This window comes from Toxorhynchites rutilus, chromosome 1 (genome assembly GCF_029784135.1).
Source record: "Toxorhynchites rutilus septentrionalis strain SRP chromosome 1, ASM2978413v1, whole genome shotgun sequence".
In the NCBI taxonomy this organism is placed as follows: domain Eukaryota; kingdom Metazoa; phylum Arthropoda; class Insecta; order Diptera; family Culicidae; genus Toxorhynchites; species Toxorhynchites rutilus.
In genome coordinates this window covers 150,595,579-150,708,902 of record NC_073744.1, presented here as the reverse complement: position 1 = coordinate 150,708,902, position 113,324 = coordinate 150,595,579, and the positions used below count along the sequence as shown (strand labels likewise).

The 113,324-nt window shown below is 38.7% G+C and overlaps 1 protein-coding gene across 15 annotated transcripts; it reads right to left on the bottom strand.

The window, feature by feature from the left end:
- Positions 1–9,498: 9,498 nt before the first annotated feature.
- Positions 9,499–92,236, bottom strand: LOC129774153 (metabotropic glutamate receptor 1-like). 15 transcript variants are annotated; one of them, XM_055777896.1, is made up of 15 exons: positions 92,150–92,164; positions 87,518–87,606; positions 57,188–57,606; positions 40,220–40,435; positions 40,050–40,163; positions 39,773–39,962; positions 36,818–36,897; positions 36,415–36,750; positions 35,731–35,821; positions 26,634–26,803; positions 26,492–26,571; positions 25,915–26,080; positions 11,374–11,506; positions 10,718–11,312; positions 9,499–10,658 (listed from the first exon to the last, which is right to left on the bottom strand). In XM_055777896.1, the coding sequence occupies exons 3-15, from the start codon at positions 57,440–57,442 to the stop codon at positions 9,647–9,649; spliced, it is 3,438 nt and encodes a 1,145-aa protein (XP_055633871.1). In that variant the 5' UTR covers positions 57,443–57,606; positions 87,518–87,606; positions 92,150–92,164; the 3' UTR covers positions 9,499–9,646. The 15 variants fall into 15 exon arrangements, with proteins under 15 accessions (XP_055633871.1, XP_055633836.1, XP_055633830.1 ...); XM_055777861.1 differs by lacking the exon at positions 87,518–87,606 and having other exon boundaries at positions 92,150–92,236; XM_055777855.1 differs by lacking the exon at positions 87,518–87,606 and having other exon boundaries at positions 57,188–58,288; positions 92,150–92,233.
- Between the last annotated feature and the right edge of the window lie 21,088 nt (positions 92,237–113,324).

Genomic DNA, 113,324 nt, shown 5'->3' with positions numbered 1-113,324 from the left:
AGGCTAATTTATTTAACACGAATCGCATAAATAAGTGCAAGGAGCAGATTAACATTGTGAGAAGCTTTGCTTTTGTATTTGGAAAAAGGAAACAGTTGACGCGGCGCATTTTGGGGCGGGAGCAGTCCAACTATCTACGGTAATTCTAATTCTCCTGACAGACGGTCTGAGACACATGTTACATACATACATACATATATACATTAAAAAAAACAGAACAACAAAAAATGATATTAGTGCGTTAAGGAAACAATTACATGCTAGGCTTATAAATAATTAGGAAGAAATGAATGAATGGCATTAATCTAAAATGGGTGCTTTTTATACACAATTGAAAAGGGGAACGAAAAGAGGGTAAATCAGCCTCTTGTAAAGATTGAATTCGTGAAAGGGATAAAAAAGATAAGATATTTTGTTATATTTTGCTGCTTTTTCAAAAATCAATATTTTTGAGAAACTATATTTGATACGATTAGGTGCTTTTAATGAAAACATTTTCAAGGAAAACAAGAACAAACAAAAAAAGAATTGCTATTTCGTGCATGATATGTAAAATGTTTTTTTTTCTTTTTTCTTGTTAGTGTAAAATTTGTTTAGATTTGATGCCCGATATTAAATTTGTACAGTCACTCACTTTTTTTTATCTGGTCGCTTATAACTTGTGAGAATATTGTGTAAAACTGAAAGGAACTAAAAGTTTTACCCAAGGTCATTTACATAACTCAATGTAATGTTACATGTTTTTATGATAAAGACACGTTCTTAATTACTCTGTACTTAGATAACTGTATATTAAATTAATCCAATCATCAAAGTAGTTGAGTGCACTTTGACTCGCGTATTGATCCGCGGCTTGTACAGCAGTTCTTTTTGGTCGTCAATAAAAGTGCCCATAACTGAGGCGTCTTTTCTTGAGATTTTAAATTGAAGGAAAGAACCGTTTGATTGCATAAAAAACTGCCATCACTTTCGTTTGTGTAAAACATTCTGACAAAAAAACTAGCAGTTCAGTTAGTCATCATCATAGTCACACGAAAAAAATAACATCATCATTACTAAGATGCAACAAAATATGTGTAACTCAAAAAGAGAAAGGAAAATAACAAAATTTTGAAAGTTGGCAGAGGAAAAGTTAAACATTTATTTACAATCGGCTGACGGACAAGCCTTTGAAAACAGGAATGAATGTGTCGATAAAGCATCTGCAATCATCATTTCTTCCTCCAATGTAACTGAATACATTCTAGAAGTCGCAGGAACAAAGAAAAAAAACAAACACTGAACGTATTTTTCGAAGAAAACATTTAATAGAACCTAAAACTTATCACTCAATGCTATTCAGCTCTAAAGATACTATACCTAGAAGAAACAACTAGAAAGCTTAGACCAAAAGGAAACAACCCAATTATGAAATGAACGAGAAAATCTCACGCGAAACGAAACGTCTTTTAATTCTTTGATTCATCAGTTTTCTTCCCTCTCCACCTGAAATACACGTGGATCGCGAATCCATTTAATTGAAACGCACCTTTCAACTGTTGTAGAGAGCAAAAGGAAGTTCCAAACTCGTAACACTCTATATATTTGACTATTTCAAGAGAAAGATGACTTGTTGCTGTAACGAACGGAAGCCACAATAAAGATTTTTTGTGTTGCATTTGTTCCACATTCCTCATTTTCAACATTTTTCGTGCTCTTGCGGCGTGGAACACCGAGAGCCTTTAATGAATCAACTTATGATTATATCACAAATCCATGACTGTGAGTGGTGACAGCATTGTCAAAGATGGGCGAGTTCAAGATCCTTTAGGTTACTGCCAGAAGAGTCTACAAAAACATCAGCAGCACAGGGAAGAGTTCACTGAAAGATATTGGGTAGTGGTAAGACGTTAGAGTCGTCAACTCGCAATACTAGCTTTCGGTCAAACGAACCTTAACAAAAAAAAACCCTAGTCCCTGATCTAGCCAAGGGGACTGTCTAAGATGGATAACTTATGGCTCACCGCCTTCGGAAGATTTTATACTTAAGTTAGTCTTGAGAAAGTCTGCCTCTTTCCTTGGCTAGCTCGAGCTTGGAATTCGAAGATCTCAAGGTCAACTCACTAGGACACTTTTGAGAACGCGAAATGTAAATAACAATTTTTAGTCAACATAAAATAAGAGTAGATTTGTGTCAACACCAAAAGTTATACTCGATTGAAAATGTTACAAATACTCGCTATCAGCAGATATTGAACCCTCTCAGAATACGAAAATCAATGATCCAATGGAAGACAGAAGAATCTACAATATACAGGATGTACAGAAGCACAGTAGAAGCTTTTCTTGTACGTCGTCGTCACTTTATGCGGTTTGTACCCCGGAGAGTCTGAGAAAGCCTCTATAATTAGAAACATCATTACACCAAACTTCCGAACACGCTTTAAAATTCACAGAAGCTCTCTTCCCTCAAAAAATGTAAAAATCAATTCGCTTTTGATCACTTAAGACTTCCAAAATGCAGCGGAATTTTAAAAATAAGTTGAAAGTTTTGATGTCCCTGAAAATTATCGATGAGTTTGCGTGCTTTTGTAGAAACAGTTGAAGATGGGTGGTTCATGATTCATTCTCGTTCTCGTGAGAGCAATACACGAGATTTGTGCCCCTATGTGAAATTTGTTTTTGGTCAATAGATTAAAAACACACTCATACGTCTTTTATTTTTCGACTGAAGTGATTGTTGTACTACTTTGTTCAGCCGACAAAACGATATTATCGCTAAGTATCTTACACACCAAACATAACACTCTTGTTTTCGAAATTTTGAACATACATCCCAGTACATGTGCGAAAATGATGTGATACGAAAATACAGAAGCATTCTCCACCAGACAGCATGAAAATCGACGCGGTGACTCCACCGAAAAAAAATGCACCACTGCGTGCGAATTTTTAAAACTAAACTAAACTCTCGACCTTGAGAAAGGTCATTTGGAAAGCATCGCTGCCGTCTGATCGCTTTCTATTCCCTAAAAAATATTTCCTCATTTGGCAATTTCATGAAGGTATAATTTATAGTTACATTATAGTTCATTATAGTTACATGTACTTAATAGTAAGCCTGGATGGTCTGCGACTTGGCAGCAGGGCTCGATATGCCCGGACAGAGAAAGAGGCACTGGCGCTGATGTGGGCAGTAGAGAGGTTACAAAGCTACCCCATCGGTGTTCGGTTTTAACTAGAGACTGACCACAAGCTCTCAGAAGCTATATTCTCACCTGATTCATCACCATGTCTCCGAATCGAACGTTGGGTCATGAGACGTCAGTCATCCAACTACGAAGTTGTGTACCGCAAAGGCAAACCGAATATTGCCGAATATCTACGTCAGTAGTGGCTGCTATCGACCTGAATGAACTTGAAACAGCATCTTCCAACGACCCAAAGCTATCTCAATTGCGAGAATGTCTGGATCGTTGGGTGTGGAATCTGAGGCGAGCTTGGAAAAGCAGGAAACCTCATGGTCAGAGGATTTTAGTGAGAACACGAGATCTAAGGCAACCCATGTTGCAATTAGGACATGAGGGTCACCTAGGTCGTACTAAGATGTAGCAGCGTCCAAGGCATACCTGTTGGTGGCCAGGAATGGACGAGGCTATAATTCACACAGTGGATTCGTGCCAAGTTGCCAGTTGGTAAGCCTACCAAATCTCCCTGAGCCTATAGAACGGAGGAAGTTGCCGGTTACGCCGTGGACGGATATTGCTATTGATTTCATGGGTCCGTTACCCTCGGGAGACTATTTATTAGTTATCGTTGATTATTTTGGGCGTTATAAAGAAATCGAAATTCTTCGGGAGATAACGGGAAGTGAAACGGCTGAGAGCCTGGAACGCATTTTTGTTCGGCTTGGGTATCCTCAAACCACCACCCTGAACAACGGTCGCCAGTTCGTTAGCGATGAGCTTGATACATATTGTAAGCTCGTTACTCAAGAGAACGATTTGGTTGAGCGCCAAAACCGGTCACTTGTCAAAACGCTCAAAATCAGCCAGGCTCTGAAACGCGATTGAAACCATGATATGCTTACTTACCTGTTGATGTACTACTCAACACCTCATAGTATCGCCGGAAAGACCCCAAGCGAGCTAATGTATGGGCCAAACATTCGGACAAAAATACCTTCCTTGCAAGACGTGAGACGTGAGCGCATACTGACTATAGAGATCGTTGAACATTAAAGTCGAAGATAAGGTGTTTATAAAGAATGTTCTTCACGGTGATAAACTGACTCCAACGTTCAACTCTACCGTTATGACAGTGGAGGCTAAGCATGGACCCAGAGTAACAATCCGAAACCAGGAAACAGGAAAAGTTTACGATAAAAATTCTAGCCACCTGAAAAAAGTAATTCTTCCAGGAGTCATCGTTAGCTGTATTTCAAATATATTTCAATGTTGTTATTTATAGAATCCGGCCAGGCTACAACAGAGCCTTCGATTTCGGATAAAGTCGATCAGTCTGATGATTTACCGGTTGAGGGACCGCAGAAGCCAGAGGAGACAGCTGATGCTGAAGCAGCTGTTGTCATCCAGCAGTCAGGATCCGAAAACGGTTCTGCAAAGCGAGGTAGATCTCAACGCACTATCAGGCAATGTTGCCACATTGTAATCTGTATTTCCGAGCTAAAAAATATTTTTATCTGTAGAGAAAATAGAAAATCTGCATTGCGGATTTTGCACCTGATAAGACTTTTGCGTTAGATTCAAGGACGAAGTAATAATGGTATACTTGTAGTAAAGTATACAAGTCAAGGTCACAGCTGACAGTATCAACCAAGAACTAACCGAGCTGCAACAACAACAACAAGCGGTGGCTACATCTTTACACACGCTAGAACGGGCGCTGACGGTGTCATCGAAATCTGAAGTCTCGGTGAGCGGCATAAATGACCGGTATCATCGCAACGGACGGCGGCAGAAGTGAACCCACGGAGACAGCAAATAGCTGAGATCTGGCAGCTAGTAAGGTAACGATAAGGAAAGCATTAATTGAAATAATAAATCACTTTTGGTCTGAAGCTCGAACTGGTGAGTCGCAACCTTTGTAAACCTTTTCTTTTATTTTTGAAAACTCCCTCCCGTTCGAGAAGAACGTATTTTATATATTCTGCTCATCCATATTTTTAAGCTCGTGATCACTGGTATAGTTTGCCAGTAGTTTTCTGAATGAAAATATTTTTGAATTTTCTTTCTCGCACAGAGGTCTAATTTGATCAAAAGTGTGTAATATCTTAGATTGAGAGTTTTAAATACATAGATAATTATGCCAAATAAAAATAATAAACATTTTAAAATGTATTTTTAGGGAAAACCGACGGAAAGAGTCTACTTCATTTAGCTTCGCGTTGTAAACATCCATTTCCACTTTTCTGGTGGTATTTTACATGGTCTCGTAGAATTTAGCCTTGATGTTGTTTGACAACTGTAATGATGCACTTCTCCCTTCAATTTTAACAAATAATTTCGATTTGATAATTGCGTTCACAGTTTCTGTAGTGAGTTAAACCGTCTTTTGTTTTGTTCGCATTATATTGCGAAAAAATACGATTTGACATTGAATATCAGAACTCACAATAATGCATTGAGTAATGTAGCATACCTGGAGGCTATTTCTATATACTTTGGGGCGAACGGTACAAATGTCATCAAAACAAATGCAAGCGGTTGTGCGTCGCATCCGCCAGGTGATTTTTTTCAAAAGTCTTGACATGGTACGAGAAAATGTCTTCACCATAATATCGAAGGAAAGTTCTTCACACATAAACGGAACTGTGATAACTCTATTTGTTTATTTCAGCTTTGAAATTTTGGTTGTAACTCAAACCATATCCATGAAACTAATCGTAGATAAGGTATGTAACCGGAAAACCTTCGATTTGTGAAAGATCTAGGTTAATCTATTGTATAGTAGGGCCAAAATAATAGAAATTCAATGTCATAATCAGGGCTCGGCATAGTCATAGTCAACTGAGGATAGTCGGCTGACTAACGGACTGACTATATCCATAGTCAGTCGGTAAATGATTTTTGGCTCTTCACGCAGTTTCTCCGCCAAAACGACTGAACAGTCAGTCGGGCGTTTAGTCGTTATCTCCCTAATTCCATTCTTCCCAGTCAAATTATCCTCATTGCATTTTGAAGTGCCTTCCCCCAAAACGAGTTCATTCCTCTTTTTCTCTCTCTCATGTACATGTGCATGCATCGATGTTTGAGTTCAACGTGGTTTGACATACGCAACAGATGAGCTAGATTCTTTTGTATCGTACACGAAAACTACTCACACGTATAAAATAGCGTGCAGTGTGTGTGCGCTATTTTGCATGCATAATACTAACTAATACAAAGCGAGAGCCTTTATAGCATACTTGATAAATGTCTAAGTTCGTTGGTTTGAGTTCACGATGGGTAGAAAAATAACCGTCCGTTGATGGGGTAACTAGTTTTTTGCATCAGGAATCATGTTTTCGTTGATCTTTATATGGACGTGCGTACGCGGGTACAAAATTAGAATCAGGGGGAAATGGAAATGTGGATTGAAGTCAGTTGAATGAAGGGGCAGATTTGTATTCATTAGTCGAGTCAGTTAAAATAACCACTGACTGGACTAGTTCACCAGTCATCCTCGCTAGTCAGCGCTAGTCAATTCATTTTCTAGTCAAGTCATTTTTTGTTGGCGGCGACTGCCGAAGCAGTTCTAGTCGTAGCGAAGCTACTGGGAGTAGAGTCGGTCTGCATTTTTCACCTTCGAAGATTTCGGTCCCTGGTCACAATCATTCGAATTTTCGAGCGCAAATAAACTAATGTCCTCTGAAGACAATATGTATTCAGACCGCTTCGTTCGCTGAGATTAAAGCCCTACTTTTTTAACGATATTTTCGGGCAATATTTTAAAAATCCACGTACGCTATCATACTGAAATGTTTTCACATATTTCATAATGTCTTCAAAATGTCTTCACAAAATCAAATGTCTTCAAAATGAAGACATGTCTTCAAACCTGGCATCTCTGGTTCGCCACAAAGTGGAAGAGAGACGAAACCGCTAGAAAAGATTGCCTGACTAATTTTCAACAACGATGATAGTTTGAAATTTTCTCCAAGCTCTCGTTATTTTGCTGATCAAACGTAACTTTATTCAGATCTTTTAGTGTTTGCATGGACTCATTTGTTAAAAAAAGTAATGAAATATATGATTAATATGTTTCACAAATCCAAAGTAGATTCATATCTGGCAGGTACTCTTTGCACCACTGCTTCCAGTGAAAGCCATCTAGATGCGCATGGATGCAGCAATTGGATTCAAGAATTTCCGTGATATTAGCGTATACGAATAGCATAAGGCAGAACTATAGCAAATACACTTCATAATGTAAGGCGATGGGCAATTTCTTTCAAGCAAAGCACCAAGTGAGTTACCTGGTGAAGTTATGGTCTTTGCTATCAGTCTAATAGCCAATCAAATAAATTTGGTATGCAATCATTCACGAACAGTATACCATCCTTCCAATGGCTAGTTCTGGCTACTAAATGTTCTCATACACTGTTTGACCGAAGCCAACTATTTGATTCTTTTTGACAGATAAAATTTGATCAACGTGTACAGACCAAACAAGTTCGGAACAAAACACGACAAGCAAATATTCAGTTATTGGATGCCTAACATATGTTTTTGGTCTGTTATTCGAACCTGTCGGTACATGGTAAGGTTACCCTAAATATTTCAGTCGATTTTTTCCATGTTCGATGTTTGACATTGTTTGCCACTGGTAGTTGAAGAGTGGCAAACAAAAAAGTGTTTGTACAAATTTTAAACCAAACTTTATCTGTCCAAAAGTGTCAATTATTTGACCTCCAAACAAACAGTGTACGGCTACCTTAAGGCCAACTATTTCTGACTATTTCTTCGACAGATCCTTCGATTCGTCGGCAATCAAACTGAACGGATTGTTCCGCAGCTGACTAATGGGTTGCTCGTGTTGACCATTCTCGAGAACATTCGTAATCACAGCAGTCGCTCTTGTGCTTTATAGTCGTAACATGCTTCAAGAAATCCTTCAATCCTCCAGAACACATTATGTCTTTACTACATACTTTGTAAAACCCAGCATGCTCATCGGTGAAAGAAAAGACAGCTCAATCTGGCCTCCCAATCTCTTTGGTCAAATCATTGATGCCATTTTGAACAACTGTTTCCATAAAACTAGCACAAACTAGCTTTCCAAACCAACTCTATGAAGTCAAATGTGATTGCAGATTATTTTTTTTAATCTGGAAATATCTGGGCAAAATGCGGAAAGCCTGGACTAGACAGAGTACGTTCTGGATATTTGGAAGCTTTACCAAAATCTGGAAGATTCCAGACAGATATGGAAGTCTGGCAACATCATTGTCTCATCAAAATTCAACAAAATAGATAGATTTATAATTATATAAATATTCATTTAATTGTAAATCTTTATATATAAAAGAGAGTTTTCCCACGTACGTATAACTCATCATCACGGGAGAACAGCTGATCAGATCTACGTCGTCCATATATTTTGTGAATTTGTCTTAACCCAAATTGAAATGATAGAGTACTTTGGAAAATATTTGAGATGATTTGAAAAATTCGAAAAAATTGACTATGCACATCTTTATATATAAAAGAGAGTTTTTCCCACGTATATTCAAGTTCCAAGAAATTCAGAAAGCAAATGCCAAATGCACTTGCCATTTTTTTCATTTAATACGAACTTATACGCGCTCATCTTTTTGTTGAGTTTTTCAAAAGTACAACAATAACACTAGAAATCAAGTTGGATCAAGTAACACAACTTATACTGTATCTTGAAAGTTTCAAACAAGAATATGTGTTAATTAATGGGGGTCAATTCTTAGACCTCAGACCTCACCCCAAGGTGGTCTAGAGTCTAAACTCCGGAGCGAAGAAGTTGAACATAGTGAGGCACTTCATGTCCTCCGGATTAGAGATGTCTAAAGTTTTCATTTATTCGATTATTATTTAATCGTGAGGACATTTTCAAACATTCGATTCATTCGAAAATTGTCTTTCAGTATTCGATTAATCGAGCGAATATTTATTTCTTGTAATTAAATTAAGAACAGTCATTTATAATAAAAAAGAGAGTTCCCTTTAATTTTTTTTTCATCGCCATCCGAAATTAATCCATTTTTTAATACATAAGTTATTTGAAAGTCTAACATTAAACATTTTTGAAGCGGCTTCAATATGATTTCAACGAAAGTTTATTTATATTCGTATTAAAACCACGATTCAATACAGTATAACCGCGAGACACCCGTAACGAGAATATTCGCCTTATTTTGCAGTTTCACTTCGACAAACACGAAACCGCAAACCCTACGTAATAAGCCATGGGGAAAATCTGGATTTCTTTCAAAACATATCATCTACTCATGTTATTCAGAATTATATTTATTAATAATGATGGTGAGCAAAACGTGTCATCTTTTTATTTTCCGCTAAACGTCAACTACTTCACTAACGAACTATAAAATACGCACAAAGTTTACGCACAAGATGATTACCCAAAAAGCCTACGTTTGAAACATTCAATTGAGATGTGTATGCCTCATCAGAAGTCAGAAGTATATCACCTGTTGAGCGTTGCCTGGTCTCGGTAACTTAATTGTAATACTCTTGAACTTGCAGTCGCACGACTCCGACATGGTACTGATCGAACACTCCGACAAGCTTTCCTCGCTGATCGTAGTTCTAGCATACCTTCCAAGTCCCCGTCCGGAAGCTATGTTGTTGATCTGATTCGAATTGGGAATCAAATAAACACCATTTGGTTGCTGTTGACGCAGGTTGTACGACGGATCCAGCCCATCGCCGCCAGCATCCATCAGATCGTACTTGTAGCGAATCGAGTCCAGTTGGGCGCAGTGATAGCATGTTTCCCGAATGGTTGCCTTCTCCGGAATGTCATTGAGATCGCTGATGGAAGCCTTGCGGGTAAAATCGAATGCCACATTTTTAGTGCTGGCGTTATTGTTGTGGTTCACCACCTCCGGCACCAGTAGGTGTCGGTCGGGTTTGAAGGTCTTTTTGACGGATGTCTTTATGGGTGAGAGACTGTAGCGGACCTGCTTCAGTGTCGTCGATAGTATCCGTTGACGGGATGTTGGTGTGGAATGCTCGGATTGCTTCTCGGCACCGTACAACTGCATCTCCAGCAGTTTGTTGAGAAGTTCCAGTGACGTTTGACACGAGGATGATCTGATTATGGGTTTCGGTGCATCGAAGCTGTAGTCTTCGATGTCATCCGGCGGTCCAGGCCCGCTCGAATAGGAAGACGAGGTTTTGTGGGAGATTGCCGAGGCCACCCGTGAACCAATGTGGCAGCGTATGGTTTTGGATGTGGTGAACAGCGCCCGGATGTTTTTCTCCGGTCGAATGAGAATGATGTAGAGCTTTGGGAGAAACAGGAACACCAGCGTTACCATGGCTGACAACGAGATGCAGATACACATGGTGATGATTTTGGACTCGGAACCAAAGTAGATGGGTACGAACGCCACCCAGATGACACAGGTTGTGTACATGGCGAAACCGATGAATTTGGCCTCGTTGAAGTTCTCCGGAACGTTCCTGGATAAGACACACAAAGAATCAATAAATTTTAAGATTCTTAAAAGATGTTCCCCTACCTTGTCTTCCAGGCATACAAGGTGCACAGTATGATGAGTAGAAAAATGAAAGCTAATGGGACTAGAATCCCCATCCGGGTGGTGTTACAAGCAAGCACCGTTCGTTGTCTGGTGGGGTATTGGTGCTCCGTACTGGGAGGTTCTATGATGAGCATAAAAACCGCAATCGCAACTTCGATTGATATCAACAAACCCGTGATGATCAGTTGGGCCGCCGCAGACATGAATTTGGGTTTTTTGGTAGGGAAGCGTTTTTTGGAACCCGCCAATATTCGTGCAATTCGATTGGTTTTTACCAACAGTGAGGCGTAGATCATCGCGAACGATATACCCGGTAGAGATCGACTGATCAGGCAGGAGAAGGTTGAAGGTTTCGCCAGGATGGCGAAGATTGTGCTATGAGATATTATCATTCCGACCAGTATGAGATAGCACAGCTCTCGGGTTGAGGATTTCACAACGGGAGTATCATTGTGCCGCATAAACACACCAAACACCAGTCCTGTCATGATGAATCCTAGCACCGAGAAGGATATAGCCACGATCGCTTCCGTATCGCCCCATTGAACATGCTCGATTGGTATTTGAAGACATTCTAAAACAAAAAGAGAGCAATCACTCAGAGGACAATATTTTTCGAAGTGGGTTCAACTCACCCGTTTGGGATTCGTCAGGCCAATAGCCCAAATCGCAAGGTCGGCAGTGTGTTTCGTTGTACAGAATCTGGTGGCGCTCACAGGGAACACAAACCCAGCAGCATTGCTTCTCCTGTCCGCCGGTTTGGAGGTTCTGTGAAGAAGTGAGAATGCATCAAATATTTAACTAAATTATATCCCACACGAAAATATACGTTCTCGAAGTGGCAACTGCGACGATTTCTGGTAATTATGTGGACTCCCCATAATCTCCGAGCATTTTCGCAATCGCAATTTATGTCTCATTAATTATAGGTGCACGCGGTGCGACAATCTCATTACGTAACGCTGCCCCGGCTTAAGCGGAGGCAGCAGTCTCTACTCCGATGTGTTCATTTATAAAACGATTCTCTAGAGGATGAAACCACGCGAATCTCCCATTTAATGAATTGCGAGTGGCTTCTTAGCAAGAGGACAAAAGCCACTTATGTTTATCACTAGTTGAAAGTGCTGTCAGCTACTCGAGTCGGCAGCACGTGTCCCTACAAGAGTAAGCACCTGGAGGGTCAAGATCTTCTATCAGTGGGATATGCAAAGAATGAAATCGTTGCGAACGGGTTTAACTTTTAACTCATAATATGCACATTCACTTCAGTTGGAGCTTAATTAATGTTGTTAAAAATAGTAGATCGCTTAAATAATGGAAATGATTTCTTTAAAATAAAAATGACATAAAATGTCTTTTTCGATTCCACAAATATCCACTACGAATTGCTATATTCGAATATATATATATATTCATGATTAGTCAGCACATAAAAACACCTTTCGCCACACTTCTCATCTTTTCCTTATTTCCCTTTCCATTCGATTTTCTCATATATTAGGCTGTCAAAAAAGTCCAGCGGTATTTCCGCGAGGTGTCGTTGTAAACGCGTAGTTCTAGTTGTATTCATTGCATACTATAGCTTGGTGGAAAGGTATTTTTGGGCGCTATAATATAGTCCTTGACAGTGTTTTGTTTGGTTAAGTCGTTCGTGAGTTATAGTGTCGCAAATATGAAGCAAAATAAAGAGAAAATCCGACATATTTTACAGTACTACTATGACAAAGGCAAAAATGCATCTCAAGCTGCCAATAAAATTTGTGCAGTTTATGGACCCGATACAGTTTCCATTTCCACCGCACAACGATGGTTTCAACGTTTTCGTTCTGGTGTAGAGGTCGTCGAAGATGCGCCACGCTCTGGAAGGCCTGTCGTCGAAAATTGCGTCAAAATCGCTGAATTAGCCGAGAAAGACCGGCATAGTAGCAGCTGTAGCATCGGCCAAGAGCTGGAGATAAGTCATCAAACCGTTATTAACCATTTGAAGAAGCTTGGATTCACAAAGAAGCTCGATGTATGGGTGTCACACACGTTGACGCAAAAAAAAACATCTTTGACCGTATCGACGCATATGAATCGCTGCTGAATCGCAACAAAATCGACCCGTTTCTGAAGCGGATGGTGACTGGCGATGAAAAGTGGGTCACTTACGACAACGTGAAGCGCAAACGGTCGTGGTCGAAGCCCGCTGAAGCGGCTCAGACGGTGGCCAAGCCCTCATTAACGGCCAGGAAGGTTCTGCTGTGTGTTTGGTGGGATTGTCAAGGAATAATCTATTATGAGCTGCTTCCCTATGGCCAAACGCTCAATTCGGACTTGTACTGCCAACAACTGGACCGCTTGAAGGTAGCACTCATGAAGAAGAGGCCATCTTTGATGAACAGAGGCCGCATTGTCTTCCATCAGGACAACGCCAGGCCACACACTTCTTTGGTGACGCGCCAGAAGCTCCGGGAGCTCGGATGGGAGGTTCTTTTGCATCCGCCGTATAGTCCGGACCTTGCACCAAGTGACTACCACCTGTTTTTGTCCATGGCGAACGAGCTAGGTAGTCAGAAGTTAGCCACAAAAGAGGCCTGTGAAAATTGGCTATCCGAGTTTTTTGCCAATAAGGAAGCGAGCTTCTATAACAGGGGTATTATGAAATTGGCATCTCGTTGGGAACAAGTCATCGAACAAAACGGCGCATATTTGACTTAAAACAGATGATTGTAACTAATATATGAACAAATGAAAATTCTAAAAAAATACCGCAGGACTTTTTTGACAGCCTAATATTAGGGTAAATGATATTGGTTTGTCCAATTTAGAGTGTTTTCACGCAACTAGTAAATGCAAATTGATTTTTCTGCATAAAAATCACATATAAGGGGCTGTCCACATACCACGTGGACAGAAAAAGCACGATTTTACACTCTGCCCCCTCCCCCTCCGTGGACAAGCGTGGACATTTTCATACCCCTCCCCCTGTTGTCCACGTGGACATTTTTGCTTATTTAATTAGAATAATTGAGGAAAAACTGGATTGCGCTTACATTAGATTTTAATTCCATTTAAGTTTTTTTCAAATTTTACTAGCTGTACATCTGCCACGCTTTGCCAACACGGAAACGCGCAATATACAGTTGAACAATCCGCACCCGAATCTATATCACAGAATTCCAAAGAATGATCTTGAGCAACGCCAATCGAATAAAATTAAATGGATTTAAAATCATTATCGGATACAATTTTAGTTCACAATTTTTTAAACACTTGCAAAAAAAATGTATTGCTACCACATAGAATGCGTATTCTTCAATACCAGAAAGTTGATTTAGGCTCACAGCTTTACTTCTGAAGTGTGCTTATTCCATCTGTAAATCTTATAGCTTCCTGAGGGGTTGGCAGTAGCAACAACAAACCTTGAAGTGGATTTTATATTGTGTCATAATCTGAGCTCCATTAGTGGCGAACTTTTCGAGTTTATGAAGCGCACAAAAACAAACAGAACAATTTTATATGCATAGATTTTTTTTAACAATTAAAAAGAATTTCAATGAAAGAAAAGATGGAATAGAGACCATGCACTGATATCTTAAGATCTTCATTTGATAAAGGATTGAGGAGTAAAGGGTCGAAATTTCTAAGCGAAACGCCTGTACTTTCGATATAGATCATGACATGAAGACAAAAAATTCAGCATTTTCAAACTACAAATTTCTGGTACATATTTTAGTTTAATGTGTATATGCGTTGTAGACAAAAGACATTACAAGAAAAGATAAAACGTTTGCTTTCAAAGTTTCTATAAATTTTAAAAATATATTCACAATAACAATCCAATCGACCTGATTATTTCGCTTTTATTTGATTCATAGAAAGTTTCAGTAGTACTATTTTCTATATTCTATTCTCTATCGAATGATCCGTTTATCCTTTAATTTTGAATCATGAATATTTCATGAAATAATGATCGCACCGCAAATCGATGGTCAAATCTGCCCTTGAAACTGCAAACTTGAAAGAATTCTATACAAGGTCCAGTTGTTGCTATGACGAATGCATTATTTTTATAACATAGTTATACCGGTTCAAAAATCATTCAAAATTTTCGATGTCGCATTTTGCACCTTTATTTTTGTGACGTAGGGTTACGTCTTTCGGGAAAATATTGAAAATCGAAAATCGAGCACTTCGTGAAAATTGAAAATTGCTCAGTCATTTCATGATGCATTGATGACATTTTTGCGTCAATAGATTTCGGTATTCCATAAGAATTTTCTATATTGAACAAAATAATATATGTCACTAAACTAACTATCGAACAATGAAAAATCTCAACCCCTTTCGTAACGGAATTACCCACTTCTGATTGGTCAAAATTGACGACACATGCGGCGGGTCCCTAACAGAGACATCTAAACCAAGCTGCCTGGGGAAATCGGCATTGCAAATACATAAAAGTAGGGGTGCTTTTGTTCCTACCGAAATATATTCCCTAACAGAGATATCAAAACCAAGGTGCCCGGGGGAAATCGGGATTACAAACATATGCAAGTCGGGGGCATTTTTATATTGCAAGTAAGGTGATTGATACGATTAATTCCAGCAAATAAAACTTAAATTTGCAACTTTAATGTTGGTTGCTTTGTGAAATTGCGTAAAATTGTGTAAGTGTAAAATTGTATATGGTAGCAGTTGTGTTAAAAATGACTTGATATATGAAACGATTTATTTCAATTTCCATAAATAAAAACCAAGGTATGTTCCCGCTCGCGAACAGGTCGTTTGGTTCAATCTGTCTGTTTTGTTGTGTTCATTTTCACCCAAGGAAAGTTTATATGACGAGCAAAATTGGAAAAGTGAATAAATATTAGAAAAAATGATTTCCCATATGCTCTACATATAGTATTAGTTGTTGTTAGTCCAATTGAAATTCGCATTGGATTTACTCAGAAAGTAAAAATTATAAAACAAAATTACCTTTTCCATTTCAAATGTGTTTTCTCTATGTTAAAGTAACATGAGAAAAAGTAACTGATGAGAAAAATTGATAATTGTGTTCGGTATTGGTAATTATATTATATTACATTGATGAGTTTTTTTTTCCTTTATTTCATCCATACATCACACAGGAGGCATCTCGTCTAGAATCACAGAGGGCGATTTTCATCATATTTCGTTTCACTTCGGTATCTTTCATCTGATACGCATCGTCCAACGACTGTTTACCATCCTTCTGTCATCACCACTCGGTAAACACTGGTGGAGTGAACAAACAATACCCAACAACCAAATAAAACGGCCCTTTTCAGGGCCAGCAAATCATTATCAAAAAGTTTTACGATGTAATTCTTCAAACATATCCAAAATCAACAGATAGCCTAACGGAATCCTACGTCAACCATGCGGTCGTGTCTCGGACACAACTCTCCTATGACTTTTTTTGTCGAGTGTAGTTTTTTGCCCACTCCGGAGTACGATTGATCACAGGAAATGTCGATTAATTTACACATTCGCTTCACTTTAAGTCATCAGCGCAATTCGAAACCTTTTCCGCAATAGTTCCGGGAATTTTCGGAGGGTACTAATAGCGAATTAGAAATATTTTCAATGTATATTTTTTAATTTTTCAACTGCTTATTGATCATTCTTCATTGAGAGTCTAGATGGCATTTAAAATGCTCGCGGGGAAAAACTACCACCCCTATTCTGTATTTCGATCGACTTGATGAAATTCCATTCAGTATTCCGTTAAAGTTGTTCTTGCATTTCGTTCAATCTGCTTTTCTTCGAACATTAAATGGGCAAAAAAATAGGGAATGCAAAATTATATCTCGAACGAAATAATGGTTTCAAACGGAATGCAAATCCGGCGGAATGCAGAATCGGTGTATACATCAGAAAACTCAGGACTCATTGATTTTTTTACTAACCTTGCCCGAAAAATGATTTGTATTGCTCTTTGGTTTTCCTCCGCTAAAGTCGCTATCAAAACATCACTTATCAAATTTGAACAGTTTACTAAAGAACAATTCAACACCAATTAATCAGTCGCTGGCCCGATCCTCCTCTTTTTTTTAAATTCGTACATTTTTGGTTTGAAATCTCCTGCCCGATTGAAATAAGTTTTTGAGAAATCAATTAATTTGATAGAAAGTTAATTGATTCTTCAAAAACATGAAGAAATGTTTAATCCATTTCAAGCCAAGCGTTCGAAAAATCGAACAGCAACTTTGATAATTTTTCATGACTTTGGAAAGCTACCATATGGTAAGGTTTTGGCATCAAATGATTATTAGCTATCACTTACCATCAATTTCATTCGATTTTGTATAACTTTATTGGAAAATGAATTCGGATTAAAGCAACTATGTACGAGAAGTACATAACATCACATAACCTAATAAAAAACAAAACCTTCTAAAATGCAAAAATATGCCAACTTTCTTACAGTATTACCTTGATAAAAGAACACACATTGTGATGTTGAAAAAAAAACATTTGATTGAACCTCCTACAGGATCATAAATGTAGGTTTTAGCCCATGTTTTTGTTTGGCGATTTTTCGGTTTTTTTGTCATTTTCCGGAAAACGGAAGGACGGAAAAAAAATTCTTGAAGATTTGGGTTTCTGTATTGACGTTCTTCTTCTTCTTCAATGGCACTAACGTTCCTAGAGGAACTTCGCCGTCTCAACGTAGTATTACTTGCGTCATTTTTATTAGTACTTAGTTGAGATTTCTATGCCAAATAACACGCCTTGAATGCATTCTGAGTGGCAAGCTCTAGAATACGCGTGATCACAGTGCAAGTCGGAGGAAATTTCTTTGACGAAAAATTCCCCCGACCAGAACGGGAATCGAACCCGAACACCCGGCATGTTAGTTATGACGCTAACCACTCGGCCACGGGAGCATCAGTATTGACGTTACAGAATTCAAAATTACACCAATGGAGTATTATATACAAGTTGTTAGGTAACTGATCCGAAATATTTCAGGAGATACAGGATCGTATTCGATGAAAAAAAAATTTCCACGCTTATGGTCAAATCTCATCTACGAAAGAATTATTGAACTTTTCCTTGAGACCGTTTTTTTGCCGTAAACTGATTTTAATTCAAAAATTACGCTTATCATGCATATATAAAAACATATAAAAGCACAAACATTTAAGTTTCATCTTTACCTCTAAAAGTTACTTGGTTCCATTAATTTAAATGTTTTACAACTGCATTCTACGCAAAATGTTCTTATCTTTTAAATAAGTAACATCATTATTCTAAGAAGCGTACTTTCCAAATTAGAGTCAATTCAAGACATAAAATTCGACTCAAGAAAAGTTCAACAACTCTAGTTGAGAATAAACCAAATGCGTAGAATTTTTTCATCAAATATGATCCTCCTTCACCTCCAGGAATATTCCGCTACCTACTTCCACGTATATTTTTATCAGAACACTGGTGGTTATATATAAAAAAAATTCTTCCGGTCCACGTGGACTCGAACAATACCCCCTCTCCCATCTCCGTGGACAAGCGTGGACAATATTTGTAAGTGTTATAATCCAGAAAAGTTCTGAATACGTGCCAAATAACAATTTTAATCTGGTGACTGATTAAAAGTTAGCTCAAGTGAGGGGCGCAATGACACCAATAGAATGTGGATTTTAGAATTCTGTAAAACATGTGAATCCGTAAAAATATACTATTAAACTACTGCAAAACGTGAAGAAAACAATATTATTCATATGTTTTTAAATATTCGAATACCTAATTTGACACACGTGCGCTGAACTAAAGCATTTAAAACGTGAACAAACCATGATCATATTTTCGACTGGACAAACCAAAATCATTTACCTTACTCTCTGAAAAATTTCGGGACGGTACACATAATTCTATAGCATATAGGTTCTACTGTATATTATTTGAAACTGCAGTAGAACCCCGATTATCCGCGGTGAAGTTTGTCCGCTGAGGCGAGCTCTACTGTAATTCTGTAACGAACGCTCCTGTACCAAATGAACAGAAGCTGCAACGCCATTGTCGTTGAGGAAAGCTGCTACGTTTTGAATGATCCGGCTAGAGACCTTCAGGGTGGGTCGTTCACACTCAAACACTTTATCTTCCATGTTTCTTTTTTTTTTACACATTGGAGTATCCCTACCGGATAACGGAACGACAGAAAATAGGATGGGACGGGACTTTGAGGTTTATCTCAATATTTTCGGTCGATAATAAACCTACTCATGGCACTTTGGTGAAGACTGCCATCCACCGTTTTAGTTCCAAGACGTCTGAGAATATCATAGTTTATCCTCCCAACGGAAGTCACTTGGCGGTAGTTGAGGGGCCCTTCGAGGTCTTGCTTCTACAGCTGAATCAGTTTGTTGTGTCGCAGCTTCTTCACGATCTGAGCCTCGGCAAGGAAATCCTTCGGATCCATGGTGCCAGATTTGAGCGTCTTGATGGCGACCGGCGTCGTGTTGTTCCAAAAACCTTCTCAGACGTCACCGAACTGGCCGGAGCCGAGCTGGCGGACAAACTTGAGCGACGTTCGATCAATCTCCTACTGATCTCGTGTGCGATGGGACAGCCCATCAGTGACCGGTTTCTCGATCTGTACGCATGGTTTGCAGAGATTCACGCAAAGCCCATCGGAGTCTTTGCTGTAGTGTTCCACGAGTTCCTGAAGCGTTCGGAAGGTCGTCCGCCGGGCGATGAAGAATCCTCCCTCATCCAGCTGTCGGATTCAGTAGTGCTTGACCGTGTCGCCATCACGAACCGACAGCGAGTAATCGTTGTGGCGACTCTCCGACTCGCGGATCAAGAACGCGCCGTGCTCGTTTTCTGGTCGCAACAATTTCTTCTCCGCCTCTATTCTCTTTATCTCTCGGAAGTACCAAGACAGTTTGGTGAGGACTGCCATCCACCGTTTTAGTTTCAGGACGTCTGAGGATATCATAGTTTATCTTCCCATCGGAAGTCACTTGGCGGGACCGATCACCACGGATTTCCGTCCACGGACACATAACCATCAAACCCGAAACTCAAACCGCACTTATCATAAACTGACCAGACGTCCCGCGTTACGCGGGACAGTCCCGCATTTCAACAAAATGTCCCGCGTAAGATTCCGTCCCGCGAAACGTCCCGCATTTGGCTAAAGAAACGAAAATGTCCTGCGATATTAATAAATTTCAATATCACTATTTGATCATGTTGATTTTCTTAAATGGATGAACCTCAAAAAAATCTTTTATTTCGTACACTGTTCAAGAGCGCTTCTAATGCATCCAAAGATTAATACGTTGAGCTGGTTTCATCGCACCGACATTGGGCTTTTTGTTTAGAGAGTGTCAACTGGAAGCGACAACAACAAAATTTGAAAATAATTTTTATAAAAGTTTCCTATTGATCCGCAGGGACCAACGTGAATCAAACGAAAAGTTCATCTTTGGTTCCCTAGCTCGGTCAGGGCTTAACGTTTCAAATAAGCCGGAAGAACTAGTGTATACTCGACATGAAGAGGCAGAGTTGTTTGATGAAGTATCGTAAATGAAGCGCTGGGCGGTCTTACGGAAGTTGGCCGGAACCTGAAACATGGTCGATGAAAAGATGTATATCGGGCGCAGCTGGGGAATGTTCTCCAGCCGATCCATCCTCCAGTGATCTTTTGGCATGATGGGCTGATCCCAGGTTCGGCATAAAGACCACATCACCTTCCCAACTCCGGCAAGCACTTCGTACTATATATTTCCCCGTTCACCATATGACTCGAAAGAAGAGCGGCTTGGACATTCTCTTCACGTCTGTCAGAGAAGGATCTTCTTCGAGAACTTGATTCGACGTCATCGCTTATCTGGGGAACGTAAAGTACCCGGTCCCCTGCCATTCGTTGAATTCTAGCATCAAGTACGTCTCGTCTTTATTATGAGTACGAAAAGAAGTTTTTCACTTCTTTCGCCGGAAAGAAGCTTTTCACTAGCACCTCAAGCTACTCCTTCTGGGTGATTGCCTGCTGCTCAGATACGGCCGGTCTCGTCCGACGCTTCCACATAAAAATGTCCATTTTTGCCAGATTCTTCTCCACTGTTTGGCCGGTTGCTTCGATCTCCCGGATTAAGGAGCGGCATAGAGGTGATATTGTTAATACCAGATCGGCTATATCTGGCATATCTGGCATCTGACATCCTGAGAAACAAAGTGCCTCAGGATGTCCAACTCCTTCGCTGTGGGGTGGAGCTTGCAGTATGAAGAAATCATCAAGTTGCTTGACAGTGCTGCTGCTGCGAATCAACAGCCTTGAATCATTTTTGTTGCAGGCTTAATAAACGTAAGATTTAAAGAAAATTTGTTCCTATAAATTATCTTTCATCGCTATCCGAAATTAGTCCATTTTTTGAATGCATACATTAACACTAAAATCGATGAAAAATTAATTGGAATTATCAAGCATTTCATTGAAGAAATTTGTAGAATTTGAATCGTGCTTGCCAGGCGTAAATGCTCAGATTGAGCGAGTGGTTTTCGGGCGTAAACAAAATCTAAATCACCGAAAAATCACAACTGAATGCCGATACTCAGAAAGAAATAATACTGATCAGCAGGGATGCCAACCTTCCTGATTTTTCAGGATTTCCCAGACTTTTTGGTACGCTCCCTGATATTCTGACAAACACTCAATTTTCCCTGATTTTTATAAAATCATCCAGATTTTTCCTGATTTTTTACTTTTTGCTTAATCAGAAAAAAATCCATATAAATATACTGAGAGTTTTGCTGGTTGTGTATGAGAACTGTCATAACAGTCTTCATTAAAAAGTTTTCCGATCCGCGTTTATATAATGCTTACTCTTTTTTTCAATTATACTCTATCTGTTCGCATTTTCGAAGGTACAGTGTCGACATTTTTTTGAATTTTGAAGTTAACATGAAAGAAGTGTAATCCATAAGAATCATATGCCCGAAGGTTCTCGCAATTCAATCTCAATAAAACGAAGATTAGAAACAGAATAGGAACGGAAACGATGAAAGGAAGATTAGCGACCAAAAATTATGTACAAGTTAGCACCAAACCACCAGCCACAACATCCAATTCCGGACAAATTCATCAACGCACCCAGTACCAACGAATCGATGCCAGCCAAAACATTTGCCATCAGTTCCAGAGATACCTGCCGGTACCGAGGAAGACAAAAACAAAACATCACCAGCGAGCGACAACACGCGCCACTTGCGTTTCTTCGAAACCATCTGGCGCATTCCAATTCACCATATAAAAGGGGAGCAGCAGCAGTCCATAAAGTTACATCATTCTTTTTGTGGACACCGACTGGACAACATCGTTGCTGGTCGAGCTGGACGGCGAGGGATCGAGTGCCTTTCTCAAGGCAAGAGGGCGGAGGTGGTAGCGCTGGAGTAGAGTAGAGTAGAGTTTCCAAAGGGCCTTTCTCAAGGCTAGAGACGAATGAACTAAAAAGTTTAAAGTCTCTATAATACAAAACCACCACCACCACCATAAAGTTAGTTACAATTAGAACTTGTGTAGGATTAGTGAAGTGTAGAAAGTATAAATAAATATGTTTTTTTAATGTTTATATAGTAATAAAATCGCAATCGTAATCGTAATCGTAAAATCGCATCATTAAAATCGTAATTTACAGTTAAATAAAAACGATACAGGTTGCATTACATTTTCGCAGCAAATAATATCCTAGTATAACAATCGATGTACAAGAATTTTAGAAGTAGGAAGATGTAAGCATCTTTTTTTATTAAACTGTAATTATTATTAAAAAGTGTTTTATTTCTTGAAAAATATTTATTAAATTGTTTGTAAAGCAAGAAGTTGCAAGAATGATCCGTGAGACACGACAAATGAATCAGCAGGTTCACTACATATGTTTAAAATCTCCGTTCATGTGCATCAGTTGAAACATGGTTACGTAAATCGTTACGACTTGTGCGTTTCATCTATGCATCTTTTTTTGTAATGCAAATCGTGGCGGGTGATGAAAATGGGTCATTTCAAAAATCCGACTGACCCGGTCTTCACCTGAAAAAAAAAAAGATCTGGTTCAGTTGTTTTTGGAGAGTTCTACCAAGCAACCAGTCGATACAATCCCACAAATACTGCTCGCAACTGGACAAATTAGCTTCCATAATTAGTTAATGTTTAGAAATGTTAGGCTACCTGAATGATTTCAGAACTTCCTGAATTTATTGCGAAACAACAATGTGCATATAAAATTTAAAAAATTATACTTTTGTTTTCTCAAAAATGGGTACGAACTTTCCGGACAACCCAATATGAGCTATCCTGAATTTCCTTTTTTTTTCATTCTCCCTGTTTTTTCAAAAAAATAGCTGGCAATCCTGCTGATATACATAAAACGTGATGTTATGTTTTGTTTTTGTTTTTTGTGTCCCACGTTAGACCTCTGACCATCTGGTCACTTCAACTTATCATCTCGCTCCTTTTTTTCTTTTTGTGTTTTATTTTTCCACGACTCACGGCTTCGGCACTCCCCACTAAAGTGTCCCAGCTTTTCGGACCACGCGCGCTCTACCTCCTAAATCGCCTATCCTTCTCCCACTCCTAGACTGTCCTTTTTTTCCGTGGGTGACGTATCTCAAAAGTCACAGGGAAGTTTCAGTGAAGACCATTACATCGAAACACGAAACGATGCAAATTCCCTGTCGACATACAGATAGCGCTAGTCGAAAGCTGTCAGTTTCGATGGGGTCAAACACGACGTTACAATTCTATAGAGCTTTCCGAAATTTGTCGATGACTGGTAGGCTCTTTATTGACTAGTTGACTGATTTCTGTATTGATATAACATAGTTTCCATACTGAAATATCTTTTTTCACGTTTTTCAGTCCTTTATTGCGTTATACGCTATTTTCGTTATCCGAGGTGTCGTTGCCAGATTATTTCGCGGATAATTGAGGTTCCTCTGTATTAAGGGGGTATTCTAGTGTAGAGACACGAATTTCGGACGTTTTTTCGAACTCCGTAAAAATAAAACAAAGAATATTTTTACTATCCATTATATCATTATTCGTTTATCTATCTTTCAACAATAAAACAAAAATAGGACGGAAAAAAAATATTCAAAATTAGAATAGTTACATGCTGGTGAAGTGAGGGTGTTCAAAAAAAAGTTGTGCCATGGCGTACACGATTCCAGTCCTTCTGGTTATCTGAAACAAAAAAATCGAACAGATTCTGAATCAGTAAAGATGTCGCTATGGCATGAACCTCGGACAAGTCAAAAACATGGGTTTTAACAAAATGGCGGCCGTTTGAAAACAAAAATGCTGTTTAAAACGTTTTTTTTTTTGCGTTTACCGATTTTTTAAAAATAGTAAAATTAAAAAGTTATAATTTTTTATTGGTTCATGCGATAGAGAGATGTATGCAGATTATTTTCATATAAATTTGACATAAATCGGTTCAGTTGAACTTGAGATATCGTGTACGCCAGTTAGAAAAAAACTAGTTCCGAGAGAAACGCGTTTGAAGTTCATTGTGATGGCCGTAACAGGTTAGATACCACATCACTAAGATGGCTCTAACTAGGTAAATAATAGGATTTTCGATAAGTCCTTTCTAGAGTATATTCTTGAATGCCTAAACTACAGAAATATGGTAAAAAAAAAATTTCGATTTTTTCAGATTTCTAGAATAGAATACCCCCTTAAGTTCTGTTCCTCTTCATAGCACCTATGCGTCCCCATTGGTTTGATGGAATTATGGAGACGCATGGATGGTTTGTTGAAACTGTGTCGATATATTGTTAGAAATTCCGCCTGCGAATGACGGATCTCAATAATAGCATGTCCGAATAAGAACCTGAAACTATTGGGAACCAGAGCAGTGGGTCCAAAGCCCCATAAAAGGAGGATGGTTGTAATAGCTGTTATCCATGGTTATTGTGGGAAGAAAGTAATGGATAAGCCCATAAACCAAGGTGTGACGCGACCCGTGCCGAGGGATGAATGGTATGGGGGGTTTAAACCTTGCCATTAACGGAGCCTGTGGAGCACCTGGGCCACGCCGAGTATTACAATTACTCAACAATTGCTGAGTCTTAATAAGAAAGACTTCAGCACATTCACTGGTCTTATAACAGGACACTGTCCGAGTAAATACCATCTCAAAAACACAGGTTTAGTGCAAGATGATGCTTGTCACTTTTGTAATACCGAAAGCGAAACGTCGGAACATTTGCTCTGCAATTGCGGAGCACTAACAGGGCGCATACTTCAACATCTTGATGAGGCTATTCTGCAGCCCAAAGAAGTGTGGTCTGTGTCGCCGATCAGGACTGTAAATTTCAGATTTACACAGATTATTCCTGATTGGCACCTATCTCGCTATAGCTTTCAGTCTACTTCTTCATTAATAAGCAGTAGTTAAGCTTGAAGCGTAGTATAAAAAATGGGGCTACCACAACAGTTCAAAACAATGGACGCAGTGGTTCGATCGGCGTTCTTGTCAGGTGTTATTATTGAGTACAATTCCACGCTGCCTACAAATTAGTTTCCGCCTAACCTAACTAATAGTTTCGCTGGAGAGTGAAACACAGGAAATAGAGTTTGTATTTTTCAATTACATTCATTAGCATATCCTTCCTCATTGCGTAGCCCTCGCCGAACCGCGACGAATCTGCCATATTTTCACGACCGATTGACTCCGCAATTCAATAATTACTTGTTCAACGCAGTATTTCCGCTTCAGAATGTGATTTTTCCAATCGTTCGACCCAGTGGGATATTCTTTTATTCCGCAGACGGCGGAAAAACATGATAATAAAACAGGACAGATGCAACGACATAATTAAATCCGTTGCATATTTAAAATATCCCTCCCCCGAGGTCTTTTCATCAGCTCATCATTTAGCACAACACAAAAGCGAGAATGCGCTTCTATTTGCACTTCTTTTGCTCCCACGTTCGAGTTTCCATTCACCTTTGCGTGCCTCGCGATTACATTATCCGCAGATAGCTCTGTATCGCCCCCTGACAGGTAGGAAACCTTCACGGATGAGGCGCGAAGGCGCCATGTAATTAAGCATCTGCAAGCATTTCTTTTTAACTCATTTACCCCTCATCAGAGCAATGTGCAGTCCTCGTATACAATTTTTGGGAATTGTGTGAAAACAGTATGAGCGGAGCTTACCTTGTAAAATCCAGGAAGACAAGGCTTCGAGCAGACCGACTCCACTGGGCCTGCGGGTGATTCCTGCAAATGGCGGAAAAAGTTCAGCGATCCGTTGTTCCACTCCCCGACCTGGACGTAATCGTAGGCGCCGTCCGCCAATAGCTGATAGTTCATGATGTCGTATCTGTGGAGAAAACGCGGCAATGGGCTTAGTGGGCTGACCATTGGAAATGGTGAAAACGGCAAACAAATTCTGTACATAACACGTGAGTGAAGTAGCCATTTTGGGTCAAGAGTCGCTCAGCATGGAATGCATTTGCATCAGGTGGGGGATGCTCAATAATTCGATCACGTTTGATTCATTCATATTGCCTGTTTGGTCTGCTTTCAAATCTAGACTGTGAAAAGCTGCACTCTCATTTTTCAACCCAAAAACACGTCCTTCAATGCGTTTCCGCATACGAGCAGACTTTCGTTTAAATGTTGACCGACAAAAATGCTAATTGCGTTGAACGGAAGCATTTTTTGGCGTTATTCAAAAAACAGACAATGTGCAATTGTGGAACACTGGAAAATCGAAAATAAAATGCCTCACCTGCCGGGTGGATCGCCTCTGGTGTCGAACTCCACGACATCGCCCGGTTCGTAGGTGAAGGACACATTCATCAGATAGTTCTGCAACAAAGCTGTTACTTTTAAGAGCACCACTTGTTTGATGTAGCTTTCCAAATACTCACCAAAAATTGTGTCCCACTGAAGGGAAACATCGAGGGACAGATACCGACCGAGTTCCGACCGCACGCGTCCTGCTGGAGAGCGTGAAGAGCGTAAGCCATCGTGTAGATTGCCTTGATGACAAAGCTCATTTTGGGTTCCTGCTTGTAGCGCTCCGATAGTTTCTCGTTCCCTGTAAAGTGGGAAAACAGCATGGTCGGATATGCAAACGAAGCCAACGATAGCAATTACTATAAATTTCATTACACACCCTGTCTCTCTCTTACCCGACAGTTGTAAACGGGTTCGCATTCGCACCACGAAGATCGTAAAAAATCATGACACTTTCAATTGGAGTACTTCCCTTTAACCGTTTGCTCCGGTTCGCACTTGACTCAACTGTACAATTCGCAGTTATGCTCCGACCCGCATGTGAGACAAAAAAGTAGATTTTACTTCGCAGTAACTTGGAGACACTACTTTTGAATTTACACAGAACTTTATAGAACTTTTGATGTTCAGAATTACTAAACAATGAAATTTCGCAAGTGAGAAAGAATTGCTTTGTTGCTATTTTTTGATTATGAGACTCTCACGAAAAAACCGCTAAACAGGATCAGTCATTTAGTGTAAAGGATTTTTTTTTATCCAAAATATATATTTTTATTAAGGCTCATATGGCGTCAGCCTAACGGGGCCGGGAGTTCAATATTTCGACAATGTTTGCTTACAACTATGTTAGTAATATGTAACCGATTACTCGCGGTTGGCTCGAGGTTAGTATTACAAGTGTTCTCATAATTGGTATGTTGCAGTCTTCGATGCTCTGTACGTGTGCCCGACACGAGATACTTCCTATTGGGATGCAGCTGACCATTAATCAGCAACGTCCCCCTAGTCTGTACCCCATATCTAGCGTGGTGCGTCTTTCTCGACTCGAGAAATCCAGGATAGAATGGTCACTAGCCGGCGCAATCATCAGCTCGTGTAGAGTTGTCATGAGCGGTACAACCTTTGGCTCTTGTTGAATGATCAGTGGACTGCACAACCTTTGGCCCGTGTATCTGTAAAGAGTGTGTGTATGTATTGCCGCGACTAAGTAAAAGTTTATCGTTTGGATAGGAGGGATATGAAACGGGGACACAACGAAGGAAACATCATTAAACGTTGACATCGGCGTTTCTGAGGAACAGGTATAGATGAAGCAGAAGATCAGGATCACGGCTACCTAAGATATCCCGGACGGGGATATCCGATTGTCTGCCTTGTGCTCTCAGTGCTCTAGAGAGCTGAGAGCGAGCAGTATGGAACCGGATACACGACCAGACAACATGCTCGATGTCGTGGTAGCCATCGCCACAATCACAAAGATTGTTTGCTGCGAGCCCAATGCGATAGAGATGCGCGTTTAGGTTGTAGTGATTGGACATAAGCCGAGATATCACGCGAATGAAATCACGACCTACATTCAATCCCTTGAACCATGCACTCGTCGAGACCTTAGGGATAATGTGTGTAACCAACGATCGAACTCATCTTCACTCCACATGCGAACCAACTTAAAGGATTAACACGAAACAACTCGGACACATTAAAAACACTGCCATCAAGACATTTTTTGACACTTTTTTCTCAAAATTTCACTAATTTATACTAAGAGTGTGAACACTTGTTGTCAGGACAAGTTCATTTCACCACGTCATGACTTCATCGAAAATCCCGATCTATCCGTACGTACCACCCAATCAGATCGACGCATATCTTTTGGTAACGAAAACCTGTATGAATCAGAACTTCTTTTAGTTCAGGGGAAAGTTCTACAAGCAAACGTTAGGTCTCAGTATGGGTAACAAGCTATCGCCACTCTTGGCGGAGGTTTTAATGAAAGATTTTGAAACAGAGTTGGCGAAAGAAAAATTCTTCCCTCGAATGTGGAGACGCTATGTAGATGACATCTTCACAGTTGTGAAAGAACGTTACTTGAAGCAGACGTTGGAGTTGTAGAATTCCCGACATAGGACGATTAAGTTTACCGTCGAAAAAGAAAAAGACGATACACTTCCTTTTCTGGACCTGTACATTACCCGGAAGGAAGATAATCGGCTAAAGTTTGGGATATACCGTAAACCAACGTCTACGGATAGATATATAACTTCCGACTCTAATCACTTCGGCGCACAAAGACAAGCAGCCTTCCACTCCATGGTGTATCGTCTCCTCAACATACCAATGGAGAGAGATGATTAAATAGCGGAGAAACATAGGATCTACCATGCTGCAGAGCTGAATGGGTACAAGAGATGTTTTGTGGAGAAAATCCTTCGGAAACACGAGAAGAAGAAATGGAGAAAAAACAACACCACATTAGAGCCTGAGATGGAACAACACAAAAGGATCAGCCTACCGTACTATCCCAAAATAACCAACGCAGTCCAGTCTACACTCCGGAAACACGAATTTCATGTGGGAGTGAGAGCACCCTGAAAGATCTTTTGTGCAACCTGAAAGATAGAATTCCACCGGATGAAAAATCAGGGATCTATCAGATTCCCTGCAAAGACTGTACTAGTGTATACATCGGTCAAACTCGTCGGAAATTCAAAATCCGCCTACGTGAACATAAGAATGCGGTGGATAATGAACGAGCCAACGAATCAAGTGTGGCAGCACATGCTTTAACTCAAGCCCACTGCGTAGACTGGGAGAAGGCAAAAATTATTAGAAATGTACGAAAAGCCTCACAGTTGAATGCATGGGAATCAATGTACATCTCAACCAGTGATTCCCCACTTATGAATGATAACTGAATGAATGAATGAAGCTGATAACTCAGCAAAATATATCTTCGACAAGTACTGATAACCGTATGAATATGTGTTAGTGCTCCATCGTAACCAGTCGGACACCGTCCAGTAGATGGGCCATATCGAGGCCGAAACCGGTCGACGAAAAAGGTAATTTTAACCCTTTTAATGTTTGTAAGGATTATAAGTGTTGTGTCCTAGTTCCGTGTCGCGTTTCGCGAGTGAATAGTGATAAATGTCCTTACGTTAGCACAACCAAAAATAAGTAGGTCCTAATACTGAAGCAAACTATTTTTGTGTTCGGTACGAATCTATGCCATGCCATACTTCCAATTCTGTGATTTCGATGGCATTTTTTCACACATCCCAGATAAGAAATATATATGTGAAAACTTGTATGATTCGAGTCTTGGATCGGAAATATTAAATGAGGGGCTTAGAATGAAAGGGGTGTAAGGGTTGTATTATAGGAACTCAAACGTGGCTTCTCGGTCTCGGATATAAATGCTCGAGTTTTGAAAATCCGGCTCGGAATCCAAGATTGGCCTGGTGTCTGGTAGTGGCCCTCGGAATTTGTAAACTAGATCCAAAAATTTCCCGAATCGAAAATCATTTTTCAGTCCACTTCACCCCTTGTAAGTAAGTATTCTATTAGGGTTCTTTTTATTTTTAGATGCATAATGCTGTTTTGTGTAACTTTTAAAAAATTGGTAAAAGTAAAGTCAGAAAAATAAATAACGTAAAAGTTGTTCTCTTTTTGCGAAAGATGTAATCAAGTCTGAGATGTGAATACTCTTCGTTTTATAGCATGGAGCCAATGATTCAAAACCACAAATCTCAAATCTTAACCGTTTGAGTGCGGAGCAAATTGTTTGAGCATATGCCAAAAATTCTTAAATAATAATAAGTTTGGTCATATTTAAAAAATACTAATTGATTGGTACAAGTTCTTAAATCCACCGTAAAATGGATGAGCAATATGCGAATCTAGATTTTTTCAATTTGTACCCCCGATATGTACCCGAAAGGCGTAATCCTACGTTGAATGGTGACAAGTCAAAAATTTTAACAGAAAAACAAGATTTTTGGAACCCGAAAAATTCCTTAATAGAATTCAGGAACTAAACCCAATGCCTACATCTTTACAAGCCTTGAATTTACAAGATAATTTCCATCTCGATAACGGAAAATCTCGTTTTGGCTATGTAATAAACTAATGAATTTCAACTGGAGCTGAAATACTCCCATTCGTAAACCGACACATCAGGTACTTTTGCTTCAACTTAGGGTAGAGAAATGTCCTTTGAAACCTTCATTGAAATCTGCCATAAGCCAGAAGAAACTCGTTATAGTTAACTATTGAACAGGTGATCGATGATGATCGAATGAAATCTTATTGCAATGAAACTTTTGCAAAATAACTCGAATTTGAGCTCTGATAACAAACTAGAAACAGAAACCAAATAGTGAATTGAAATATTGTAAATAAACATCAACGTTGGATCAAGTATGAAGTAAAAAGGTTAAAATATGGAGTAAATAGCGTCGCAAAATAGGCATAAAAGGTGTGTTTCCGAAATGCCAAACGAATGACACAAATATTTATATTACTCGAGAATTAATCAAGCAAATGAAACAAAATTTGACATATAGAGGTATTGAGGTGCAATAAATGTTCCTATGGTGATTAGATACTCTACTCCCCTCTCTAAGAGGGGGCTGCCATACAAATGAAACACAAATTTCTACATTGCTCGAAAATTTATTAAGCAAATGGAATAAAACATGTGTCCACATGTTTTGGTGTGCAATAAATGTTTCTATGGTGGTTAGACACTACTCCCCCCTCTCTAAGGGGGGGGGGGGGGTATTTGGTTGTTGCGTTCTGCCATACAAATGAAACACAAATTTCTGCATTACACATACCCCCTCTCTGAGGGCATGGGGGCTGCCATACAATTGCAACACAAACTTCTGCATAACTCGAGAACTAATCAAACAAACGAACCCAAATTTGGCATGTGGAGGTTCTAGGGTGGTGAGGTGCACCCGTGGCCGAGTGGTTAGCGTCTCACATTATCATGCCGGGTGTTCGGGTTCGATTCCCGTTCTGGTCGTGGGATTTTTTCGTCAAAAAAATTTCCTTCGACTTGCACTGTGGTCACGCGTTTTCTAGAGCTTACCCCTCGGAATACATTCTAGGCGTGTTATTTGGCTTAAGAAATCTCAACTAAGTATTAATAAATGACGCTATTTAATGCATACCTTGAGACGGCAAAAGTTCCACAGGGAACGTTAACGCCATTCAAGGTTCTAGGAAGCAAAAAATGCTTCTATGGTGGATAAACACTCCTCCCACCTCTCTTAGTGGGGAGGGCCGCCATACAAATGAAGCACAAATTTCTGCATAATTCAAAAACTAATCAAGCAAATGGAGCCAAATTTGGCATGTGCAGGTTTTAGAGGGCACGAAACGTTTGGAGTTTGGAGGAGTTTGGCTTTAAAATAGACTCCAACAAGTCAAAAAAAAACTGTTCATCGTAGGCTTGTTGAAGCTTCTGGCTCTTGCTGCTGATGTAGCCTCGGGTTTTCGGAACGTAAGTTTCGGATTTCGGTCTAGAAAACCTTTCATCCAGTCCTAACCAGCAGCCTTCCTATTCTTATTGAACCGATGTTGGATGTTGGTTTTTTCGGCCAATTAAAATGCCAAACGACGAGCATCTGTCATGCTAATTCCGTAGAAGCGACTCTCAAGGTCAAGCAGATGACGGACCAGCTCTTGCTACTGGTTCGGGTTAAACACGCAGATTTTCGATCCAAGCTTAGAGGAGCATTTGCCGGAGATGTGTCCAATGAGTGTTGACCGAGGAATACCATAATCCCTCGCAGCCTTCTTCTTAGACATTCCACCATCAATAACTCTTTTGGCATTCCTCAATTGTTCTTCGGTCCAGCTCTGCCGTTTCGTTTTACGAACATAAACACGAGGCATCTACAAAACATAAAGATTAAATGTAATTAAACATAAGACACATCTCGCACGGAAGCATACAGTCAGTGTCGGTTATACCCTGACTGAAAGTGTCGATTCCACCCCGAATGAAATCGAAATTTCAAAATAAGCCTTTTTTGCATCAATAAGGAACAAAACCACCTACCTTTTCGCAGAATACACTGAATAATTAACTGATATGAGTTTGCGTGAGTTTGCGTGCACCCGTGGCCGAGTGGTTAGCGTCATAACTAACATGCCGGGTGTTTGGGTTCGATTCCCGTTCTGGTCGGGGGAATTTTTCGTCAAAGAAATTTCCTCCGACTTGCACTGTGATCACGCGTATTCTAGAGCTTGCCACTCAGAATGCATTCAAGGCGTGTTATTTGGCATAGAAATCCCAACTAAGTAAGTACTAATAAAAATGACGCAAGTAATACTACGTTGAGACGGCGAAGTTCCTCTAGGAACGTTAGTGCCATTGAAGAAGAAGAAGAGTTCACAAAAAGTAGTGAGTTTCACTAAATTTCTCGACAAAAACGCTTAAATCACACTACCGATATTTTACACGGACTATTTCCTATTTGCTGATCGATTTTAATTGTTGTTTGTTTTGACAGCAACGCGATTTCAGCAGTTAGGGGGGCTCGAAACGTAAGAAATGGCAAGTGCGTATAGGGGGCGACGGAAAATATGCAAAAAAAAACTTTTGACTGGAAAAAATAGAGGGTGTCGGTTTTACCCTGATTTCCGCTAAGGATAATAGAAATTTTTCTATAGTGGTTTGACACTCGCATAACTCGAGAATCAATCAAGCAAACGGAACCAAATTTGGGATGTGAGGGTTTTTGGGTACGAGAAATGTTTCTATGATGGTATGACATCCCCCCCCCAGGAATGTAGAGTGGCCCCATTCGGAAAATTCTGAACGGGAATGGGAAAATTAAATTCCCATAGGTCCTATAATTACATAGTGACAAGCGTTGTTATTCCATTTGATGTTGCACCAACGAAATTGATTTTTGTTCGAAAGTTGGAATGGATTTTAAAGTGATAAGACGCACTCCTATATCTTTTTCTATCTATATAAATAAAAATGGATCGCCGAATATTAATTATAAGAGCAAAACTCGAAGAAGGAATTATCCGATTTGGGGCTATCTTCATTCTATCATATTTTCTGTATCAAACATTTATTCTATGTAACGTAGAAACATGTTATTTGCAAGTGATTGAAAAATCTTGAACGAGAATTGTGTCTGAAAATAATCTGGTATTGATAACAAAAAATAAATTTTGGGCGGGACGAAGTTTTCCGGGTCAGCTAGTGGTTCTATAAAATTCTTCGGATGCGGCCGACGAATTTTGCATGAATATCTTTATTATTGTTCGAGCAATTTCAAACATTTTTGATGCTTTGCACAGAGTAAATCCGTCCTTGATGGCCTGCTTTGCATTTCCAAGCTCCTCCTTTTTTCAACTACAGACAACGTTGTTTTTTCATCAGTTTTTTGTAATTTCGCGTCCTCTGGATTAGACCAAAGAAAAGTTTCAATCAGAATTCTCTTTAGGACAAAAACTCAGACACTTTGAAAGGAATAAAATTTTACCTATTTATGGTTTTTGACGAGAAACAAAACCTGAGTCCTGAGAGGATGAATTTTTTAAGCTGCGTGGAAAATAGCTAATACTTGTGGATCAAAAAGAAATAAAAACTACGTATATCTATAAAATTGATAATTTGGATTTTTCGTAAATTCCGAATTTCCCGGACAATACAATAATTTGTTCGTGTAGTGTACTCTGACAAATTTCTTTTCTCATTTTAATTTAATTCAGCTTTCTCATAAACTAAAATAATTCAAACTTGGAGACCAGGAAGTAAACATCGGACTAACATTCCTTCCCTTTCCTTAGCAGCTGCAAGGACGTGTCCAATTCTTAACTGTTGGAGAAAGCATGTCTTTATCTAAGAGATATAATTAATCATCAGCAACGGATGGACGCTAGCATTTAACTTAACAGTTCTGCATTAGTACCACCTACGATATTGTGCAATTAGCTCGATGCTAATGATAATGCTAATCAAGGCATTCCAATAAAATTATATCGGTTTTCTTATCAGATTATTTGTTATTTTTATTTAGTTATTCATAACTAGGAGTGGAAAGTGCCAGTTGTTTGCTTTCTTATATCTAAGACTACACAATAAAAAAAGCAGGCAACAGATTTCTTCTTCCAAATGTTAACGACATTGAAAGACATTAAAACGTCCTTGAAATGCAAAATAACATTTCAAATGGTAATCCAAGTGAAACCTTTCACTAGAATCTGACATAGTTCAACATTTCTTAATCATTTGGATGTCCAAAAGTAAACACAGGCTTATAATGTAAAACTATGTAGAACTATGATGGAGTGAGCCACCAAAATGCTGCAGGATACGCAGCAGGATCACTTTCTTCGTCCCATCAATCACACTTCTACAAAGCATTACAATGAAGCCACCTGCACTCATCACTTTGTAAGAAGTGCAACAGTCTTCGCCATGGAAGCCCTCTTCTGCAACATAAATATCAATTAAATGCCCGTTGGCGACGAGAGATGAAAATGATTCATAGTCCGTGTGCACTGTCATCCATTCTTGCTCCGGTTCCGTCTGTAGCAACGATTGTTCCGCACAACAAAAACCAACAGTAAAGAATCACTGAGATTGCTTGTAATGTTAACATCATGCTCTCATCACGATGACGAAGGAGCATTCTGTCGTCCACACATATGTTGTGAAGTTGCTGTTGGAAGCTGCTAGAGAAAAGTATCAAAAGTTGGGTCCACGAGCGGCTCGTGAGACAGATTGCTGACAGGTCTTCCCCATTTGAAAGAGAAATTTTGAAACCGCTCCTTCTCGTAGCCCGAGGGCCAGCTTGAATAGTTTTTGTTACGACCACCCACTAGCTTTGATAGTAACGAAATCTCTGCATCAAAAATGTTGCACAAGAGTGGTGCCATTCGTTGGATATGTGTTTGGAAGGAATATTGCGGGTGGCAAAGAATGTGGCAGAATTCCGGCGTACAAACTGGGCGAAACCGGCCCTCGAGTTGTTTACAGATTCCTTACACTAGTGCCACAGTGACCGGCAAAGTGTATGAGTTGAGGCAAGGACTTCTAGTACTGTCGATACATTTGATCCCAACATTCAGAGACTGATGAAATGTTACAAGAAAGTATAGCCCCGGAGTAAACGTCATAAAATGTCTAATCACACAGACGATTCCATACACTGTCGAATTAGATGCTGTGAAATAGAAGATAAAATCACTCACCTGAGCAAAACGGCTTGTCGTCGTGGCTCGATGAATTCGGCTTGCTGTCCAGCTGAGCTTCATTGGTTGGCATTTGGCAGTTGAATTTCGACTGTCAGTGATCAAACGTGGTTCGAATAGATTATCGGGTATTTCAAGCGACACCGAATGGTAATAATGTGAATAATCATAATCGTTTGAGATAATGTCGCGACATGAAACGGAAGCTGTTCTATCGGCGGAACAATAATTTTTCCGGGGGAGAAGGTTTCGTAGTGTAAATGCAAGATTGAACAAATTAACAAGCATACATGAGCTGAATTAACTTTTAGCTATAGAGCAAAAAATTAATATCAGCTTTAAATTCCACGAAACCCCTTTAATCGACAATAAGCTGTAACAACTCAATTACTCAAAACTTTCACTACAGCGATTAAGATAATCATGTCAATTCATTGATAAAAACTTCCGAGCAACTGTTTCAGCATCAAACGATAGCCTGGGGCCTTACGGCAGTGGTTATCAGAACAAAAGATTTTGCCCACCCAAGGCCCCGAATAAACATGACAACGTAAATAGAAACCGATAATTCAATTAACAGCACACAAAAAGTGAAAACCAATCAAAAGCAACATGAAAATGGCAATCGGCGGTCGTCGGTGAAGACCCTCTCCCCCCTTCCGGAACACTCTATTGTTTACTTACTTCCCAAAATTCTTGGAACCACGGATTGCGCTTGTTGGAGAAGGGGTTCAGCGAGAAGTAGTAATTATCGAACGACTTCACGTAGGGGCTGTGTATTCGGATTGAAATCGACCCGAGCGCTTGGCGCTCATAGTTCTGCACCACGTCGGCTCGGTCCGCCCAGCCGTCGCTGCCAATCAGCAGGAACCGGTCCGTCATATTTAGACGCTCCATGGCCTTGAGCAGGCCGCGAACGGTCATCCCCTCGCAGAAGCACACCACCACGTTGGCGTTGGGATCCTGCTCGATGTTTCGCAGCACGTCGGAGAAGGATTCGTCATCGGCGTAGCTCAGAATCTGGTAGGAGGGAATTGCAACAGAATGAAGGTGGAAAGTGTGGCCACTAGCAAGCTATACTACTCACCGAGTCTTCTCTGGCTATACAGACTCCATATTTCTCGGCCAATTCCCGGAAAGCTTGAATGCCCGATTGACCGTAGTTTTCTGGAACGATTCAAACGTTGTACAAAAAATGTTTAGAAAATAAAAGTATTATTTGTTCAAAGTATGCTGCATCTGCAGTTACAATTTTCGCCTGATTTCCAGATAGTTTACGGCTGCATTGCTGGTTGGTTGGTTTTTGTTTTTAAGAGGGCTTAAACTACGGCTGCATTGCCTGATGGAATTCATGACAGTTTCGCAAAAAGTAAACTTTTTTCGCTTAAGATTTGAATGCACCATGAGTAATAAACTGACTGAGCTAAAGCTTGATTCATCCAGAATCCGAAATTACAAAACTAGTTTTATCTCGGGATTGGTTAACACGTTGACTGCCACGTCAGTCACCGGTGACTGACACCGAGTTTTCGCTCAGACTGCGTCAGTCACCGGTGACTGACAGTATAAAATATGATAAAAAAGGTAACTAACATAAGCATATAAGCTCATAAGCATTCCCTTTCTAACCAAAATACCTTCCACTACGATAATAAACGATGGCCCTAATACGCCTGAATGTTTACATAGAGTTGTTATGAAACCGTAGCACTCAGTGTTAAAGGCACATATACAGCCATTTCATGCCAAACCGATATAGTGGTTCTCAGATTTTCGTGGAAAGTGGAAATATTGTTCTTTGTCGCAAACCATTATACCCGTATTTTTTTTATTTTTTCGTTAGGGTGACCATTTCCATTTTAGGGTGCTCCAAAAAATCATTTTTTTCTACTTTTTTCAAAAAACGACTTTTTTAAAAAAATCATGACTTTTGAACTGAAAACCGAACAGCTGATCTTTTTTGAAAAAATACGTTATTATTGATTATACTTGTTTTTTATGGTTTTCATGGTCTCGGGACCAAAGGCGCTATATTTTTTAAATATTTTTTTGATAGCTAAGAATTTTGTACATAACATGACTCGAAACCAGAGAGGCGGCTCTACATTTTTTTATTTACCTGAAATACCTTTACCTGATACATGTTTTTCATTGTCCTTACTATCCACCGCGATACGAATGCCATAGTAGTGGTAAAGTGTCTTTAATAAATTAAAGAAAAATAATATCTACCGATACCTATACTTATTCCTATTTTCTACTCATTAAGCTACTTGCGCAAAAACATGTTAACTTTGAAAAATCATAACTCAAAAACTAAAAAAAGCCGCTCTGAATTTTGGATATGTTATGTGAAAAAAAACTCAGCTTTCAAGAAAAAATATAAAAAAATATAGCGCCCTTGGTCCCGAAACCATGAAAGCTATAAATAATAAATACAATGAATAATTACGAAATAATTACGATTAACTTTGAAAAAACATAACTTAAAAACCACCCTAAAAGGAAAATGGTCACCCTAACAAAAAAAAAAAAATACGGGTCTAACGGTTTGCGACAAAGAACAAAATTTCCACTTTCCACGAAAATCTGAGAACCACTACACTAGATTCTTTTTTTACACGATAGGTGCGTGCGCGCAAGAAAAAATCACGTAAAAAAATCGCGTAATTTTGAGCAAATCGCGTAAAAAAAATCACGCAATTTTGAGCAAATCGCTCAGAGTAAAAACGCAGAAAAGTGTCCAAAAGCGCGGACGTAAGTGTGTGCGTGTATGTGTGTGTGTTTTGGTTTGTTGGTTGATTAATTGATTGGTAGTAGAGTAGAGAGCAGAGAGTAGAGAGCAGAGAGAGTAGAGAGCAGAGAAATTAGAGAGCAGAGAGAGTAGAGAGCAGAGAGCAGAGAGTAGAGAGCAGAGAGAGTAGAGAGCAGAGAAATTAGAGAGCAGAGAGAGTAGAGAGCAGAGAGAGAGAGTAGAGAGCAGAGAAATTAGAGAGCAGAGAGAGTAGAGAGCAGAGAGAGAGTAGAGAGCAGAGAGAGTTGAGAGCAGAGAGAGTAGAGAGCAGAGAGAGTAGAGAACAGAGAGAGTAGAGAGCAGAGAGAGTAGAGAGCAGAGAGAGTTGAGAGCAGAGAGAGTTGAGAGCAGAGAGAGTAGAGAGCAGAGAGAGTAGAGAGCAGAGAGAGTAGAGAACAGAGAGAGTAGAGAGCAGAGAGAGTAGAGAGCAGAGAGAGTTGAGAGCAGAGAGAGTAGAGAGCAGAGAGAGTAGAGTCATATTTATTGAGTCGAGTTCCCAGTGAATATCTCAAATGAAGAAAATGGTAAGAAAGGATTCTTTTCTTTTTCAATTTGATATTTTCCGCATCAGCTTACCACGTAAGAAATTGCTTGTATGTGAGGGATATCAGATGATTTTTTCAAATATCTCTGCATGGCACAAATAAATGCCTTCAAATGTAATCTTAATGAACAAAAATGAGCAAACCATCACGATATTTCTAAATCATGTTCGATAAATCACACAAACAATTGTTTTCACATACTTTGAAATGACCTCAGTATGTTTTCACAAAATTAAATGTCTTGACAACGAAAACATTTCTTCACATCTGTCATCTATATTAGGGACTGTCCACATACCACGTGGACAGAAAAAGTGTGATTTTAGACACCCCCTCCCTGTCCGTGGACAAGTGTGGACATTTTCTACACCCCTCCCTCTGTTGTCCACGTGGACATTTCTTCTCTTCTTGGAAATAAAATTCGGTAAAAAAATGCAGGTGATTCATAAATAAAGAACCAGATGGAAAACTATCACTCCTTTCCAAAATCTAAATCGATGCATGAATTACAACACTCTAATGTAAATGTACATATGAGCAATAAATATTTCGTGTTTTATTGAACAATTTCAGTACTTTTTTTATAGAGTGTAGTATGAACCATAGCACTCAGCGCCAAGTTATCTTTCATAAATTCTCTGGTTATTCGTTATTCGACCATTTGTGGAGCACAATCAGCAAAAATGTTATCATTCGTACTCACCATCAGTGTTGATTGCGGAAACATAGGTCCAATTAAATTGCCTCACTACATCGATCATCACCTGGGCTTGGTAGTAATCGGAGGGCACCACCCGCATAAATGTGCTGTAGCGTGCCTTATCGGACAAATCTTTCGATGTTGTAGAGTAACCGATTTGGGGAATTGAAAACAATTGCAATAAATTCTGTACCTGTGTAAAACCAAAAAGAGAAACAAACAAACAGGGCATAATTAATGCAATATGTTGAATACAATTGGGACTGATTTCTCGATTCACCTGGAGGGCAACAGAACTGGAACCTGGTCCGATTACACCAATCAATGTTTGACGGTGTTTGCTACTGGGCGGTTTCACTCTTCCATGTTTGTGGGATATGCTTTGATTCGCGCCCTGTACAGAAGAGAATTTAAAGGCATTTGAAATAAAAATCACTTGGAATCACTTACCAAACATATCGTCTGTCGTGGATTGACTGCAGCTGGTGGTGAAATTGAGTCCCGTATCAATTCGATGCTTTGCTGGAGAGCCACCGGAGCATACCAGCAAGAATCTCGAATTTCCACCCCTAAAGTGATATTTGGCAGCAGCGCAGGATTCTGATTGATTTCGTCGATTGTTTTAAACGTAATCTCCGATCGCTGGATGCCGTAGTGTTCACGAACCTATGCAATGGGGAAAAATAACTTATTATCACTTGCTATTTAGAAGTATATGAATAATATGGAACTCGACATCATTCGACGTCATAACGTCATCTTGCTTGTGGCTCTTGCTTTTGCTCGTCAGGCATTTGATTTCATTTCCGTTATCATTACCCATCAACGTCATTACCCATAGCAATAATTCACGTGGTAAAATGCACAATATAAATGGGAGGTGTTATTTAAAATCGATTAAACTTTGTTCTTTCCCCGGTTCTTGACATCTAATTCGCTGTAGAACAGACGACAAAAGAGATAAATCAATGTCTCATCGTAAATCATGCCGACTAACTGATTTTTCGCTGATGGTAGATTAAATCCTGAACACCCGTTCGCGGTTCAACGGTGTGATCTAACATCAAGAAAATATTTAACTTCGATAATCGCATAAAAGTTAAACGATGAAACAAAACACCCTGGGTTGACATGAAACGAACACCGCACATTTCATGAGAATAGCATCCCGCCATTTCAGACAAATTTAAACAGCGAACGCTGTGCTCGAATCTCAAATCGCAGCGAAGGTAAAAGCGAAATAGATAAAAATAAACGAGATCAGGAAATCACATCACGGGGCTGCGATTTTCCCTCGTTTGGCCGCGTTAAAGCGTGTTCTATAAATTGCAAACGAGTTTAGCATATTTCTTTCTTCTGCTGTGTTGTTTCAAAGCCTGTGTGTGCCTCTCGGCACATTGGGCATGATGTTTTATCTCCGATGCATCATACGCGCGTTATTGATGAGCCTCCTCTCCACGACGCACCCCTTCGACACATATTTGGGGTACCGAATTTTGATTTTGTTAGTTGAATTTGTTTGTACTTCCGCTCGGCGGCGAGAAACAAAATTTGGGAACGTCTTGAGCCGAGAGCTGACAACGCAGCTGGGTATGGAGATATGGAGACAAATAGTATTTCGTTCAAACAAATGGGAACCAAAAATATTATTCTGATTACACTGTGATCATTTGTTTCCGACAGATTCGTGAAAAAGACTAAGGACATGTCGAACTTTAATGTTTCTTATCGCTTTCTCTTTCCAATAAATTCGAGAAATTTCAGCACTGTCTTATTTGTATCGCTATATATTGTGACTATACAATATCTCGATACTTGTGCCGACATCAACCAAAAAGCGATTGTTGCACATTGCAGGCTTCAGTAACTACCATAGATTTGTCTTACGCGCCATAATCGCGATAACGGCCCAAACACATGACATGATAGAGGTGGTGGTTGAAAGTCAGAGCATATGTGGAAATGTGGTGTCATGAATCGACCTAGGAACATTGGCAGGCAGGTGATTCGAAGCAAGAAGCTTCTGTGATGGCACGCTGATTATAACGCACTTTTGACGTAGGAATTTATCTTTGATTTTAAGACTGGGAGTAACATTACAAAATGCAAAATGTGGCATGTAACGAAAAATTGGGAAGACTTGAAATATATATTACACGAAATCCTTATAGGAAATCTTCTAGGATGAAAAATGAAAATCAACTCTCTGCTCAGTAGCCTCGCTTCGATTGGGAACAGAATTGAAGAGCGTTGAGAGTGAGGATGACTGATGAACTATTCTAGTCAATGATTATTATAATTGACGTGACTAATGAATATTCCGCTTCCTCATTCAACTGACTTCAGTCCACACTTCTACTTCCCCTTGATACAAATCTCTTTACCCGCGTACACAATCTTATTTTTACGTCCATATAAAGTGACACGAAAACTTGATTTCTGATGCAAAAAAGTAGTTACACCATTAATGGACGGTTTATTGTAACACTTCTGGATTACCTGGATGTTGAATTACTTGAGGATGCAAATTCCAAATTAGATCTCAGTTTATATCTTTGTGGGGTTTCTGGAAAACACTAGGCTAAAAACTGTCCTGCTAACATTAGAACTTACTGCAATATTTTATAAATCACAGAAGATTCTCTAAACCATTACAAAACCCCAAATGAACCGTTTTATCAATCTCCAATCTAACCTGTGTTCATATATTCTGCAATCTTCGGAAAGACATCAATCAAAGCCTGAAAGATTTAGAATCATTATATTGATCAATTATATTAACCCATTTTAACTCCGCCTGCGAATGACGGATCTCGATAATGGCATGTCCTTATAAGAACCTGAAATTATCTCGATAATAGCATGTCCGTATAAGAACCTGAATCTATTGAGAACCAGAGCAGTGGGTCCAAAGCCTCTAAAAGGAGGATGGTTGTAATAGCTGTTATCCATGGTTATTATGGAAAGAAAGTAATGGATAAACCCCTAATCCAAGGTGTGACGCGACCCGTGCTGAGGGATGAATGGTTGGGGGGGTTTCAATCAAATACCCTGCCTCTAACGGAGCCTGTGGAGTACCAGGGCACCCTCCACAGTATCGTCTGCCCCCTCTGCATTATGCGGGTCACTGATGCAGTTGACCTTCTTTACCGCGCAACTCGTGGGAATTTCATGAATAATACAACAAATAACAAAAATCTTCCGGGTTCCGCCAGCTTCTCTCTGTGTGAAAAAATCGTCATAGAGATCGACTCTATGAATGTCGAAGAGGATGAAGTACTGAGCGACGCACCTGCGGATGTTCAGTCCTGCTCCTCTTCCATCCTCAACACCCCGACTCGTTGTGAGTCGCTAGAGGATGAAAGTGACAAAAGTAACGTCACTACAAAAACTGAACCTAAAGTGCTAGATTCAGATGAGGTCCACTCTTCGTGGAAGAAAAACCTCACCAAGGGTCAGAGAAGGAGGCTGAAGAACTTGGTCGCAGCTGGGATCCCTGCAAAGGAAGCTCGGCAGCAAGCACTGAGTCAGCACATCTCTGGACCAGCAAAACGCCCCCGAGGATCGGAACTACCTAGTAGTGACGAAAAACCGATTCTCAAAAAATCTAAACAAAATCTCTGCCCCCGTAAAAGAGCGGGGTTGAATGAGCAAAAAAAAGATGCCCAAAACACTCTTCAAAACAAAGACTCCACAATAACTTCTGTTGAAACTGGAATCTCCTTCGAGGAAGCTTTGGAACAGATCAAAGTTGGAATACTCCCGGAGGACTATCCCAACACCGATCTTACTACGGCTCAGTTAGATTCCATCCAGAATACTCTACTCACTGCAATAGAGCAACAAAGAAACGAGCCGGTTAAGCCCAAATTTTTCAATTGCTCGTATAAGTCAGGTTATCTAATCCTTTCGTGCAAAGATCATCAAACTTCGGAATGGTTGAAGAAAATGGTTCCCGGGATAATCCTAGACGACAACATCAAACTGGTTGCTCTAGACGCCAAAAATATTCCGCGTCCAGAAATTCTCCATGCCTTTTTCCCACAAAGCGCAACATTCAGCGACGAGAGACTCAAAAGCCTCATTGAGAGTCAAAATGAAAATCTCTCCACCGACAAATGGCGAATACTAAAGAGATCCAATCCCAACGAAATTCACGCGGACTGGACGCTAACAGTCGACGAAGCTTCGATGCGTCAACTAACTAGCACAAACTTCAACATAAACATCCGATTTGGCGAAACTAAACTGAGGAAAACAAATCCAAAGCAGCGCCAAGCCATAATCCATAAAAGCTCCGGTGTATTCAAAGGAGATCTGGGGCCAAAAAACGGGGAACCTAAAAATTCCAAAAACCCAGGAAACCTGAAGTCTTCAGAGACTAGTGACTCCAAAACAGTGGAACCACAAAATGCTCAAGAAGTCGTCAGAAGGGTTTCTGGCAAACCAAAGCGCCCTCGTGAAGCTTCTCCGAAAAACAAGAAGCTTGGCATCCTGAGTATTCCCGGCCCAAGCGGTACAAACTCAACGGTTATCGCAAACAGGTTAGGAACCTCCATTGTGCCAAGTAAAAAAGGTGAGTTTCTTCAAACCCATCCCAGATCCAATACGAATACGGAAGCTGGAACAAGCAAAAAAAACCTGACCTGATTTTCAAAAAAAACAGATGGGACTCCGATCCTCCCAAATGAACCACCAGATCGGATAACCCAACCTAATGCAGAACACTAAAGTTCTGCAAATAAACCTCCAGCACGCCAAAGCAGCGTCAAGCGTGCTATCCAGGAGGTTTACAAAAGACGCTGTGGATCTAGCTCTTATACAAGAGCCTTGGGTTCACAAAGGAAGAATACTAGGTATTCAAACAGGTTCATGTAAGTTGTTCTATGATGACAAGCATGACTCCCCAAGAGCTGCTGTCTTAGTAAATGTAAACATTAAATGCTTTCCTATTACAGAGTTCATTCAAAGGGACATCGTCGCGATCAGAGTGGAAGTTCCTACCGCCAAAGGAAGGGCCGACATCGTAATTGCGTCGGCTTACTTTCCAGGCGACGTTCCTGAGGTTCCTCCACGAGAGGTAGCGGCGTTTGTAAACTACTGCAGGGAAATTAACAAGGACTTCATTATCGGATGTGATGCCAACGCTCATCACACCATGTGGGCAAGTACGGATATCAACTACCGAGGTGAGTGTCTTTTAGAATTTCTCTCGTCAAACAACATAGATATTGCTAACAAAGGGAATGAACGAACCTTCATTAACGCTATCAGACAAGAAGTCTTAGATCTAACGCTGTGCAGCCCGGCTATTCAAGAAAATATCCATAACTGGCACGTTTCCGATGAGGTGTCTTTGTCTGATCATAGACACATTATTTTTGAATGGAATGGTGGCATGGAAGTTCATAGAGAATACCGAGATCCTAAAAAAACCAATTGGGATCGGTATGCACTTGAACTCGAGTCTAAAACTCTACACTCGAAAATAAGGTCGATTCAGCAACTTGAATCAGCTACAAAAGAATTAAATGAAACGATAGTCTCTGCCTACAACAGTAATTGCCCACTGAGAAAAGTTTCTTCGACAAGAAACGTTCCTTGGTGGAATAAAAGGCTCGAATGGCTTCGCAAAACGGCGCGTAAACTGTTCAACAGAGCAAAAATTACCTCGGACTGGTCTCAATATAAGAGAGCCCTAACAGAGTACAGTAGAGAACTGAGACGATCTAAACGAAAATCCTGGGTATATAACTGCGAAAGCATTGAAAATACCTCAATCGTTGCTAGACTCAACAAGACTTTGGCAAAAGACCACTCGAACGGGCTTGGATCGCTTAAAAAGGATGATCGCTTAAACCCCCTCAGAAGTACTAGACTTACTGATGAAGACTCACTTTCCGGGATCTACATCTGTCCGCTCGGATACAAATCCTGGCTATAATGACGACACAATATGCTCTCGAAGGCGTCTCATAGGACCCGAAAGTGCAAAGGATGTCGCTAACATAGTTGCTGGGTTAGTCTTCACGAGGGCCAGAGTAGTAAACGCGGTGAGATCCTTTCTACCTTACAAATCTGCAGGTGCAGATGGGATTTTTCCAGCCCTGATTCAAAATGGAGAATCAAAACTAATTCCGACTTTAATCGAGATCTTTAAGGCAAGTCTGATACTAGAGCACATTCCTTCGATATGGAGACTTGTGAAAGTAGTTTTCAACCCAAAAGCGGGAAAACGCGACAAATCACTTCCAAAGGCTTTCAGACCAATTAGTTTATCATCAATACTGTTGAAAACTATGGAAAAAGTATTATATGAATACATAAATTCTGTATTCATGTCCAAACACCCACTATCCAAATACCAGTTTGCCTACCAATCAGGCAAATCCACAATAACAGCACTACACATGCTTGTGACAAAAATTGAAAAATCTCTCTTGTCAAAAGAAACCGCATTATGTGCGTTTCTTGACATCGAAGGTGTTTTTGATAATGCTTCTTATCTATCAATGGCACAGGCAATGAGAAGAAGACACTTCGATAACTGTATAGTCGAATGGATCCATGGCATGCTCACACACAGAAAAATCACCTCGGAGCTAGGCGGGTCGTCTAATTATGTGATTGCAACAAAGGGTTGCCCACAAGGAGGCGTTCTATCACCTCTCCTTTGGTCACTAGTAGTTGACGACCTTCTGACAAGTTTAGAGGCAAAAGGTTTTGAAATTGTGGGCTTCGTCGATGATCTAGTTATAATGATACAAGGCAAGTTCGACGACGTGATATCGAGCAGAATGCAGATGGCCTTAAACCTTACACAAACTTGGTGTACCACAGAAGGTCTGAGCATAAATCCCTCAAAAACAACAATTGTTCCATTCACCAAAAAGAAAAAACAGCATCTGCAGTCTTTATATCTTGGGGGAGTGGAAATAAAATGCAGCGCTTCAGTGAAATATCTAGGTGTTATCCTAGATGCTAAACTCAACTGGAATGCGCACTTAGATGCAATAATCAGTAAGGCCAATACAGCCCTATGGGCATGTTCTAAAATGATGGGTCTTAAACCAAAAATGGTAATGTGGGTCTACACTGCCATTGTGCGGCCTAGAATAACCTATGCCTCATTAGTCTGGTGGCCAAAGACCAAGGAGACTGTAGCTACAAAAAAGCTAAACAAACTCCAACGACTAGCATGCATTGCAATTACTGGAGCAATGCGAAGCACACCCTCGAAGGCACTGGAGGCTATCCTTTACTTGCTACCTTTGAACCAACATGTTCAGCTAGAGGCTAAGAAACGCCCTCTAAAGCTTACACAATGGAAAACAATGGAAAAAAAATACTAGACGGAGACAAAATTGGTCACTTGAGCATCCTGAATCTCTTACCCGTTGGACCATCCTCAGAGATGAACAGTGATTGGATGAAATCTAGGACTAACTACGACATTCCATACAGTGTAATCGAACCTTCTCGTTCAATATGGGATGAAAGCGGTCCTAGTGTTCGTAATGGTTCAATCATGTTCTACATTGATGGGTCAAAAATGGGAATCAGAACAGGTGCTGGAGTGTATGGTCCCAGAACAAAAATCTCTGTAGCTATGGGAAACTGGCCAACAGTTTTTCAAGCAGAAATAGCTGCGATAATAGAATGCTCAAATGTCTGCCTTAAAAGAAAATATAGACATGCTAACATCTGCATATTCTCAGACAGTCAAGCGGCACTTAAAGCTCTAAATGCTTTTAAATGCTCCTCAAAAATTGTCTGGGAATGCATTCTCCTCTTACGGCAACTAAGTCGGATAAGTTCGGTACAACTGTACTGGATTCCTGGCCATTGTGGAATAGAGGGAAACGAGCGAGCAGATGAACTTGCCAGGAACGGCTCAAACTCACCTTTCACTGGTCCAGAACCATTCTGTGGAATATCTGACTGTGTGTTGAAAGGTGAGCTGAAGAACTGGGAAGACCGGGAAGTGTTAGCCAACTGGTTGGCGGTACAACTTAACCAGTAAAAAAAATTATCACGCCGAGTATTAAAATTACTCAACAATTGCTGAGTCTTAATAAGAAAGACTTAGGCACAATCACAGGCCTTATAACAGGACACTGTCCGAGTAAATACCATCTCAAAAACATAGGTTTAGTGCAAGATGATATTTGTCGTTTTTGTAATACCGAAAGCGAAACCTCGGAACATTTGCTCTGTAATTGTGGAGCTCTAACTAGACGCAGACTTCAATACCTTGATAAGGCTATTCTGGAGGCCAAGGAAATTTGGTCTGCGTCGCCGATCAGGATTATAAAATTTATCAAACAGAGTATTCCTGATTGGCACCTATATCGCTATAGCTTTCAGTCTACTTCCTCATCAATAAGCAGTAGGTAAGCTTGAAGCGGAGTACAAAAAAATGGGATATACCACAATAGTTCAGAATAATGGACGCAGTGGTTCACATCCAACAGGGAAAAAAAAACCCATTTTAGGCCAAGCGTTCGAAAAATCGAACAGCAACTTTGATAATTTTTCATGTCTTTGGAAAGGAACCGTATGGTGATGTTTTTGCACCAAAAGATTGCTTAATGTATTAGCTACCACTTATATCGATTTCATTAAATTTCGAGTAACTTTATTGGGTAATGAATTCGATTTAAAGCAAGTTTGTTTGGAAGGTGTTTTAATTTCAATTAAAAAACTCAATAAAATACAAAAATATGTGAACTTTTCTACAATATTGCTTTGACAAAAGGACAAACATTGTGATATAGAGATATAGAGAAAATCATTCGATTGTGCCTCCTACAGGAAAATAACAGCCGGAGAAATTGAGTGTTCGAAAAATCGAACGTTGGCCATAACGAACATTTTTTTCTGCTGAATCAACACCAACACATCTAACCTCCGCTGCGCATTTTGATTTGTTTATTTTAGAAGACGGAAGGTTTTTCATTTATTCTTGCATTTTCAATTGTGAATGTTTGCAAATATCGATTAACTTAGCAAATATTATTGAAAATCCGTATGATTTTTTGTCCGTAATAACCTTAGGTGATTGCGGCCCGTAGAATTTCTTGTGTGGAGGAGCTGGAGGAAATGATCAGTTCGTGTAACGAGGATTCTAATGAGATTGTTTGTGTGAATATTCTTCCGCCAGACCGAATGATAACCTCCCAACCCTCTATGCAATTGTTTTTTCGCAGTACTCTGGTACTTTGAAGGTTTTGGAAAATGTTCGATTTTTTCGGGAAATGAATAATTGGGAAGACTAATTTTTAAGCATTGACATTTCTCCACAGTTAACAATAAAAATAACAGCATATTCGTTTGAAAGAAAAAGCATGCCAGTAATAAGTTAAAATTACATAAAATAAGAAATACCACATCTCACCTTAGGTGGATTAATTTGGGTTTATACTTAGAGACTTCCTTTCTCCTGTTCTTATTTGTAGAGTACAGAGCTGACATAATACCAAATGAAATAATAGTAATAATAATAATAATAAAAAAGCATGAGAAACATGCCATGAAAACTATAGACCAATCAGATGAAAGGAAAATATGAGCCAGGCTATAAAAGCGCGAGCCATTCCGCGCAGCCGTCATAAATCTCACGTTGATAAAACCGTCAACAAATGTAACATTTTACTTCGGTTCTTGTATCCTTTAATTTGCAGGAACTCGAAACTTTGTTTAAAGAATCAGATGGCTGTCTATAAACAGATATTCTATCCTGCCATTGAATATGCGGTTCCTGTTTGGAAGGGCTGTGCCCGGACACACAGACTGAAACTCCAACGCGTTCAAAACAAGATTCTTAAAATCATACTGAATTTGTCACCCTGGACGAGAACAACGGAGGTTCATGAAAGAGCCTGTCTGGATACCCTAGAAGTAAAGTTTGACAACGTCATACAAAAATTTGGAGAGAGGTGCTCCTCTTCCGTGCATGAAATTGTACGGAATTTGTATATAGTAGTTTAAGGTCTTAGGTTAAGTAGGTAGTTTTATTATAACAATTAAAAAAATACAAATGTTTATCATTAAAAAAAAAAAAATTAGATATAGTAAAAACAAACAGTACCTAGCATTCTATTATGCAAATTAAGATGAACAAAGATGTGAAGCGTTAGCTGGCCAATTAAAATGTATAGAACTTTGTATTAACCAAAAACGTATAAGAAATATAAATGAATTTATGCAAAAAAAAAAAAATGCGCAGCCGGCATTCTGACAACGGACGTGATACGAGCAACATCTGGAAGGAAAACTAGCAGCAGTGGCAGCAGCGAACAACGGAGCTAACCTGAGCAGCCGATAATCAAGCTAGGTGTCGCATCGGCCTGCTTCAATAGCAGCAGCAACAGGAGCAGCAGTAGCAACGGACATCGAAGTTCATCCGGACAACCAACAATCGAGCTCTGCCTCGCATCGGTCTACGTCGGTAGCAGCAGTAACATCGCGAGCTGAACATTGTCGGCACTCTCTCTCCGCTGATAGCGTGAGGACGCGCTTCCATTGAGCCGGGAGAGTGTCGCAGTGTGGAATCAACGCCGCATTACGTGATTGGCACCCACGTATTGACTAGCTGCAGAAAGGGTTTTAATGAGTTTTCCCCGCTGTAGCTAGCAAAGAAACTTCTAGACTGAGACTTCATATTTGAAGCCTATCCATTGATCACAATGGATAATATCGGCGGTCGCGACATTATTCTTCCCGGAATTCAAAATTGATGCATTTATGAATACCGTATATTTGCTAATTGAAGTGACTTTTAGTTCGTTCGTGACTTTAGTGTTTGTACTTGCAAAAAAAAGTGCGGGTTTCGGCCAATGTTCGATTTTTCGAACAGTCATTTCCCGGAAAATGGAAGATGGAAAAAAATAATTCTTGAACATGGGAGTTCCTTTAGCGTCAATAATCGAAATTACACCAATGGCCAATTATGCCAATGGCATAATTTTTACAGCTTGGTCGTTAATGGGTTAAATATAGCAGCGGTCTTAGTAGGCGTATCTGAAATCTTTTGACAGCAAATTGTTTTAAAAATCTGTATCTTTCTACGGTTAAAATTCCACGTTGGTCCGTTTTGTTGTGAAAAAGCTGTACAGGATGGAAGCCGAGAGAAGAAATTTATAAGAACATCAAAAATTCGGCGTGGCCAGTTACTAAAATTTCGAAACCCCAAACAGTGGCTAAATCGACAGTGTATGATGTGCTTGAACGTTTCCGTGATCGTCCAACAGTTGGTCGGATGGATCCTAGGACGCATCGATGTGGAGCTTACGATCGGAAGCTGAGGTTGAAGGTACTGGCAACAATTAAGGCTAACCCGGGACTCTCGAACTATGACATCGCCAAAAAATACATCTCTAACTAATGCAGAATTCGTATACGAGAAGGTTATTGTAATTTCAGTGCAACCAAACTGGACGGTAAAGCAAAATCTGAATGAGAAAGGACGCGCTCGAAAGGTTTTGATGAAGTACGAAGGATGCATGCTGATGGATGACGAAACGTACATGACGCTCATGGAGCTCCCAGGCCTGAAATTCTATGAGGCCACTGCCAGAAGGAATGTCCCCAGCAAATTAATTTTTTTTGTGCTGAATAATTTGCCAGGAAGTTCTTGATATGGCAATTAATTTGCAGCCGTGGACAGAAAACCAAGGTTCTCGTCACAAACAAGATTCAAAAATATGTGCCTGCCGAAACGTCTTCTTCCGTTCAATAAGGCTCACAAAAGTCCGGTGAAATGTTGGAAAGATATGGCAAGTTGCCACTACAGTCGAGAGGCGTTTCAGTGGTACCGTATCAATGGGGTCGATTACAATGAAGATCATCTTAATCCTCCCCATTGCCCCCAATTTCACCCAATCAAATAATATTAGGCAATTGTCAAGCAGTAATCGAAGAATGGTTCCAAAGTGACACTCAGAATGCTCAAAATATAAAAACATTTTTTGTAACTTTAACTAATCCCGAGAAACAACTGGTTTTGTGAGCCCAGATTATAAATGTTACAATGGAACAGAATAATTGACAGTAATTAGAAGAACTATGAGTAAGGCGGATAGTGGGGTGATATGGAAACTGAATTGAACTGAATTTATAACTTACTAGCTGACCCGGCAAACTTCGTCCCGCCCAAAATGCATTTTTCGTTATCACTTCCATGTTTTCTTACTAAGCGCACGTTCATAGCATAGTTCAATCGCAGAACTGTTCATTGATTGATCTTCTAATCTACCCTTAAAAATTATTTTTTACTATTAAATTTCCGTACTTCCACCAAAACTGGACATTATAATATCAGATTATTTTCAGACACAATTCTCGTGCAAGATTTTTCATCCACTTGCAAATAACATGTTTCTCCGTAACATGGAATAAATGTTTGATACAGAAAATATGATAGAATGAAGACAGCCCTAAATCGGACAATTCCTTTCTCGAGTTTTGCTCTTATCAACACATTTAATTTATTTTAATTTATTTATCTAAATAGAAGACGATATAGGAGTGCGTTTTATCACATTAAAATCAATTTCCACTTCCGAACGAAGATCGTTTCGTTAGCGCAAATATCAAATGAACTAACAACGATGGTCAATTTCGAGTTATGCAGAAATGTGTGTTTCATTTGTATGGGAGACCCCCTTTAGAGAAGGGGGGGGGAGGGGAAGGAGTGTCGAACTACCATAGAAACGTTTATCGATCGCTAAAACCTCTATATGCTAAGTTTGATTCCATTTGTTTGATTAGTTCTCGAGTTGTTCAGCATCCTCCCCCCCCCCCCTCTTTAGAAAGGGGACAGAAGTGTCAAATCACCATAAAAACATTTATTGCTCCCTAAATCCTTCATATGCCAAATTTGGTTCCATTTGCTTGACTATTTCTCATTTAGTTTCATTTGAATGGCAGACCACCCCCCCCCCTCCAAAAGAGGGGGGAGGAATATCTCATCACCATAGAATTATTTATTGCACCCTGAAACCTCCACATGCCAAATTTCGTTTCATTTGTATGGCAGTATAGATAATGGATATATGGATATGTATGGATAATTAAATACTTGTTGAGATCGATCCACAAACAGATTAGTATCAACTGCCTCAAGAAGTTGTTGTCACATCACGAAAAGTGTATGATCCATTCCTGCGTAACGTCACAACATTTTGACTCATTACAAAAAAAAATTGACGTAGGACTACGTCTTTCATTTCTATACTGGGGTTTAAGTTCAAAATTTCGAAAACGAAAGCGTTACGCCAGAGAACGAGTTTTTGAGCGTTAATAGCTCCTAAACAACTAAACGAAATAGTATGATAAACAATTCATTCGACAGATAAAATGTCTACGCGTTATATGCTTGTTACTTTTTGATCCAAAAATTTGTTTCAATAGCCCTAAAATTACTTTAAAAACAGGCTATTTAAATCACAGCAATCGGTATATAAGCGAGTGTCGCTCGGAATCCACTCAGTTATAATTGCGCAACGATTGAAGTACGATCGCTGGAATGGATGAATGTTTCCCTAACACAGACTTCAAAACCATGAGGCCAGGAGAAATCGGCATTGCAAAATAGATGTAAGCAGTAGGTACTTTCGTACTCGCTTGCGTATCAGGAAATTTGAATGTTTCCCTAACACAGACTTCGAAACCACGGAGCCTGGGGGAAATCTACATTGCAAAACAGATCCAAGCTGCGAGTACTTTTGTACTCGCTTGCGATTCTGGAAATCCGAATGTTTCCCTAACACAGACTTCAAAACCATGGAGCCAGGGAAAATTGGCATAGCAAATTAGATGCAAGCAGTGGGTACTTTTGTACTCGTTTGCGTTTTTGCAAATTGGAATGTTTCCCTAACACAGACTTCAAAATTATGGAGCTAGGGAAATTGGCATAGAAAAATAGATGCAACCAGCGAGTACTATTGTACTCGGATTGACTATGAATTTGATATGGTATGATACGGTGTAGTGGATATGATCAAAGTGGATATTATATTACATATCGAAGAAATCACATTTAAAAAGCAGCGTTATAAAATTATTTGTTTACGAATGCTGCATTCGATCGTCGTTATTGGGAAGTTGGAATTGTTGGGAAGGGGGTCTTATTTTCGCTGTGTAATTCCGAGGAGGAATTCATTCCATCTCAAGCGTTAATAATCCTGCTCCGGATCAACGATAATTCCAATTGTCGGGGCTTGGGGAGTGGCCCCGACAATTGGGATTATCGTTGATCCGGAGATTTGCGCTGGGTATTTCCGAGGAGGAATCGATTCCCCCTTTGAACGTTTATAATTCTTTTCCGGCTAAACGAAGTGGTATGATAATCACTTTATTCGAAAGATGAAACGTCTAAGATTTATATGCTTGTTACTTGTTGATTGCTAAGTCAACGTTAGTCTTACGTCCACCTTGCGGTTATATCAAAGATATAACCCACTTTTAGTTTTTTTTTGTTGTGCTTTCCTGTATGAATCGCGCTTGGCTTTAAAGCGTAGCATACGGAGTTTGATCAAGAAAGGATACATACAGATGCACACGCAAACGTCACCGGTCAACGGTCAAAGTCAACGACAACGTCAACGTCATTGTCAACACGCAAACGCCCTTGCACAGGTACGTGCATATGCAAACAAAGATGCAAATACATAAAATTAATCAAATGTTTCTGGTAGCAAAATCAAACGGGTTCCTTCGGTAGTGAGCGCCGCCCAATGAGTCAGGCTTGAGAGAGCCATTTATGCCAAGTGCCAGAGTGAACGTGTTAATAATCACGAAGTAAAAACTGGGGGTTGGTTTAGGACCTTTTTTTGGAGATCGGCTTAACGCCGATATTTTCCAAGAGAGATTCAATTTGTATATCTTATTTTGATGAACAAACCATAAGCGATTCAAATAGCATTGTTTTATATTTTTTCACAATTTAAAAGAACATTGATTTCATTTTCCATATAGGCCAAAACAAATTTTTCTCTGTTTTTGAAACAATGAAAACGCAAAATGGCACTAAAACGCTAGAATGAAGAGATCAAGAAGAGTCACCATATTATTAAATTGTCAGCGTTGTAAAGGGTGTGTCACATCAAATTGCATCACGGAAAAAAACGTTGTAGAAATTCGCACAGTAGACCGATCCTTTTGAAAATTTTAGACAGTAAAATAAAAACTATTAAACAACTTTTGGCATTTTCTTTTTATTCATACTTCGAGCCCAAGCCCGTCTGCTCGCACCTTCCTCTTTACCCCGTCCATAAGGTTCTGTACAACATCAGGTTGTAGTTTTTTTTTAACAGAAATCCATTTTCTCTTGGAGTTCGGCGCGTTGGGCGGGTTCATTTCCTTTGGCACGAAGGTGGCCCCGTTGGCTTCGTACCACTCCAACACGTCCTTTGAATAGTGGCACGAAGCGAGATCCGGCCAGAAGATGGTCGGGCCCTCGTGCTGCTTCAATAGTGGTAGTAAGCGCTTCTATAGGCCGGTTACCGTGCCGGTCATCACGAAGGGGGCGCTCCGCTTTCCGCAAGAGCAGATCGCTTGCCACACCATGTACTTTTTGGCAAACTTGGATAGTTTCTGCTTGCGAATCTCCTCCGGAACGCTGAATTTGTCCTCTGCGGAGAAGAACAACAGGCCCGGCAGCTGACGAAAGTCCGCTTTGACGTAGGTTTCGTCGTCCATTACCAGGCAATGCGGCTTCGTCAGCATTTCGGTGTACAGCTTCCGGGCTCGCGTCTTCCCCACCATGTTTTGCCTTTCGTCGCGGTTAGGAGCCTTCTGAACCTTGTATGTACGCAGGCCCTCCCGCTGCTTGGTCCGCTGGACGAATGAACTGAACTTCAGCTTATTGGCGACATCCCGGACCGAACTTCTCGGATCACGTCTAAACTGCTTAACTACGCGCTTGTGATCTTTTTCTTTTTCACTGACGGAGCATCCATTTTTGCCGTTCTTCACCTTCCGGTCGATGGTTAGGTTCTCGAAGTATCGTTTTAGTACTCTGCTGACCGTGGATTGGACGATTCCCAGCATCTTACCGATGTCCCGATGTGACAACTCCGAATTCTCGAAATGAGTGCGCAGGATTAATTCACGACGCTCTTTTTCGTTCGACGACATTTTTCCAAATTTACGAAAAATTGACAGTGAAGAATGGCCAACGTGATCTATACACTCTTATCTGATTATAAGCGAAAGCTGAAGATATAATTCCTAAAAATTAAATTTCTACAGCGTTTTTTCCGTAATGCAATTTGATGTGACACACCCTTTAACACCTTCCATTTCACATTGCTGAAAATTTAAGTGACCCTCATACCCCAATCTAGGGTTAATTTTTCATTCTTCCGAAACCAGTCATCCACCAGAACCAGTCACTTGCCAGTGATGTCACTTGCTTTTTTCTATTATAGTGGTAGCAACAAAAATTCAGTTTCCATGCTTATTGAATTCTGGAACAAAGGATTGCTAGCTATTCATTATGTTTTACTCGACCAGCAATATCCAATAGTAGTATATCCTACACTGAAAAGCTACTAAACCCGATGTGTTATGTTCGAATCAGTGTTTGTATTCCATCTAAAAATCTATCTCTCATCAAAGCCAAGCAGCGATCTCAATCACTCTGCTCGGGCCAGATGCCCATTTATCAATGGGAACCGGCTACCCTTTGAACCATTAACTTTTATCGCCTCTACTAAACTCGTTAGCTGTGGGTTCGCCCGGCAGCATGCTCCTGACACCTAAGGTAGCGCGGTGAAGAGCATAGTGCGAAATAAAACCAGTCAATAATCTATTCAGCGTGACACTGATAACACACCCTCGATATTTACTCCTCGTTGTTTCAGCTTGCGTGGATCAGTCTATCAGTCTCTGAGTGTGTGTGTGTGTGTGTGGCAGGAGATGAGGAAGTCAATTCAGTCTCGTAATAGCGAAAAAGAATCGAATTGACGAAAAATAGTTGAATGGAGTGATTCAATTTTGACGTTTTTCGGATGGTGCTCTTCAATGAAAATCGATTCCATTACGATACTTATCGGTTGGTACCAGATTTGCATGAAGGATTGTGGATGTTTTTTGACCATGTGTACTGTATGGTGATCGATGATTAACTGAAAACCATTCAGCTCAATGATTTAGAGGCCGTGTATCGAATAATGATGTCTTGTTTGGAGTGATCAATTCATTATTTTAAGAACCGTCCACAGCATTGTGACTTCGAAGATCACCTTTTTGCACTCAACACATCTCTCAGGTGGATTGTCCCACATAACGAACCGGCCGGCACAAGTATCGTACACCACCTCCATCGCACACAATCACTGACTATTGCTTCCATTATGGCTTACAAATGTATGCAAATAATAAAAACGAACGAATAAATGAACAAGTACTCACCTCTCCACAGGCAAGGAAGTGATTCGGACCGGAGCGTTTCTGTCGAGGCTGGTGGTGCACCGAGAACAAAACACCAATGATGAAATCTCCGGATATGTGTGCCGACGTCCGCTTGGAGGTATCCTGCTGCTGGGCGGGTGCTGTTGTGACCCCAGTTTTGTTTGCTCGGATTGACACAATTATGCAGCACACGAGCCAAGCGGCCACAGCCACTACCGAAGAAGGGGGGAGCGATGCTATTGTTGGTGGCTGCATTCTTCACAATCCCAATTTTGTGGTTTTATGCTGGTTTGTCTCGTTTAACTTACTCTGTGGCATATTGCTGGGATGACGTTGCCAATTATGTACGGCAAATCTATTGATGGCTTCATTTCGATTGCTTCAAGTATCCGAATTTTAACAAGGCTTTATTCGAGTGTCTGTGAATTAGTTAAAATACTGCTTTCATTTCATGGGCTCGATACTTATTGTTAATCTAAAGAAGTGCTTAATACGAGAGTCGAAATAATTCATGCGACAATTTCCAACTTATCAACATGATATTTCTTCTACCAACAGCGAATTCTCCGACTTTCAATTAGCATTTCATGTCGACCTAAATTGCAGTCATCTGTGCTTTATAGAAAATTAAAACAAAAATCGTCTTTTGCACCGTTTAGCTAGAGTTCGCCAAGATTCACCGCTGTCGCCAGGCTGAATGCTTGCCCATGAGAGTTAACGAGCCAAGGATAGCTTCAGAAAGGGAAAATAATTCATAACATTCCCTTTCTACGCTTGTCGGCCAGCTCGGTGCAAAGTTTTGTCGAATTTTCCCTCCTCTGTCGTCTTGGGCATCCGTGCAATTGGCCGAGTTCTATGTTGAGGCACTAATTGTACTAATTTACGCCGGCTCCTCCTTGTGTGTTGTTCATGGCAGCACGCACTATTTCATGGCGAGGATTTTTTTTTATCAATGTTACTACGCTTGATTTTTATACTCCTCCAAACTCGTAAACAATAAGTATTGTTTGCTGGTGTGCTGTGTTAAGCTCAAACTCTCACCGTGAATCTGGATGATGATTCAAACATATAAACTTCTTTTCTTCCAAGGGATCAAAAGTACTGCGAGTAGAGTGAAAATAGTAAACGATCAAACATTACAATGGCGAATATGCGCGATCCATTTTTAAATAAACAGACAACATTCGTAGTTAGAATATACAAACAGTAGTTTATTTTCTCAAGTCTCATACGCAAGGAAAAGGCGTGGCCGGCGTCGTTATTGACTATTTAAAGCTCGAATCAACGATACTTGCACTATGAGAATGTTTTACTTCTCCCAAGCGTCATTCAGTATGTTCTTTGTACAATTTCGCTGGTTCAGGTACGAAAAGTCTGCCCAAGTCTGTCCAATTTGCAAAACAATTTCAATACCAAAAAATACCAATGTGACGACACTATGAAGCAAGCAAATCTTCGAAAACGGAGGAAATTTCTAAAAAGATACATTTGGGTTGCCTGTACAAATGACAAATTAGTTTCGAAAAATGCAGATTGATTATCAACGTATGGTAGAGTGAATCACCACGCGGCCCGCATATTTTTTATTTTGCTGCTGGAGACGCAGCATCCGTGACAAAACGACGATGAGAACAGAAAATGAAACTCCCAGCATGATGTGTCACTAAATAGAGGTGTAAATAAAAATACTCCGCCAAGAAATTTATACAGAACCAAGTGAATAAAGTGAACTTCGCCTAATTCATATCATATCTCTTAAATCGTTGGAAACTACCAAGCTTAACCCGTAAATGACTAAACAGTAGAAATTATTTTTCAACGAAATCCATTGGTGTAATCTATATACACTAGGGTTCCAATGAATGTATGGGAAAAATCGACCCTAAAATTTACAAAATGTTCACCACCTCGAAAAAAAATGGAAAATTTTACAAATTTCAGCTCAATCGGACTTAAGGGAGAGTGGCGCAAAGCGGTCAATGTTTGAGTTTTTTTTTTGAAAATCGAACAATCACCCAAGGGGGGAGTAAAGGAAATCGGGGTTTTAGAAAAAAAATTATGCCAAATATCTTAAAATGGCATGAAACGTCGAGATCTCGTCCAAATTCGGCACTCTGGGACGGGTTTTTTTTTTGGAATACGAAACGATAAGTATGGTTTATGGTGCCAATAAGAATAGTTATCTCGATTTTTCATTCGGAACTTATGAACCTATGCAAAATATTAGCTCATTGGGACTTTATTTACTGGTGTCGCAGACGAAAAATTTGAGTTTCTTGAAAACTGAAAAATCACCGGAAACTGAGCTGGGCTGAGCTTGAGCTTGGGTAGACTGTACAATTCGTAGTTGCTCTCCGTGATTGACTTGAACCAACCAAATTGCACAAAGAACACACAGAATGACGCTTGGGACTAGCAAATCATTCTCATTGTGCAATTTTCGGTGATTCGAGCTTTAAATGGTCAATAACGACGCCGGCCACGTCCTTATAGTCACCAGGGGAAGGGAAGGAATGTTAATACGATATTCGCCGCCCGAAGGCCAGAAGGGTCGCCTCTATAGCGTGGTTCCCTAGCGTTTATCATGGAAGGGATAGTTGTTAGTGGGAATGGTAAAGAAAAAATCTGGATTCACTGTGGTAAGTGATGTGATCATAAATTTAATTTTTTTTAGATTTTTCAATTTTGAATTTTTAATTTTTTAAATTTTTCAACGTTTTTAAATTTTTGATTTAAAATATTTAAATTTTGAAGTTTTCAGATTGTAACATTTTAAATTTTTGATTCTTAGATTTTTAGAATTAGAATTATTTTTATTTTTGGTTTTTTAAAATTTTTAGTATTTAGATTTTAATACGTTAAGTCCCAACTCTTTTCTGCTGCGCTCTCATTCAGCACGCATCAAGAGCATCTGCACAACATCAGTGTCGGTCGGGAAGCAATTCGACTAGAAAATAGTCACACTTTGCGAAACATCCGAAAACAAACCGTTTATATTCTTATTTTATCATTCTACAACTGTCAGTCCAAGTCAGTCAGCACCCTCCCACCAAAAAACTTAACGCCAGCCCCTAGGGGCCGACGCTGGGCTCAACGCATAAAATTTTGTGGTTTTTATATCAAATCAAGCATGTTATTGAATATTTTTATATAAATAATAAAACAATTATAATAGATGACCCATTAGCATTAACAGATATAATGGTGGAGATTGAAAAAAAATAAGTAAAATGAAACAAAATTAATAATTTAATTATTTCTCATCTTTAGCCTTTATCACTTAATTTAACTGTTTTAATTATTCGCGGTGATTCCGTCAATCAAGTTCCGCGAGTAATCAGGGTTCTACTATATAACCATACCCAGCTGCACCATTATTCGCGGAAATATCACTTTTGGTCTGTTCTGCTACGGCAGTAACCACCAACCTTGGAAGCGCCAGACCTTTTTCTCTTTACTCTACTTTATCCATATACAGTAGATCCCAATTATCCGCGGAATAGTCTGGCTAGCTCATCGCGAATAACGAAAATCGCGGATAACGCAATAAAGGGCGAAAAAAGGATATTTCAGCATAGAAACTACGTTTTAAAAATGCAGAAACCATTCAACTATCCATATTGAATGTTGTGTACACCAGTAGTCAGAAAATGTGAACGTCATGATCAAAATAAAAGTGCATGAGCCAATCACTCCAATCACACAATTACGGGATGGCCTAGGCGAAAAATCACCGGAAATCGGGGTTTAAAAAAAATGATGCCAAATGTCTTAAAATTGCATGACACGTTGAGATTTACAGTTATCTCGATTTTTTTTTTAAAATCGATTTTTCAGGCGAAAACACGACCCAGTGCCAAAAAAACATTTTTTTGGACAAAACAAAATTTGAGATAACTGTAAATCTCGACGAGTAATGCAATTTTGATAATATGCATACAGTATGATAATCATAACAATTTTGAAGTTGTAATCAATGAACATATGATAAGAGAAGACGAAACAAACAAAAGAGCACTCTCTTGATGGATGCTTGAGCTCGATGGATTTTTATGGGTATCGCATGATGATTCGACGTGGTCAGGACAACGCAATTCTACGACGCAATCAACAGAAGCGGCGTGAGCAAGAACACATTCACTTGCGAGACGCTAGCATATGCAGCGCTGACACAGTCTTTGCTATTGCCAGACCAAAACGCATTGCATTGTTATGATATTAGAACATGTTTACTCAAACAAAAAATGCAGCCTTTATTAAGCTTCATTGCAACATTACACATATTCGCTACCACATGCCGCTTGATGTATTCGGTTGAATGGCAAGAGCGAGGATTACTTCATAAAACCATTTTGATATTGGTTAGTCAGCAAAATACGCGAGTCAAAATTACTCGAACGGATCGCAATTTTGCATTCTGTGATCCGTTCGACCCAAGTTCAATCGAATTGTGCTAATGTGGCAACCTCCCCACGCTTTAAGAACAAAAATTATAAATGAAAAGTAGTTCTCCTATGTAAAATATGTGTTCTGTGTTACAGAGCAACACATTCTCTGCAAGAAGGGAAAAATTTTGAACGAAAATTGTATCTTCATATTGTGGATCAACGGCAATGCAATGAAATTGGTAGAGAAAAGGGCCAGGTTTGTGTTTATTTGAGCCTATTTAAATACATTGAAGAATATTTGCTCAACTCGATTAGAATTGAGTCAAACGGATTACAGAATGCAAAATTGCGATCCATTCGAGTAATAATCTTAACTTTTTTTTGGACAGGTCGTCATAGAGAGATTCATCGCTATGAAGATTGTTGCTATAGAGAGCTTTGACTGTATGTTTATTCCATCTGAAAATCTATCATTGTCATCATATTTGGGGTTCAATGTCGAAATGGGATGTAGAATATTGTAACGATTAGAGACTTCAGTATTTCACAACATTTTTCAATCTAGCAGTAGAAATTCCAACAAGCCCACGGCAATAATATTGTTCTATTTTGTAAACGGTATTAACAACGTCCTCTTTTGCAACGGAACAAGTTCTAACAGAAAATCTGCCACTAGAAACAAAACCCTAAGCATTAATTGCATTATCTCGTGATATTGATTCCGCACTGAGTAAAGTATTTTGCTGCTTTGTTTTACTAACTTGATTTACTACTGATGGAAAACGCTACTTCACTCAGAAAAATTGAAGAGTAATCGTTCGATAACTGAACCCGTTCAACTTGACTGCTATATCACCGACTGCGAACGTTAACTGGACTGTGGTCCACTTATAAAGCAGAAATTCGTAAAAAGATGACGTCATATTCAACTTGAAGATTTGCTGTGAGGGGCATTCGAATGTAATTTGAGATGTAAATAGTATGAAATAAAATCATAGTGAAAAGACGAAGTGACGAAAGCCAAAAGATCGAAGAAAAACGCATCGAATTATTTTTTTTTATCCAAAATATATATATTTTATTAGGGCTCATATGGCGTCAGCCTGACGGGGCCGGGAGTTCAATATTTCGACAATGTTTGCCTTACAACTATGTTAGTAATATGTAACCGATTACTCGCGGTTAGCTCGAGGTTAGTATTACAAGCAGTGTCTTATAATATCAACAAAGATTCACGAGTAACGAATATGATCATCATATTTATTTCAGTGTAAATGACTTTTTTTCAGCTTGAAACACACTGCCCTCATTTATAGATGACAATAACAAACGAGTTCATTTTGTTCATATCGCTGATGCATGAACAAATTTGCTATATGTAATGAATGAAAGCGGCATTGAGTGGGGTTCATAACTTCGCTGTTATTTATACTTTGAATATCAAAAACAACAAATTGATATTCATCACATTCGAAACGATATTCGTTCTGGCATTTATTTTGAGTCAAAATTCAAAAATAAAAAAATTAGTCAGGCTGGACCATTTAGAGAACAAAAACGCCAGAGTTCGATGAAACGAACTTTGCAAGAAATTGTGCAGGATTTTGTTTGGTGAGACGGTAACAATGGCATAAATAGAAACCAACCGTACACAGCTGCATCAGGTTAAAAGTAAACAACAGCTGATATTCATTTGGCTAAAATGAAATTCAATTCTGGCATCTTGAATAATCAAGATTAAAATGACACTGGGTGGAAAAATAAACTTCAAAACATATTGAAGAACAAAAGTGCATTTGCTCATATTCACTGGTTGTTTGGATCTGTCATTTTGATTTTCATTTGGAATATATAGGAATATATAGTGTTCTCATAATTGGGATGTTGCAGTCTCCAATGCTCTGTACGTGTGTCCGACACGGGATACTTTCTATTGGGATGCAGCTGACCATTAATCGGCAACGCCCCCCAGGTCTGTACCCCATATCTAGCGTGGTGCGTTTTCTCGACTCGAGGAATCCAGGATAGAATGGTCACCAGCCGGCACAATCATCAGCTCGTGTAGAGTTGCCATGAGCGGTACAATCCTCAGCTCTTGGTGAATGATCAGTGGACTGCACAACTTTCGACCCGTGTCGTTTGTATCTGTAAACAGTATGTGTATGTATTGCTGCGACTATGTAAAATTTTATCGATCGGATAAGAGGGATATGATACAGGGATACAACGAAGGGGACATCATTAAACGTTGACATCGACGTTTCTGAGGAACAGGTAGAGATGGAGCAGAAGATCACGATCACAGCTACCTAAGATATCCCGAACGGGGATATCCGATCGTCTGCCTTGTGTCCTCCATGCTCTGGAGAACTGAGAGCGGGCAGCATGGAACCGGATACTCGACCAGACAACATGCTCGATGTCGTGGTACCCATCACCACAATTACAAATATTGTTTGCTGCGAGCCCAATGCGATAAAGATGCGCGTTTAGGTTGTAGTGATTAGACATAAGCCGAGATATCACGCTAAAGAAATCACGACCTACATTCAATACCTTGAACCATGCACTCGTCGAGACCTTAGAGTTAATCGTGTGTAACTAACGACTTCCCTTCACATGCGCTGCCAACTTACGAGTGTGTGCTGACGACGAATGTAGACAAATTCGTTATAAGCAATTTTTCAACAAGTGTGCCTTCTGAAGCGCCCACCTTAGCTAGCGAGTCCGCTTCCTCATTCCCGGAATCGAGCAATGAGAGGGAACCCATGCTAAGGTAATCTCTAATAATTTTTCGACCAACACACTCAATAGTTGTCTTATTCTTTTAGGAAATAAGATGAGCGTTTATCAACTTTCATTGAGCGGATTGCCTCTATTGAGTTGAGACTGCCTGAAAAAATAAAATAATGGTAGATGGGCTGTGTTTCAATGATCCCTACAATGACATACACGGAACAAGGATCTCTGAGTTTAAAAGAGGCACTGGAATTTTCGTTGAAGATGCCGAAGCCATTGGACCCGTTTATGTGTGAACCAACAGTAAATAACATCAGTTATCAGATCTAACTTTCCCATATTCTGTCGAAAATATCGGTGGAATAAAATCGGAGCATAGATGATCTGGGACTCCATGGATTTTTTGTCGCATGGACAGATAAAAAATGACAGAGGAATTGCAAAAGTATGGGAAGCAAACTTGGTTGGAGATGCCTGGTGAAGAGGCACTTCGTGGGTAAGGTGCTCATGGTATAAAGACATAAAACATGACTGAGGAGTCAGTTGGAGTAGATTTTCGAATTTATCAATCACCAATGGATTCATGGTCTTGCAACGGATGAGAAATCTGTAAGATAATTCTGTGATCCGAAGAGTAAGCGGAGATACTCCTGCCAAGACTTCGAGATTCATCGTATGCGTTGAGTGCAAACACCCTATGGCTATACGCAAGCAACGATGTTGTATCCTGTCCAACTTGAGAATATGAATCCTGGCAGCTGATCGGAAGCAAAAACTGCCATATTCTAACACTGATAATATCGTTGTTTTGTACAACTGAATGAGGTCTCCTGGATGGGCACCCCACCATGTTCCGGTTGTTGTTTGGAGAAAATTGATTCTTTGCTGGCATTTCTGTTTCAGATACACAATGTGTCTTCCCCAGGTACATTTAGAATCAAAATATACTATTTGAAAAACTTAGAGGTATTTGAAAAACTTAGAGTGCATGATCGTTTTGCCGGATAGGTGAAGCTGGAATTGGGCGGGTCGTGCTTCCCAGAAAAAACGACCATTTCAGTTTTCTCCGTAGAGAATTCGATACCCAGCTTGAGGGCCCACGTGAACAGATTGCTCAGGGTTTCTTGCAACGACTTTTGCAGAACGCCGGGATTAGTACCCGTGATGGAAATAATTCCATCATCTGCGTACAGTCGCTAGTTAGACAATCATCCATATCATGGACGTGAAAACTGTATAAGAGGGGGCTTAAAACATCGAACTGTGTTTTATCCCTTTATTTCTATTCTATCACACTCATGAATCACGCCAACTTGTAGGGAAAAAAAGTCTTACTGTGCAATTACAGAGTCTTTGAAGTTACAGAAAAAATTATTATTAATTAATAAAATTATTATTTTATTAATTAATAATAGGTTTTTTTTTTGAATTTTCATTTGTTCATAAAATTAGTTACAATCATCTGTTTTAAGTCAAATATGCGCCGTTTTGTTCGATGACTTGTTCCCAACGAGATGCCAACTTCATAATACCCCTGTTATAGAAGCTCGCTTCCTTATTGGCAAAAAACTCGGATAGCCAATTTTCACAGGCCTCTTTTGTGGCTAACTTCTGACTACCTAGCTCGTTCGCCATGGACAAAAAACAGGTGGTAGTCACTTGGTGCAAGGTCCGGACTATACGGCGGATGCAAAAGAACCTCCCATCCGAGCTCCCGGAGCTTCTGGCACGTCACCAAAGAAGTGTGTGGTCTGGCGTTGTCCTGATGGAAGACAATGCGGCCTCTGTTTATCAAAGATGACCTCTTCTTCATGTGTGCTACCTTCAAGCGGTCCAGTTGTTGGCAGTACAGGTCCGAATTGAGCGTTTGGCCATAGGGAAGCAGCTCATAATAGATTATTCCTTGACAATCCCACCAAACACACAGCAGAACCTTCCTGGCCGTTAATGAGGGCTTGGCCACCGTCTGAGCCGCTTCGACCACGACCGTTTGCGCTTCACGTTGTCGTAAGTGACCCACTTTTCATCGCCAGTCACCATCCGCTTCAGAAACGGGTCGATTTTGTTGCGATTCAGCAGCGATTCACATGCGTCGATACGGTCAAAGATGTTTTTTTGCGTCAACGTGTGTGGCGCCCATACATCGAGCTTCTTTGTGAATCCAAGCTTCTTCAAATGGTTAATAACGGTTTGATGACTTATTTCCAGCTCTTGGCCGATGCTACGGCTGCTACTATGCCGGTCTTTCTCGGCTAATTCAGCGATTTTGTCGCAATTTTCGACGACAGGCCTTCCGGAGCGTGGCGCATCTTCGACGACCTCTACACCAGAACAAAACACTCAAAGACTATATTATAGCGCGCAAAAATACCTTTCCAACAAGCTCGATACAATGAATACAACTAGAACTACGCGCTTACAACGACACCTCGCGGAAATACCGCAGGACTTTTTTGACAGCCTAATATTATTAAAATTATTATTTTGAAATTTATATTTTGGGTATAGTCTTTACAATCTTGGACCACTTTTCCTTCTTTATCCACAAAACATCAGGTCAAATATCTCGTAAACTAAAACCACGTTAACCATGTCAACTAAAGATTTGAAAAAATCCCGAAAAATAAAAGTTGTTGAAAGTTTGAAAATACAGTAAAATCTGTTTTTGTGCGGTTTTTTTTGTGCGATTTTTTTTGCGTGATTTTTTTTGTGCGGTGTATGAAAAGAAGCATATTTAACGGAGTTATTGTCCATTTAGTTTTTTTTTCGATGGTTTAAATGCATTTCAGTGCGAAAAAAGCATATTTGTGTCTCAATTATCCACTTCTGAAATCATTCCCCTCCTCTCATCAAATGCTCTAAGTTTTTGCATGACATGATTTCTAAAAGCAACACGTTTCGACATGCAACTAAAAGCACAAAACAGCCGAAACGCGCAACCGAAAAGGCCAAGTGTCCCATCGCAAAGCAGCAAAACAAAAGGAAATTGAACGGTGAATGGCGTGGATTTGAGTTATTTTCTTGGGGGAAACTTTTTTTATGTGGTCCCTATCTACCGCACAAAAAAATGTTTTTTTCAAAATGTGCACCGAACACGATTTTTTAAAGCTGCTGGTGAGGTTTTGCACGATTTTTTTATGCGACTTTTTCTGTGAGGTTCCTATCCCCCGCACAAAAAAGGTTTGCCTGTATGCTTTTTTCCGAAAAAAAGTAAACAACTTTTTTCTGCTTTTAACAGGAAAGAATTCAGTACTAAGAAGAATAAGAAAAAAAAGTAAAGTGAAAAAAACGCAATCAATTCAGGAATCAGCTCTATTTGCAGCGTATTGTTGGAAACGTAGTCCAGCTTCACAGCTGATAAAAAAGGAAGCAATTTTTAAATATTGATAATAAAGAAATCAGATAATTAGATGTTCGAACTTGTAGAAATGTCGGATTGAGAAATTTTCACAATTCGCTCGAAGAAGTGTTAATTCATGGAATCGATTATACACATGAACATGATAACTAAACGGCTCTATATCCACCTGTCGTAAATCTAGCGTCTATCTGAATAGAAGAGAAATTGATGGCTGGATATATCATCCTAAACAGCAACACCAATTATGAATATCGGTCGCTGATATAAACGACACCCACAGCGCTACCGGGAGCACAATTTGGCACAAATGATGAAATTGGCTGCCACATTGTTGCGATGCACAACACTTCTTATCGACTCGCTCTTATCTGCGGCAATTAAGCAATATAACCCCTGGCCATATGATGTTATTCGCAAATTTTCCCACCTAATCAACGTCATCACCGAGAAAAATTTAATATGCCACATCCAGTTAATCTCGTCTCGAACGTTATTATAACTGACATCTTTCAGTCTAATATCGGCAAACTGGAGCGCGCTTCGCATCACATTCCGATTGTGAGAGCTGTGTCATTGAAAAAGAATAGTTGAATCATACGTCAGAGACGCTCACGCGAAGTGCACGTGAAATAGCCCACCACACGTAGAGTTATTGGCCCGTACACACCCCCGGGTCTACTGTTGTCTCGTGTGAGCTGGTATTAATTAGGCTAAACGGTCGGCTGGCTAGATTCAATCGATTGTAAGGAGTAGTTTTTCCATAGGCGTTTTTTACTTCAACATGTTATATTTTCACCGGAAGTACATTTCCATTTCGACCCTGGCCTTTCTGGTTTCAGTTGTAGAATTATTGTAGTAGATCAGGTAACGAACATAAGACAGTGGTGCTGTGTATTAATGCATTCCAATTATCTAAATGTGTTATGTAATGGATCGCCTAATGGATCACAAGAAATTTACCTACTTATTGCTAATAACTGACTAGAGGCAATCTTCAATATTGTTCATTTTCTTCGCTTCATCATCTTGCGTGGACACCGACTGGACAACATCGTTGCTAGACGAGCTAGACGGTGAGGGATCGAGTGCCTTTCTCAAGGCAAGAGGGTGGAGGTGGTAGTGCTGGAGTAAAGTAGAGTTTCCAAAGGGCCTTTCTCAAGGCAAGAGACGAATGAACTGAAAAAGTTTAAAGTCTCTATAATACAATACCTCACCTTACCTTGCCATTTCTTCGCTTGGTAGAATGCTACCTCGCTGTTGTATCAGGATTAAACATTTTGAAACAAAAGGTAGTCGACTGCATTTCATGATTTTTTGACGCATTCCTTTTAATCGCGCATTTCAAAAACATGTCAAAAACAACACCTGTCATTTTGTAGGTGTGGGGGAGTCTCTATTTTGATTTCGGCATTTGCTCTTCAGTTATCAAAAAATAGGATCTAAGCAAAATACATAACAATTTCGCTTCATAATAATCAATCACCAATGGATTCATGATCTAGCAACGAATGAGAAATCTGTAAGATAATTCTGTGAACCGAAGAGTAAGCGGGAGTACTTCTGACAAGACTTCGTGACTCATCGTATGTGTCGAATGCAAACACCCCATGGCTTTACGCAAGCAACGATATTGTATCCTGTCCAGCTAGAGAATATGAATCCTGGCAGCTTATCGGAAGCAAAAACTACCATATTCTAACACTGATAATATCGTTGTTTTGTACAGCCTAATGAGGTCTCCTGGATGGGCACCCCACCATGTTCCGGTTATTGTGTGGAGAAAATTGATTCTTTGCTGGCATTTCTGTTTCAGATACCAAACTTACCTACGGATTACTAATAACTGACTAAAGGCAATCTTCAACATTGTTCATTTTCTTCGCTTGGTAGAATGCTACCTCGCTGTTGTATCAGGATTAAAAATTTTGGAACAAAATGTGGTCGACTGCATTTCATGATTTTTTAAAGCATTTCTTTTAATAGCACATTTCAAAAACATGAACACCTCTAATTTTGTAGTTGTGGGTGAGTCTCTATTTTGATTTAGGCATTTGCTCTTCAGTTATCAAAAAATAGGATCTAAGCAAAATATATAACAATTTCGCTTCATAATAAAGGGTGTGTCACATCAAATTGTATCACGGAAAAAACGCTGTAGAAATTTTATTTTTAGGAATTATATCTTCAGCTTTCGCTTATAATCAGATAAGAGTGTATAGATAACGTTGACCATGCTTCACTGTCAATTTTTCGTAAATTTGAAAAAATGTCGTCGAACGAAAAAGAGCGTCGTGAATTAATCCTGTGCACTCATTTCGAGAATCCGGAGTTGTCACATCGGGACATCGGTAAGATGCTGGGAATCGTCCAATCCACGGTCAGCAGAGTACTAAAACGATACTTCGAGAACCTAACCATCGACCCGAAGGTGAAGAACGGCAAAAATGGATGCTCCGTCAGTGAAAAAGATCACAAGCGCGTAGTTAAGCAGTTTAGACGTGATCCGAGAAGTTCGGCCCGGGATGTCGCCAATAAGCTGAATTTGTCAAGTTCATTCGTCCAGCGGACCAAGCAGCGGGAGGGCCTGCGTACATACATGGTTCAGAAGGCTCCTAACCGCGACGAAAGGCAAAACATGGTGGGGAAGACGCGAGCCCGGAAGCTGTACACCGAAATGCTGACGAAGCCGCATTGCCTGGTAATGGACGACGAAACCTACGTCAAAGCGGACTTTCGTCAGCTGCCGGGCCTGTTGTTCTTCTCCGCAGAGGACAAATTCAGCGTTCCGGAGGAGATTCGCAAGCAGAAACTATCCAAGTTTGCCAAAAAGTACATGGCGTGGCAAGCGATCTGCTCTTGCGGAAAGCGGAGCGCCCCCTTCGTGATGACCGGCACGGTAAACGGGTAGATTTACCTTAAGGAGTGCCTAGGAGCGCTTACTATCACTATTCAAGCAGCACGAGGGCCCGACCATCTTCTGGCCGGATCTCGCTCCGTGCCACTATTCAAAAGACGTGTTGGAGTGGTACGAAGCCAACGGGGTCATCTTCGTGCCAAAGGAATTGGACCCGCCCAACGCGCCGGAGCTTCGCCCAATAGAGAAATATTGGGCGATTATGAAGCAGGCCCTCCGGAAGAACCCAAAAGTTGTCAAATCGGAGGCGGACTTCAAGAGAAAATGGATTTCTGTTCAAAAAAAACTACAACCTGACGTTGTACAGAACCTTATGGACGGGGTAAAGAGGAAGGTGCGAGCATACGGGCTTGGGCTCGAAGTATGAATAAAAAGAAAATGCCAAAAGTTGTTTAATAGTTTTTATTTTACTGTCTAAAATTTTCAAAAGGATCGGTCTACTGGGCGAATTTCTACAGCGTTTTTTCCGTGATGCAATTTGATGTGACACACCCTTTAATCCGAACTACTTGCACATCCAGTTAGGAAGCGACATACTCATATACTTGAAGGCAACATGTGACCGCAAATTGCATCTTGGGTCGCAAAATTTGGAGATTTTTATTCAGCCGTTCCTAACTGTTTTAATGGAAACTACCGTAATTTTTACCCTCCTAATACCGTTTTGTCTCATATTCCGAACACTTAAGCTTTGATGGCCATTAAACAGTGTCTTATTACTCAAAATGGTACTCTTTCGCGAAATTAATTTGATTTTTGGATACAATAGATCCTTCTTTTACATTTGACTATAATAAAATTGATTTACGAATACACATTCATGGTGAAAAACTAAAAATATGTTCAATCACTTTTGTCTCAAATTCCGAAAAGCAAAATTGCAATTTTTTAAAAAAATATAGCTTTTAAACTACTGAACCGATTCATATGGTCGATATATCAAATTAAAGTCAATTAGTCTGTTTTGGAAAAATGTTATGCTCGCAAAGAAAATGGATTTTGCTTTTGTAATTAATGATTGTATTTGTTTCTTGTAATTTACACGGTTTCGGGACCAAGGGCGCAATATCGATATCGATTCCTGTAAATGATGTTAAAATGAAGTATATAACCCAGAGAATTTGAGGGTTTTCAATATTAAATTATTTATAACATTAAAGTTCGGTAAATTCACATTTGAAAACGAAGTGTTCGCAATTTGAATCATGCGAAGAAACTTGATTCATATTCCGAACACTTATTTGAAATAAGATTTCTGCATAGTATAGCATTTTATTTCATCCATTCACAAACAATTTATCATTGGTTTTGAATGTCACTTTTTTGTAAATGCTTAATATTAGAAATTATAGGCTGTACCGATACCTGTAAATGATTTTAAAATGAAGGCTGTAACCCAAAGAATTTTAGGGGTTTGATTATTCAATTATTTATAACATTAAAGTTCAGTAAATTTACATTTGAAGATGAAGTGTTCGGAATTTGAATCATGCGTAAAAAATTGATTCAAATTCCGAACACTACTTCAATATTGATTATAAGATTTCTGCATTAAATATCATTTTTTCACCCATTTATTGTAGGTTCATACATTCTCTAGCACTTGCCATGAAAACAACAAACAAAATAGTTGAAACAACTACAAAAACTTAAAAATGAACGATGCTTGTTTTCACGGAATTTGCTAACGCAAACATTTTATCATTGGTTTTGACTGTCACTTCTTTGCAAATGTCTAATATTATAAATTTTAAGCTGTATCGATACCTGTGAACGATGTCAAAATGAAGCCTATACCTCAAAAAATGTCTGAGTTTTCATAATTCTATTATTTATAACATTAAAGTTTGGTAAATTTACATTTGAAAATGAAGTGTTCGGAATTTGAGACTGTTCGGAATATGAGACAAAACGGTAGCTTCACTTCGCCTTTAATTGGCATGCTTTCGGTGAATTAAAGTAATGATACAGGAAAAGAATTTCCCGCGACTCATACTCAGAATCCGCAGTTCACCTGAGCTAGACAGGATACGAAAGTGAAACACGCGAGGCCACGGTGGAAATCTGACTTGATAGCCGTGACCGAAATTATGCCAAGGTGTGCCTTTTGACGAAAATGGCTATTGGGTACCGAAATGAGTTATCATTCCGCGGTCAATGTTGACTAGCTTCGTGTATTCTGGTTGTCTGCCGCTATTCGTACCTCATAATTGGAGGCAAAAAGGAGATGGGAAACTTTTACAGCATTCATTACAGGTCCGTTTTTATTCGTTTCGCTTCCAGGTTAACGGTCACTCCCGAAAAATTAGTTAGTGTTGTAATTACTCAACATCGTTCAGCAGAAAAAAAACTGAGGGGAATTGACATGGTAGGATGGGCGGTTAGAAGGGCGGCGTTTCGCGCGTTATAGTCGATGTTGATTACTTCGGGGGTCATGACAGCGATCTTAAATCTCGTGCACACAATGGAGACAGGGGACAGCTTGCAGTAGAAAATCAAGTGCTGGCGTATTTACATCTTTACAAACTGTTTCTGGCATAAAATATTCACATATGCCGGTTCGTTTCAATACACTTTGGCGTGTCAATGAATGGAAGGGGAGAACACTGTTGACAGACGACAGACGAGTCAATGATCCGCACTTTCATTCATCTATGGATACACCGTTCCGTGCGTTTATCATACCTACCGTGCTGTGAGCGATAACGACTGTATCAAAAATGTATCAAGTCCACTCGGCAATAGTTGCATTTTGAGTAGAATAGATCGGATGGGTATGAAAAACGCAGTGAAGTTAGAAATTTGTAGGTTTGACATCTCCTGTTTGAAAGTTTGTTTCATACAACATTCATAATATAATGAAAAGGATTGTTGTCGATTTTTTTTCTGACACATTGTGCGACCATTTGCTACTAAAATTTGTGTTGATGTAAGCGCTTCATACATCACTGTGCTGTGTTGTTGAAGAAACCAATCGATGTGCAATGAAAACTCGAACAACTGTTTTTAATCCGAAGCTGAACATTGTTCATAGTGCATTTTTATTTTAATAATGTGTGAGAACAGATTATCATGAAATAACTCCTGAAAATTAATATAACGAAATTTTCTACAGTAGTGGACAAAATAAAGTATTTTTTATGTGCAAAGAACTGCATGTATTATACACACTAAATCATAATTGTAGTTGAACTTTATTTCAGCTTCGTCAAAATAAAGTACGCATTCTTGATAACAAAATCGGATTACTATCTGAGAGAGAGGAGCCAGCTTGCGTTTATTGTGATCACCCTTATGTCAGCGCGAACCAGTCACGGTGAACCAAGGGGAAGTATTGAAATATGTAGAAAGTTTTAACATGACATTTTTTTGCAAGACTTTTTATGTGAAAATAATTTTGACGTCGGACTACATCTTTCATTTCAATGCTGGAGTGTAAGTTAAAAGCTTCGAGAACGAGAGTGCTACATTGGAGATACATGATTTTGAGCAATAATACTTCTTTGCCGGTTGAAAGAAAAGGTATGAAAACCGCTTCATTCAAAAGATAAATTGTCTACGCGTTATATGTGTGTTACTTATTGATCCAAAAGTTTTGTTTTAACGGCTCAAAAATTGCCTTGAAAGAAAGCTATTGAAATTACAAAAATCTGTATATGAGCAAGTGCCAGCTCGGAAATCCACTCAATTATAATTGTACAGCGATTGGATCATGATATCGCTGCTCAAGATTGAATGGCGAATCTAACTTTGTTCATAAAGAAAGCGTTGATGAACGGAGTCACCACCAAGAGCATGTTTGTGTAAACGAAGGGCCCTGGAGCGTCCTGTTTGTTCAAGAATGGCCTAAAAGGAGTCCACCGAAGAGAAGAATGGTACCGCTAAGAAGACGACCAAGAAAGCGCCAGCATCGAAAAAGACCACCATTTCCGGGAATAAGGGCAGGGCATAGAAGACATCCGAAAAATATCATCGCTGCTAGCAAATAATCTGTCGCTGCTATCGGGGAAGAAGAAAACAGTTACTGTTGCAAAAAAAAAACAAACTTGCTGCTGTGAAGAAGGCGACTAGCAAGAAGAAAGCTGCTGCTACTGCTGGAAAGCAAAAGTCAAACAAATCCTCAAAAATTGCTGCATACAAGCCGAAAACGCCGAAGCCATAGAAATCAACAGCAGCTTCGAAAAAAAACTACCGTTACCACAAATAACGCACAACGCGAGAGGAAACACGATAGTGCTTTCCGCAAATCAAATCCAGTTCTTTTCAGAAAGAGTTTATCAAATACTGCGGTCAAATACATTCTTTTTGTAATTTCTTCAATCAAGCGCGATTATATTGTATCTTTCGAAAACTTATTAGGAATACAATGAATCTTGAGAAAGACAATTCATTCCTGCTCGACACTCGCACAAACGATGTTTAATCAACAATTTCACAAACGGGAAGTGGGTGTTGTGAGGGAGGGCAGAGTGAGCGCAACTTTTATGTAGACTGATTGGAAGCGACATATATGTTGTCTATTGGAAATGGTATACAAGTTTATATCACACACAAAGGGGAGAAAGACTCTTGACCCTTTTAGTTTGGTGGACAAGACGGTTTGATATTTGCATATGAATGGTCCAAGACGGTGATCAAAATTTGCATATGAATGGTCCACCAACGATAGGCAAGAATATAACGGCAAAGACGCCGAGAGACTGGTAGTGTAACTCTCACCTTCATTCACCTTCATGATCAATGCCTATTAAAAATGCAGACACAGCATTCTTTTTAGTCAACCTATTATTATTTCCATCGGACACAAACAAAATTCCCTCAAAATTAACCTGGGAGAAATCAATGTTAACTGTTTTCATTGGGAGATTAGCACTTATTTTATATATTCCACATACGCTGCATTTTCAAATTGCATCGGAGAATATACAATCATCACATTGCAAAAAACGATTCACTGAGTTTACAGCAATAAATCAACCTGGAACCAGTGACAGAATGAATGAAAGAATGAAAAATTCGCGAAAACTGAATGAACGATCGGAAAATATCAAAAATGAGCTCAAACACCCATAAATTCACACAAGATCTTCACCGGTAAACAAATAATAAAAATCAGTTTGTTGATCATTTCGGATATTGTTTTAGAAATCATCGAAATAATTCTTTAGGACAACTATATCGAAATTATCAAAAGTAAAAAAAACTTGTTTGAATGGGCCGATGTTGCTGGAACATCTGATCTGGCTAATCTGGTACATCTTTTATTATTTCCTACATGATCAGTGTTCAAATTTTTTACCCTCCAAATATATATGACGTAGTCCTACGTCAAACATCGAATTGGGGTTAAAACGCACAAATGTACTCACAAACAAAGGTTCACGTCAAGTTTGAACACTTTTCCCATAAACGAATGACAACAACTTGCTTGATTGAAATTATCCGATTTGAATTTTCTTGATGATAATGCGTAAAAAGAATAAGAAGAAAACAAACTATCTGTTATTCAGCTGGCTCCTCTCTCTCAGATTACTATCTCTCAGCTCAAAAAATATCTTTTTAATAGTGCTCTACCCCTCACAAGTTTAGAAAGATTCCTATCCCTGCAAAGAAACGTCAAAACAATGCGTTTGATTATTTGTTTATCATTATTAGTGCGCGGTTCAATCTGATAAGAAAAAAGAAACAGTAAATTCCGGTAGATATCCGGTAAACTTAAAGTTAAAAACCATCAGGAAGGTCTTTCTTAAAGAGAAGTTGCTCGAAAATTCGATTTAAGTGAAGCAGGAGCACGAAAAATTTGCAAAAAGCATGAGGAGCTACGAAGCGCAGCGGATCGGTCCGGTAGAGGAAGCAAGCGGAAGACTACAACCAGCGATAATTATTAAATTTCTCGAGAATTGGTGATTCGTGAAAATGCTGACTTAAATATCTCTGAACGAGCTGTGCGCAGAAGACTGCACGAAATGGGTTATAAAAGTGGATTCGCCCAACGACGTCCAATGATTCGAAATGTTAGCAGGTTTGTTTATTTCGTATTCTGCATACATATTTGGCTGATGTTTGTTTCTGTAGGAACAAACGGCCAAAAATACATCGACAAACCGATAGTGTTCTGGAAATAAGTCATATGGAGCGTTGAAAGTAAATTTTAACTCTTCGGTCGCAAACAACAAGCAAGAGTGCTTCCAGACCATCACTTTCTCAACCTGATAAAATAGCAAAAGTTGACATTCCAGTAACCAAAACCGTTCTAGCAAACACTACAGCTCCTACCATTTCAGACAATACCGACGCTCTTCCACCAACTACTTCGTATGGTTCAGTAGCCAATCTATCTGTTACCCAACCCAACATCGTCCAGACGAATACAAACAACATTCCTACTGTATCAATGCCCATCGAATCTGATGTACAATCACCGAAAGCTTCCCCCGTCTGCCAATCCACCAACATCACTGCCACCAATGCTGTTGCTGTTAATAATGCTTTGTCTGTTGCTGCTACCCAAGGCCAATCTATGCTCGATAGCGATCATCATTACGTTGCATCAACAACGCGAGAGATGCCACCCCCGAATCACATTTACAATAACACCAAAAATGAATTTACTGCCACATATCCTACAAAGGCCACCGCCGCTGCCGTTGGAAATATACCATACGCACAACCGTTTCTCCATGGGAATAATATCGCTGCCCTCTCCGCTGAACATGTCTTAACCACTGTTGTTCCTGATTGCTCTCATCAGAACGTTAGTTCGATGGTAAATTATAATAGTTCTTCAAATCATACCAACATAAACCGATCATAATATACCGATATATTATTCAAATTATTCCAACATAAACCGATCTGGAACCCGCACCACTGGGATTACCATTCTATCAGATATAGTGATTCGTCCACCCGATGACTTATCTACAAATAGTTCTATCAACAATCAGGTGTATACAATGCCTACTCTCACTGTCGTACGTGCTGTTTTAGATGAGAAGTGGTTTTACATTACTCGATTCATGCCTCACGAATCTGAGAAAAATGTCATCAGCTATGTATCGACCCTGACCAGTTGCGATCCTGAACTAATTCGATGTTCCAAACTAGCCCGTTCTGACTCTGGCAGACGACCTCTTTCTTACCGTTCTTTTAAGTTAAACGTTCCTGAATACATAGAAAAAACTATCCTTTCAGATGGGATCTGGCCTGAGGCCGTATTTATTAGCCCTTTTGTGGACCGCAAATCAAACTCTTACAATCAAATCTCAGTTCTGCAACACTACCGACCACCAACACTCTCTCCAAATTTTCCTCAACGTACCCGTCCGGGAGATTTCCCGCAGTCGTTCTACCTTCAACATCGACAGCAAACGCCACTACAACAAATACCAAATCAGCCGCAACTTCCTCAATTGTATCAGCATACGCGGACGGCAGTATGATTAATGAACTTTTAGTTTATTATCAAAATGCTGGAGGGATCAACACTCTCATTAGAGATTATGCTCTCGCATGCTCCGGAGAAGCCTACGATTTATATATTTTCACAGAAACTTGGATTTAGGATAGTACACATTCCAAGCAAATAAATATTCGGCGAATCTTATTCAGTTTTTCGGCAAGATCGCTCAGCATTAAACAGCACTAAACGATCTGGGGGAGGTGTTCTCTTGGCTGCTCGTTCTATGTACAAAACGCGCATACTATCTCCACCTGGCTGATCAGGTGTTGAGCAACTGTGGGTCTCGCTCGTTCTCAGCCGTTGTACTCTTTATATATGTGTAATCTACATTCCTCCCAACAGAGTGAACGACACATCTCTCTTTGATCAGCATCTGTACTCGCTATCTTGGATAACCTCACAGATGGCACTCGACGATAAAATATAAATAGTTGGAGATTTCAATTTTGGAAGTCAACCATTCTTTGTGTGGACACCGACTGGACAACATCGTTGCTGGACGAGCTGGACGGCGAGGGATCGAGTGCCTTTCTCAAGGCAAGAGGGTGGAGGTGGTAGCGCTGGAGTAGAATAGAGTAGAGTTTTCAAAGGGCCTTTCTCAAGGCTAGAGACGAATGAACTGCAAAAGTCTCTATAATACAAGACCTTCCTTCCTTTTTGGAAGTATCAACTGGATTCAGAGTGCAGCATCATTTTTGTATCCAGATACATCACACTCGACAATGCACCTGTGTATGAGCCGACTTCTAGATGATTATAGTACTGCCGGTCTTTTCCAACTGTGTGATGTTATGAATGAAAATAATCGCATATTGGATCTTTGCTTCGTCACCCAGGAGGTCTCTAGTCACAATTATGTTATCCGTGCTCCGACACCTCTTGTTAAATTCGACACCATCCAGCTCTTCATATTCTTCTTCGTGAATGTAAACCATTTGTGTTTGAAGATACTACCGAAACCATAACCTATTGCTTTGGGAAGACAGATTTCGCGGGAATGAACCAATTTTTTCCCACATCAAATGGAATTAAATCCTGCATAAATTCGATGCAAATACCGCTGCGACGACTATGTCGAATATCATCTTATATGCTATCGATCAGTTTACCCCCAAACGAATTCACAGTGTTCCTGAGTACCCTTCATGACCTAAATGCTATCTTATAGGCACCTTACACGATCAAACTGATTGACAAATAGTGTCTTCAATATCGTGACAGCTAGGTTTTCGACATCCGATCTAACCTCAATCAATATTTTGCCACCTTACACGGTCAATATCACCCTCAACCCGAGACAACGAAAATATCCGCGATGGCTAGTGGCGACATTCGAGTTTGGGATCCAAACTATTCTCTATCAGATTAGAAGGCTAAAAGGCAATTTTCAATTGGTAAAATTTGAATGAAAATATCTACTTGGAATTATTTAATTAGTTGAAGCGCGTAGTCCTAACTCTAACTTAACCTATTTTCTATGAATTTTCAGATATTCCTACTAAAATTTATTATTATTATATAACGTCAGTTTCAGATACAATTTTTGTATGGGATTTTCTCACCACTTGCAAAAAAAAAGTGATTTGCATTCACATAGAATACTAATTTGATTTGGAAAAGTTAATTTTCATTCATAATTTACACTTTAAAACTCGTTTTTCCTTCTCAAAAACCCATCATAATACTCGCTTCACAAATACAGACTGATCCTTTCAGTTTCAGGGATGCCAGATTATTTTAGATTGCGAAAATATATGCAAATTATATTATCTGCAAGCAAATGTTTTTATTCGATAAATAAGACTATGACAGTAGAACCCCGATTATCTGTATCTGTATCTATTTCTGTATTGATAAAACATAGTTTCTATGTTTAAACATCATCCCGACTATTCGCGGAAAATCGGGATTCTACTGTAACTTGAATTAACACGTGATGTTTTTTTCACCTGTGATTTTCCCAGTGCAGCGACCCCATAATAACAGACGGGTTTATTTACCCAAGTTTACGATAGGGCCCGATCGAGGAAAAATAAAAACATCTTTATCACACGATCCTTAGTGAGGATCGTGTGAGTCAGTTTTAAGATAAGGTCGGAACGATCCAGAATAAATAAATAAATCCGTTTCTTTTACGATCATATGATTCATAGTTTTTCAGATAGGGAAACATTTTATTGCACGACCCGTGTGAGGTCTAGTTTACGATAAGCTCGGGTCGATTCCGAACATAAATAAATACATTTCTCCTGCACGATCCTGTTTGAGGATCGTGTGATTTATAGCGTCTAGTTTTAAGATAGGAATTTTTGTTTATGTTTTGGTGTTACGATAGCGGGGAGCTTATCGTAAGATTAGGTTTCTTTAAGAGGAATGAGAAAAATAAAAAGGGAGTGAGTTTTGAGACACGAAAGAGGACGGTCGTTGTCTCTCTTGTTAGAACGGAAAAGAAATCCAGTTGCCTAGACCGCTAGGCAACGCCTCTCATCTGGTGACAGCGGTAAAGCATACCGCAAGTGGCGTCATTTCTGACTAGTGAAAAAAAAGTAACGCGAAAGTGAAAATTATCTTCCGAAGAGCAACACCGCGAACATCAAACAAAAAGAAGCACAATCGGAGACATCTCAATTACAAAATATTTATCAGCTCTCCGAAAATAGAGCGAATATTAAAAGTGAGCGACAATAAAGCGAGAAGAAAAGAAAAAAAACGCAAGTGTACAAGAGTGTGAAGGAAAGTGAAGTAGCAGGCAACAAATCGCTTGGTGTCGGTATCAGTGAAAAAAAAGGAACTTTGTGGACTCTTTGTGTTTCGAAAACCGGAAAAAAAAATTATATTTCAGTGAGTGAAAAAAAGCAACAGAACCCGAGGAATGTTCCCGTGGAGAATGAGGATGTTTCAAATGTTATTGATAAGGTGAGCTTTATTTTTTTTCTAATTTTTGTATTACAAATACTTCGGCTTAATCGGGAATAATTTCCACATGGCCATAGAACATATAGGATTGACGCATTGATGCATATGCATTACATTCATTTTGAAAACATTTGATTTTGTGAATACATTTCAATATAATAGTGTATGTGGATTTTTAGGAGATATTATTCCAATAAAAACCCTAATATTGGCAGAAAATATCATCAAAAAAAAAAAGTAAGGCTTTTAACTTAGAGTCATTCGTTCACTCTTGTTAGCAGTGTTAGTTGTTGTCTCGGTGTTATTCATTGTTTTTTTTCTTTAATTTGAAACGAGAGAGTATTGCTGTTTGACGGGTGTACGCTAAGAGAAACGGGAAGAATATTTTGTTTTGAGCTAATGAATGAAGAAGAGGGAAAACGTGAAACAATCCAGCAGGCGGAAATATAAGATAAATATTCCTAGAGGAATATAAGTGTGTACATGAATATAAGTTTAAGGCCCATTTTGACACCGAACGCTAAAATGTTCGAATTAGAAGAGGTTTTCTAGTTACATACTATTTCAAGGCTTCAAAGCTGAAATAAACATCTTGAGTAATTTATAAAAATTGATTCACAAATGAGAGTCATCCATTCTATTTTTTTTTCTCGGCATTTGGAACTTTGTAAAGAACACCCTAACAAAACACTTTTAACAGTTCCGTTTTTGTGGAAGAATTGGGGCGGTAGTCATTCAATGAATGGTTTTTCAAGTCAATTATAATTTCTAAACTCATAAAATTTAGTTCGCTGTTGCACAATATATTCTTTTTTTATATTTATTGAAATAAACTTCAAAGGGTGTGAGTTTAAGTGGGTGAATGTTTGAAAAAGCAAACGTCGGTTAAATTATTGTAATATTATTATACAAAAATAATGAGATCGCGATGGATTTCAAATCATCGTATAATCGGTTCACACGAGAAGTGAAAGAACGATTTATTTACTTCAAAAAAAATATTTCTAAAGATGTTGCCGAATGGAAAGGCAAATTTGCTCCAACAGTACAAGCTGATGATAAATTACAGAAACTTATAGGTACGATCGAAATTTGCAACGAAATTAATAATAGGATAGAATCTAAATTCCTCGCATTTGAACGAAGAATTATAGAACTAGAAAATGAGAAACACCAGATGAAGGTGGATATAAAAAACCTTCAACATGAAAAATGCCAGTTATTAAACAAACTGAGTAATTTTGATGAAATAGAACAATCAAACAAGAAATTGGAGAATAATTTGGACCGGGAAATTAGCGAAAAAACTGGCTTAAAACTAATAGTTGAAGAAAGGCTTCAAGATATCAGTCGGCTAGAGAAACGACTCAAAAATGAGAAAAATTCGCACTCAGTTATTCAAAGCACAAAAATCTCGCTAGAGAAAAAAATTGAGCGCCTGCAGATGCAGCACTCCGAATCGAAAAAAGCAGACGAAATAAATACTGCCAATTGGAAAATCAGGCTCAAAGAAAGCGAAACGAAGCTTCAAAATGAAAGATACAAAAATACACAGCTAACGGAGAAACACTTGCTATTGGAAGAATACAAGCGGAAAACGTCTGGAGAAGTCGAGGAGCTGCGCACGTTGCTGCAAGAAAATAAGTCCGCTCTAGAACAAGAAAAAAGGAAAAACAATCAAGCAAAAACGCAGCTAAAAGCACTGATAAAAAAGAATCATGAACTCGAAGAAAAAAATAAAACGACAGAGAATCAATTGGAACTGTGCGCTAGTAATAACGCCGAGTTAAATAATAAAAATGAGCTTTTGGACAATCGATGTCGATCATTAAAGAACGAATTGACAACTAAGGAACAAGAAAAACTATGTTTGATCGACAAAAACAATTGCTCGACGGACGAAATAATGGAATTGAAAAACTCGATTGAGGCACTGAAAAAGAAATTGAATAATCACAATGAAACCAAAATGGAAAACCATCGTCTGAACACATTGATTGGACAGTTTCAGGTAGAATTGAACACTTTGGAAAAAGAAAAAACGGATCTTATCGTTGCTGCTAAAAAGAAAGAAATGGAAGATTGGAAGAACAACGATATGGAAACAAAGAAGAATAATGAACCAAAGAAATCAAATCTGAACAGCAGACAGGAGTCATTTATAAAAATAAGATGGTAATATCAAACAAGCTATCAAGCTAAATATCCCCAATATTTAGATATTTTAAAAAGGGGCAATGTGGGAAAATTTTCTAATTGATGTGGCTTTATTAATTTTTTTTTCTCTTCTCGAAACATAAAGTGGAATCAAAGAAGGAACAACTATTATTAACAGTATTCCATCAATTCTGTAAAAAAATGCTAATTTCGTTTGAAAAAACATTTCTATCTCCCATACTTCAATAGTATGATCAGGGAAATATGGGGAAATGCACTTATCGAATTTTAAATGTGTGATTTTGAATTTAAAACAAACACACTTTGGAAGTGGGATTTTTATAAAATGCAAAATTTGCATTAAAGTTTATGAGTAATTAAAAATGTGGGTCAAAATTATATTATCAAACATATAAAAGAAACATAATAGCGCTATAAATGCGAAGATAATTAATGGAAGAGGAATACACACCCTTCAAATAAATGATAATGGAAGAGTCATACAAACCCTTCAAATATATGAAGAAAGAAATAAAAGAGTGAACAAGGGGATGTTAATAAACATATTATACAAAGAGATATTTTTCATGTAGCTGCAAAAGCTCAACAATGTTGGTCGATAAGACGTTTTGGGAAATTTTATGGAGAAATGATAATTTTATTTTTTTTTTTCATTCAGAATTGCTAAATTACAGAATTGAAGGAATTAATTTTGATTCTATGAAAATTGCGAGAGCTGTATCTTATTTGCCTACAGCCAAATTATAACAAGAATGAGTCCATCAATCGCAATAATAGCTTTTGAAAGTACCGAAGGGCTGCTGGGCTCCTGTAAGGGCATATAGGATTAAAACATTCACACTTTAATTTTTAAATAACTACAGATGTGGAATTATAAAAATTTATCTCATGAATTAACGAAAATTAAATGCAAGGAAACTAAAATTTGGAAAAAGAGGAATTATTACCCTCTAAATACATAAAACAAAGAAATTTATGAGAAAAAAAAATTAAGGTACACAAAGAACTGTAAACAAAGCTATGGTCGATACGGATAGAATTCAAGAAACATTTAGGGAGATACATCATTATGATCTCCATTCATCAACATAATTACTTATAACCTCTAGTAGAAATTAAAATTGTATCTGCCCATCATAAACAAAGTTCCAAGTATTTTCACAGATCCCACCTAGGACCTACAAAAGGAGGGGGGAGAGACCGCATCCACAGTTTGTTTTTAGGACCGGAACAGAGTGACGCCACACATCAGCAGAGAGGAGAAAGACGCGATCTATCAACAGAAGAATGGTAAGAAGGTTTAAAAAAAAACGGTAAAAAAAAACAGGAATAAATTTTCAATAGAGTTCTGGATAAAATACACAAAAAAAAAGAAAAGAGAGAAATTATGAGAAAAAAAATGTGTTAATGAATGAGAAGAGAATAATCGAACACGTTTTAAAAAAGTTAAATCAATTTTATTGGTAATTTGCTCAAAAGCTAGAAATATGAAAAAAGATCGGCAATGTAAAAAAAAACAAATCAAAACAATGTATGAAATAAAAACAAAGAACGAAACAATGTAAAAAAAAAATTTGTAATTACGTACACTGTAAAATGGTCAAATGGTAAGACGAAAATTAATTTTCAACGAGGAGCGAGACGTGGTCAGGCAGGCAAAGACAGATCTCAGCATAACGCTGATGGGAAGAGGAACGATTCGGCATCCCAGCCGGATGCTCGCAAGAAGAGGACGACGAGTCATGCGGAAGGTCGATGGTCAACGGTGTTGGATGTTGTGAGACGATGGAGCCAAAACAACATGGAGCAATTCGAGAGTCGAGTAAAGCGGGAATCGTGATCACCATCTGATCCTAAGGACACTGGAGTGAAAGTAGTAGAATTCATGATGGAACTGGATTCCATAATTGGAGTAATGACTTTGTACACTTTACGTTGAAGTAAAAGATTACAACAGTCTCAAAAAATGATTATTTATCGCCGGAAACTGATAATACTGTTAAAAATGAACAGGAGGCACATGATGTTTAAAGTATTGATGAAAGATGAACGAAAAGCCTTAAATGAATGGAAAAACTATATTGCAAACATTACAATTGAAGATGCAAATGAAATTCCAAAAAAACTGATAAACAAAATTAATTTCAATCCAACAATGGAAGGCGTGGTGGACTTAGGGACCATTCTAAAAGGTTGTTCTAGAATAGGACCCAGGAACACGCATCAGAGAGAAAGACAGATAACGTGACGTGAAGAGGAGGCAAGCGGCAGCCCACACCTAGTATCAGAGACCAACCAATTGACGAGTCACAGCGGAACATAAGCAACCAATTGACGAGTCACAGTGGACAATACGGACAATAAGAACAACGATTTTATTTAAAAAACAAGAAAAGTTTATGCAAGAGTGGAAAAAAAATAATAACAAAAATATTATATTTATAATTATGAGAAAATGCACATGAGATAATGCAATTAAAAAAAAAAGAAGTAAATTCAATGTTAAAATAACAATAATAGTATGAATCTAATATATACAGAAAAACGGTAGATTAGGATAAAGATAACATAGCAAACAAGATATTGTTATACACATTTATACATATATGAAAAAAGATTAATTTATAAAAAAAAAATAATAAAACAAATTGATTAGAATATATTAGCCTTTCGAACCAATTTTAGGGAAAACTCTTTTAGTTTCCCCTAAAACTCATTGAGTAGGGGGATATGCAGCGACCCCATAATAACAGACGGGTTTATTTACCCAAGTTTACGATAGGGCCCGATCGAGGAAAAATAAAAACATCTTTATCACACGATCCTTAGTGAGGATCGTGTGAGTCAGTTTTAAGATAAGGTCGGAACGATCCAGAATAAATAAATAAATCCGTTTCTTTTACGATCATATGATTCATAGTTTTTCAGATAGGGAAACATTTTATTGCACGACCCGTGTGAGGTCTAGTTTACGATAAGCTCGGGTCGATCCCGAACATAAATAAATACATTTCTCCTGCACGATCCTGTTTGAGGATCGTGTGATTTATAGCGTCTAGTTTTAAGATAGGAATTTTTGTTTATGTTTTGGTGTTACGATAGCGGGGAGCTTATCGTAAGATTAGGTTTCTTTAAGAGGAATGAGAAAAATAAAAAGGGAGTGAGTTTTGAGACACGAAAGAGGACGGTCGTTGTCTCTCTTGTTAGAACGGAAAAGAAATCCAGTTGCCTAGACCGCTAGGCAACGCCTCTCACCAGATCTTCTCATTCTCCAAGTTTTATAGCGGAGTGTGAAGAAACACACAACTTAGACTAAAGTGGCTGCCCCGCTCGCTAGCGCAAAGAATGACCGAGTTCAATGTTAAAAAATTCTTAAGACGTTGTTAATTTTCATTCACTCTCTCACCATCCCATTGTCAGTTTACTTTGAGATTTTGATTTGTATCGCGAAAATACTGTATTTTGCTATTTTAAGTACAGTAATTTACATTTAATGCGACATTTTTCTAATTGGACAGACCTGTTTTCCCTGTCATATGGAAAGAATCATACATTTTTTCGGTTCATAAAAAGGGTTCCAAACGTGAAGTATCAAACTATCGGGAGATTGCATGTCTGTGTGCTACCTCCAAACTGTTTAAACTCATTATTCTCGAATTTTTAACGCATAGCTGTTCCAGCCTTATTTCGGAATATAAGCATGGTTTCATGCCCAAATGATCTACATGTACGAATCTCGTCACTTTTACCTCGTTCATCACCCGCTCACCACAGGATCGCCTCCAAGTTGATGCAATATATACCGATCTATCAGCTGCTTTCGATAATATCGATCATCGTATTGCAGTGGCTAAATTATTCATGGGTGCGTCTTGGATTGGCTGAAATCTTATCTAGTTGGACGCAAAATGTCTGTCAAAATAGGCAATAATGTATCCAATACATTCGACGTAACGTCCGGTGTACCCCAAGGCAGCCACCTCGGTTCGTATATTTTTCTTTTATATTTAAATGATGTACATCTCTCCATCAGTTGTTTGAAATTATCGTATGCAGATGACTTGAAGCTTTTCAATTTAGTCAGATGTCAGGCTGATGCTCTGTACCTGCAATCTCAGTTGAATATTTTCGCTGACTGGTGCGTCACTAATCGCATGGTTTTGAATGCTTCTACGTGCTCGGTAATCACTTTTGCCCGCAAACGCTCCGTTGTTCATTTTGATCATTCAATTTTCGAAACTACATTACGGAAAGATAATACTGTCAAAGACTTAGGAGTCATGCTTGATTCTAAGCTTACTTTTAGAGATCACATCGCATACATCTCAACAAAAGCGTAAAAAACTTAAGATTTCTCTTCCGATTTACTAACCATTTCAATAATATACACTGTTTAAAGGCATTGTATTGCTCTCTTGTTCGATCAACACTGGAATATGCTGCCGTTTTCTGGTCCCCACACTATCAGAACGAAATACAACGGATTGAAAAAATTCAAATAAAATTTGTGTGATTTGCTCTCCGGTTTCTGCCTCGAATGGACCCTCTGAACCTTCCTAGATATGAAGATCGTTGTAATCTTATAGGGCTTGAACGGTTATCCTTGCGTCGTGATGTAGCTAAAGCGATATTTATTTCCGATCTGCTGCCTTCGAATATCGATTGCTACGATCTAGTCTTAATATAGACTTAATATGAGGGGCCTAGAATTCAAGGGGTGTAAGTGATTTGATCGATTTCTCTTCATCAACTTTTTCTTTCATGAATAACTCAGCGCACAAAAACGTTCCAATTTGATTTTGCTATAGAAACCTATGATTGAGGTTGTGACTTATCGCCCACATTGTCAAATAAGCTGGGAATGTGTTTGCAGTTAAGTTATGATCAAAAGAGAAAGTCGATAAAGAGAAATCGATCAAGTCACTTACACCCCTTGCATTCTAAGCCCCTCATATATTAATATCGACATTCGATCAGTAGTCTTAATATAGACATTCGTCGTCGTAATTTTCGCTTCCATAACTTTCTTCGTCTCTCTGTTGCTCGGACTAATTATGGTAGGAATGAACCTGTCAATAGTATGTGTAGGATTTTTAATCAGTGTTACAGTGTTTTTGAATTTCATTTATCTCGCTCAGTCCTCAGAAAATTGTACTCTCGTTTATGTTAAGTTATTATTATTTTGTTACTTTGAAGTGCATTGTAGTTGGTCATATTGTGATTTGTTTTGTGAACTAGTGTTTAGTGTTATGATAGAATAAGCTGTTTTTTGTTAGGATTAAGATTGTGTCATTTGGACTATTTTATTCTGTTGACGCAAAAATAAACAGGTTTTATGCCAATTTTAGAAAAAAGCTTTTAGCAAACTAAAATGGGCTTTTCCCTGCTCCAAAAATAAACAAAATTAAAAAAAAAAGTTTGGACGAAACCTGGCGAGAAACTTGCCGACAAAAATATGCAAAAGACAATCAAGCATGGAGGAGGCGATCAAGGACGATCAAGGATGGTGTGGAGGCATTTTACTCGGTCGGGTGTCGATAATCTTGAGAAAATTGATGACATAATGACGACTATTACACCAGTATTTTAAAAATGAATTTCAAAGAGTCGGCGGGAAAAGTTGGAGAAGAAGTTCATTTTTCAACAAGTCAACGATCCTAAGCATACCGCCCACAAAACCACTGCGTACATTCGGCTTCACGTATTAAGCTATTGAAATGGCCACCACAAAGCCCGGACTTAAATCACAAATTTGTGGTCCATTCTGGATCAAAATGTCAACAGAGAAGAAGTCACTTACCGCGACAAACTGTTTGAAATATTGGAAAAAGGCTGGATGATATCAACTTCCAACATATCAGAAACCACGTTGAAAGTATGCCTTCACACCTTAAACCTGTGATTGAAGTTAAGGGTGGTCAAACTAAATACTAATGTAAAAAAGAATCAATTTTAATGTTGTATTACTGTGATGCATACTTTATTTCGTCCACCAGAAAAAAATACAGTTTATCAATAAATGCTCTTTTTAAGTTTATGTATCGTTCTCATGTTGCTGTATCCAGCATATTCCAAAAGTATACCTCCAGTACTGTCTTTTGTTAGAACACTTTGAATATCCATCTGCCTTAGATTCTTCCAAAATCAGGAAAGTTTGAAAACACCACAGGTGTGTACTTCACTTTGTCCAGTACTGTATACTCAACCTGCGGCCCGACTCGGCGGACTCTTCTTGTTGATCTATCTGGGGAAACAATAAAACGAAACAATGAAAAATATTGGCCGACACATCGACACATCGCTATCGAAAATCACTTGAAAAAAAATTTCGCCGAGTAACCACAGAAGTTATACACGTATGGAAGAATGATGAATTACCCGAAAAATCAGGAAATGTTATTGATAATAATTTCTATGTCCCCTCCTTTTCCTGAAGCAAATATATCACCCTTCTAAACTCGAGTCGATCGCGAGTAATCGGTTTTCTACATTATTAACATTACATTTGGCTCCTTTTAACTTATGTAATTAAACGATTTATAAGAAAAAATTGATAATAACTTCCGATGTACAGGGTCTTTCAGATTAAACGCTCACGCAACAAATTTTAATAACTTCTACAAAAGTGAACCCATTTTTATATTTTTTAAAAAACGAAAACAAATCTTTTTTAGGACATTTTCGATGTGACCACCCCTTTTTCGAAAACGCGTAACTAAATTCTTCATGTACAGCTCTAGCATTACGACTTCGGTGCTGTTGAAAATCCGAGTTGTTTCTTCTTTAAGTTCCTCCAAGTTTTGTGGCTTATCAACATAACAACGGTCCTTCTCGTACCCCCAAAGGAAGTAATCGACGACGAGAAATGTTGAAATTATTACCATAAGAGGACAAAGTTACGTTAAGGCTTCGGTTGCACGAGTAATACGATTTCCCTAAAAATACACGTTTTTGTAAATTGTACATCTTGACACTGAAAACCATCCGATCATACTGAACGAGTAGCCGAATATTATCGTCCCGAAGTGGGAAATGCGGTCTTACCATCGACGGAGCAAAACAAAATTTTTATAAGGAGCTATTCGATTTTTCCGCGTGAGCGTTTAATCTGAAAGACCCTGTATAATTGAATTAAATTGATTTTCGATTAGGAGAAAAAATATTCTGAGATTGAACAATCGCGGATACTTTTTAAATTATTCTATATTTGAAAGATTTATTTACGAACCATATGTTCGTGCAAAACGCTATCACCAACATCGTATTTTCCGTTGTTAGTTGGTATTGAGTTATCAGAAAAATTCGTGCCGCCACTGGTGACATCCAAGTCGAGACACTTATCGAGTTAGATCCTCGGTACACGACACGTGAATTAGCAGACTCACTAAAGACATCTAAAATAATCGTTTATGAGCATTGGGTTTCAAACAATTTGACCGAAACAAATAGTATTCAGAAGGGATCAACAAACTAGAGCAGCATTCGGGGAAGTGTATAAGCGTAAAAGCAGACTATGATAAAAATAAAAAGTCTACCCTAAACAATTAGGCAATTTTTATTTTTGCATGGACTTTTCAACAGACCCTTCAATGTTTATCTTTATGTCTATGAATGGCGCTTTTCATTTTTCCTAATACACAGACACGAAGAAGCGTAAAAAGTTTTGAAATGCATTGGAAAAAATCCGAGTTTTTATTGAGAATTCAAATAAAAATTCAACACTCCAACGTCTCTAGATCTGTCGGAACCATACTTCACCCGATTAAGCCAAAGCTGGCAGAGTAGCTGAATGGAAATAAATTCCTAACCAGATCGTAATCCAATTGTTTACCACATCTTGCCGCTCGTTTCCACCGATTACCCTTAGTGTCTGTTAAACGCAAGAAATCCTCTTTCACCATTATTCTTCTCCGCGATACACACTGTTCCACTAGCAAATCATACAAGAGCTAATCGCTTCCGCAAATTTTCCCGCGCGAAATGTCAGAACAGCGCTAAGCTTTTCCGGCATATTCTGGCAGTGCGAACGTTCGCTCACGACGCGAGCTGACCGCAGTACATATGATCGATGAGCGGATTAGAACCACTGTTTGAGTTCAACATACGAACAATGTGGTGTAGCTATATTATTTGTGATTTAACGTTGTCCCTTCGCATTTCATCGTTACGTGCGTCCGAGAATAACCAGGACAACGATGAAAATTTGCAATAAGATTATTTTTATTTTTGTTTTCAGGAAAAACTAAAATTCGTCTGAACTATATCTAAGTGTTTTTATTTCGTTAGAACCCCAATGCAAAGTTTTATACACTGGTGAAACAATTTACTTGCAAAGATCGGACTAGCCAACTTTCAATTAGCTATCGAGCCAACAAGATGTATCCTATTGGTACATATTCACACCCTATATATTACAAAATAAATCTGAAGCACACCGATTCGAATTTCTTTTTTTTTTTTGCTAATTAAACCGTCCTTATGCATCCACATTCACCCACTAATGACCGAATCAATTTCGACACTGTTAAGCCCGAAACACTCCATTCTACCGTTGTTGCCTCTAATCCTCGCGGTTCTTACATTCCACTGCACACTCTTCATTCGTTTGTTCTCCGAACAAAAGCCCTCAGATCTGTCCGCGGGGCGAAGCAGCGGCAATCACAAATCCCTCAAGAAGTCGGCAAATCACTCCTTTATGTCTTCATTTGAGAGGTCTCCTCTCCACATAAAAGCCACAAACAGTCAGCCAGCCAGCGAATGTGAGTTATAAAAATAAACCACACGCCGTTGGTTCGGAACACGCCGCTTTGTCACACCACGAATGACACATCCTTTTCCGGTCGCTCCTTTTCCCACCTTTTCCCACGCGCCCCCCAACATTCTTTTCGCGCTATCACTGAGCAGCGCATAACATTGTTTACTGACTGCACTCAAAAGCATTCACACACTTTAGAACCCGCCAGTGTTCCACCGTTCTCCCCCATGTATCCACTAAGTAAGTCACCATGAAATTCCACCCGAAAAAAAAACCACAAACTACTACTCGAATGTGTATCCGACGGTTTCACGCGTCTGCACCGGTTGAAGTCTCGCAGCAGACTGATATCGTGAGGCACCGTGAGAAAGGATTAACCACCCATTTCGTTTTGGGGAGGATTGCGATACACCAGTTGGGTATCAGCGCCAGTAGCTGACACCGGTGACTTCGGCGGCGAGAATGCGGAAAACCACGAATGGTTTTCCAAGAACGAAGGCAAAGGGCATGAGCTTTTTTGTGAGAAGATATTCAGTTCGGTATTCAATTTTATGTTTGAAATAAAGGAACCACGCTGAATTTTTTTTCCCGCTAACAGTTTGTCATTCAAGCAATTTTGGAATGAATTATTCCTTAAAATACCAAAAAAATAACGGATCGGAACAGAAAACAATGTTGAGCTACATCTCTGAGTAGGATGAAGTGCACAGCATATCTTTTGTGTCACTTTGGTACAAAATATTCGTAGAGTTACTTCCCTTCTCAATTTTCGCGATATCCGAATAGTTCTTCTTATGAAACCACATTTAATTTGGTGTCAGCGAATAGGAATGGCAACTTAGAACAACAACTATTTAAGACATACGATTTTTGGAATGTGTATAAAGATGCTGCCCCACGGCGCATGAAATTTATGATACAGTTCTCTAAAACATAGACGTGATAGTCATAGTTCTATGAGATTTCGGAAACCATTTTGCTGTGCAGTAGAAAACTATATTTTGGTACTATGACCTAGAGTTTTTTGCTGTACACACGAGTAATTTTTGTTTTTCTGACAAGCCATAAATAATTCACCTATTTTTGTGAGTGTCATCACAGAAATACTTTTATCAGAACATAAACATGAACATAAATCTTAAACAAAAGAAGAAAAAAAACGCGGCAGTTCTGACGTACATACTTCTCAAAAGACAAATTCAGAAAACCCGCAGATTTTGGGTGAGAACATGGATTACTCGGCGTGAGTTTTTTAGAGTTGAGAAAAACCTTCTCAAGGAACTGGACGACGAAGATCCGGAATTCTTTCGCAATTTCCTCAGAGTCACGAAGCATGATTTCCAGTATATTCTAGAGAACTTCTGCACCTGTAGTTGGAGTGGGAGGCTGATTCCTTTTTGATTCCAACGAGTATTCCACGTCCTCCTCATTCTGATAATCATTGTTCTTGGGTGTATCATTCTGAAACAGTAACAAGCTTTTTAGGTTTTTTTTTAATTTGGAAAGATCATTGATTCAGGGGAGTTTTGAAGACTTTTGAAAAGTCTCGATAAATAATAATGTTCTGTTGGTAGCATCAATCATTGCTCTTTCAGCACTAAAACAGGTTAAACACAAATACTTCAGTTTAATCACTGTGAGACTGATATTCCGAGAAGAACTGGAAAGCGATTTTAATATTTCTTTTGATATTATATAGGTTGCTATCGATTCTGTCCTAGTAATGATTTAAAGATAAAAAAAACAAGAGCAAAAAAGATCAAAAACAAGAACAAAAAATTGCTCTTGAGTTACGCGAGCGGAATGGGACCGCGCATTATCGTGGATGAGGAACACTTCTTTCGTCAATAAACTTGGCCTTCGGTTGTTAATCGCGGTTCTTAATCGGTTCAAAACTTCACAATAGTACGGTGATGAAATAGGCGTTCGGCGGTCAACGATTCGATAACACTGAAGAAATTCGTAACGCAGTTACATCGTACTTCAAAAAGTTGGACGCTACGCACTTCGCGCTTGGAATAGAAAAACTCGTGCCAAGCTATGAAAAATGCCTCGAACGTCACGGCGATTATGTAGAAAAATAGAAAATAAAACGTAGATTACGAAAATCACCTTGTTTTTTTGTCCTAACTTTATTTTTCCGCGATTTTTGAAGCACTGAAACATATTTTTGAACGACCCTCGTACTATGACGATCATTGCAACATTACCATCAAATGACAAAACACAAACCGACAAAATAAGTTCACACTTTTTATTGATAAATGGTTTGTCAGAGGGCTTTGACGATCATCGCACAATTCTGGTCTAGACGGAAAATACTATGTCACTTGATGTAATGGAAGTTTACACGTTTACCAGGGTTTATTTGTTTACGTTGCGCTTCGAGAAAGTACCGGGAATTTTCAAATGAAACTAAAAAGAATTAAATTTCATGCAAATTTATTTTATGTCCTTCAAAATATGATCCATCTTAAGCAACACACATGTGCCAATGCTTGATCCAGTTCTTCAGGCACCCCTCGTAGGTCGACGAAAGGATGGTCTTTAGTTTTCTAGTCGCATTCTCTTTGATCTCCTCGATCGACTGTAATCTGTTTCCACAACTTCATCTTGAGGAACAAAAAAAGTCGCAAGGGGCCGTATCATCTGAATGCGGTGCTTGCTCGATGGTATTTACTTGATGTTTGGTCAAATAATTCAATACAATTAAAGCTCGGTGTGGTGGCGCGTTATCATCACGCTAAATGCAAAAATTGTCGTCACACATTTTCGGCCGTTTGCGACGTACAGTCTCTCTCAAACGCTTCAAACAGATAAATAACATTCTTTGTTGACTGTCTGGTCCGTTGGAAGGTACTCATAGTACACTACGCCTAGGCATGGTAAAATGGTAAAATGCGACAAATTGAAAAAAATGACTGATATAAGCAAACGCCAGGCAGTCACTAATGATCGTATGGCACTAAAACCCGACAGATGTACGTCTTAAAGTCGTACCCAAGGCGCCTAGAAGTACATCCTAAGGTGGGCCAACTTGCTAAAACCAAGGCACCTAGAAGTATATCCTAAGGTGGGTCAACTTGCTAAAACCACTTTTCAGCCATCTTGGAAGTCTACTGTGTTTTGTTGATAAACAAAGCACAATACGCTCGTGCCCGAGCTCGCTCATGATCAGTTTCAGCATACAGATTTATCAGATTTTTTGAAACCAAGAATCTGTAGATACAGATTACAGATTTTTTTGGTTTTCATACAGATTTACAGATTTTACAAAATAACGATCCAATATGGTTTGATCTCAATAATATTTTTTCCCAGTTTTAATAATATAGCATTGGAATCAGTCTGAATGTAAGTCATTTTGGCAATCATATGTAGCGTGCAGTACTGCTTTCTCATGTTTAATCTAAGGTGAAAAGATGCAAAAGTCTGCATCATCGGCTAGCTTTAAAATAAATAAATAACTCTGTTTATCTTTTTCCTAGTAAAGCACAGTGAATACGAATTTTTACGTGGATACCATCAACATCATCAAATTCGTAGTAACTATGCCAATCAATGATACTAATCTAAGATTATGCTTTGTGAGATTATGAAAGATGAACAAGATTCCTTTATTTTTTTTTCTGATAAGTATTCACTAAACAATGTTTATATGTTCGTGTTTAAAAAATAATTGCTAAATTTTTTCTTCGTTGTATATCCTTCGCATGTATCACAAAAATAATTAGTTTGACGTCTCTCGCCTTTTATCTTACTATTTGAATATACAGAACAATGCTCTTCACATCTACTCAGTGCCGCAATACATGGAGTTTTCTATTATTCGTTTCCTCAACCATGGATGACAACTTTTGTTTATACTGATTACCGTTATCTATTATAAGTTCACAAGATATTAAAATTCGCTTAGAAATGGGGGTACTGATACATTGTTGCATAAATTATAATACAGATCGGACTCGGTCATATGCAAACTCGATTATATATGATTCGATTATATACAATTTTGGCCTCGAACATACACAGTTTCAATTTTTTTTAATTTTAAATACTACTTGATTCAAGAAAAAAAGGTAACCTTTCAACCTTAAGGTGAAATTTGAGAGGCTATTATAAGTACAGGGGTGTAAAAATCGTGATTTTTGAAGATTTTGCTTGAATTTTCACCAGGAATTGTTTATATCGATATTGTAGTGAAATTAAGAAAGATAGAAGTTGGGTGTCAAAGAACAATTTCGTAGAGTGGTTAGAAACTTTAATTTAATTTTTCAAACAAGTTTAAAATGAATTTTTAGGATAAAATTAATAATAACACATTCAAAATTACTAACTTTTAAGTTTTTCCCCTCAAAAATGTTATTTAGTTGATTTAATGTTTAGATGTTTCACTACTATATCCTGTACTAAATCTAGGATTTTTCATTTTTCAAATGGAAGCGACAGAATCGTCTTCCGTAGTGAGAAAGATGTTTCCTGACATTAAAGGGATGAAACAAAAATTAAATTCTTCTTTTATATTTAAAAAACCGAAAATATATGCATAAAAAACGAATAAAAACATATTTTTGACTCGATTACCTACAGGATTCGATTATATACAGTGAAAATAAGTCCGAGACTATATATAATCGACTCCGCCCTATATTAGTCTACTTCTTTGCTGTGGTGGCTGAAAGCAGACAAAAGACCGCAAACTGTTGATACAGATTTCGATACAGATTTTCTGCGAAAAAACACAGATAAAAAGATTTTTTGAGACCAAAAACACAGATTTTACTATGGCAACCCTGATCAGTTTGTCTCTTTCACGCTTCAAGCAAATAATTCCCCTTCTGCTTTCTTCCGTACTGTTTTCATATATCGCTCCCCTAACCAACTTAGTGACGAAACGGCCTCACCTTAGGATATACCAAGGTGCCTAGAAGTATATCCTAAGGTGGGGCCGTTTCGTCACTAAGTTGGTTAGGGGAGCGGTATATGACAATAGTACAGAAGAAAGCAGAAGGGGAATTATTTGCTTGAAGCGTGAATGACACAGCTGATTACGAGCGAGCTTGGGCACAAGCGTATTGTGTTTTGTTTACAAACAAAACACAGTAGACTTCCAAGATGGCTGAAGAGTGGTTTTAGCATGTTGGCCCACCTTAGGATATACCTCTAGGCGCCTTGATCGTACCAATATAAGAAAAAAAATAAACCAGTTCCCGCATGACGTACCGTGTGAATAAAAAAAAATACTTTCTGATCATAGGGTATAAAAAACACTAAACTTTGAGGAGAACAAATATATAAATGAGTCTAGGAACTGCTAAATACGTGGATTGGGATGCCGGACAGGATTTTCATCGAAGAAGAAATTTCTTCATTATCTTAACAAGTGAAGATTTCTCATTGCTAGTTGAAATTTCTGCTATAAAGACCCTATGTATCAGGGTTGCCAATAATACCCTTAGTGTCTGCCTGGCGATTGCTTATATCAGTCAACTGGAAATGGAAATGGAATTTTATTCGAAGCTTCGTGTATTATTTATATGTTGTTCATAAAATGGTGAAATAAACCATGAATTAATCATATCATTCGAGCAGAGAATTGCGTTTTCCGCTTTTTCAATGCACGGCGCCTAACCTTACCTTCAATTTTGCAAAATTTCTTCACTCTGTGGTTTATTAAAGAGAGTATCCCACTTTGTGGCCAAGAAAGCGTTAATCAATTTCTACTTTGCTTGTATACACTCACTATTGCAATATGGAATAATAGTATGGGGGCATGCATGTAAAACAAAACTAAAAAAATTACAAGTGTTGCAGAATAGATGTTTGAAAATCATATACAGACTACCAATTCTTCACCCTACTTCGGACTTATACTCTGACGATTCTCATAGTATACTGCCTCTTATTGGACTGCGCGAATTACAGACTGTAAAAATTATTCACAGCGTTATAAATGACAATAATATCTATCACAACCTGACAATACCTGCAGCAAATCACCAACACTCCACACGACAAGCCCAAAATTTAATGCGAAGTCGGGCAACAACCAATGTTGGTCAACAGCGCATTTTGTTTTATGGACCGTCCCGTTTCAATGCTTTGCCACCGGAAACCCGAGCAATAACACGTTCAGATCTTTTTAAAAATAAATTGAAGCTATACCTAAAATCGATCATAAGAGTTTTCCTAGTATAGATTTCGATCAACCACAATAAACCACCTCAGTGTTTAGCTTTGATATTTTTGTATACTTGCCAGTTTTTCTCATAATTTTCTACAATCTATGTTTTATTTTCAAATTTTTGTTGTTTCTATTTATCTTTTTTACTATGTTATATTCTTATATTATATTGGATCCCTTAAAAGAAATACTATTTTCTCTGGGATCCATACATCTTTGCTTTACATGTTATTGTCCGCTCACCTCGTACCTAAATATCTTGTTTTGTCCTGTGGAATTGTAAATTATCTTAATTTTTTTTTCAGCAAAAAATAATTGGTGCCCAACTCTAGGATTCTCGAATAAGAGTTTCTTCGAGATGGGGGTGAGTGGAGGGAATATAAAAAAAATTGACCTTTTTTGCGTGGAACTGAAACAAAAAAACACACAAAACTGTCAAAGTGACGAACTTATTACTTTTTATTACGAACTATGCGTAAAATGCGATTTAAATCATATGTAATATAAATGCTATTTAGAACTAGAAATTCTTTGAGTGACAATGAGAAACTAATATCCCATTGATGTGAACAAGGTTAAGAGAGTGTTTATATTCAAATCAATTAAATCCAATGATTTGAAGGACCTAGAACATCTGATGTATTTATACACTTAACGCTTTAACGGGCCGTGGAAACTAGGCAATGAATCGACTCCAACTTCAGAGAACATAATCCTTAAATGAGGAATAACACATATTTACCTTTGAAAAAAATTTAACTATTGAAACAGTTGAAAAAATTGGTGGCAATATAGTTGTCACGGCCCGTTAACCCCAAAAACACTTCACTTTATTGCGTCTTTGGTTATGCAAAAATCCAAACAATATTTCTAGTGCAGCGAAACCGATTATTTCAGCGATTTACAATATTGCAGCGAATAAGAACCGTTTTTTATATAGAGTTTCATACATTTTTAGCAGCCCAAAAAAATTGAGTATTGCCAGATACCTTTAGAAGGTTTTGGCTAAGTAAAATATTGAAATCATATTCCAAGTGCAGCGAAAAGAATATTTTTTGTTAGTGGCATTATAGTACCCGTAAAAGGGTTAAAGCCAGCATAGCACGCGGGCTCCATGAACCATTTTGTATGAGATTTCTTACAATAAATGTCGCACCAATCGTGGGTGGTAGATCAATTGGTCTGAACTTTATAATGTTTTCAACGACTTAGAGCACCTAATGTTTATATAATTTCAAAACGTAGGCTGTTGAATGAGATAAGGGTGAATGAGAAAGAGTGAGGGGGGAATAATATTTAAATATCATGAATTTGTTTTACATAAAATGAGTAAAACTGAAGCATACATATAAAAAAAACTGGATAAAACTGGATAATATTTTAAAAATCTGGAAGATTTTAGGATTTAACTGTTTGACAGGATCGAGCTAAACAAAAACTGGAAGAATCCAGTTTAAACTGGAACATTGGCAACGCTATTATGTGTAATGTCAGGAAAAATGATACATGTAACGAATTACATAATGAGATAATTTAAGCAAGTAGCTTAAGCGTATCTGTTTCCTCATCTTAGTGTGTCTGGGTTTAACGGTAATTCATTGAAATTTATTTGAAGTTAAAAAAAATGTCGGTCACACCCCTAATGAACGCTAGCTTTCATAGCGAAATAGTTGTAAAGAAAAAAGGAGATGTTTAGGAGAACAAATAGTAGATATACTTCAATAGAATCAAAAGGTATCTGCCAATCCTTCTCATTTTCAGCCATGTTTTTATTTGGAAGAAATGTTAAGCTGTTTGTCTTGCTTTAACGAGTTCTATAGATTCTCAGGTGCGGTTTGTTGCACTAGGATATGTATGCAAACGGAGCTTCGCTGGGATTTAGTAGTATGTTCACACCAACTTTTCCTAGTTGCAGTAGTGTATAAAAATTTATAAACGTCTAAGAGAATTATTGGGTTGGGTACTTCTGTTGTAGTGGCGCAATTACTGTATGATGCTTAATGCGGAAATAATGCGAGAGAACAGATAAGATTTATTTTCAATTGAGGATCACTTCTCAGGCAAGCCAAATTAAGGTGAAATCAAGCTTGTTATTCAGCCGTTCCATGCCAAACCGATATAGTGGTTCTCAGAGTTTAATGAAATTGGTAGTTTACTTCCTTACCACGAAATATTAGGCCCATATTTTTTTTATTTCTTGATTAGTATTTTAGAATTTCATTATTTTTTTTTCCATTTTCATTTTGGGGTGGTCTGATCATCAACTATTTCCCCTTTTTTTTCCAAAAAAAACCTTTTTTTAATTTCATAACTTTTAACTACTGTGCCGATTCAGATGATCGACATATCAAATTGATGTCTATGAGCAACTACATGGGCTGGAAAGTCCCGGGATGTTTCATGAAAACAATCATTTTTTTTTCGGCAAAGCTGTATTTATTCCTCAACATAGTTTCCTTCGAGGTACAGCGAGTTTCCAACATTTCGATTCCCTTTCTGTTGTATGAAAGTCTAAGTCATCGAAATCTAAGTCTAGGTAATATGCCTCAGTTTCTGCGATGACTTCCTCATTCGATGTGAATCGATGTGAAAATATGAGGCCGTTTTTTCTTTATTTCGTCGTTCTATTTGTTCAAAAATGCTGCCTCAAACTCTCCGGTAATTGTTTTTCCCTTCTGAAGGTAATCGATGGAGATTATGCCATGCGCATCCCTAAAATCGGAGGCTAAAATCTTCCCGGCCGACCGATGGTCTTTTAGCCGGTTTTCGTGGCTTGTCATCCACTCTAGCCACTCTGCAGACTGCCAATTGGACTCAGGAGTGTAATAATGGATCCACGTTTTATCCATTGTTACTAAAATCTTCCCGGCCAACCGATGGTTTTTGGCCGCTTTGACCGGCTTTCGTGACTTGTCAGCTACTTTAGCCACTCTGCAGACTGCCTATTGGACTCACTCAGGAGTGTGGTAATGGATCCACCTTCCATCCATTGTTACAAAACGTCGAAAGAAGTACCTACTCGTAGTGCACTCATTCCGGTCGATTGAGTTGACACCTATTACGCTTCAACAACGCCAAAATGAATGTTGAATCTTGTTCATTTTTAGTGGCGCCATCTGCTCAAAAATCTCGGTACTTTTCAGCCCATGTAGTAGATGCAAGCTCGCATAAGTCTATGTTCCAAACATCTATACGGCATTGAAAATTGGCCTAACCCACATGACTTGCTCGAAACGTTTGTTTGCTCAGGTTATGATGGCCTTCCCTCGTTCCATGGACCCGATTCTTTTGAATTACCATACCTATAATACGGTTGTTAACAGAGTGTGAACGAGGATTTCACGGATCCACACTACCTAAAGTTGCTATATTATCTCATTGGCAGACCGATCTTATAGAACGTTCTAATTGTATGGACACTGCACAACATAACGTGGAATTTGACAATCGAACGAATCCAGAAAAGGTTCATATATTTTGCACTGCTTAATCTATCATAGCGCGATCTTTAAAAAATCTTCTAGCGTAACCGAATGTATGTCGATCGCTCGGTCTTGATCGCTTCAACGGAAGCTCAATATACTACAAACCATGTTGTCAAACTGTTGTTCGGTAACGCGGAAAGCCCCCATCTCCTATCGCGAGTCAAGGCTCCCATCAGATGATGATTTTGGTTGATTGTGCAAATGAAGATTTGAGAAGAAATAAACGCAAAAAACTCTTCTAACTAACAATGGTCCCAAAGTACGAAATATTTCATGTGCACAGTTCCAAAATTCTTTTTGCTTAATGAATACCACCGTTTGCAAATAGTTCCACTGAGCTCTTCTGAACTTCTTGTAATCTCTGAAGAAGTCAACACATTAAAATCCCTCATTAGTAAAAAAGCCAAAAAATGAATTCACAATGACCGGACCGAATACCACCCGAAAAGCTTCGGATGAAACATGCGCGTTACGAGGCATCCACGTGGTAGCCTTGTACAGCCGGCACCGTGTTCTCAATCAGCTGACGACGTCATGGAACGTTGTTTACAAACAAAGGTGTAAACTCAATCGACCGGAATGAGAGCACTACGAGTAGGTGCAATACACGACGCAGGGAAGAGAGGAAGTGCACTGAGGCGAACATAAGCGGCCCATCAATGAGAGGATATTTTAACGAGTAACGAGAACTGCCTTCGTTTGTGCAGGCTACAAAAAGATGGTGAAAAATATGCTTCGATCTCTTGCTTGAGCAGAATGAATTTTAATGCATATTCTGAATGTGCTAAGAAAGTGGTTTGGAGAAGTTATTCAATCTGTTTTACATTAGATATAAGAAATATAATTTCATTGATGGGTAAGTGCGCTTACACAATATCTAGCTGCAGCGAGCGACCAATTATGTCATCTCTCCGGGTTGGATGCAGAGATAAATGTATCCGTGTGAACCCACAAGGTAAGCCATTTGTTGGTCCATTAGGAAAATTAGTTTACATGAGAATATAAAATAACCAGGATAGGAAGAGAATTACATTGAACGAAGGACGAGCATTGTCTGTTATTCAAAATACCCAATGAAGGTGGATTAGTCGTCTTATAAATACGAAACAACGTGGGGTGACCTTATAAGTCCTTATAAATAAAAAAAACAATGAATACGGTAAGATGAGGGGACAAGATAAACGAACTTATAACGAAAAACAAAAACACAAAAGCAGAAAATTCTTATACTAGATCTCTATCAACGGTTTCCATTCCACTGGTTCAGATCAATCATGGAGAGCAACTGGTCGATGTTAAGTCAGAGAGGACCAAGTCGTAAAATTAAAAATTTCTAGTTATTGATGACATTAGGTTAAACATTTCGTAAGCTACATACCACATTTATAAGAGTTGGAGAATCACGCGTACAGCAACAATAACGCATCGCAAATTGTTTTGAATGCTCAACACAAACCCCTTATAGCAAAAAGCTTCAAGTTCGTTTTTCCCGAAATCATACAAATGTCACATGGTCCGGTCAGACTCAACACCTACCAACTACGAAGTGTACAGTCTACCCGAGCTCAAGCTCATCTGCTCTCTCACTCCTCACAAAGCATCGGGTTCATCGACCGAAGAGCCTCCATCGATCTAAGGCTATCCGAAAAGATGAAATAATGGTCTGCAGGCTTGTCCCCAATGCGAAGTTGATGGCTGCCAGCTCAGCAACATAAACAGGTTCCCGCAGTTTACGGTAGGCGTAAGAATTTTTATTGAAAACACCGAAGGAGCGGATCCATTGAGGCGGGACACAACAGTGAAGTATCTTTTCATGCAATTTATTTTTCATCAAAAATATGGGGAATGAAAATAAGTCGAAGCTGATCTGTATTTCCAAGAATTGTTATTCCATTGACAGATTCAATTGTATCTAATTGAGGAACTGATAATGGTGAAGTGAATCTGAGGTAAACATTGGAAAACTGATATCTGACGATCTATACTGCCGTTCTACGCATAGTTGTCCGTGTCTACGCATAGTATTGTTTGTAGATCGCCAATAAATGAATCGTCTCAAGTACCAGAATTTTACGTCACGCTTTCAGCAGGGCTAAGCAACCATTTATGGGTTGGAAGAACGAAAAAATTCTCAAACAAATAAAAAAAAGTTCAACAGAACACCTTGTTAGCGAATGCCTAATAACAATTAAATTTTACATTCTGCAAAAGTGTTGCAGATCACTCCCTTCTCCATAAAACGATGTTTTGATGCATAATCTTTCGGAAAAAACACAAAAAAACTTATTGTTTGTTCCGAGTATTTAAAAAAAAAACATCAAGTTCAATTGTCCCATATTGATATTCAAGGCATAACAGTCCCACCATGAATTTCTAAACTTATAATCAAGCTTTAGTGATTCAAGTGAGGGGAGCTTTTTACATTTTATTAGACAACAGTTTACTGCTCATGAAAAACCCGGTGTATTGCTAAACTGAAATGTTCAAAGCTTCTGGTAGACAAATTGGCTAGAAAACTTTGACAGCGTTTTTCTCAGATGCTGATTTTGGAACATGGGACAACTATGCGTAGAACGGCAGTATAGTTTTGATAAATTCACATAAACAGAGAGTGGTGTTCAGTCTGAGAATGTCTTCAAAATTCATCAGTATTCCGAGAGAAAGTTCCCAGAATCGGTTCTGAAGAGGTGTTACTCCTGCCAGAACATGGAGATTCATGTTATACGTTGACCGCATACAGCCGAGAGCTATACGCAGACAATTATATTGAATTCGCTCCAATTTTCGAAGGTGTTGAGGGAAAGTAGAAAGTATCGTACTCTAGAATAGACAGAATTGTTGTTTAAGATAGATATAAGATCACCATGGGCCGAAAATCAAACGGAGAAATTTGACTCTCTTTCCGCGTTTTTGCTGTGGGTATTCCAAGTACATTATGAATCAAACCAGACTACAAGATATTTGAAGATCAAAGACTGAGTAATGTTTTTCCTCAACAGCCTAAGTCACAATTTGGCTGTGAACCGCTTTCGAGTAAACACTATCATTTCGATTTCCTGCGGCGGAGAATTCGATCCCTAAATTCCTTGCCCGAGAAAACAAGTTATCTAAGGAATTTTGCAATAACCTTTTCTAGCGTGTGGACTTCTCAAGGAAACCACGCCTTTATTTGCAAGTTGTTTTTTATTATACTGTATTGTTGTTTGGGTAAGGTTAGTAAATAATGATGAAAAAGTTCAACTAATAATTTATAATAATTTGTTTTAATAATTTTTGTACCTTTCATCGGATACCTCCATCAAAGTTCTCTGGTCAACCTCGGCGGCCATTTTATTCCACGATGTCTTCATTTCTGCAGCATCCCGAATCTCCTTTAGGGTAAGTTGGGGTGATTTAGTCATACGGGGTGATTTGGACCACCCCTTTATCTCAAAAAGTACGGTTCAATTTGAATTTTTTATAATGTCATCTCCTTTACTGTTGAACCGTATGTAACTAACGTAGAGAAAATTTTGGTAAAATTCGTCAGGCGGAAGGAAATGGTAGCAAGAATACAACAAGCACTTTGATTGTCAAAAAATGTGTGTTTTCCGATCGTGGTTTTAAGGTTTTTCCCGCTGATTAACCCATTTTAGGCCAAGCGTTCGAAAAATCGAACAGCAACTTTGATAATTTTTCATGTCTTTGGAAAGCTGACATATGGTAATGTGTTTGCACAAAAAGATAGCTTAATACCTTTATTGGGCAATAAATTCGATATAAAGCAAGTATGTTTAGAAGGTGTTCTTACTTTCAATTACCCTTTCAAAACCCAATAAAATACAAAATTATGTGAACTTTTCTATTGTATTACTTTGATAAAAGAACATACATTTCGATATGGGGCAAAAATCGTTCGATTGAGCCTCGTACAGGACAATAACAGCCGGGAAAACTGAGTGTTCGAAAAATCGAACGTTGGCCATAACCAACATTTTTCTTTGCCAAAATGCGCTGCTCATTTACTTTGAAAGACGGAAGGTTTTGCATTTGTTTTTGCATTTTCATTTGTGAATGTTTGCAAATATCAATTAATTCGGTAAATATTATTGAAAATCCTTAACCTTAGGTAATCTCGGCCCGTAGAGTTTCGTGTGTGGAGGGCCTGGAGGAAATGATCAGTACATGTAACAAGGATTTTAATGAGATTGCTGATATAAATATTCTTCCGCCGGACCGAATAATAACTACCCCTTCGATTACATTGTTTTTTCGCATCATTTTGGTATTTTGCCGGTTTTGGAAAATGGATAATTGGAAAGAAATATTTCTTAAGCATAGACATTTCTCCACGGCCAATAATGAAAGTAATTAGTTGAAATTATATGAAATAAAAAATGTCACATCTCACCTTAGGTGGATTAAATTAGGTTTATAATTAGAGACCTCTATCCTCCTGTGCTTGTTCGTCCGGGAATATAAAATTGATGCATTTATGAATACCGTATATTTGCTAATTGAACTGATTTTCAGTTCGCAGTATGTTTGTACTTGCAAAAAAAGTGCGGGTTTCGGACAATGTTCGATTTTTTGAACAGTCATTTCCCGGAAAATGGAAGATAGGAAAAACATAATTCTTGAACATTGGGGTTTCTTTAGCATCAATAATCGAAATTACACCAATGGCTTTCGCAAAAAAAAAAGAATATTTTTTACAGCTTGGTCGTTAATGGGTTAAACAAACTTTTCGTGTATTGTGCAGTAAAGTTCTGTTCGCCCACAGAAGAGGATCAATTTGATGCAGCGAAACTGTAAGTTTGATAACAATAAATGAAATTAATTGCATTTTAATTTTTGCATGATGTGTGGGGTGACATGGAGACGTTTCTGTGGGGTGAATTGGTCCTACAGGTTTGAGGCTTTTCTTTGGTCTAATTGATTCTAGATGCCGCTGAATTATGGGCAGACAACGTTGGAATGAGGAGGAGCTTGAGAGAGCAACGCAAGCCATCAAGGACGGATTTACTTTGACAAAGCATCGATAGTGTTTGAAAACGCTCGAACAACAGTGAATATGTCGCCAATCGGTGTAGACGCATTTAAAAATTGCTCCAAACGCGCGCGCTTTCAATTCAATTGTTTTTTAATTTATTTGCGAATTTATCAATTTTTTGTGCTAATTAACTTGTGTGTCGTTGGTTTTCGTGTGCAGCAAACTAGCGAAACAAAAAGAACAAATATGAATTGCGAAATTTGTGCTACTGGGATCGCCGATAACATCAATCTGTGGGAGTGCGCAGGTTGTCCGAGACGATTCCATGCTGCTTGCATCGGTGTACATCGTAATAAGGTCGTCGAAATCACATCGTACGTCTTACATTGCTGTAGTAAATGCCAGAGTCACGTGCGTACCGAGTTCGACATCAAGGAGCTTACTCAGCAGCAATCGAAGTTGGCTGAACAGCTGCAGCAGAACACGGAAATCATCCATCGGCTGACTCAACATCAAAAAAATGTAAGCATTATACACGAAGCCATGGATAGACAGGAGGGACAACTCGTCGATTTGAAACGCGAGATGTCAACAAACAGAAGCAACAATTCCGCAACGGCTTTGATAAAAAATCATATTACGGCACTTATTGACATAGCAATCATTAATTTGAAGGAAACCAATACCAAGTACCTTAAGTCAATTACATCCGATATAACTCGGGATGTTGGCCAAATGCGCGAGGAAATTGAACAACTGGGTAATTTATCACTCGAAATTGCTGCTAATATTAATGACGGATCACAAAATGCCCAAATTAGAATGCAAGTCCTAGATGAGGTGAAAATGTTGTCGACTATTCTGGGGGCATCGAGTAGTCATACCGAACGATCCCTTCCACCCCCAAATCCAGGCTGGCGAGTGCTCCCGTGGCCGAGTGTCTAGCGTCATAACTAACATGCCGGGTGTTCGGGTTCGATTCCCGTTCTGGTCGAGGGTATTATTCGTCAAAGAAATTTCCTCCGACTTGCACTGTGATCACGCGTATTCTAGAGCTTGCCACTCAGAATGCATTCAAGGCGTGTTGTTTGGCATAGAAATCTCAACTAAGTACTAATAAAAATGACGCAAGTAATACTACTTTGAGACGGCGAAGTTCCTCTAGGAACGTTAGTGCCATTGAAGAAGAAGAAGGCTGGCGAGTTCTAGGATCTACCAGAAGGTGGAAAGCTGACTGGACCGGATATGACGCGCGACAACTCCGTAGGCTCAATCAACAAAAGGAAGCTGAAAAGGCCAGGAACCGTCGCAGAAGGAATCAAAGGATGAACCAACCCAATAGGAATAATCGTCGAAATGTTGACAGTAGAAGGAATTACAGCAACTCAGCTACAAATAATAACAATAATGCGCGCCACAAAAATATCAGGAGCAACTCATACATTAATAACATCCGCCATCATAACACAATAATCAACGCAGGAACATCATCAACAATCATCAAACGAGAAACAATACCGTGCTTCTACCACCGGACAGAGTACTCTTGGCAGCGGCTAAACATCAGTTCTCTAGGCCACCCGAAACGAATCCACGAATAATCAACTTCCAAAGAGGAGAGGTGCTTAACCCATATCCTGAGGACCATCAACCTCCACACACAACGCAGCTACATTCATCGTCTCACAGGTGCATGCCACGCTGCTGTACGACCAATAACGGTTGCTCGAGTTTTCACCACCACTGACGCATTCTTCGGATGAAGATTTAATTCATACTGGTTTACTTGAAATAATTATTTATTGTCAAAATTTCAATAGAATGCGTAGTGCGGCGAAAATGAAACAAATATATAAAACAGTTAATGCTTGCCTGTACAATGTAATACTGGCCACTGAAACCAGTTGGAACGACACAGTGAAAAGTGAAGAATTATTTGGTAGCAATTTTACGGTGTTTAGGTGTGATCGAGATTTGTCATTGTGTGATAAAAAATCGGGGGGTGGTGTACTCATTGCTGTTAATGCCCTGTTAAACGCAATTCGTATTCCTAGTGAACAACATAAAGAATTTGATGATGTGTGGGTTAAAGTATGTATTAACGGCCAAACACATGTTTTTGTATCTATCTATTTCCCTCCTAATTTTGCCAAAAAACATTCTTATGAGAAATTTTTAAATATTGTAGAGTCATTTGTTGATGAACTCGACCCTAAAATTAAAATCCATATTTACGGGGAATTCAATCAAAATACAATTGATTTCATTGTAGACGAGGAGAACGAATCAATCTTACTCCCGATTGTAGGCGAAAATGAGACATTGCAACTTATTTTCGATAAAACAAGTCAACTAGGTCTATGTCAAATCAATCCTATTTCAAATGAACTAAATTGTTTCCTAGACTTGTTGTTTACTAATTGCACAGAAGATTTCCATGTTTCGAAAGCTGAATGTCCTCTTTGGAAAAATGAAAAATTCCACACCGCTATAGAATACTCTTTATTTATCGATAGCACAAGTACACGCCCCGCCGATTGCGAATTTGAGATAAATTTTGAGTTCAAAATAGCAGACTACGAGCAAATTAATTGTAAGCTTAATGATATAAATTGGCCATTTCTACTTAAAGATGAAAGGAACATAGACAAAGCTGTTGAAATTTTTGATGATAATCTGTATAGAATCATAAGCGAACATGTTCCAACAAGAAAGAAAAAACTTGATACAAATTCAAAAACACCAGTATGGTTCACCCGTGATATTAAAAATATCAAAAACAAAAAACCAAAAAGCTCATAAAAGATACAAAGCAAACCAAACTTTGGATAATTTAACAATATATAAAAATATTTGTAAAAACCTTGATACGAAAATATCACTACAATATGAAAGCTATATTACAAGGATAGAAAATAATATTAAATCCGATCCTAAGAAATTTTTCAATTTTGCCAGCGATAAGATGAAATCTAATAATTTCCCATCAAGTATGAAATTTGGAGAATACGTTGGATCAAATGATAGTGATATTAGTAATCAATTCGCCCGTTTTTTCCGAGGTAACTACACAACAAATAACGTGGTTCGAGATTACGATTATTTTTCGTTTTTACCCGAATGTGCAAACTCGGTCTCAATTGATAATATTACCGCTAACGAACTTCTTGTCGCGCTGGAGGATCTAGATTCATCTAAAGGTCCCGGGCCGGATGGTATCCCTCCAATGTTGTTGAAAAAGTTGGCATCGGCTTTCGTTCATCCTTTGTCCTTGCTTTTCAATTTATTGCTAAAATTCGCAATATTTCCTTCTGTCTGGAAAAAAATCATTCCTACTATCCATATTCAAATCTGGTAACCGTTCTGACATAAGTAACTATCATGGCATCGCAATATTATCTTGTATTCCCAAATTATTTGAATCCATTGTCAATACTAAAATGTTCAATCAGTTAAAACATTATATTTCACCGAATCAACATGGTTTTTATAAAGGAAGATCCACTGCCACAAATCTGTTAGAATTTGTATCCTATTCTCTGGCGGTAATGGATAGAGGCAACGTTGTCGAGACTTTCTATACAGACTTCAGCAAGGCTTTCGACAGAGTAGATATTCCAATGCTTATTTTCAAGCTCCAACGTATGGGAGTAACTGGAACTCTATTGAAGTGGGTAGAATCTTACCTCACCAATAGAACACAGTTTGTTCGCTTTAGAGGAAAAATCTCTAGTCCAGTGTATGTCACATCCGAAGTTCCACAAGGTTCTCACTTAGGCCCTTTACTTTTTATCCTATTCGTAAATGATGTGTCACTAGTATTAACTAATCTCAACATTCTAATATATGCTGATGATATGAAATTGTACATGGAAGTAACCAAATGTAGTGATCTTGTGATTTTCCAACAAGAAGTAGATGTTTTCTTCGAATGGTGCGTGAAAAGTCTTTTAGATATTAATGTGAAAAAATGTAATATTATATCGTATACTCGAAAACATGAAACTTATGACTTCATATGTTCTCTAGGATTTGAAACTGTAGAGAGATGCGTCAAAATTAGAGATTTAGGTATAATTCTTGATTCGAAACTCACTTTTGGCGAACACTACAATACAATGATTAATAAAGCAAATAGTATGGTTTCATAAAAAGATTTAGTTACAATTTCAGTGATCCATACACAATAAAAACATTGTATATAAGTTTTGTTAGATCTATTTTAGAATATTGCAGTGTTGTATGGGCACCCTATCAAGAACTGCACTCCAATCGAATAGAATCAGTACAAAAACAATTTTTATTATTTGCCCTGAGAAAGCTAGGCTGGACAACATATCCCCTTCCCTCATATGAAGCTCTTTGTATGTTAATGAATATTGAAACACTTGAGAAACGCAGAGAAATTGCCACAATGTCATGTTTAATTGACTTAGTTTCACACAGGATGCGTTCTGAAAACTTACTTGAAAATCTAAATTTTTATGCACCAACACGAGCCTTGTGAGCACGCAATTTGTTCAAACCAACTTCATTTCGAACTTTATATGCTATGAATGGTCCACTTAATAGAATGATGAGAACGTACAATAAGTACAGTAATGTAATTGATGTGACAATGACGAAGAAATTATTGAAAAAGTCATTGACTGAAAGATCATTGTATTCGTGAATTACAGTTTTGTCATATATGTTTGCTGCGTTGCATTTCGTAATTCATTATTAATACAAAATACCTGATACCTCTAATAATTGATTTTCATAAATATAGCTATTAATTATTCATTAAGTATATTGTAATTGTAATGCAATGTATGTAATTGTTGTCTACTATAGTTTGACGAAATAAAGAAAAGATTCATGCAGAATTCGAAATGATCTCAATCCAATTTTTCTGGTCTGGAATCTGGCCAAGACACCTGATATCGATCCCAGAACACTGTTACTGATTGTATCCCAAAATACTTTACATACACATAAGTATGTTTTTTTTTATGAAACACACACTGGACCAAATCACCCCGCATCAAATTTTAATGTCCAAAAATCATCTATTTTATTTTACAACATATTTGGTAATTTGATATATAATAAGCTTTATATAATGATTAGACATTATTGATTGAGAGAACTGTTTCTCAACTTAGATATAAATGTTAGCTTTATAAACAGTTGCGGTTTGTTCTCAATTTGACCCCCAACACTTCCCGTGAAATTATCTGTATAGCTGTTTAGTTTCTTCCAAATTCCATTAACGTTATTATTGCGGCTTGTTTTAGACGTTCAGCTATCCTCTCCTCTTCTGAGACTCCTAAGCTGGTTCGTCCTAGCAAAATTTAACTAATAAGTGCTTAATAAGTGTTGGTTTTACATACATATACGGATGAAAAAATTGTGTATCACAAGAATTTCAACACATTTATACAATGGGTTCTTTTCCCTGATCTCCCACACCATTGGTGGTGAATCACGACGGGAAGAAAAAAGGATATTTAGATTTTGAGATGTGATGGGATGGATAACGCCAGGTTATAGAAACAACTTTTTCACAAAAGACTAATCATAACTGCTCGTATTTTTTGTCAACCTTTCGCTTAAGTACTAGTTTACATTACTTTGATTAACTCTACACAAAATGATTAATGTTTAACTCTACACAAAATAATTAATGTTTATTACTGGGCGGAGCATCGCACAGGGAAATGGTGAAAGTGAAAATGAATGAGATAGAATGAGGACGGAGAAATGTTGTTGTGTTTGCAATCGGGTTCCCGCTTTGCTCGCACAAACATGACTCAAGTAGGTCGTTAAAATAAAACATCTGGCGCTTGCATCGTGTGACGAATTGTTCACATGACGGTGCAATTCTCGTGTTTATTTCTTGTGTGGGAAAAAGTTGTTTCTTTGGTCATAAATTGTTTAGCGGATGAAGAATAATTTATGACCTGTGGTTAACGAAGGTTTGGGATTTGACATAATTGCATTTCACTAAGTGTGAAATGGGAAGAAACATTTGTGGTTAAGGGTTTAAAGAAATGACTGTGGGAAAGGACATATTTAGGGGGCGATATTTTGCAGTGGCCGCTTCTTTGTCTGACAGGATTTGCTGCTACCTCATCGACTTCACGTCTCCAATACTTGTTATGAAGCCTTTAACCCACTTCAACGGACAATTTTCGATATAAATTCGACAAAAGTTTGCTTTAGGCCCAGTGAGCCAAAGGTGTTAAGCTATCGGTTGTTAAGACAGTCAAGTGCGTCTTCTTATCTCCGCTGGTCAGGCAAGGAATGTCGCAGTTCTGGTGATTATCGCCGCGTCCACGAAGATGTCAAACGGAGATTCCGCTACCTCAACGCACACCGAGAATGTTGGTATAGATGGCAGCAGACCAAAGATCATCCGTAGTGAAGTTTCTCTCTGCCCATGCACGTTAGAGATCATCTTTGGCCACCCGTAAACAAATCATTCAGTTATTACTCCGCTGAGGTGCCTAATCTGGTGTACCCAACTTTTAGCTCGAAGGTCCAGTTAGACGCGAGGTTTTTCACAAAGTTCAGCAGATTGCCGTTTATCTGTCAATGTCTTCAGAAATAGTGGAATCCAGGTTTGGTTGTACGTCTCCTCCAGATTCAAGTCTACCATCTCCACGAGCTGTCGATTCTATCTAAATTCATAAACAGAATTTCCAATCCCACCAAACTCAAAGAACAACTTCCTCTAAATGGAGATCGGCTTTGGGGATAGGGGATGTCGCTTGCTCCGAAGATTTTTTTTCGTTCAAC

Excerpts from the sequence above, each read along its gene's own strand:
- LOC129774153 (XM_055777861.1), bottom strand. The coding sequence starts at position 57,442 with ATGCAGCCACCAACAATAGCATCGCTCCCCCCTTCTTCGGTAGTGGCT. Across the intron at positions 36,898-39,772 it reads TTCCGCAATCAACACTGATG|AAAACTACGGTCAATCGGGC; the intron begins GTGAGTACGAAT and ends GAATCGTTCCAG. Across the intron at positions 11,313-11,373 it reads GCCTGACGAATCCCAAACGG|AATGTCTTCAAATACCAATC; the intron begins GTGAGTTGAACC and ends TTTTTGTTTTAG.